Source organism: Coregonus lavaretus (assembly GCF_964263955.1).
Source record: "Coregonus lavaretus genome assembly, chromosome: 22".
Lineage (NCBI taxonomy): Eukaryota > Metazoa > Chordata > Actinopteri > Salmoniformes > Salmonidae > Coregonus > Coregonus lavaretus.
In genome coordinates, this window is record NC_140009.1 from 33,226,154 (window position 1) to 33,370,332 (window position 144,179).

The window sequence follows — 144,179 nt, forward strand, 5'->3', positions numbered from 1 at the left end:
TCTGGCAATGTTCAAGGTTAAGGCACTGTAAGCACCACCACCACCACAATGACAACGCTGTCCTTCAGCACACTACAGTTGACCCCTACAGTTCTCTGTGACCCCTGCCTAGAATTTCATTGTATCCGCCGTGATCGGATGTAGGATCTGTTATATAACCAGTTTTTGCCCAGTTGGATGTGTGAATGTTCCAAGAACATGCAGATACTGTTATGCAGCTAATATCTCCTTCCTTCTGCCTCTATAGGAGAGACATTGATCAGCTCTCCATTACAAGCCCAATTGGCCTTGCTCAGTTGATCACAGTGCAATACATCAGTTTAGATGGGGCTGCTGAGATCTCAGACTGGCAGTGAGGATGGGCCAGTAATATTAGGCCTATTCAATACATCCTCTGGGGTGTTGAGGTTCTCGTAAACGCATGCACGCTTTGCACTTCGCAGCACTCATCTGCTAGACTTATAATGCACTCATCCCTACAGTATATTAGTGTTTGTGTTTGTTAACAATGGTTTACTGTACTGTACACGACCTGTCTGTTTAGCGCTGGTTGAAGGGGATGACTTGGCAGGATTTCAGTAATGGAGTTAGATCTGCCTTATCCCTGACACTGTTTAATGCTCCTGAGAAACCCAGGGATATATATAGCACTCCTACCATGGCCATATGTTCTGCTCCTATAGGCTTTGTCAACAGACTCTCAGTATGCTATACATTACTATAGATTACTCAGTAATCTAGCTAAAGCCAACAAACAGACTGATACACCAGTTATGCATTTATCCGACCAAACACAACCAGTGTTACATCTCTCCATCGTCAAGAACCTGACACTAGAGGAATTGTCTCACAAGAGAAAGTCTTGATATCTCTGGACACTCCCTGTTATTTGGGGTAGACTATTGCCCTGAGACAAGGCTGTTATGTCTAAAAGCTAGACGCCATAGGAGTCTACAGCCATGTCTCAATGCAAGGATATAGATGACTTACTGTATGTTTGTGGTTACATAGTGCATTGTTGTTTTTTGAGTAAAGTGAGACGATTGTAACATTATGAACCTCCTTCTTGGGGTCCAGATGAGAACGATGTCTGATGAGACAGAACCAAGGATGTGTGATGAAGATCTGGAGTCAGATGAGGGGGACGTTGAGGACTACCTGGAGGAAGAGGAGGGGGACGTTGAGGACTACCTGGAGGAAGAGGAGAACAGCAGAGAACTAATGGACCGACTCAGAGAACTAGAGGTGAGTCAACCACAATCATAATGAACTGAATATAAAGCATCTCAAATTATATTATTTTTAAAATATAATTTCAGCACATATTCAGCGCTTTCATTAAAATGTTCACATGAAACATTTACAGTTATGAATAATCTATTGGCTTCTTTTAACAGACAGAGAATTCAGCTCTTGTGTTGGCAAATGAGAGTCAAAGAGAGGCATATGAGAGATGTCTGGATGAGGTGGCCAACCATGTGGTCCAAGCTCTACTCAACCAAAAGGTAAACTGACAATTCATCCTCAACAATCAATCATTATTGAAAGTCCATTTTGAATCACAACCAGTAAGACATGGGTTGTGGTTTTAATGATATGTTTTGTTTTTACATATATGCAGGATCTGCGAGAGGAGTGCATCAAGCTAAAGATGCATGTGTTTGACCTGGAGAGACAGAACAGAGTGCTCTGTGAGCTCTTCCAACAGAAACTACCCAACCAGTCAAGCTCGCACGACCAGGTATAAAGTAATATCACAATCTGCCCTGAGACATGGCTGTAGACTCCTACGGCAACATTACGTCATAAGAGTCTACAGCCATGTTACACCATAGGAGTCTACAGCCATGTTACACACTCTTAGAAAAAAAAGGTGCTATCTAGAATCTTAAAGGGTTCTCCGACTGTCTCCATAGGAGAATCCTTTGAAGAACCCTTTTTGGTTCCAGGTACAACCCTTTTGGATTCCATGTAGAACCCTTTCTACAGAGGGTTCTACATGGAACCCAAAAGGGTTCTACCTGGAACCAAAAAGGGTTTTTCTTATGAGGACAGCCGAAGAACACTTTTGGAACCCCTTTTCTTTTTAAAGAGTGCACTATAGGAGTCTACAGCCATGTCTCAGGGCATTGTCATAATATGCTGTGTATTGATGTCCTGCTGCTGTGTGTTGTAATGTAGCCTATAGTATAGAGTCCTATAACAATTTTTTGCTTAAAGTGGTGTACATGATATCCTAATTGCATTGAATTTACTGTTACAGGTGCAGCCAGGACCCCTCCCAGTGTACAATACACAGCTGCTGCACAATGTCTCTGACAAACAGGTGGAGTCACAGTCACAGAGTCAAGCACAAGCCAAGGTGTGGACAATGCACAGTCAACACTTAATCCTGAGACATGGCTGTAGACTCCTATTGGGATAAACACTGTCTGGGTTACGTTAGCAGTCATGACTTATACTGTTGGGTCCATGGTTTCTCATATGAAATGGCATTTCCTTTCTATTTCACTATAGTAAAGACCTGGACTTTCTAATCTCTGTTAAACTGATTTCCTTCACTTATGCCAACAGTGTTTTTGTTCTGTAGATTTTTCATATACAGTATGAGGCTGCTGTCTTGTTGAAGTGTTATTGAAAGAAATTATATGAATCTTGTTTATAACCTTTATTTAACCAGTTAGTTATTGAGAACACATTCACTTCTACAATAACAACCTGACAATCTTTCTCTCAACAGGGAAATGGGTTCCACCGCACACTGCCACAGGCCCCAGCAACTCCCCCCCGAGGCCCAGCCGCATCCATGGAGGCCCTGTCCCCATTCTTCAAGAAGAAAGCACACATCCTGGAGGTCCTCCGCAAGATGGAGGAGACCGACCCCCTCAAGTTCCACCCCTCGGCAGGCAGCATCTCCTTCTGTGACTACAGCCAGGTTCTGATGTCCACAGAGGCTGTCCTGGCTGCTGGAGACCTGTGTAAGAAGCACCAGACACGCTGCCGCTGCTCCTGCTCAGACTCTGACAACACGCAACACCAGCAGCACATGAATGGTGAAGGGCAGTTATGTCCTACTCACTGCAAGAAGAGCACAGACATTCCAGTCAAATGTAACCATATTTGCACTCCAAAGCCTAACTCAACCCCGAACCACATCAAAGGCACATCCACCACAGCTGCTATTAGTGAATTCCACATCAAGAGCACATCAGTGGAGAAACACCAGACAATGAATGACCACCAGCAACCAGCGGGTCCCAACTCTTACTTGTCAATCACAGGCGTAGATCAGACTAGTCCAGCCAATCAGTGCCCAGAGGCAGAGATAAAGACAGGGCAGGTCCAGGGCACAGATGAAGAGGGCTGTCTTAAAGGAAAATCTGAAGACAGCAGTTTGTTTACTTCCCAACTGCCTGTCCCTGGAGTGAAGGACAACCCTCAGATTGCATACTGTGAGCTGGAAACCAATGGGTTTCTCCTCTCCTCCAATGATAGTGATGATGTGTTGAGTGATGTAGTAATCCCAGAGAAAGACAGTGGCCCAGCAGAGGAGGGGGCTCTCTCAGGGAGAGCCAACGTGGCCTTCAGCCCCATCCCCTCCTCCTGCCTCATCGACGTCAAAGCTGCTGCTATCAACTCCTCGTCCAGGATCGTAAAGTTTATAAAGATCCCCACGATGGCAGAGAGAACCCAGGCAGTGGCCAGTGCTGTCCGTCTGAGCCCACAGCTCACCCGAACCTCCAAGATCCCCTGCCGTACCAATAACTATGAGGTGTACCACTCCCCCGTCCCCTCCCGCAGAGCCACCACCACAGAGAGGACCAGGCAGCCTCCTCCTCCACCCGCCAGGTCAGAGTCCTACCCAGCCACCACACACTCAGCCTCAGCCCCCACCTCCCCGCCACAGCCTGAGGATGCCTGCTCTCCTCCAGCCAAGGAGCTTTGCTACAGCAGCCTCTCTGCCCCCAAGGCAAGCCGTGGTGTTCCCAAGCCACTGGCCCCTGGCACTTCGCAGACACCCAGGGCCTCTTCTCAGAAGGTCCCGTACTATGAGAACGTTTCGGCACTCTCCATCTCGGCTCAGCTGGAAGAATCCAAGGTCCCAGAGAACATAAACATATCATCTTCCTCTTTTACCAACACAGATAGTGACAGGAAGCAAGTGAATTCACTACTACATAAAGAGAATGTCCGGAGTCTCCAGCTGCAGCATTTCTCCCCTGCCTCGGACTCCCCCTCCTCCTCATCTTCCTCATCCTCTTCATCCTCGTCCGATCAGGATGTGAACACAGACAGCCCAGTCTGGCACGGCCACCACAGTCTGCCCAACCCTTCTGCCCTCAGAGCAGCTCAGTCTCAGGGGAGCCCTGCTCACTACGCCAGCATGAAAGACAGAGGATCACAGGACCAGGACGCTAGAGAAACCACCATGCAGAACTCTGATCTCTCCCAGTCCCAGCATCCAGCTCTCCCAGCCAAGAGACACGATCCCTCATCCATTCCCAAGAGGCCTTCTCGGGTAGCAGGGCCAGGGAGGCAGCCAGCCGAGTCTAGTCACACATTCAAAGACAGGCTGGCTGCACTTGGCAAGCTGAGGAGCTCTGAGGATTTACAAGTCAATGTGCTGCTGCCAGTTGACAAGCCAGACCCTCATAGTGATGAGAGTATAGTCACTTTTAACATTGACAGGAGTAAGACAGCGGAGAAGCCTGTGGATGGTAATTTAGAGGAGCAGAGGCACTCGAAATATACAGACTCTTTGGATGTTAAGCCTAAAGGTATTCTTGGTAGTGTTGTTTTGAAGTTCCCTGGTGCCTGTCAGTCCTACGATCCAGCAGCTAAGTCTCTTCTCTCTGGCTCTTCAGTCGCTAAGGCAGAGCTGGAGACGCTCTCATCCAGAGTGGGTGTGACTAATACAGACAACCCCAAAGGTAAACTGGGCCTACCGTCCCCAAACACTGACACTCCCATAGTTCTACAGAACATGAAATGCCCAGCTTCTCTGAACCTGTCTTACCATGGTAAACAACCTGCACCCAGCATCCCTCAGAGCAGCAACAGCCCCAACAAAGTCATGCCTAAGTCCCCGTCTAAACCGTGCCAGGCCCTGGCTCCCTCACCCTCAGCTGTCAGTAGAGGTGGAACTGGGAAACCCACCCTGGATGCCCCAGCACTGACACCACGCTACTCATCCAAGTCAGAGGACAGGAGCAAGCTCAACGCAAACAAGAAGAGAAACACCACAGTGCGCGGAGACAGCCTTCCTCCCCCAAGGCCAACATCAGGCACACAGCAGGAGGAGGAGAGACACCTTGTCCCTATTGTCCCCAGCCCCACCCCCGGCCCTACGTCAGCCATGGAAGAGAAGGTGATGAAGGGTATTGAGGAGAACATGCTGAAACTGGCAGAGCAGGACCGGGACAGAGGACAGGTATTGATGTTTGTTTTCTCTAACTATGGTATAGTGTTGTGTTTTAATGTGTTATTATCAAGTATTTCAGAGTGTTTGCTGTCAGCAATTTGATAAATAAAAACTTTGAACAGGTCACCGAGGTGAAACAGAAAGGCTCCAATGGCATCGCAAGCTGGTTCGGCCTGAAGAAAAGCAAACTCCCAGCTCTGAACCGCAAACCAGACACGCCTCCTAAAATCAAAGACGAGAAGAAGGGTGGAGAGTGGAGGCTGAATATCCCTTCCAAGATGGCGGGGTCTAAGTCTAAAGGAGAGGGGGTGGGGGTGGAGAGCCTGAATATCTCTATGCTGATGGAGAAGGCGGAGGGTCTGAGGAGAGCTCTGGAGGAGGAGAGAGCCTACATGAACGGGGTCGAGGGGGCTGGGAGGGACCGCTCTGGGAGGGGTCACTCCTGTGAGGTGGTGATGGACCAATCACAGGGCCAGTTGTCTGTGATGTACAGGGGAGCGCGCTCAGACAATTTCATGCAGCAGTTACTGAACAGGTGAAGAAATGATAGAAGCAAGCACTGTTGGATTCTATGTATAAGCCAGTTAAGATTGATCTATTGTAAAAAGTGAATTTTGTGCAAAGGTGGAAAGATCAGTTGTTTTGTGTTGCCTTTCCTTTTATAAACCAATTCCTTAATCTGTTGTGACTATAGGGTGGATGGGAAGGACTTCAGTGGCATCAGTGTGGCCCAGAGACGCCTCTCCTTTGACTGTAAGACCTCCAGACCATTCAGCAGCCACCATACAGACAGCATCATCAGCCACAACACCAACAGAGAGGACATGCAGAAGGTAGGCTACAGCTGAATTACGATGAGTATTCATTAGGGGTTCACAGCGAAACTATTGTTATTGTCTGAATTCTTCTTCTTTTTTCCTTGACATGGTCTAATAACTCAAGCATAGATTGGTTAAAAAAGTATCTAATTTGGTACACAGAAACTAGAGCCCACTTTGTGTGTAGGTATCTTTCTTCATGCTGAACAAATTTGCTTTAAGGACCTATAAGGTCCATCATTTTGGAAATGTGGGAAAAGTTGACAAATAACAAATCTGATTTTACATGTCCATTTAAACCACTGTTAATCCACTCAACAGTTGCCTATCAACCTGAAACGTGGAATCGCTATCATGGTTGTCCCTAAGATGAACCACACTGAATTTGGTATTGATATCTCAAAAAACAAGGAAACTATTAACAACTCATTCTTGCATATGTCATGCTAATGCTCAAAATCATCTGCAATCATCTTATCCAACTGATCTTGTGTCCTTTCCGTTCATTGCTGCTCGCAGCTGTATTTTTCACTTTATTATGTGTGACTATTATGTTATTATGTGATTATTGTTGTGTGTATTATGTATGTTTTTTGGCTGTTATTTCACTTCATGAATGTGTGAATGTGCGTATTGAGAACTCTGTTTCTGTTTTTTCTTTACTCAGGGTTCAGAACATCTGATAAGTAACATCCCCTCATATGAGAATTTAGCTGACCCAGTTCACTCCCAGCCCTTTGCAGGTAGGAAAATGGTCTGCTCACAATCCTTGTTTATGGAGGCATCCAGTCTTGCTTTGATTTAGTTCATCCTTACACTTTACATAATCAAAACAGAAAATGTTTTACATTTCATAATTGCCTTTGGTATACAGGAGCTATTAACCGAAAATGACAACGTGCACATTTATCAAAATGTAACAAGTGCAATTCCTCTCCTCTCTCTCTACTTCTCCCCTCTCCTACTAGCTTCTGGAGCCTCCACTTACACACTAGACAGTGGCATTGGCACCTTCCCTCTGCCTGACTACAGTAGTGGGGCAGCAGGAAGAAGCATGTCTAAGATGAGGGGGGCTGGAGCTGAGCATGGCTCCTCTAGTTCCCCGGGGAGGGTAGGAAGGAGGGCTAGGACCCTGGACAGAGAACCCACGTCCCTGGAGCAGTGCTATCAACCTCACAGAGAGATGACCACGCCGGTACTGTACGGGTCTGTACTGGAGGGGAAAGGCATGAACAGACAGACAGCTGGGGTCATTCATGAAGGTACAGTACTGAGAAATATACATCACAGTTCATAATATCAAATGCTGTATATCACAGTATGCAATATGAAATATATCACAATACACTATATCAAATATTTAATACTCAAAATCAAACACATCATAATACCTGTATAGCAATCTGATGATTTGGTATAAGAAACTTTAATGAGTTTTATACAATAAATACTTTATGTATGGACTCTTTCATTTAGAATAATCCTGAATAAAATGTATTTTGTAACCTTTGCAGACAAAGAAGCTTATGGAGCTCACATGCTGTCCCCCCACTCAAAGACCTGGACGTTCCCCAACCTGAAGACCCCTACAGGGCCCACTGAGGTGTACCTGGCCATGGAGGAAGAGGTGGAGACTGCCCCCTATGGATCCCCATTCAGAGGGGTGGGTTGAAAATGATAATAATGTCAGACTAACTATTTTTCATTTGTAATATTTAAATTCTTTACAATAATGTATTCATGAATAATTTAGAATAGGATTATTAAAAATTAATTGTGGATTTGTGACATTTGTGAACTTTTTACAAATAACTAATGACTCTCTCTTCCCTCCCTCCTTATCCCTCCCTCCTTTCCCTCTTTCCTCCTCCCTCCCTCCCTCCCTCCCTCCCTCATTCTCTCCCCCCTCCTCCTCTCTCCACTCCTCTTCCACCTCCTCCTTATAGAAGGCCTGTGGTCCCTCTGTCTCTCGTAACATGGATCCCAGCAGTCTGCCGGTGCCGGCCCAGACAGGGTTGAGCCGACGTGGGAAGATCCGCAGTACGCCCAGTGCCCCAGACATGGGCCTTGGCCGGGAGGCGGGCCTGGAGCTGGTAAGGGAGAGGCCTGAAGAGGCCCTCTCCCCCAGCCGACCCCAGGTCCTAGAGACCCCCGAGTCGCTCAGTGACTCTCTCTACGACAGCCTCTCTTCCTGTGGTAGCCAGGGATGACCGGGGGAGGCAGAGAGACAGGTGCTTTGCAGATCTTACAGTGGCGCTGACTGACCCACCTTAATAGAACATGGGATATGGACTGTGCTAAGATATACCCTTTTCACACTATCGTGCCAATCCGAACCATATTGGACTGGCTCGAATATTTTCTTTTCACATTGTCCTTTCCAGAATGGTTTCAGCTACTATGGTGGATGCGTAACCCGGCCAGCCGGATACAGCTTGGTTCGACCCAGCTTGGTTTGGCTCAGTATTGTGAAAAGGGTACAAGTGGCGCTGAACACCCTTAGAGGAATATGGATAAGGACTGTGATAAGATGGTCCCCTTAGGACTTCCATGTATGCTTTCTCACCAGCTATGTTGCAAGGTTAACTGGAAAGACAAACCTCTCCTCAGGATAACTACAACCCAAAGGATATAGACGATTCAGAATAACACTGATTTATGACGGGAGGTAATTGGACAGAACACACTCCGCTAACCAAAATAGTTATTTATATCATTTTAGGATTATGAAATACACAGACAAGCTGACAATATCAAACATTCTCACAGTCTTTGTTGAAATTGAATATGCCTTGTCCAATCTTACTCTGACCCTCACCAAAAGATCTTACTGTATTTATTACAGACTACAGAGCACTGAACACCCTGACCATGCAAGAACTTACTACCAATACGTCCTTCTCTTTTCTTTATCAGTTCACACAATAATGTACCGATTCCTTTATCTTGAGCTCTTCAAAAATGAATGTTAATGTTTGTGATTTTTCGCTATTGAATAAATACATTACAATTGTTAAGTATACAATTGTTTGTTGATGGTGTTGTTCAGATTATTTCTCTGTAACTGCCAAGAAAGCTTGTCAGAATATGTGTTTAGTTTAGCTCACCATTCTTTGAAGGTAATAGATGCCAGCAATAATATTATGAAAAAGAGATGTGGCTACATTATTGTCCAATTAATATGTATTTGTATTATTTATTTATTTTCATGTTAAATCAACTTCACATAATTTGGGTAATTGTCAATTTTGGGGTAATCTTGTGTAAATGCAGTCACCTGGCTAAAATAGATTATTGTTTAATGCTGGATGTCATAATCTTGAACAGCCAAGATGTCAACATTCTTTTTAAAATGTTTTTATGATTGTTTCTTGTGTTCTCACTGAAGCACAAATAAATACAAGAAAATGACACCATACACCTTGCTGTTGAAATGTGTATCTGCATGTTTGCGTGCAAGTACTGCAATGAAAAAAACTGCATTTAGTTGAGCATTTTTCAATGTATTTAAATAAATGTATCAAATTAGATTATCATTATTACACTTTAAGGTATGTTTTTCACAGTATACAGATTATCAAAATATGAAAGAAAAAACATTTGGAAACAATATTGCGAGAGAATGCATCAGCATTTGATCCATCTCATCTACAGCCTTGACCAGTCATTTTTGTGGCGCTAAAACTCACCAGTCTGACAATAAAGTGCACATCTAAATCTTCATGAAAAGTCATCTGAATTACCAAAACAGTACCAAAAGATTGTTTATAAGGTTATTCTTCAAGGTAACATACATAAATGGAGAAGATCACAATAATATCTCAAGGAGAAGGGGTGCTAAAGATTATCACAGGTCATGATGTCGGTCACATCCTTTCTATAAACTAAACTAAACTAAAAAGATTGGGGGAATAGCATTGACAACTAATCAAAATATTATGACTTAAAATAAAACAATGATTAATCTCCAAAGGCTCAAACAGCCTGCTGAAAAATCTTGTACTCGCTTTTTATGGCAGAAAAAGACTTCAGACAGTTTTGCGAATGTAGGCCTTCATAGAAAAACCACTCCCCCTACAGGACAAGCATCATCACTGCAGCGGTAGCCTAAATACAACCTTTTATCATAACCTCCTTTTGCAAGCTCAAAACAAAGCAAGAAAACTAAATACCATAAGTTAACAAAGAACGACCAATAGTAAAAGCACCAACAGCATTGCAGACAGAGGCTTTGTTGCTGGTTCTGTTCCTTGTCACAGATCGTTTTTAATTGGATTTCTTCCATCTACTTATTTTCTTTCTTCTTGTCCTGAAAATATTAAATATGATCACAATTTGCATATTGTGAAATGTGCTTATATGAGGAAAAAGTAAACAGTACATTCCATGCTAGATTCATCTTCTGTCTGTGAAAAAACATAAAATAAATAACCTTCATGGCAAGAAGAATGAGTTTTCTGAAAATGGTCACAAAGTCGAGGAACAGGTCCACGCAATGCTTTCAAAAGACAGAAAAACAATTACTTCGTTGCAATTACTTTATATATTATTTTTCATTCTAATACATCAGCAAGTCAAAAGCTTTACTACTGCTTTTTTGGTGAACTGTTGAAAAGCCTCACCAGATGTAGTCCTTGTCTCCGTTCTCTGCTTTCTCAATGATGAGCTGAGTGTCGAACAGAACAAGCCACACATAATGACCAGCCCCAGGCTCATGTGAGCCTGTTAGTGAAGAGAAGAGCCATGTTACACCTGGGTCACCTTGCTGAGACCTCCTCACACAATTATACTACACACTTCCAATGTATGAGTGGAATCACTTCACATCCGAATCACGAGAGAGATGGATCTATAAATATTTAGGCTACCTTGAAGAGTATCGCTGATCCAAAGAACATGTTCACCACAGACACCAGGAACAAGATGGACAATCCAGACATCAGAGTCCCTGAAATGAACAACAAAGAACACATCAAAGAAACATCCAAGAAGTAAATCACATCGTAAAACAAAATATATATATACAGTACCAGTCAAAAGTTTGGACACACCTACTCATTCAAGGGTTTTTCTTTATTTTTATTATTTTCTACATTGTAGAATAATAGTGAAGACATCAAAACTATGAAGTAACACATATGGAATCATGTAGTAACCAAAAAAGTGTTAAGCAAATCAAAATATATTTTAGATTCTTCAAAGTAGCACCCTTTGCCTTGATGACAGCTTTGCACACTCTTGGCATTCTCTCAACCAGCTTCATGAGGAATGCTTTTCCAACAGTCTTGAAGGAGTTCCCACATATGCTGAGCACTTGTTGGCTGCTTTTCCCTCACTCTGCGATCCAACTCATCCCAAACCATCTCAATTGGGTTGAGGTCGGGTGATTGTGGAGGCCAGGTCATCTGATGCAGCACTCCATCAAGCTCCTTGGTCAAATAGCCCTTACACAGCCTGGAGGTGTGTTTTGGGTCATTGTCCTGTTGAAAAACAAATGATAGTCTCACTAAGCGCAAACCAGACGGGATGGCATATCGCTGCAGAATGTTGTGGTAGCCATGCTGGTTAAGTGTGCCTTGATTTCTAAATAAATCACGACAGTGTCACCAGCAAAGCACTCCCACACAATCACACCTCCTCCTCCATGCTTCATGCTGGGAACCACACATACGGATATCATCCGTTCACCTACTCTGCGTCTTACAAAGACGGTTGGAGCTCTCGTTGTCGATAAACTGTATATTGACAACCAAATGTTCCGCGACACAAAGACCACTCCATGGCTAATCTGAAAGTTCTAATAGAGGAGTCGAATAATGGAACACCCAATTCTAGCCATGATAGGGATTGTAATAATAAAGCACATTTATAGTATTTATAGTATTTTATAAAGGGATAAGACGGTATTACAAGAAAAGATAACAAGCAAAGTAATATATCTTCAAATACAACTAAATTAGAACACAATGTCAGGCGTCAGTGTGTAGCGGTAGGACGGAGTCAGGCGCAGGACACAGAGCTAGTAGACAACGTACTTTACTCGTAAATAACAAATGAACATAAACTCCACGCAGGGAGGACAATCCCACTCACCAGTCGATAACACCAAACATAGAACAAACACGCACACAACACAGTGGGAGCCAGAGGGTTAAATAGGGAACAAATCATAGACATAATGGGAACCAGGTGTGTACACTGAAGACAAAACATGTAGAACCCAGAAACATAGATCGGTAGCAGCTAGTACGAACGCCGAAGCCTGCCCGAGCAAGTAGGAGGAGCAGCCTCGGCTGAATCCGTGACACACAAGTACTCAATCAACATAGTGGATATAAAAACATAACAAAGGCACAGTATGTGGGAATGTGTGGATGAATTGTGATGGAAGGTGTGGTATGCGTTTTTGTGTTTGAAAAAGTGAGTTGCCTATATGCAGCCAAAACAGAAAAATAAATGCGGTCAGAGACCTGCTTGAGCAGCACCGCCCCCTCAAGATTCTGAGCCTGCCTGGCAGGGTTGGTCCTACAAAGCCAGAGCCCCCTGATGGGAGAGCATAATATACAAGGAAATTCTCAAAGCTGCAATGAGAACCTTGACGACCTTGTACCTAGCCGGTGGGGATTCCGGTGGGGTACCCCCACCCAGGTAGTGGCAGTGCTGGCAACACTGGCTGCAGTAACCCATGGGGAGGGGGTCACACTCGGACAATCAGAGAGGGGGATTATTATTGTGGCCCAGGTGGCACAAAATAGGTCTGACTGCACGGAGATGCTTGGGAAAAATGGTTACAACGGGGGCCCAGAGTGTTTGTGTCTCAGGTGAAAAGGGTGGATCTGATCTCCATCACCTAGGACTTGACATAGATTAAATAGATTAATCAAATCTCACATTGTTGTCAATTTTTGCTCGATCTTGCATGCTTTCTCAAACAGCTGTAACTGTATATGCATTCGTAAATCAGGTCCTTTCTTGAGTTGGGCTCTGGGATGTAACAACCGTTGAGCATCTGATCTTATGGTTGATTGTGGAGGAAAGGGGTTGAGTGTGTTAGAGTATGTGCGTGTGTGTTTATCCCACATCTGTTGCAAGGGGGTAAGGATGTTAGGGAGAATATAGGATGAACCACAATAATTGTTTGCTAAAATAATAATTGCTTGTCAAAAATGTAATGTAATACAATGGCAATCTGGGTTATAGGTTAAAATCCTACGCATGAACTGCTGACATTATTACGCATATTAATTGATAATGATGGAAAATAAGATATGCAAGATATTTGAATAGATATATATTTTTTAATAGCTATATATATATTGAGGTGAGAGCATTGGAAATGCTTTTGGCGGTTGACCAGCTTCTGTTTTGTGGGTAGCACTGTGTGCTGTTTTCGATGGATGGGTCCTGGCCTCTCGGGGGCCTAGGGATCCGGGGGGACGGGAGTGGTATGCCGATCACTGGGATGACTGCCCAACTTGGGATGGGGAGGGGCTTTAGCGGGGGAATTAGTGGAGAACAATTGGAGGGTTACTTAGTAGCAATGCAAATATCATGGTACAGCTATATGGACACTCAATCACTATGGTATTTTTTATTGGTAAATTTACAAACATATATAATGATAAATAGAATTGAAACTTGTATCTCATTATGGTATGTGGTGAAATAAGTATAGCCAGTTATAATTGTTTACATTTACGTCATTTAGCAGACGTTCTTATCCAGAGCGACTAACAGTTAGTGCATACATTATTCTTTTTTCATACTGGCCCCCCGTGGGAATCGAACCCACAACCCTGGCGTTGCAAACGCCATGCTCTACCAACTGAGCTACCTCCCTGCTGGCCATTCCCTCCCCTATCCTGGAAGACGCTGGGCCAATTGTGCACCACCCCATTGGTCTCCCGGTTGCGGCCGGCTACAGCAGAGCCTGGATTTGAACCAGGATCTCTAGTGGCGCAGCTACTAGAGCCTTAGACCACTGCGCCACTCGGGAGCAGAATATAGATAATAACAAAAGAAGAACAATATATACATGGCTCAAAGAGAAGGAATATAATATCTATTGTTTACAGGAAACTCATTCAACAATTCTAGATGAAGTTGTGTGGAAAAAGGAATGGGGGGGGGATATACTTCTCCCATGGGCAAAGAAACTCAAAAGGGGTGATGATATTAATTAACAGTAATTTCGATCAGAATGTGCAAATTGTCCAAACAGATACGCAAGGTAGATGGATTATTTTAAATATGTTATTGGACCATAAACAGATATGGCTCATTAACCTTTACGGACCAAATAATGATGATCCACACTTCTTTGACAATATTTATAATAAATTATCAACCCTGCAAGCAATTCAAGACTCTATTATTATGGCGGGAGATTATAATACAGTTTTAAATAGCTCAATGGACCGTAAAGGAAATCAGACTACAAACAATCACCCTCATGCTCTTAAGGAAATCGTGAATGTGATGGATACATTAGAACTAGTAGATATACATGGCGGAGACTCAATCAAGCTAGTCGTCTTGACTTCTTTCTTATATAATTCTCGTTGGCATCAAAAGTTTAAAAAGTGTTGATAGGGGACAGAATGCGGTCGGACCATCATACACTGCTCAAAAAAATAAAGGGAACACTTAAACAACACAATGTAACTCCAAGTCAATCACACTTCTGTGAAATCAAACTGTCCACTTAGGAAGCAACACTGATTGACAATAAATTGCACATGCTGTTGTGCAAATGGAATAGACAACAGTTGGAAATTATAGGCAATTAGCAAGACACCCCCAATAAAGAAGTGGTTCTGCAGGTGGTGACCACAGACCACTTCTCAGTTCCTATGCTTTCTGGCTGATGTTTTGGTCACTTTTGAATGCTGGCGGTGCTTTCACTCTAGTGGTAGCATGAGACGGAGTCTACAACCCACACAAGTGGCTCAGGTAGTGCAGCTCATCCAGGATGGCACATCAATGCGAGCTGTGGCAAGAAGGTTTGCTGTGTCTGTCAGCGTAGTGTCCAGAGCATGGAGGCGCTACCAGGAGACAGGCCAGTACATCAGGAGACGTGGAGAAGGCCGTAGGAGTGCAACAACCCAGCAGCAGGACCGCTACCTCCGCCTTTGTGCAAGGAGGAGCAGGAGGAGCACTGCCAGAGCCCTGCAAAATGACCTCCAGCAGGCCACAAATGTGCATGTGTCTGCTCAAACTGTCAGAAACAGACTCCATGAGGGTGGTATGAGGGCCCGACGTCCACAGGTGGGGGTTGTGCTTACAGCCCAACACCGTGCAGGACGTTTGGCATTTGCCAGAGAACACCAAGATTGGCAAATTCGCCATTGGCGCCCTGTGCTCTTCACAGATGAAAGCAGGTTCACACTGAGCACATGTGACAGACGTGACAGAGTCTGGAGACGCCGTGGAGAACGTTCTGCTGCCTGCAACATCCTCCAGCATGACCGGTTTGGCGGTGGGTCAGTCATGGTGTGGGGTGGCATTTCTTTAGGGGGCCGCACAGCCCTCCATGTGCTCGCCAGAGGTAGCCTGACTGCCATTAGGTACCGAGATGAGATCCTCAGACCCCTTGTGAGACCATATGCTGGTGCGGTTGGCCCTGGGTTCCTCCTAATGCAAGACAATGCTAGACCTCATGTGGCTGGAGTGTGTCAGCAGTTCCTGCAAGAGGAAGGAATTGATGCTATGCACTGGCCCGCCCGTTCCCCAGACCTGAATCCAATTGAGCACATCTGGGACATCATGTCTCACTCCATCCACCAACGCCACGTTGCACCACAGACTGTCCAGGAGTTGGCAGATGCTTTAGTCCAGGACTGGGAGGAGATCCCTCAGGAGACCATCCGCCACCTCATCAGGAGCATGCCCAGGCGTTGTAGGGAGGTCATACAGGCACGTGGAGGCCACACACACTACTGAGCCTCATTTTGACTTGTTTTAAGGACATTACATCAAAGTTGGATCAGCCTGTAGTGTGGTTTTCCACTTTAATTTTGAGGGTGACTCCAAATCCAGACCTCCATGGGTTGATACATTTGATTTCCATTGATAATTTTTGTGTGATTTTCTTGTCAGCACATTCAACTATGTAAAGAAAAAAGTATTTAATAAGATTATTTCATTCATTCAGATCTAGGATGTGTTGTTTAAGTGTTCCCTTTATTTTTTTTGAGCAGTGTATAATTCACATATACATTACTCTTACTGAATTTCCACGTGGGCGAGGATATTGGAAATTTAATCAAAGCTTATTGGATGATAACTTGTTTTTAACAAGGACAGAGGAATTTATAACTGATTTTTTCCGACATAACATAGATACAGCAAATCCCCTTATTGTATGGGACACCTTTAAATGTGTCTTTAGAGGCCATGCAATTCAGTACTCATCTCGAAAAAAGCAATTTAGGTCAAAAGAGTCCATACTAACAAAGGAAATAGAAGGTCTAACAGAACAGATAGATAGCAATAAAAACTTTAACATAGAGGCTCAGAATAAATTAGAGGAAAAACAAAAAGAAATGGATAAACTTATTCAAGAAAGATCAAGTGTAATATATTATAACAATAAAGCAAACTGGATGGAATATGGGGTAAAATGCACAAAAAAATTTTTTTAATCTTCAACATAGGAATGCTACCAAAAATAATTTACTGAAACTGGTTACAAATGACGGAGTCACCCATGATTCACCAAACTATATTTTGAAGGAGGAAACAAAGTACTTTAAGCATATGTTTTCGTTTCAGTCACCTCCATCTCCTCTAACTGAAGCTAATTGTAGAGATTTTTTTTCTATTGCTAATGTAAAATTAACAGCCATACAGAAAGAATCATGTGAAGGTGAAATTACAGAGGAGGAACTTCTGGATGCAATTAAAGACTTTAAGTCTGGGAAAACTCCAGGGTTGGATGGCATACCAGTCGAGGTATACCAAACCTTTTTTGATATACTCAGAGGACCGTTATTAGCATGTTTTAACCACTCCTATGTAAACGGTAGATTATCAGACACTCAAGAAGAAGGTCTGATTTCATTATTACTGAAACAGGAAAATATAAAGATCCAGTCCATTAAAAAAATTGGAGGCCCCTTACACTTCAGTGTTGTGAAGCAAAAAGTCTAGCAAAATGTATAGTGCATAGAATTAAAAAGGTATTGTCGGACATTATTCATTCTAATCAGACAGGTTTTTTACATGGAGATACATTGGAGATAATATAAAGCAAGTACTGGAAACAATAGAATACTATGAAAAATCTGGGAAACCAGGCCTGGTATTCATAGCAGACTTCAAAAAGGCATTTGATAAAGTACGACTGGGGTTTACAGTGGGGAAAAAAAGTATTTAGTCAGCCACCAATTGTGCAAGTTCTCCCACTTAAAAAGATGAGAGAGGCCTGTAATTTTCATCATAGGTACATGTCAACTATGACAGACAAAATGAGAAAATTTTTTCCAGAAAATCACATTGTAGGATTTTTAATGAATTTATTTGCAAATTATGGTGGAAAATAAGTATTTGGTCAATAACAAAAGTTTTTCAATACTTTGTTATATACCCTTTGTTGGCAATGACACAGGTCAAACGTTTTCTGTAAGTCTTCACAAGGTTTTCACACACTGTTGCTGGTATTTTGGCCCATTCCTCCATGCAGATCTCCTCTAGAGCAGTGATGTTTTGGGGCTGTCGCTGGGCAACACGGACTTTCAACTCCCTCCAAAGATTTTCTATGGGGTTGAGATCTGGAGACTGGCTAGGCCACTCCAGGACCTTGAAATGCTTCTTACGAAGCCACTCCTTCGTTGCCCGGGCGGTGTGTTTGGGATCATTGTCATGCTGAAAGACCCAGCCACGTTTAATCTTCAATGCCCTTGCTGATGGAAGGAGGTTTTCACTCAAAATCTCACGATACATGGCCCCATTCATTCTTTCCTTTACACGGATCAGTCGTCCTGGTCCCTTTGCAGAAAAACAGCCCCAAAGCATGATGTTTCCACCCCCATGCTTCACAGTAGGTATGGTGTTCTTTGGATGCAACTCAGCATTCTTTGTCCTCCAAACACGACGAGTTGAGTTTTTACCAAAAAGTTCTATTTTGGTTTCATCTGACCATATGACATTCTCCCAATCCTCTTCTGGATCATCCAAATGCACTCTAGCAAACTTCAGACGGGCCTGGACATGTACTGGCTTAAGCAGGGGGACACGTCTGGCACTGCAGGATTTGAGTCCCTGGCGGCGTAGTGTGTTACTGATGGTAGGCTTTGTTACTTTGGTCCCAGCTCTCTGCAGGTCATTCACTAGGTCCCCCCATGTGGTTCTGGGATTTTTGCTCACCGTTCTTGTGATCATTTTGACCCCACAGGGTGAGATCTTGTGTGGAGCCCCAGATCGAGGGAGATTATCAGTGGTCTTGTATGTCTTGCATTTCCTAATAATTGCTCCCACAGTTGATTTCTTCAAACCAAGCTGCTTACCTATTGCAGATTCAGTCTTCCCAGCCTGGTGCAGGTCTACAATTTTGTTTCTGGTGTCCTTTGACAGCTCTTTGGTCTTGGCCATAGTGGAGTTTGGAGTGTGACTGTTTGAGGTTGTGGACAGGTGTCTTTTATACTGATAACAAGTTCAAACAGGTGCCATTAATACAGGTAACGAGTGGAGGACAGAGGAGCCTCTTAAAGAAGAAGTTACAGGTCTGTGAGAGCCAGAAATCTTGCTTGTTTGTAGGTGACCAAATACTTATTTTCCACCATAATTTGCAAATAAATTCATTAAAAATCCTACAATGTGATTTTCTGGATTTTCTTTTCTCAATTTGTCTGTCATAGTTGACGTGTACCTATGATGAAAATTACAGGCCTCTCTCATCTTTTTAAGTGGGAGAACTTGCACAATTGGTGACTAACTAAATACTTTTTTCCCCACTGTATATATAAATGCCTGGAGCATTTCAATTTTGGAGAATCTCTTATAAATTGGGTTAAAATCATGTTTAGTAACCCTAGGTGTAAAATAGTAAATAATGGCTATTTCTCAGAAAGTTTTAAACTGTCAAGAGGAGTGAAACAATGTTGTCCACTATCGGCATACCTATTTATTATGGCCATCGAGATGTTAGCTATTAAAATCAGATCCAACAATAATATCAAGGGATTAGAAATCCAGGGCTTAAAAACAAAGGTGTCATTGTACACTGATGATTCATGTTTTCTTTTAAATCCACAACTTGAATCCCTCCACAACCTCATAGAAGATCTAGATACATTTTCTAACCTCTCTGGATTACAACCAAATTATGATAAATGTACTATATTATGTATTGGATCACTAAAAACTAAAACATTTACATTGCCATGTAGTTTACCAATAAAATGGTCTGATGGTGATGTGGATATACTCGGAATACATATCCTAAATGAAATAAATGATCTCACTCCAATACATTTTAATAGACAGTTAGCAAAAATAGATAAGATCTTGCTACTATGGAAAGGTAAATACCTGTCAATTTGTGGGAAAATCCCCCTGATTAACTCTTTAGTATTATCCCAGTTTACCTATTTGCTTATGGTCTTGCCTACGCCTAGTGAACAGTTTTTTAAATTATATGAGAAAAAAATATTCCATTTTATTTGGAACGGCAAGCCAGACAAAATTAAACGGGCCTATTTATATAATGAATATGAATTTGGAGGTCAGAAATTAATAAATATTAAAGCATTAGACCTATCACTAAAAGCTTCAGTCATACAAAAGTTATACTTAAATCCAAACTGGTTCTCTAGCAAATTAGTAAGATTGTCTCACCCAATATTCAAGAATGACCTTTTTCCCTTTATTCAGATTACAACCTCTCACTTTCAGTTATTTGAAAAGGAAATAATCTCCCAAATATCACTATTTCTAATACAAGCCATAGAAAGTTGGTTGCAATATCAATGTAATCCTCCAGAAACGACAGAACAAATAATGCAACAAATATTGTGGTTAACCTCAAATATACTAATTGATTAAAAAAAACATTTTTTGAAGAAGAAGAAATGTTTTTAAAAAGTATAATCTTCGTAAATGATCTCATCGGTAGAACTGGTGGAGTCATGTCGCACATGCAGCTAACAAAAACATATGGAAATGTCTGCTCTACCCAGAATTACAACCAAATAATTGCAGCATTAACGCAAAAATGGAAGAGGAAAGTGGAAGGGGGAAAAAGTAAGGAACTTGTCGGTCGGCCTTGCATTAAAGAACATCATTGGTTAAAGAAAACTGTGATAAATAAAAAAGTATACCAGTTTCATTTAAGGACCAAAAGATTGACAGCCGTCCCATATACAGTGAGGGAAAAAAGTATTTGATCCCCTGCTGATTTTGTAAGTTTGCCCACTGACAAAGAAATGATCAGTCTATAATTTTAATGGTAGGTTTATTTGAACAGTGAGAGACAGAATAACAACAACAAAAATCCAGAAAAACGAATGTCAAAAATTTTATAAATTGATTTGCATTTTAATGAGGGAAATAAGTATTTGACCCCCTCTCAATCAGAAAGATTTCTGGCTCCCAGGTGTCTTTTATACAGCCCAGAACTACACGGGAGGATCTTGTCAATGATCTCAAGGCAGCTGGGACCATAGTCACCAAGAAAACAATTGGTAAAACACTACGCCGTGAAGGACTGAAATCCTGCAGCGCCCGCAAGTTCCCCCTGCTCAAGAAAGCACATATACATGCCCGTCTGAAGTTTGCCAACGAACATCTGAATGATTCAGAGGAGAACTGGGTGAAAGTGTTGTGGTCAGATGAGACCAAAATGGAGCTCTTTGGCATCAACTCAACTCGACGTGTTTGGAGGAGGAGGAATGCTGCCTATGACCACAAAAACACCATCCCCACCGTCAAACATGGAGGTGGAAACATTATGCTTTAGGGGTGTTTTTCTGCTAAGGGGACAGGACAACTTCACCGCATCAAAGGGACGATGGACGGGCCATGTACCGTCAAATATTGGGTGAGAACCTCCTTCCCTCAGCCAGGGCATTGAAAATGGGTCGTAGATGGGTATTCCAGCATGACAATGACCCAAAACACACGGCTTAGGCAACAAAGGAGTGGCTCAAGAATAATAATATAATAATAATATGCCATTTAGCAGACGCTTTTATCCAAAGCGACTTACAGTCGTGCGTGCATACATTTTTGTGTATGGGTGGTCCCGGGGATCAAACCCACTACCTTGGCGTTACAAGCGCCGTGCTCTACCAGCTGAGCTACAGAGGACCACAGAAGCAAATGATAAAAAATAATACTTTCAATTTCATCCCCCAAAAATCTCAAAGTAACAAAGTCGTCAAATTTGTAGTGTTCATTTAATGTTCAAAGCATCCTGAATACACCTGACCTGTGTTTTTGTTTTTTTTCACCCTGGTCATAGGCCTAAAACATGTCAAAATAAATAGAATTGCAGGACACCTCTAGGGGTTGTGCCAGGGGGCAATGAAATTCACATAGCAAATCTCACTCCAAGCTTTCTTCAAAAGTTGGCAGCCCTGAATAAATAATAATAATAAAAACATTTACTGGAAAAATTGTGCAGATGCGAAGTTTGGAAACAGAATTACGGTAATCTCCCTCAGTTTTATTATGTTACCAAACTTTGTATTTTGTATCTGCACAGTTCTTCCTGTAAATGTGTTTTTGTCAAATGTTCAGTGGAAATTGTTAAAAGTAGTCTTTGTGCATAGTGGTATGGTTTGTTCGATTTGAGCGTCTCGACGTAGAGACATCGTTACGTAGCAAAAAGTATTCTTCTTCGCACTAATTTATAGCGCATACCACCACCAACTGTACGGATAATGAATTGAATAAAAAAATTAAAATTAATTGCAAAAAATAATCATAATAATCATACAAAAGACGAAAATGTCGCTAGTCCGTCGTTGTTATTAGTCCCCTGATTCCCAAGGTACATAGCTCATGGTTCCTACCACTAACGCTACACTCATTAAAAACTACCCCATTCCACTACTTTGACCATGCCACAGGCCTGGGAGGACAGGACACCACAACTCAACACACCCTGTAACACTTCTGAAGTCAAATATCGTATACCCAAATATTTCTCTGCACCACAACATCTATTTTCTGTGATTTACATTCCATTTCTGCGGTACAGTTGATAACCATAGCTATGAACGCTAAGAAGCCAACCTTACTGAACCATATATCACTTGTTGACCTATCCCCCTGTGCTGGCACAGATCCACTAATCACGGGTATCCTCTCAGGATCCCTCACCCTTGAACCATCCTCCTCTACTTTCTTCACTGCCTCAGCATACGACACCTGCACTACTCTGACACTGGCCACCTCCACCTGCCTCTCTCGCACCGGACACTTACGATCCCCAGCAACATGGGCACCCCTACAGTTGAGACACACAACTTTATCCACCGAAACTACACAATCCTCTGTCCCATGCCCTCCTGCACACTTCCCACATCTTGAAATCTTCCTCATACACGACCATAAACGTTGCATCTGAAACAGCTCTGTGGATTTGGCACAAAAGCTCTAACAGGATAACTGATATATCCTAACATGACTTTGTCGGGTAAAGACTCTGACTCAAAACTCAAAAGGACTGACAGTGACTGTTTCACCACGCTCACCACCGGATCTGCGTCACACCAAACGGCGGGCGTCACAACCTCACTCCTTTTAATGGTGCCCTGTTACTAAGAGCAAAGCAAGAAACATATATTGACCCAAGTTGCGTGACATGGGGAGCCCACTCCCTATGGTCAGAAGAAACACAAACAAATATCACAAGTCCACTACAGTTTACCTTCACTGATTCAACTGCACCCAACTCCTTCCCCACCCACCCTGAAACCACAAATTGATCTGCCAAAAGTCAAGGATCCACTTTCTCCAAAAATGTCCTTCCTACTGGACCAGATTCGTATTTATCATGCTCATCGATGTCAGGCTCGGGCTCCGAGCTCTTCACCACACCTTCCACTTCACTTAACTCGCCATCATTCACATCCATTTCACCTCCAGAACTCGATCTGGCGCACAGCTCACTCTGTTTGCACTTGATACCAATCTTCTTCGACACCCCATCTCCATTTTTATCGCCATCTTCCTCAAATTCAACTTCAACCTCTGCTTTCCTCATTCTCTTTGACCTCTTCTTCCTCTTTTTCCCCCCTCCATTCTTCCTAAGAAATCCACCTTTCTGTGTCCGTCCCAATATTCATCTTCTCCCAACATTGCTTGCGGCCCACACTCATCTCGACACCAGCCTTGAAGCTGTCTGCTCTGTTTCTCTCTCTCCCTAGGCATCCCGACCTATAGCAATAGCAAGTGTATACGCTTGTTTTCTCTCGCTGTCACCCAACAACGTTGTTTATTTCGTAGCAAAAAATCATGTACATTTCTGTATATTCTATGCCCCAAATCCAATGGGATGGACATATGTTTTTAAATTTGTAATACAACACATGTCAGAATCTCTACAAAAAACAACACATTTCACAATCTCTACAAAAAACACAAACAGACAAGGAAATATAATCAAATTTTTATTTTGCCACTTCTGCCCAGTTTGCCTCCAATATACATGTATTTCTTGCCAAAAGCTATCGTGTAGGCCTAATATTTGTTTTTATCCAGAGTGATTTACAGGAGCAATTACGGGTTAAGTGCCTTGCTCAAGGGCACATCGGCAGATTTTTCACCTAGTCGGCTCTGTGATTCAACCAGCAACCTTTCAGTTACTGGCCCAACGCTCTTTACCGCTAGGCTACCTGCCGCCCTATTGGAAGTATGACCCATTTTACACTGAACAACAATGTATAGGCCTAAATGTGTGTTCATGATTTACAATTTACATTTAGCTTTATTTTGTTTAATTATAACAATGTCAATGAGAACCACTAAATACACACAATATCAACAACCAGATATCTTTGGTTATTCATTAGGATTGGTAAACATTCATCCAAATGTCTTAAGTGATCAACGCACACAGTAAAAACGGACATAAAACATGAATTAAAAAAACAACTTGATTGTACTCATATAAAATAATGCTGGTTTTGCTAATTATTTATGGAATGGCAAACAAACATCTACCCCCTGAATTTGGTTATTGTTTGTTGATAACACAATGTCGTTGGTATCATCTATGATGATTGGAGGAGTCATAGGTTCGAAGGTTCGAGTAATGTTTGAAAGGCACACTTTGGAGGAAAAGAATCAGTGGCGTTTGATGAACTTTACACAATCCAAAAACACTAGCCACAAAATATCATTTGGCAGAGGTTTTGAATATTGTTGTTTTGATAACCTGATTTGCAGTGGGCAAATAATACACAAATTAACACAAATTGTAAAAATAAAAAAATGAAAATATTCCACAACTCCTAATGCTTGATAATACAGCATTTGACCACATTCAGCATGGCATACGTGTGCATTATCTGCATATATCTGACTGAATTGGAAATGCACAGTTGTCACTTTTAGCAGTCTTACTTATAAAAACAAATAGTGCAACTTCTGTCATTTAGTATTCCAAGAAAAACTGAAAAATAAATGCGTAGACTGGACCAAATATATTAAGAGCAACACTATACTGTACTTCTGCTGAGCAGCCTACAACCATGGGCCTACAACCATGGGATCCAGTGTGTCGACATTCAAGTGACCAGATTGAAGAAGTTGGTCCCAAATTATAAACTTAAAGAGCTTTATAAAACTTTATAACACCACTGTATGCTATTCAGGGAAAAATGATATAATGTTGCTAATATTTTAAGCTCTTCAAAATTATATACTTATAATGTATTCAGTACTTATTGGAGAGGCATTTTGCATTGTTGGCCATTTTACAGTAAATAATACAAATATTTACATACTTAAACGTCAGTTAAACGTATAGTACATGAGCATATGCTGACTGGTCATATATCCAGGAAAATGTAAAGATACATTCCGTTGGCATTCTGGATATGATTGTGACCCACCCGTATAACAAGTAGCACTGTAGTCCATCATGATTACAGAAGAGGATTGCATAGTGAGATTGGAAGAAAAAAAACACATAAAAAAACAGTTTGAGCTGCTTGGTTTTTGTGTTTGTTTAGAAAAAAGGCACAATGATACAAGTGTCCTGAGTCAGATCAGGCCATGCAGGCTTCTGGTTTGGCAAAAATGAACCACTTTATTCATATTCATTTGGAGTGATTGCAGTACTCTACGGTATTTTGGTTCAGAGTTATCAGACAGTGGTTGACAGACAGACAGAAGCTCAGAGTCTCAGAGAAAAGGCCTTAGAAAGTCATGAAGTGCTCATCTGAACCAAATACAATGCATGTGTCTCTGGGTGGTGAGCATACAAATACAATGTTATATGAATAGAATGTTATTATTCTATTTCTATGGTGGTGCGCATGTTCCTGGCCAGGTGCTGGCTAGTCTGGCAGTGAGAGCAGGGTCCTCCCGCCTCCATCATGGCACTCTTAGCTCCCCCAGTTTGATGTAGACGTCTTCAGCCTGACTCAGGTCCTCAAACACTGGCAGCAGGTGGAGCAGCTCAGCATCCTCCACATCATCAAACCAGGACACCACAGGAACCTGAGGGAGCAACAGAGAAACCATTCACTCACTTACTAATGCTTTGTTTGCAGTGTTGGGGTATTGACAAACTATATATTCTTGTTGTATATATCTGTCCTAAATCAAAAGTTCATATTCTGTTAAATAATGTTGTTGACTCATCCTATACTCATATGTGGCCAAAGCATAAATGGAATTGAAAACACGTAATTTTTTTATTTCATTTTTACATCTCAAAACAGACCATTTAAAAAATGCTTGCTATTTCCTCATAGAGGATGATGTCATCCTACTCGCCTGATTATTTTTAATGGCCAGTATACGCCCACATCGTTCTGTTGTTGGGGTAGGCCCACACCATTCCAACACATAAAAGCTGCTTTTTAACATACTTAACATACTTAATTACTTCTTTTTTTTTTTAAGGAAAACTATTTCACTCATATTGTAATTAATTATAGGTCATATTACATAGACATCTGGGAACACTGGACAGATATTTTAAGTGGAATATAAGGTTAAACTTGTTTTTTTAAAGTGAATAGAATAGGATCCGAATGCAGTAAAATCTGAACTAATATCATGTTAATTATCACTTTGAATCCTGAAAGAGGTCACAGTTAAGTTGAATGAAACCCAAACTCACAGCATTCTCAGGGTGGAAGATGTAGGAGGCAGGAGAGTTGTCCAGGATGAGGGTCTTATGGAGCTCTCTGCCCAGTAGGCTGAGGTCTTTGACATAGAAACCCTGGTGGAACACACAGGACTCCCGGAAGAGCCGCGCCCGGAACACCCCACACTGATCCAACAGGTCAGTCACTGGGTCTGCATACTAAGGGAGGGCAAGTAGGGAAAGGGGGGTCAGGGAATGCAGGAAAGGGCAAGACCAGAAGTGGGGAATGGAAAGTAGGGGGTAAATGGGAATTTGGATTTGGTGCAAGATGTCACCAAGGTTTACCCAAGCTACTAATAATGTACAGTTGCAGTCAAATATACTGGCACCCTTGCACTTTAAAATGGAGTTCAATGGGGCAGAATGTTCAGTTCTCTTTTCAAAACTGGTTGAATGGCTATCTTTACCCTGTATGCACCTTTAACTTCCCACCGGTGAGATAAATAACACAGTAAATGAGAATAACTTGCCTCCAACCAAATACATTTTTAATATTTGAGTCCGGGCAATTTTGTTTTTATTTTTTGGGGTCCTGTGCAGTTGTAAATCAAACAAATACACATGTGAACACCATTTTTTTTTTTTCAACTTATTTTAGAAAAAAATGTTAATTGTGCAAGGGTGCCAATATAGTTGACCACAACTGTAACTACACATTACATTTAAAATGTATGCTAGCTCCTAATATGCAAATTCACAAAGCTGGTTGTGGCACTACAAAGGTCATCTAACGCATGGGGGAAAGGCTACAGAGGGTTGGGAAAGAGAATCTTAAAAAAAAAACTTCCTAAACTAGTATTGAAAATGAAGAGTAATCTTCTCACGAAGAATAATAGGGAAATGTCATAACAAGACAATGTTTTCTTCTTCTTTTTCAGCTTACCTTGGCAAGACTGGCCGTAAACAGAACACACTCAAACAGCTCTCCCATTCGCTGTAGGAACTCATCCACATACGGCCTCTTCAGCACGTATACCTGAAACAAACACCTGGTATGAATGTTTGGTAACACTTTGCATTATACTGCGATTATACCTAGCTATGTAATAACACTATAATTACTACAGTAACAACACTAAAGTAACAGCATTCTTATTACATATTCCTTTACTAATTGCGTTGAAATTGCATAGTAATGGAATATCTGGAAAAAAATATTATATTATATTATTATTATAATATTCACTCTTCCTCTGTAGTCATACTTATATTTGTTCCACATTACATTAAATTGTTGTTGTCATTGTGTCCATTCCAGTTGCTGGTGGCCAGTTCCTGAAACAAGTAATCAAGAATAGGCCGTGCATGTGTTAACCAGCCTATCCTGGATTACTTGAACCAGGCAGAGGCCCATGGCGAACACTCCCAAACCAAACAACAGTCCTCACATGCTCAGTTGTGCATGTGCATTTTTTGCATGAAGTTCTGCATGCAAAGGATACAATAAAGTATTTAAATATTATCCCTGGTGCAGTGCATTGGTGAGTAAATTCTGTTCCACATTTTCTCTAAAAATTACTTATTTATGAAAGGTGAACTAACTATGCTGAAATCACTTGTTTTCTTTATAAGGCTTCCACTTCCTTTCCCATTCAACCTCACATCTGGCCAGTAGAGGTCTCATGGCGCCCATAACAAACCTCATCTGTCCTAAAACCCATCCTATTTTAAGCTCAGCAAACACTGAACTCTGAACACATCAACATACAGTACATGAACACCAAGCTACCCGACTCAACAAGCGCACACATACTGTATTTAGTTCACATATTTTACCTGGTGTGTGGTCCCCTCAATCTCCACAGGCACTATGAAATCTGCATTACTAATAGGCTAAGGAAAGAACACAGAGGGAGCCGTTGAACATTCTAATGTAATTACATAAGATAAAATCACTTAGACCTAGACTATAATAACCCCATAAATATAATATAGATATATACAGTATATAAAAATAAAACCATTATTCACTTTATGATATTTCCTCTTTTAACTACTGTTGAAACAAATACCCCTACAAAACCCTTTAACAGTGAGTTGACAACAGCGGGAGTTACAGTAAGAGTTGAATAGTGGTTGGTAGCTACCTTGAATGAGCTATGCACCAGTGTTTCATCCAGGTCTATGACCAAACATATCTTCCCCTGGTCCTGAGGTATCATCTCTGGCAGCAGGCTGGGCCCAGATGAGAGCTGTCGTGGAGGAGACAGAGTACAGACCAAGGTAACTACTGTATCTGTACAGAGCACTCATTGGGGACATCAACACATATTGCCCTTTTTTATTAGACTGGCTTTATGCTTCATAAACACAGTGCCTCACTCTACTAGCATTAAAAATCAAATAACATTTATAGATTTCCACCAACCAATGTAACTACAGTATAATAACAGTGTCGCAGTGTAACAGCTGTGGGCTGTTGACAGCAGATGGACTTGATAGGCTATAGGGTCTATACTGTATATATGCATGTTTAATCAGATTCAATTCAGAGACGCAAACAATACCCAGGCCTCACAACAGCTACAGCTTCCTCACTGCTCCAGTGCTGCCTAGAGGACACTAGGTAATATCAACAAACATGAAGCTCATTAGCCCCTGTTACATGATGCTAACGCTCATCTACACCTGACAGCCTCACTGGTGGCCAGTGGGCAACAACACCTTTTCATGCTTCTGTACAAATTGGTTATGATGCACCAGAACACAAAATACTGTACATATCTAACATATCTTATGTCTCCCACATGAACTGACATGCACATCACATTATCCACTCTTTGTAGGCCCTCTGCACCTCTGTTTTGCCTTAGTGGATTACAATTCACTCAGCTGTCTTATCATCGTAGGAGATCAATGTGAACAGACCTAAACTACTCTGTAGCTGCCAACCGTCATGGTAGTGTTCAAGATGTTCACAACAGGTGCAACAGCTATTCCATATTGCAACATGCTGTTATAACATCCACTGGCAATAATCCCACATATTTTCACGGGACTATAGGTATTGCTCAACAGAGGAAAGCTATCAATTTCCGATGTAGTTATTTTATGCTTTTCCTGCAATCACGCTGGAGTAGTTAAACATGAGATGAGGCACTAGACAGTTGTAAAATAAAAAGCCCGATAGTTGTTTGACAAAAAAACACTTTGCTAGATATACAACTGTACACACAAGAGTATCATATCCTATAATAAAGTCTAACATGGCAAATTATAATTTGTGAAACTTTGTGGCAAAAACGATTTATTCTGAATCTGCTTTAGGTGTCCAAACAAGCTTTGCAAACATAACAAAATGTAAAATGACACTTTTTTTTAGGCTACATAAAAGTCCCATACTTGGTTGAAATACAGCAAACAACAGTCCATACACTCTATTTCTGATATGGATAATTACAGCAACAATGCTGCGGAGATGCTGAGAGGAATAAATTATGTTACCTTGACAACGTCCCCATTGTCCTGTGGCTCCAGCAAGGCATCCTGGGAAGGTGGCAGTGGTTTGGGGGCAGCCTGTGCTCCTCTGAGGCAACAGAAAAGTGCTTTGAAGAGGTTACAGCTCCTAGGCTTCTTCAGAGAAGACCTGCTCACCTGGCCTGTCATAGGGGCAAAAATAAGAATGCTTTTAATGTGTGTGAAAATTAGCTGTGACACAACCAAGCTTTTGATCCAAATTGAGTGATATATGAAAATGCTATTCACCAACACATTATGCTGATTCTCACACTGCAATGAAGGTTCTCATAAGCCAGGTAGTTGGATGGGGTGAGGGAAATGTATGATGTTGTGAATTTCTCAACATTTTCCCATGAAGAAGTAAGGAGTCTTTCCCCCATTTTGAGAGACATCGTTACTGCACATATGTAGAATGAACTCCTTGCTCCCTTTACGAAAGGGAGCAAGGACAGGCACGCACACACACACACACACCCACACACACTGGGTTTAATGAGGTTGCTGTTGCTGGAAGCGCCTGTACATGTTATATAATCACAGAGAGGGCGGGAAAACCCACACTCTTCACCAGGCAGTGACTGCGTCTCAAATGGCAGCTTATTCCCTATTGAGTGCATTACTTTTGACCAGGGCCCTGTGGCACTGGTCAGAAGTTGTGCATAGGGAGTATGGTGCCACTTGGGACACAGACAGTACTTTCTGCTGTAGAAAACACAGACAGAAAACATTCCAACCGTTTCACTGACTCTCCTGGAACAAGTCCTTTGGCTGGAGCGGAGCGAGCTGAAGCCAGTCACACCTCAATGCTCCAAGCCCCCTTTGATCAGTCACTGTAAAAATGTGTCCTAGTTCACAGAGGTTCCACCACAGGGGGAAATTAGCATCTATTCTTTGGTTGGATTGGATATGCATAGCACCCCTGTTAATATATGTATGAGAGTTTAAATGCAAATTAAATACATGGATGGCTCTGATATACAGAACATTGATGCCTGCACTGACTAAAGCTATTGAAGGGATTAATAGAAAAACGGATTTAAAAAGAAAAAGTGTGATTGGTTTCAATGCAAATCTTCAGGAGCCTTGTTCACACATCTGGACATTCTCATCATATTTTGTAAAGTGCAAAAGATAGTCAGTTATTATGAGTCGCTCGCTTGATTCATAACCTCCATCCTTGATCCTAACATTTAATCTCCTTCCATCTTCCCTCATTCTCTTCCTTTAATCTTTGGGAGGCTTCTGTAGCCATTGGAATGGTGGGCAGGGGTGATGTTGTGGATGTTTGTGTGCGTCTGTATGTTGTAATTTGTATGTGTATGTTTTGTATTGTTTAAAAAAAAAAATTAAGGTGAATTCCTCTAGGAATCCTCTAGGATTTTAAATGGTGAGTTCACAGTGTGACCTTTTCCAATTCCACTCCTGTAAACAACCATGCTACTCCATCTATATAAAGACATACAGGACACTGGACCCTGGCCTGGGTGTGATCATTCAACACATATAGAATAGAATATATACAATAGACAGCCTGTCCTTGGGCCACAGGAAAAATATATGCCATGGGTCACCGGTTAAAAGCAGTTTCAACATTTTTTCTGTAAAATAAAACATTTGTCGTAATAATATTTGAAGGGCACCTACATAAGGACACATTCATAATGGAAGTGCTTTAGTATTTCTAAAATGTAATTGTCAACAACTACAAGGGTAAATTTGCAGTGTTCATGTAGTTGTTAGCATAGCTAAGCATTTGTGAAATGCTCATGTACTGCTTGTGAATGTGTTATGAAGTCCTTATAAGGATTTTTAGGTACCTTTCAAATAAAGTGTTACCGAAATTGTTTAGAGCTGACCTGTATAGGCATATTGCCAATCAGTGTACATGTAATAGTAAAAATGATTGATGTTGTGGATATCCTTCATCAACACAAACATAACATGCTAGTGCCCAAAGGGGGGAAATAACCTCTGAGCATAGGGGCCCAAAGCCATTTTAAAGGGAAGGAAAGCCTATTCCTGAATATATGAAAACAATATTCTAATAAAAGAGAAAAAAAAAACGATCTATAATAATCTATCATATTTTTCTCTGCTGAGCAAACATAGGATAGCCCTTCTGCTCCTATCACACATAATCTGGTATTGTACCATAATCAAAGAGCAGTACACAGTGGCGTAGCGCAGTTTTGCGGGCCCCCGCAAGGTCTGAGCACATTTTTATTTGCAGTTTTATAGCTAATCTCATGCTATTCTACACATTTTGCAATGAGGCTGAGAGAATTTAGCATTTTTACAACTAATTTCCTGCAATTCTACACATATTGCCAAAGGTCTATAGAGAAAATGTGCCGTTTTATAGCTAATCTCATGCTATTCTACACATTTTTCCAGTTTTACAGCAAATTTCCTATAATTCGAAACATTTTTGCCATGGTTTATGACGTGTTTATATGCTATCTGCATTTGGGGGGGTTGGGGGTTGGGGGCCCCGAGAGCCCGTGGGCCCCACCGCCTTGTGGGGGCTGAAGGGGTGTGTGGTATGCCATTGGCAGTAGAGTACCAGGCCTACCCTTTAATTTAAACCAAAGTGCAAAAGCATTAAAAAAACGAATCTTTGAAACCGCGCTTTACAATGGGCGGCGGAGGGAGGAGGGCGTGTGTTTGTGCATACCACTGTCAACACCGACCGCGGCACCTGGCATTTCTACGGTTATGCTTTGTCATCTTTCATCAGCGACCGTTTTAGGTTTAATTTCCAACAGCCAAAGAAAAAATCTCATACACTTGTCAATCTTTATATTATATAGGCCTTGGATATATGTGGTATTTTTCTAATGAGATTCGGATAGTGTACCACACTGGCGCGCATTGATCTGCCTTGATGTATTTGTCTCCAGGCTGAGCCTGCGAACAAAAACAAGACATGGCTGTGCTGTGTGTATGGCTGCAGACAGATGTGACAGTAATATGGAACGGCGCCATACAACAACTAGAAAATAAGATAAAGCATAAATCATAAACACAGGGCAGGCAAAATGCTGGGGTGGTTTGGTTTACCATTTTACGCGCGAAATGATCAGTATGTCAATTAATTAAATTATCATTATTATCTATAATCATATCCCTAAATGTCCAGTACGATGGCATTAGATAACATAACCTTGATTTGATCCATAGAAATACTGTAACATCAACAAAACGGAATCATTTGATGGTCTTCAAAGTCCAATAATGTGCGTAAATAGGTAAGAAATATTGATTTGACTAATTGTTTAATTACAATAGGCAACAAACACTGTTTTAATATTCTTTGCAGGTTTGAATTCGTGATGGCATAAAATCTATGCAATGTAATGCAGTTTTTCAAATAGCCTTTACTCTCGCATTGTCAAAAATGTGTTTGAACCAGAGGGGAAACCCTTTCCAATGCAGGTGTCCCATAATAACTGAAAATCAAGCCATGTTCAGCATCAGTTGCATATGTGGGTTTGAAACATCATGAAATATAATATAGGCATTTAATATAGCCTATTTGTATGCAAGATTAATCAAATGTGTAGTAGGCTGCATAGCCTACCGTCAAGAGCAGTGCGCTCTAGAATGTCGCGCGCAATGTCCGCGACGTTGGAACTGTCAAATGGACGTGATGGGAACCTGTTTACATCAACGTTAGGGTGCATACATTTCATTACTTAACGAACCTTCTCCATATCAAACCAACCTTCAAAACTATCATTAAACCCATGTTTAATCAGAACAAACAATAAAAACGGGAGCATATCCTATTCTTACCTGTTTTCGGTGACAATTGAATGTCTTCTTTCTGTACTTGAGTGATGATAGAACTTTCCATCTGACAAGCACAGAGCCCTCAAAATCCAATCCGTTCCCGAAACAGAGATAAGCAGCCTTCATTAGGTTATATTGACAAGTTACTAAAGGATTGCCTTGATAACTGTCATCCGTGGCTGTGTTGGATTTGTAAGAGTCTACATTTCATCAGCAACAATGTTTCTTTATTCCTCGCTTCTTCTGTTGTCCACACATGGGAGGGGCAGGGCGCTTGGATATGTTTTCGTCTTTGCGATTCCCTCTGCTGCGCCTCTCGGTTTACTTTATCACTAGTATATTTCCCGAACGGCCCCTTCCTGTGTCTGCGAAGACCTCACTTTTCGTTCCAACAACATGGAGAATACAGGCGAAAGAAGAAAAACAACCGAGGAAATGGGGCAAGGGGGCGGTTTCAAGTTCCCCTTACTATAGATAAACAACACCGTCAAATTGATATTACCGAGAGGAGGAAAATAAAACAGATTACATCGGCGGAAATATTTCTCAAAATGAGAAATGGTTATGAATAGAATTCGATTTTAAATGTGAGATTTGTTTTTTCCCCTGTGCTTTGTTTTTCTTCGGCGGGACTTCAAGGGTGCCTTGAAACCGTTGCTCGTTTCGGATTGGATCTTTGAAAAGTGGGAGTTGCAAAGGCATTCCTCGCTATTCTGCACGCTCCACACCAAAATATTCCAGCGCTGGTTTTGTCACAAATCGAGTGAATTATTATGAATATTATTGAAATCAATTGCATTAGTCAATTAGGCAAAAAAGATCAAAATATAATTATAATATTAATAATAACAACAATAATAATAATAAAATCGTTTTTATTTGATATCATTGATAATATTATCAATCTTTAATTAATTGAAATACACAGGACTTCAGTAATTGCAGTAATGACAAAGAAAAAAACATGACTTCTAATTTGTCATAAGAATCATTCAAGTTTATGCACAGTATATGATTGTTTCCTTTTTTTGCAAAATATAATATTTATGTGCATCATAACGCTGATCATCTGTTTTGTTGATTTGTTGTAATTTGCCAGCACTACATGACAACACTTCCTCATATGCAGATCATTGAAGAGGTAGCTAAGTATTTTTTTATTGTGAATTGCAGTGCTGCACGCATCACATACTTCTTGAGTTGCACTGTTGTTTCTATTTTTGATTGTTGACTAAAAAATACATTACACCAGTACCACAGAACCCATTGAAATTGATGAATGAATGTGTTTCTTGATGCATTTTTAAATGCTTTTGACGCTATGAGATGCTGAGCATCCATAGGTGTGCTGTAGCTCAGTGTGGTCCTCTGTAGATCAGTTGGTAGAGTATGGTGCTTGCAACACCAGGATTTGGGTTTGATTCCCGGGACCACCCATATGTAAAATGTATGCATGCATGACTGCTTTGGATGAAAGTGTCTGCTAATTGCCATATATTATACAATAACATCTTCGACAGCACCAGTGAGTGAATTTCAGAACATTCTCCTTTAGTGCAGTAAGTGCTGAGCGCATTGAGCTGTGAATGTCTCTGTGTGATGTGAGGTAGGTGTATACAGTGCCTGTGAATGAATGGAAATAAGATCACACAAGATGAAATGTTTATGGACATGCACACAAAGGGAAATAAATCAGGGATTTCTGCATGTCTTGTGGTTGTGGAATGTTTTGGAAGCCAACCTGTGTGTCCTAACAGGACCACTGAGCTAAGGAGGCAAAAGTGAGGACAGGAAGCAAAAGACAAAATATGTTAGTTAGGTTAGTCATAAAGAAACAACAACACCGGAGCAGAGAGAGAAAAACTCTGTGGCCCTACTGCCAGAATCATGAATGCGGATCAAAACTTGAACCACAAAACCAAGTCCAAGTTGTAAACAAGAATGGCACAGCTGTTTACATTCCTGCATTCAGACTGTTTTTAGACAGCAACACAGATGCAATGTGAATGTGTGTAAAATTAGCATCAACTGGATGACCTGGAAAATGTCATGAGGTTCGAAGTTGAACTTGATGCCCGATTACACGAATGAAACTTGAAATTGTTTCTCTATGCTTTTTTTCTGTCTGCCTTTCAGTGGCTCTCTCCTGGTCATGTTGTCTTTGCATTCCTCCAAGCTAAGAGTGAGAGCAACAGAGACAGAGAGAGACAGAGAGAGAGAGAGAAGGGGGAAAGAAAGAAAGAACGAGACTCAGAGAGAGGGACTCAGAGAGAGAGAGAGGGACTGAGAAAGAGAGAAATAGAAAGACAGAGAAAGAGAGAGTAGGGCAGCTGGTGCTGAGGCCCTGTGTTGATTGAAACCCCACCTCTTTAAGGAATACCTGGGAGAGGATAAAGTAATCCTTCTACCCCCCCCCCTTACCCCACCCCCCGAAAAATAAATTTAAAAATATTGTAAAGTGGTTATCCCACTGGCTATAAGGTGAATGCATCAATTTGTAAGTCGCTCTGCATAAGAGCGTCTGCTAAATGACGTAAATGTAAATTATGAGTTTCAAAGTGGCTCACAAGTGCATAACAAAAACTAAAATTCACAAACAAAAAGCAAAAAAACTGAAGTGGAGGATTAAGGAATGGGTCATAACAAATCACCCTGCAACATTGCTTTGAATTATGTAACACGTTTATTAGTAGTATTAACTCAAATGATGTAGATTACAAATTCAGTTGTGGTGATGCAATTGCACTGCAACTAATGTACAAGCAGCCTACATGATGGTGCAAAACAGCAAAGATTTTCGGAATAATCACTGAACGATAATTGAGAAGAAAATTGTTTGTTATAATTATGTTATAAATATATATATAAACAAGTTTCAAGCAAAGTGTTTTTAAATGTTTAATTAGACTTAATAAATGACAGAGTAATTTTCAAATATTTCATCTTGTTCTTTAGTTCCAAATCTTAGTCAACTGCAAAGAGCAAAGGTCAAAGCATCCTGGTGCAAATATATCTGCTACCTGCTCCATCTTTCACCTGCTTCACATGACATCAAACTTTGTACAAAACAACAGAAATTAGCAGATCATTATCTATTCACCATCAAACAATCTTTAAAAATTATGTTAAAAAACAATGAAATGATATAAAACAATATTGATATGAGATCACACTGTTCGGAATAAACAAAAACATTTAAAAAACAGTGGTTGTGGTGGTTTTCTATTCCCACATAAATGCAATTAACCATATTACATATCTCCAATCACTCAGTAAATATAACATACATGTCCCATGTGTGCCTCCATACTTACTTATAGAACTGTGCAACATTGTCAATAACATCTAGATAACCCAGATACTATGGAGATTGGTCACATCTTCGTTTTATGTAGGACTGGGTCTTTAGGTCCAGGATCATGTGATTTGCTGGAAGAAGCTGCCCTGGCCTCCCTTCTCTGCCCCTTAGTGGCCTCTGCTGGGCTATGTTTCCAGGAAAGGGGCCTGCTGGACAGGCTGTGAGAGCCCTACACAGGGAGATCGGCTCATTGAGAAAAACAAAAACACAGAGGGGAGGTGGGAAGACTCTCCCTCCTTACAGAAGGCTGCTGGCACCATGACAGGAACAAATTCCCGCCGCCACAATGCAAATAAACCGTCTGTCTGCTCTGGCCCTCTCTCTCAAAGTCACAGCCCTTCCAGTCTGATATATGCTTAACTCTTATATCAGTGATTGCTACAGGAACTGTAATGACACAATTGTTCATACCAGCATAAGAATTCCAAACATCAACAACATTAGCTCTGCATGGGAAGTTGATGCATTCAGAAGGGTTGCAATTGCATCTGGAAGCAATAAAGAAGACATGAGGTTAAATAAAATCATCATGGTGGATCTACAGATAAAAACAATATAGTGATACATTTTCACAATATGTTAAAGTTCATGGCATTCCATGTTTGTTGTTGTAGACTACAGTACTGGTACTTTTCAAACATTACCCTCAGTTTGAGTCCACAGTGTCTCCCTGTGGCGGAGTTGAGGAATGCTAGACACATACGTTATGAAACCATTTTTCCATGGTAGATTTCATTGACCACCACATCAAAAATGGGAGCATTTATTTACGTTTTTAACAATTTCAAGACGTAATTCATTCACCGAGTAAATAGATAATATATTGACATTTACAGTGTACAGTACCATTTCACAATCCTTTTCTAAATTCATCACAAATCAAAGTCCTAATATGACCATTAATATGGCAATTCACTTCAAATGTAATACATACAAAGTGAAATAAATAATTACATGTACCCTAATAATGTTATTTACTTAAAGTTAAATATCCTTACAGAATTTTACAGTCATTTCAAAATTGTAAACAATTTTTCTATCAAAATCTTACAATCTGTACAGTATGACTTTCAAATATCCCAAGGCTCCTCCCATAGCCTCACACCCCCCCCACACACACACACACACGTGTGCGAAGGAAGGAACCGTGCTCAGGAGTCAAACTCTGGCTGCTGCTCTATCAGAACTGTGGTGTCGTTCCTGACCCTGCCGGTGACATCCAGACAGGACACCCCTAGCGCTATCAGACATACCCACGCCTAGAGGGAGAGAGGGAGGGAGAGAGAGAGAGAGAGATGGGGAGAGTGGTGTGAGAGAGCCAGTACAACATATAATCATTCTACTGCCAGGACTGCATTCCTACACATACAACTGTCCTCACTCAAAGTTTGTTAAACGGTAAAAGGCCCAGTGTACTCAAAAACGTGATTTGCCTGTGTTTTATACATCTTTTCACACTAGGAGGTTGGAATAATACTGTGAAAATTATGATACTTCCCTTTTAGTGTAAGAGCTGTTTAAAAAGACTGCCTGAAATTTCAGCCTGTTGTGGTTGAATAGAGTTTTGGCCTGCCTGGTGACATCACCAGGCGGTAAATTAGTTAATAGACCAATAAGAAAGAGAAATCCAAACCTGCCAATAACAGCTAGTTTTCCGTTTTCCCCTCCCCACTCAGACCACTCCCAGACAGTCCTAGCAAAATTCTTGCTTGAGAAATTGCTCTCTGCTAAGAAGCTATTTTTGTTTTGTTTTGACCATTTTCATTGAAAACAATCACAGTAAGTTACTTAATTGGCACCCAGAAATTATTTGATATTGAGATAAAAACGGCTGCATTGGACCTTTAACAACTGACTCAGTGGTTGAAGATTAAAGTGGTCCTCTAAATAACACTTTTGGTTTGGTATGCTTCGCAAAGACATGGAAACCAAAGAGTAAAAATCATTTTAAAATGACCACACAAAAAGCTATATAAAGAAAACAGCATTAATTGAAAAAAAATACTTACCAGGTAACCCACAAATCCCAAATATGCTATGCAGAGAAAAGCAGCAAACACGTACAGCCACACACTGTTCAGAGTGGTCACATAGATGACAACAAAGTACATGTTGATACAACACACCAACAAGATCACAACTCCTCCCCCAATCTTCCAAAATCTGAAAGGAGAATGGCGATAGTAACAGAGGTCAGTCGCATGAAGAAAAAAAATCGTATCATATTATCGTATGTTCTGTCAAATTTAATTTAGCTCAAATGTTATAGTTTTCACCATAATCGTGGTATACTTACAATCCATTGGCAAATTCACTCATGAGGGAGGATAAACTGGTGAAAGTGAGGATGGGAATCAACGCAAATGGCAGCTGTGAGTGGGAGAGAAAGAAAGCAGCAATGAGAAGGGGTCCCACTTAAATTTGACAATCCCCTATAGATGCTTCAACTATCAACCAACTACTCTGATGAAATGCAACAGCTTGCCTGGGGTTAGGGTTAGGGTTGACCTGAGGTGTGGACATGAAGTTAGGTTAGAGTTAGGGTTAGGATTGTGGTTGAGGTTTATGGTTAAACCAGGATGTGGACATGAAGCTTGGGTTGGGGTTTGGGTTGTGGTTGAGGATAGGGTTAGGGTTGAACTAGGATGTGGACGTAAGGCTACGGTTAGTGTTGTGGTTGAGGCTAGGGTTATGGTTGAACCGGGATGTGGACATGAAACTAGGGTTAAGGTTAGGGGATTTGCATGCACTGCCGTCTGACCTGACTCACCTGGTTAAATAAAGGTGAAACAATTAAATAACCTGCATGCTCTGCAGCACGTTCAGAAAGTCGTTCATGCCTGTCAGGTGGGTGACGTCCTGGAAGATGGCCACCAGCAGGGTGGGCGTGATGGCGATGGAGCGGGTCAGCAACACCCGGGAGAAACGGGACCAGCGCAGGTTCAAAAAGCCCTGTAGGGACGGGACGGGGTTCAAGATCTGTGACTTCATTGAGCTAATGTAGGGTTTTATATGATGTCTGTGGTGTGTTTGTGATGGTAGAGCTGAGCCACTGTTGTTTTAACTTCTTACCATCACGAACACACCACAGCCTATCTGACTGACATCATTCAGTCAGAGACAGACAGCTAAAGCAATTAGCAGATCAAAAAATCAAATAGATTCAGGAGTTGACTTGTAATTTGGGCAGAGACTCAAACTTGATCTCATCTCTTAATTAAATTGACCTTGAATTAATGAGTTATTGCACAAACCTCCATGACAAACTGTCCTGAGTAGGTCCCGGTCATGGTTGAACTCTGACCTGCTGCCAGGATTCCCACGGCCCAGATATAAAGTGCTGCAGGGCCGAAGAAACAGCCCAAAACCACTCCCTGTAATGATAGGGGTAACATTCGGTGTCGTGTCAGGAAAACACCTAGCCCAACAGCAGAGTGATAAACAAGACCTGGGAGTATGGTAATGCAAGACTAGGTATACTGAACAAAAATATAAACACAACAACTCCAAATATCTTACTGAGTTACAGTTCATATAAGGAAATCAGTCAATTGAAATAAATTCACTAGGCCCTAATCTATGGATTTCACATGACTGGGCAGGGGCGCAGCCATGGGTGGGCCTGGGAGGACATAGGCCCACCCACTTGAGAGCCAGGTCCACCCACTGGGGAGCCAGGCCCAACCAATCAGAATGAGTTTTTCCCCACAAAAGGGCTTTATTACAGACAGAACTACTCTTCAGCAGCACCCCCCCTCCTCAGACAATCTTGCAGGTGAAGAAGCCGGATATGGAGGTGCTGAGCTGGCGTGGTTACAAGTGGTCTGCGGTTGTGAAACTGGTTGGACATACTGCCAAATTCTCTAAAACAATGTTGGACATTCCTGCAGTCAGCATGCCAATTGCACAATCCCTCAAAACTTGAGACATCTGTGGCATTGTGTTGAGTAATGATAATGCTGTTTAATCTGTTTCTTGATATGCCACACCTGTCAGGTGGATGGATTATCTTGGCAAAGGAGAAATGCTCACTACCAGTAAACAAATGCACAACATTTGAGAGAAATAAGCTTTTTGTGCATATGAAACATTTCTGGGATCTTTTATTTCAGCTGATAAAACATGGGACCAACACTTTACATGTTGGGTTTATATTTTTGTTCAGTATAATTTCCTATGATCATTGTTTTGCCAAATACTGTCATCCAGCACAACAGATCTGGGACCAAGCTAGAATAACAGGGAAAAACAAAATGGTGGCATTCAGCCTGAGGATGAAAGTGCAGCCTTACCCCTTTGTAGATGTCCACCTGCAGTGTCTCATTGTTCAAGGGGAACAGGTCTAGCTGAGGAATGCCAGTTGCATTACAGATGTCATGCTGAATGAAGTGCAATAAGACATGTTGTTAAGAACAAAAACAACATAGTGGCTTAGAGGCAACTCATCGTTCATGATTATTCAACTGAGTAGTTCCTTAGTTCCATACAGACTAGGTACATACGCACCACTTCAATGTTTGTGCGTCCATAGACCGCCTCAGCGAAGACAGCCACCACAAATACGTTGATGAGGAAAGAGAGGAAGAGTGCGATGGTCGACTCAATGAAGAAGTATTTGTTGGCCTCCTTGAGCTCCTTCTTACTGGAACGATCAATCTGTCGAGACTGAGAAAGTTTCATACAATAATTGACTTAGTCAAGCATTGTCCAACAGCATCAAATATAGACAGAAAGGAATTCCACAATCACTAACATTCTATGGTCATCAATGGACACACTATATATATATTTTTTTTAATGTTTATGTCATTTAGCAGACGCTCTTATCCAGAGCGACTTACAGGAGCAATTAGGGTTAAGTGCCTTGCTCAAGGGCACATCGACAGATTTTTCACCTAGTCAGCTCGGGGATTAGAACCAGCGACCTTTCGGTTACTGGCACAACGCTCTTAACCACTAAGCTACCTGCCGCCCTATAACAGTTTCTTGATTGCCAATATCTCCACTAAATCATTATTACAGTATAAAACATTGTACTACTACACAATAGTGATGGTGTAATAGTGATTAAGTGGAGAAATATCGAATATGATTATAAAATACAGCCACTGTGGTCTTCCATGGCTACCTTGACGAGGGCAGAGTGCAGGTAGATGTTGTGGGGCATTATGACAGCCCCTACGATGCCCACAGCCTGCTCCAGCTGCACAGGACCACAGCCCTCACAGTACGGCATAAACATCCCCTTCAGCAGCTCCCCTTGGTCCGGACGCACCGTCACATACTGTGAGGAAAAGAGGTCAGAGGTAACCACAACCTTCATATACATTACACCATCACATACTGGGAGAGACAACGCTAATCCACTCAGAGAGTCCAAGTATCACTGCTACAAGGCAGGCAGGGTACATGTACAGGGTACATCCACAATCTCTATTCCTCCACAAAATTATAGAAAGCACATTCAAGCCTTGTGTACCTCATATCCAAAGGTGATGGCCATGATTGTAATAAGGACCCCAAAAAAGGCCTCAAGTTTCCTCAGACCATACTTGTCCAGGAAGAGGAACACAAATGTGTCGATGATGGTGATGAGAACCCCCCCCCACAAAGGTATCCTGTAGACACAGTAAGTAACAAAGAATTTAGGGCACCAATAGAACTATACTCCCTGCTCTGTAATAGCCTATAGTCAGTCAGTACTGTCGTCTACCTGCCAGAGGAGAGGAGGTTGAATGCAATGGCACAACCTATGACCTCCTGCATGTCTGAACCTATGATGGCCAGCTCCACCATCAACCACAGGATAATGCGTGGCACCTAGGTAGAAAACAAATACATTAATTGAACAACATTCTGAAACATTTGTCTTCCAATACAAAGCAACAGTTGTAGACTAGTACAGAAAGTAATTGATGATGAGCAACTGTCAATGTATTAAAGGCTGTGGAAGAATTTGATTTAGTTCATTCTATATTGTCAGGTTTCTCAGAGAGTGTGAGCGACAAAAAGGGAGACTGACGGTAGGGTACTGGCGGTTACAGACTTCTGCCAGGTGCATCCCAGTGACCACACCCAGTCTGGCTGCCAGCCTCTGCAGCAGCAGACCAATGATGGTGGCTCCCAGAAGAACCCACAACAGCTGGATAGATGGGAGGAGAACAGAGGTGTCATCCGTCTATGATACACACATAAACGTTTCTAATAATAACGCAATATTTTTCAGAATTAGTTATTTAAAGGCCGATTTCCCTGACCCAGATTAAGTCTACTCCTCTGTCCAAAAATGATGCAGAAAAGCTAATCCATGCTTTTATCACTTCAAGATTAGACTACTGCAATGCTCTACTCTCCGGCTACCCGGATAAGGCACTAAATAAACTTCAGCTAGTGCAAAATACATCAGCCAGAATCTTGACTAGAAGCCCCCCAACATTTTATCATATTACTCCAGTGCTAGCCTCTCTACACTTCAGATTCACTGGCTTCCTGTTAAGGCTAGGGCTGATTACAAGGTTTTATTGTTAACCTTCAAAGCATTACATGGACTTGCTCCTCCTTATCTCTCCCATTTGGTCAAGACGCAGGCCTCCTTACTGTGCCTAGAATTTCTAAGCAAACAGCTGGAGGCAGGGATTTCTCCTATAGAGCTCAATTTTTATGAAATGGTCTGCTGATCTGGAGTGACGAATCACCCTTGCTGTCTCTGCCTGGCCGGCTCCCCTCTCTCCACTAGGATTGTCTGCCTCTGACCCTATTACGGGGCTGAATTACTGGCTTGCTTGGGCTCTCACATGCCGTCCCTAGGAGGGTGCACCACGTCATGCCAGGCTTTTTTTCATTATACTCGACTTGAGTGGGTTGAGTCACTGACGTGATTTCCTGTCCGGTTTTGCGCCCCCTCGGGCTCGTGAGGTGTGGGAGATCTTCGTGGGCTATACTCGGCCTTGTCTCAGGGTAGTAAGTTAGATGTCCGTTGATATCCCTTTGGTGGTGTGGTGGCTTTGGTTTGGCAAAGTGGGTGGGGATATATCCTGCCTGGTTGGCACTGTCTGGGGATAACTTTGGACGGGGCCAGTGTCCCCCGAACCCCCAGTCTCAGTCCCCAGTATCTATGCTGCAATAGTCTACAGTGAGGGAAAAAAGTATTTGATCCCCTGCTGATTTTGTACGTTTGCCCACTGAGAAAGACATGATCAGTCTATAATTTTAATGGTAGGTTTATTTGAACAGTGAGAGACATAATAACAACAAAAAAATCCATAAAAACGCATGTCAAAAATGTTATAAATTCATTTGCATTTTAATGAGGGAAATAAGTATTTGACCCCTCTGCAAAACATGACTTAGTACTTGGTGACAAAACCCTTGTTGGCAATCACAGAGTTCAGACGTTTCTTGTAGTTGGCCACCAGGTTTGCAAAAATCTCAAGAGGGATTTTGTTCCACTCCTCTTTGCAGATCTTCTCCAAGTCATTAAGGTTGACGTTTGGCAACTCAAACCTTTTCTATGGGATTAAGGTCTGGAGACTAGCTAGGCCACTCATGGACCTTAATGTGCTTCTTCTTGAGCCACTCCTTTGTTGCCTTGGCCATGTGTTTTGGGTCATTGTCATGCTGGAATGGCCATCCACGGCCCATTTTCAATGCCCTGGCTGAGGGAAGGAGGTTCTCACCCAAGATTTGATGGTACATGGCCCCGTCCATCGTCCCTTTGATGCGGTGAAGTTGTCCTGTCCCCTTAGCAGAAAAACACCCCCAAAGCATAATGTTTCCACCTCCATGTTTGACGGTGGGGATGGTGTTCTTGGAGTCATAGGCAGCATTCCTCCTCCTCCAAACACGGCGAGTTGAGGTAATGCCAAAGAGCTCCATTTTGGTCTCATCTGACCACAACACTTTCACCCAGTTCTCCTCTGAATCATTCAGATGTTCGTTGGCAAACTTCAGACGGGCCTGTATATGTGATTTCTTGAGCAGGGGAACCTTGCGGACGCTGCAGGATTTCAGTCCTTCACGGCGTAGTGTGTTACCAATTGTTTTCTTGGTGACTATGGTCCCAGCTACCTTGAGATCATTGACAAGACCCTCCCGTGTAGTTCTGGGCTGATTCCTCACCATTCTCATGATTATTGCAACTCCACGAGGTGAGATCTTGCATGGAGCCCCAGTCCTAGGGAGATTGACATTTATTTTGTGTTTCTTCCATTTGCGAATAATCACACAAACTGTTGTCACCTTCTCACCAAGCTGCTTGGCGATGGTCTTGTAGCCCATTCCAGCCTTGTGTAGGTCTACAATCTTGTTCCTGACATCCTTGGAGAGCTCTTTGGTCTTGGCCATGGTGGAGAGTTTGGAATCTGATTGATTGATTGCTTCTGTGGACAGGTGTCTTTTATACAGGTAACAAACTGAGATTAGGAGCACTCCCTTTAAGAGTGTGCTCCTAATCTCAGCTCGTTACCTGTATAAAAGACACCTGGGAGACAGAAATCTTTCTGATTGAGAGGGGGTCAAATACTTATTTCTGTCATTAAAATGCAATTCAATTTATAACATTTTTGACATGCTTTTTTCTGGATTTTTTTGTTGTTATTCTGTCTCTCACTGTTCAAATAAACCTACCATTAAAATTATAGACTGATCATTTCTTTGTCAGTGGGCAAACGTACAAAATCAGCAGGGGATCAAATACTTTTTTTCCCTCACTGTATGTGCCTGAGGGCTAGGGTCAGTCTGTCCTATCTGGTGTAATTTTCCTGTCTTATCTGGTGTCCTGTGTGATCTTAGGTATGCTCCCTAGGACCATGCCTCAGGACTACCTGGCCTGACGACTCTTGGCTGTCCCCCGTTCACCTGCGGCTTTGGAGATCTCTCTCTCTCTCTCTCTCTCCCCCCCTCTCCCTCCCTCACCCTCCCTCCCTCCGTCCCTCCCTCTCGAGGTGCTGACCTGTTGCCCCCTCTATAACCACTGTGATTATTATTTGACCCTGCTGGTCATCTATGAACGTTTCAACATCTTGAAGAATGATCTGACCTAAATGGCTATGTACTCTTATAATCTGAAGAGGACTGACCACCTCTCGGAGCCTAGTTCCTCTAGGTTTCTTCCTAGGTTCCTGCCTTTCTTGTGAGTTTTTCCTAGCCACTTTGCATCTACATCTGAATTGCTTGCTCTTTGGTGTTTTAGGCTGGGTATCTGTATAGGCACGTTGTGACAACTGCTGATGTAAAAAGGCTTTATAAAATAAATGTGACTAATGTAGTCCAGGAATATGCTTAATCTGCTCCAGGAAACTGGCCTTTTGGGTTTGAATAGAACGTTGAACCTTCATGTACCTTGAACCCTGCTTTAGCACCTGACTGCAGGTCTGACTCTATATTTCCTGGGTCTAGGTAGGCGATGCTCATCAGGAACCCTGGTCCTGTGAAGGCCCATAGCTTACGGAAACTGAACCACATCTAAACCAGGAGGGAGGAATAGGGGTTTAAACATTTATTGCTCAAACACAACATTTTCAAAATGTAAAGTATATATTCTGATGCACTTTTGAGGCCCTGTGCTCCACTAGGAGCTAAAAGTAATACATCAAAGTCAAGTCAAGTAAGCCAAGTCTATTCACTGTGAAGAGACCAGCAAATCATAGTACAATTGGGATTCTAAGACAGTCTGAGCCCTTTCTCCCTCATACCTGACTGTTATCATCTGGAATGGGGACCTTATGGTCAAAATTGGTACTAGATACATCAGTTCCCCCATTCTGGCCCTCTGGGAAGACCGAAGGGGCTCCTCGCTGTGTTTGTGTGGTCTCAACTGCTTTCCCCTGTGCCATGTCTTCTGAAATAGGAGGCACAGTGAGATACACTCATTAAAATAGCTGAACAACTCAAAGTCAAACCAGTTCAGGCTATTACATCAGGTCACAGAACGTGCACAATTTAATTTTACAACTTACAACTTTACAACTTTTGCAGCGCAGTAATGTCATCAAGGAAGTATTAAATTTGGTTCCTTCCTGCAGTATAGCTGAGCCGGCAAGTATGAACTCAGTGGCTGAAATCCAAGCATGCTGATTGCAATAAATATAATCCAGTCATATAGATTTGATTACAAGAACAAACACAGTACAATGTTGACAAGCCAATCTGAAAGTTATTTGAGCCAGCAGCAAGAAAGTACTTTTATAACACTATATAACACCACTCAACTTTGACTGGCTGTTTCTGTGGCAGTCCAAAGGACACAACTCAAAACTTTGCTTGCTGTGAGATATACATCTCAAAAACTGGACTGTAAGCAACCAAACAGTTTATTTTCTGTAACATGTGTGATGTGTGTGTCATGGCAAACCAACTTCTGTGCAACCGGACTTCTTTTGGACTGCCATTGACAACAAGTCAATGTAACAGAAATGAAGCGGACTTCTCTGCTGCTTCTACCATATAATACACTTTATACTGTATACTGTTCTAATTCTATTTATATGGCTCCCTTACCTTCTCCATGTGTTGGCTCCTGGTCTGTAGGAATACTGGGGGGTAGAGAGGAGATGTGGATGTTCTCAGGATGGGGATTTCTGTCTGAAAACAGTAACACACAGAGTTATACTTTAGGGTAGATTATGGCGTGGTAGTCTACACTCAAACCATTTTCACAAAAAGTACACTAGCCTAATGTCCACAAAACTAATCCAACCCATGCAAAGAGAACTGGGACTTCCCACATTGGCCTACTGTAAATTACAGGGTGTAGCTGAAAAATGCCACCCACAAGCAACTGGACTAAGTCAAATAAAAAGCATTAACTTTTTACTTTATCAACAATTCATCAAATTATGATGCCAATGAGTAAATATTGCCCTCAAACAGTCACAATGGAAAATATTTGTTATACTTCATGCACTGAATAAGGAAAGAGCAAAAGAAGCATGCACTGAATATAACCATAAGCACATTTTCTGTACAGTACTCTTCACATATTTTTTAATAGTCTATCTATGTAACATATCAAATAGTGCCGCTAAGGTCTGACACGTCACCCTCACAGCTGAATTAATTAATTTATTCCCCCTAGCGCTGAGCTATTCCAGCTCTACTGGCACCTTACCTGTCGTCAGAAAAGATAATATTTTAGATGAACTGAAGCGCTTCATCCTCGTCTTCTTCAAAGCCAAAAGGTAGGCTACCTGTCCATTAATTAATAAGTCCTCATGGACGACTTTAGTATGAGCATGGTATTCAGGTAAATAATATGACTTCCTGTTTTGAAATCGCCTACTTTGTGTAGAAGTTGATGCCGCGTTCACATCATGTCCGACCCTGAATGATCAGAGAAACAATTGATCTACTTCAGAGGAACGACATGGAGAAAATCTCAATGGTTTACTCCGCGTGTACTCTCTGGTCGCCTCCTTCTCAAACCTTCTCCTCCAATGGGTTTTGTGAACGAGGCGAGAGGCAAGACTACGCAAGGAGAATGCAATAGAGATTCTCCCATGGAGCGTTCACGACAAGTGATCGGAGCTCCGTACCATTGATAGCCGAAATGGCCCTAGCTATCTGGGATCATTGGGACGTCCCTACCCCGCATTAAAGTTAGGGTTAGGTAAGGTTTATGGTTATGGTTAAAGGGGCTACATCCATTTTTAGACTTCTGAATTAATGAAATGTACCCATTGATTCTTGAAGAATATAACTTATTAAGGCCTCATGTGCACCTGCCACAGCAGACACTGCCAGTACTCAATTACAGTTGCTACTGTGGGTCTCTCTGCTCTGGAACTCCTCTGGAGCAAATATATCTACAGTGTATTGCCAAAACCACTCAACAACTTCAAACATAGACTCTGAACTGTCCAATGAAGCAAACTGATTAACGAATCCCACAGTACCCAAACACACTCTCTGTTTTAAGCTGACATGTTGAATTGTTTTAAGATGGTCATGCCATGGATCATTTAGCTATTTGATTTAGAGTTTTAGGACCACTTTAGGTATCCAAAACAAATATTTAATAAATGATTTGGCCTTTACTACTATAGCCCATAGAAACGCATGAATAACATTCATAAATGGCAAAACAAAGTACAGTTTAAGTCGAAGGTTTACATACACCTTAGCCAAATACATTTAAACTCAGTTTTTCACAATTCCTGACATTTAATTATAGTACAAATTCCCTGTCTTAGGTCAGTTAGGATCACCACTTTATTTTAAGAATGTGAAATGTCAGAATAATAGTAGAGAGTGATTTATTTCAGCTTTTATTTCTTTCATCACATTCCCAGTGGGTCAGAAGTTTACATACACTCAATTAGTATTTGGTAGCATTGCCTTTATATTGTTTAACTTGGGTCAAACGTTTCGGGTAGCCTTCCACAAGCTTCCCACAATAAGTTGGGTGAATTTTGGCCCATTCCTCCTGACAGAGCTCGTGTAACTGAGTCAGGTTTGTAGGCCTCCTTGCTCGCATACGCTTTTTCAGTTCTGCCCACACATTCTCTATAGGATTGAGGTCAGGGCTTTGTGATGGCCACTCCAATACCTTGACTTTGTTGTCCTTAAGCCATTTTGCCACAACTTTGGAAGTATGCTTGAGGTCATTGTCCATTTGGAAGACCCATTTGCGACCAAGCTTTAACTTCCTGACTGATGTCTTGAGATTTGCTTCAATATATCCACATAATTTTCCTTCCTCATGATGCCATCTATTTTGTGAAGGGCACCAGTCCCTCCTGTAGCAAAGCACCCCCACAGCATGATGCTGCCACCCCCGTGCTTCACAGTTGGGATGGAGTTCTTCAGCTTGCAAGCATCCCCCTTTTTCCTCCAAACATAACGATGGTCATTATGGCCAAACAGTTCTATTTTTGTTTCATCCGACCAGAGGACATTTCTCCAAAAAGTACGAACTTTGTCCCCATGTGCAGTTGCAAACCGTAGTCTGGCTTTTTTATGGCGGTTTTGGAGCAGTGGCTTCTTCCTTGCTGAGTGGCCTTTCAGGTTATGTCGATATAGGACTTATTTTACTGTGGATATAGATACTTTTATACCTGTGTCCTCCAGCATATTCACTAGGTCCTTTGCTGTTGTTCTGGGATTGATTTGCACTTTTCGCACCAAAGTACGTTCATCTCTAGGAGACAGAACGCGTCTCCTTCCTGAGCGGTATGACGGCTGCGTGGTCCCATGGTGTTTATACTTGTGTACTATTGTTTGTACAGATGAACGTGGTACCTTCAGGCATTTGGAAATTGCTCCCAAGGATGAACCAGACTTGTGGAGGTCTACAATTTCTTTTCTGAGGTCTTGGCTGATTTCTTTTGATTTTCCCATGATGTCAAGCAAAGAGGCACTGAGTTTGAAAGTAGGCCTTGAAATACATCCACAGGTACACCTCCAATTGACTCAAATGATGTCAATTAGCCTATCAGAAGCTTCTAAAGCCATAACATCATTTTCTGGAATTTTCCAAGCTGTTTAAAGGCACAGTCATCTTAGTGTGTGTAAACTTCTGACTCACTGGAATTGTGATGCAGTGAATTATGAGTGAAATAATCTGTCTGTAAACAATTGTTGGAAAAATTACTTGTGTCATGCACAAAGTAGATGTCCTAACCGACTTGCCAAAACAATAGTTTGTTAACAAGAAATGTGTAAACTTCTGACTTCAACTGTATGTCAGGAAATAAATCATAAGGAATAAAGTTTTGAAGTGTCTGTCCTATATCTAGAAGATATAAGAAAACGCAGGAAATATATATATATATATATATACAGTGGGGAAAAAAAGTATTTAGTCAGCCACCAATTGTGCATGTTCTCCCACTTAAAAAGATGAGAGAGGCCTGTAATTTTCATCATAGGTACACGTCAACTATGACAGACAAATTGAGGAAAAAAAATCCAGAAAATCACATTGTAGGATTTTTTATGAATTTATTTGCAAATTATGGTGGAAAATAAGTATTTGGTCACCTACAAACAAGCACGATTTCTGGCTCTCACAGACCTGTAACTTCTTCTTTAAGAGGCTCCTCTGTCCTCCACTCGTTACCTGTATTAATGGCACCTGTTTGAACTTGTTATCAGTATAAAACACACCTGTCCACAACCTCAAACAGTCACACGCCAAACTCCACTATGGCCAAGACCAAAGAGCTGTCAAAGGACACCAGAAACAAAATTGTAGACCTGCACCAGGCTGGGAAGACTGAATCTGCAATAGGTAAGCAGCTTGGTTTGAATAAATCAACTGTGGGAGCAATTATTAGGAAATGGAAGACATACAAGACCACTGATAATCTCCCTCGATCTGGGGCTCCACGCAAGATCTCACCCCGTGGGGTCAAAATTATCACAAGAACAGTGAGCAAAAATCCCAGAACCACACGGGGGGACCTAGTGAATGACCTGCAGAGAGCTGGGACCAAAGTAACAAAGCCTACCATCAGTAACACACTACGCCGCCAGGGACTCAAATCCTGCAGTGCCAGACGTGTCCCCCTGCTTAAGCCAGTACATGTCCAGGCCCGTCTGAAGTTTGCTAGAGTGCATTTGGATGATGCAGAAGAGGATTAGGAGAATGTCATATGGTCAGATGAAACCAAAATAGAACTTTTTGGTAAAAACTCAACTTACCGTGTTTGGAGGACAAAGAATGCTGAGTTGCATCCAAAGAACACCATACCTACTGTGAAGCATGGGGGTGGAAACATCATGCTTTGGGGCTGTTTTTCTGCAAAGGGACCAGGACGACTGATCCGTGTAAAGGAAAGAATGAATGGGGCCATGTATCGTGAGATTTTGAGTGAAAACCTCCTTCCATCAGCAAGGGCATTGAAGATGAAACGTGGCTGGGTCTTTCAGCATGACAATGATTCCAAACACACGAAGGAGTGGCTTCGTAAGAAGCATTTCAAGGTCCTGGAGTGGCCTAGCCAGTCTCCAGATCTCAACCCCATAGAAAATCTTTGGAGGGAGTTGAAAGTCCGTGTTGCCCAGCGACAGCCCCAAAACATCACTGCTCTAGAGGAGATCTACATGGAGGAATGGGCAAAAATACCAGCAACAGTGTGTGAAAACCTTGTGAAGACTTATAGAAAATGTTTGACCTGTGTCATTGCCAACAAAGGGTATATAACAAAGTATTGAGAAACTTTTGTTATTGACCAAATACTTATTTTCCACCATAATTTGCAAATAAATTCATTAAAAATCCTACAATGTGATTTTCTTGATTTATTTTCCTCATTTTGTCTGTCATAGTTGACGTGTACTTATGATGAAAATTACAGGCCTCTCTCATCTTTTTAAGTGGGAGAACTTGCACAATTGGTGGCTGACTAAATACTTTTTTTCCCCACTGTATATACAGTGAGGGAAAAAAGTTTTTGATCCCCTGCTGATTTTATACGTTTGCCCACTGACAAAGAAATGATCAGTCTATAATTTTAATGGTAGGTTTATTTGAACAGTGAGAGACAGAATAACAACAAAAAAATCCAGAAAAACACATGTCAAAAATGTTATAAATTGATTTGCATTTTAATGAGGGAAATAAGTATTTGACCCCTCTGCAAAACATGACTTAGTACTTGGTGGCAAAACCCTTGTTGGCAATCACAGAGGTCAGACGTTTCTTGTAGTTGGCCACCAGGTTTGCACACATCTCAGGAGGGATTTTGTCCCACTCCTCTTTGCAGATTTTCTCCAAGTCATTAAGGTTTCAAGGCTGACGTTTGGCAACTCGAACCTTCAGCTCCCTCCACAGATTTTCTATGGGATTAAGGTCTGGAGACTAGCTAGGCCACTCCTGGACCTTAATGTGCTTCTTCTTGAGCCACTACTTTGTTGCCTTGGCCATGTGTTTTGGGTCATTGTCATGCTGGAATGCCCATCCACGGCCCATTTTCAATGCCCTGGCTGAGGGAAGGAGGTTCTCACCCAAGATTTGATGGTACATGGCCCCGTCCATCGTCCCTTTGATGCGGTGAAGTTGTCCTGTCCCCTTAGCAGAAAAACACCCCCAAAGCATAATGTTTCCACCTCCATGTTTGACGGTGGGGATGGTGTTCTTGGGGTCATAGGCAGCATTCCTCCTCCTCCAAACACGGCAAGTTGAGTTGATGCCAAAGAGCTCCATTTTGGTCTCATCTGACCACAACACTTTCACCCAGTTCTCCTCTGAATCATTCAGATGTTCATTGGCAAACTTCAGACGGGCCTGTATATGTGCTTTCTTGAGCAGGGGGACCTTGCGGGCGCTGCAGGATTTCAGTCCTTCACGGCATAGTGTGTTACCAATTGTTTTCTTGGCGACTATGGTCCCAGCTGCCTTGAGATCATTGACAAGATCCTCCTGTGTAGTTCTGGGCTGATTCCTCACCATTCTCATGATCATTGCAACTCCACGAGGTGAGATCTTGCATGGAGCCCCAGGCCGAGGGAGATTGACAGGTCTTTTGTGTTTCTTCTATTTGCGAATAATCGCACCAACTGTTGGTACCTTCTCACCAAGCTGCTTGGCGATGGTCTTGTAGCCCATTCCAGCCTTGTGTAGGTCTACAATCTTGTCCCTGACATCCTTGGAGAGCTCTTTGGTCTTGGCCATGGTGGATAGTTTGGAATCTGATTGATTGATTGCTTCTGTGGACAGGTGTCTTTTATACAGGTAACAAGCTGAGATTAGGAGCACTCCCTTTAAGAGTGTGCTCCTAATCTCAGCTCGTTACCTGTATAAAAGACACCTGGGAGCCAGAAATCTTTCTGATTGAGAGGGCTCAAATACTTATTTCCCTCATTAAAATGCAAATCAATTAATAACATTTTTTACATTTGTTTTTCTGGATTTATTTGTTGTTATTCTGTCTCTCACTGTTCAAATAGACCTACCATTAAAATTATAGACTGATCATTTCTTTGTCAGTGGGCAAACGTACAAAATCAGCAGGGGATCAAATACTTTTTTCCCTCACTGTATATATACACTGCTAAAAAAAAATGAAGGGAACACTAAAATAACACATCCTAGATCTGAATGAATGAAATAATCTTATTAAATACTTTTTTCTTTACATAGTTGAATGTGCTGACAACAAAATCACACAAAAATGATCAATGGAAATCAAATTTATCAACCCATGGATGGAGGTCTGGATTTGGAGTCACCCTCAAAATTAAAGTGGAAAACCACACTACAGGCTGATCCAACTTTGATGTAATGTCCTTAAAACAAGTCAAAATGAGGCTCAGTAGTGTGTGTGGCCTCCACGTGCCTGTATGACCTCCCTACAATGCCTGGGCATGCTCCTGATGAGGTGGCGGATGGTCTCCTGAGGGATCTCCTCCCAGACCTGGACTAAAGCATCCGCCAACTCCTGGACAGTCTGTGGTGCAACGTGCCGTTGGTGAATGGAGCGAGACATGATGTCCCAGATGTGCTCAATTGGATTCAGGTCTGGGGAACGGGCGGGCCAGTCCGTAGCATCAATGCCTTCCTCTTGCAGGATCTGCTGACACACTCCAGCCACATGAGGTCTAGCATTGTCTTGCATTAGGAGGAACCCAGGGCCAACCGCACCAGCATATGGTCTCACAAGGGGTCTGAGGATCTCATCTCGGTACCTAATGGCAGTCACCGCCAAACCGGTCATGCTGGAGGATGTTGCAGGCAGCAGAACGTTCTCCACGGCGTCTCCAGACTCTGTCACGTCTGTCACATGTGCTCAGTGGGAACCTGCTTTCATCTGTGAAGAGCACAGGGCGCCAGTGGTGAATTTGCCAATCTTGGTGTTCTCTGGCAAATGCCAAACGTCCTGCACGGTGTTGGGCTGTAAGCACAACCCTCACCTGTGGACGTCGGGCCCTCATACCACCCTCATGGAGTCTGTTTCTGACGGTTTGAGCAGACACATGCTCATTTGTGGCCTGCTGGAGGTCATTTTGCAGGGCTCTGGCAGTGCTCCTCCTGCTCCTCCTTGCACAAAGGCGGAGGTAGCAGTCCTGCTGCTGGGTTGTTGCCCACCTACGGCCTCCTCCACATCTCCTGATGTACTGGCCTGTCTCCTGGTAGCGCCTCCATGCTCTGGACACTACGCTGACAGACACAGCAAACCTTCTTGCCACAGCTCGCATTGATGTGCCATCCTGGATGAGCTGCACTACCTGAGCCACTTGTGTGGGTTGTAGACTCCGTCTCATGCTACCACTAGAGTGAAAGCACCGCCAGCATTCAAAAGTGACCAAAACATCAGCCAGGAAGCATAGGAACTGAGAAGTGGTCTGTGGTCACCACCTGCAAAACCAGGCCTTTATTGGGGGTGTCTTGCTAATTGCCTATAATTTCCACCTGTTGTCTATTCCATTTGCACAACAGCATGTGAAATGTATTGTCAATCAGTGTTGCTTCCTAAGTGGACAGTTTGATTTCACAGAAGTGTGATTGACTTGGAGTTACATTGTGTTGTTTAAGTGTTCCCTTTATTTTTTTGAGCAGTGTGCGGGTACCTGTCTCGCCTCTATGACGCAGAAGAGAGGCAGGGAGAGGAGACCTCCATCATCCCTCCGTTCCGTATTATTGCGCCAGTGGTGTGGGACGTGGACACCGACATACGACAGGCCCTGCGTACGGAACCCACACCTGCACAGTGCCCGGAGAACAGCTCCTACATGCCCATGGGTGTACGGGACTGCCTCCTTTCCTGGGCGCACACGGCACCTGTGTCAGGTCATCCTGGGATAGGCCGTACCATCGCCTGCCTGACTGAGAAGTACTGGTCGCCCACCTTGGCTAGGGACGTCCGGGTTTACGTTTCTTCCTGCTCCATCTGTGCCCAGTCTAAGGCACCCAGACACCTCCCTTATGGAAAGCTCCTTCCCCTGCCGGTTCCACAACGACCCTGGTCTCACCTCTCGGTGGACTTTGTCACTGACCTTCCCCCCTCCCAGGGGAACACCCGCAAAACACCAGTCTCAACGTCAACAGTGAAGAGGCGACTCCGGGATGCTGACCTTCTAGGCAGAGTTGCAAAGAAAAAGCCATATCTCAGACTGCCCATCTTTTCTTTTTATTGGCCAGTGTGAGATATGGCTTTTTCTTTGCAACTCTGCCTAGAAGGTCAGCATCCTGGAGTCACCTCTTCACTGTTGACGTTGAGACTGGTGTTTTGCGGGTACTATTTAATGAAGCTGCCAGTTGAGGACCTGTGAGGCGCCTGTTTCTCAAACTAGACACACTAATGTATTTGTCCTCTTGCTCAGTTGTGCACCGGGGCCTCCCACTCCTCTTTCTATTCTGGTTAGAGACAGTTTGCGCTGTTCTGTGAAGGGAGTAGTACACAGCGTTGTACGAGATCTTCAGTTTCTTGGCTATTTCTCGCATAGAAAAGCCTTCATTTCTCAGAACAAGAATAGACTGACGAGTTTCAGAAGAAAGTTAATTGCGTAGTGCCAGTAACCGAAAGGTCGCTGGTTCTAATCGCCGAGCCGACTAGGTGAAAAATCTGTCTGTGCCCTTGAGCAAGGCACTTAACCCTAATTGCTCCTGTAAGTCGCTCTGGATAAGAGCGTCTCCTAAATGACTAAAATGTAAATGTAGTCTCAAGAAGGCCAGTTTTATTGCTTCTTTAATCAGCACAACCGTTTTCAGCTGTGCTAACATAATTGCAAAAGGGTTTTCTAATGATCAATTAGCCTTTTAAAATGATAAACTTGGATTAGCAAACACAACGTGCCATTGGAACACAGGACTGATGGTTGCTGATAATGGGCTTCTGTACGCCTATTTAGATATTCCATAAAAAATCAACCTCCAGCTACAATAGCCATTTACAACATTTACAATGTCTACACTGTATTTCTGATCAATTTGATGTTATTTTAATGGACAAAAAAATTGCTTTTCTTCCGAAAACAAGGGCATTTCTAAGTGACCCCAAACTTTTGAACAGTAGTGTATATACATGTTTGTTTTGTGCTTCGTCCCCGTCATTTGTTATGATGTACCTGGTGTTGGGTGGAGAAATAAAACCCCTAATACGTATTCCTGCGCCTGTCTTCCTATCATTATACAACGTGACAGTAAGAATATTGTTACATGTAAAACATTTACTGTAAATCTGTAAAGCATAGTGCATATCCTGCAGACTTACCAGTTTTCTTGGCTAAATGTTCTCATGATCGAATTCAGATTGGGGTGAACTAATCTGGCAGCCTCTACCATGGTATGGCCTCTGTTTAACAGTTCCCTGCAGTCTGCCTCCCTCTCTCTGATGTCCACCTCTTTGACGGGGCCCATACACACCTCTTTGACCTCTCTGATGGGCCCCTTGTCCACGAGCTCTTTGATTTCTTCCTCTCCCTTGCTGTCTATCCTGCTCCATGTTGAAAGAAATTGCAAGTGTTTTTATATGGTGACCAATTGTGGTTACCACTATGTGAAATCAATTAGTCATAACGAGTATTCATTATGTATGGTTATCATGTATCATCCATGTAATTTAGATATTTAAACTTTACAAACATACATTTTATTTCTGTAGTTCTCAAAATCCATACATACTAGACAAACCAGTTTAAAATCTCTAGGTTTACCAAACGGTTGAGTGATTAACCTCTACGGGATCGGTGTCCCTTATACAGGACGGTTGTTGCTCAATATGCGATATGTGGCTACTTTCCGGGACATAGACATGTCTTATATGGGCAGAAAGCTTAAATTCTTGTTAATCTAACTGCAGTGTCCAATTTACAGTAGCTATTACAGCTAGAAAATACCATGCTATTGTTTGAGGATAGTGCACAACAACAACAACTTTTTTTTTACATTTACATTTACGTCATTTAGCAGACGCTCTTATCCAGAGCGACTTATCACGGCAACTGGTTTGGTACATTCACCTCTGAAGGTACACTCAGTAATCTTGCTCTGATTTGTCATCCTGAGGGTCACAGAGATCAAATGTAGTGTAGTTTTGTTTGAAAAATCAATTTTTACATTCAAATGTAGGAACTGGGTTCTACAGTTTGACCTCTGACTCCACACCCACCCCGCCCGGCCATCTAGATCTGCGAAGGTTAGTGTCTTTTCTGTAGGGAAGCTAATGATCCATCATTTATGACATTCATGGGAGTGTGCAAACTTCAATTTTGTATTACCATAGCATTTTTGTATGTTCTCTATAATTATGTACTTGAAAACCAATTCGGCACATTTGGGAAAACTCCTGGCAGACTTGATACAAAATATTGTGTAGTGATGTAACTCTTCACTGGATAAGTCTGAACCTTGGTATACACGCTGCTGCCATCTGGTGGACACCATTTAAATTACATCAATAATTATATATCCCTGTCTGGCCTTTCTCTTGCATTTCAAAGATGATGCAAAAAAATTAAATAAAACGCATGTTTTTTTCTTTTTTTTTCTTTTACCAGATCTAATGTGTTATATTCTCCTACATTAATTTCACATTTCCACAAACTTCAAAGTGTTTCATTTCAAATGATATCAAGAAGATGCATATTCTTGCTTCAGGTCCTGAGCTACAGGCAGTTAGATTTGGGTATGTCATTTTAGGCGAAAATTGAAATAAAGGGTCCGATCCTTAAGAGATTTTTAACCATTAAGGGCAGTTGGATTAAGTGATGGTCAAATGTATTTAAAGAAATGAGAAGAGAATCATATAAAAAGTATTGTGAGCGTTGCATTGTGAAAGGCAATTACTTTATATGAAAGGTATTTCTAGATGAAACACTGATTTTGTTTGGTGAAAAAGTTTGATTTTGTGTGTTGTACTTAGTTAATTCAAAATGTGCTTTAAAGTTTTGAAAAAAACGGCCTTTTTGATGATCTGTTTTGAGTTTAGTACTAAGGGTTGTGAAATTTTACCACATACTTGTGAAAATAGTACCAAAGCGATAATAAAAAACGGTAATTTGATTACTGTGAAATAGCATTGCATCTGGTCCAACACCATTTTTTCCAAAAGTTTACTAAGGGTTGGTAACAGGCTGATTGGTCAGCTGTTTGAGCCAGTAAAGGGTGCTTTGCTATTCTATGGCCTATTAGCATTAGCCAACCCTTATGCTGAGGGAGACTAGCTAGTTAGCTACCACTAACCCTGCACAAACCTGTGGCTAACTCTGTTGCCGCTGCTGCACTTTGACTTTCTGGCTGTTCTGCCCTCTCCACCTCATTCACTGCTATCTCAATCTGCTCAACCTGCTTGTTTGTTTTGCCACTCTTTTGGAAGAAGTTCAGAATATCCACATTTGCTCTGTGCTTTGCTGCAGACTGACTGAGTGACAGGTGTTTTGCAGAGTGATGACATTGACATCTATGTTGTAGGGGTGGGGGAGGGGTCAAGGGACGTGAGCGGTCCACTGCGTTGTGAAATCTCGACCAATCACAGCAGGCATCGCGTCGCTTCTTGCAGTACATAGTCCCTGTGCCCAAGAAAGCGAAGGTAACCTGCCTAAATGACTATTGCCCCGTAGCACTCACGTCGGTAGCCATGAAGTCCACTGAAAGGCTGGTCATGGTTCACATCAACACCATCATCCCTTTCCCACCTGGACAAAAGGAATACCTATGTGAGAATGCTGTTCATTGACTACAGCTTAGTGTTCAACACCATAGTGCCCACAAAGCTCATCACTAAGCTAAGGACCCTGGGACTAAACACCTCCCTCTGCAACTGGATCCTGGACTTCCTGACGGGATGCCCCCAGGTGGTAAGGGTAGGCAACAACACATCTTCCACGCTGATCCTCAACACGGGGGGCCCTCAGGGGTGCGTGCTTAGTCCCCTCCTGTACTCCCTGTTCACCCACGACTTTGTGGCCAAGCACGACTCCAACACCATCATTAAGTTTGCTGACGACACAACAGTGGTAGGTTTAACTGCCATAAATGTTATTCATGTCATTATTAATGTTATTCATGTCATTATTAATAGGTTTTACATAATATCATTATTATTTGTACAACTTGTATTTTGAATATTGATTTTGCTTGTATTTATGTGATAGGAACTATCTGTACATTCTATGTTGTGTTGGGACGCTTTTAGTGGTGACAAGTTCCAGACATCGCGGTAAAGTAGCGGCGGTAAAGTTTAGTACTCTGAAAGATAAGTTAAATTAACGACGTGTTTATTTACAAGTATTCTTGTTTCTAAGTGGACCCATTTCCCTCTCAGTTGTGTGCAGCCAGCGAGGTATGTTCATTATGTTAATTATTTGTCGCGCATATTTACGTGCAAGGTTTCTGTAACGTGAACGCCAACTTGTTTTTTGTGCATGTGTTGAAATGTATTTAAACAGTTCGACGGTGGATTGATGACGGTGGAGAATTTAGTAGAAGAATAAATCCATCAGTAACCAGAACAGCGGCGTCGTGTATTTCCTGGAGGGAGTGATAGTCGAACTCGAGTCTGCGTGATCGTTTCCTGACCTGCTCTGCAAGACGGCTCGTCAAGACGGACTCACAGATAAGCCACTGTTCAGTGTTAAAGGACTCACACAAGTTCATCCGTTTTTTTTTTCATGAAGACGTCCGTAAGTCAGACACTTAAGTTGTGTTCTGAAAAGGTGACGCAAGGATTGGAAAATATAAAGGACTTCAAAGGGCTGTGTGTAGCCAAGTAACATAACAGTGTGTAACAAGATATTAAGAGACATTAATGTAAGTGATTTAGCGATATTGATAATTCTTTATTTCATTGAATATAAGTCATTGATTTACTTAAGAAGAGGATTTATGTTTGTGCATTTAAGAAAGCTGTTATTTTGAGTGATTCTGCAACATTTCAAAATCTTTATAATGCCTGCCTTTATTCTGAAGGGTTAATTTCAAAGACAATAACTTAACTTGGCATATTCTATTCTCTTGAGTATTTCTTTTTGTAAAATGTTTGTTGTAAACTCTACTGTTTATTTAAGACAACTGTCTTGTGTACAGGTTACTTTCAAATAAGTTAATATGTCACATAGAAGTAAAGAGAGTCAGTGTAAAGGATCACTCGTAGAGCCAGTAGAAGAGACAGAGCAGACAGATGAGTCTAGCGTTGTACAAGAAGCAGTACAGTCTGAAGAGCCTCGACGAAGTGGAAGAGCCCGTACATTAACGGAAAAGGGAAAAGAATTTCAGAAAGAAAAAACAAAAGAACTACTAATTCGCTTTGACAGCATTTATGAACGCTGGAAAGCTTTAACTAAGGTGGCTAAGAAATCAGTTACAAAACAAGATCCAAGTAACATCCTACACGAACACAGCAGCACTATTCAAAGAGAGTTATCTGAACTGAATAATGTTTATGAAGAATATCGCAGGATTGACAGCCCAGCTCACGAGATGCGCCGCAAGCTGGATAAATGTATATCAGTCACCAAGATTGTTGTACACAACGCGCAATCTCAAATTCAAGGAACAAAGGAGGAACTGATTTGGCCGGATGCAAGCTCCGTATTCGCATCTACGATTTCCAGTGTGTCATCTCCAGACTTTAAGTCTTCTAAGGCCACTTCCATTTGCTCTAATATATCCTCAGTTAAACGACAAGAAGCCGCTGCTGAGTATGCAGCCACAAGGGCTGTGTTGAAGATTATGGCTGAGCAAGAGTGCCACCAAGAGAAACTCCAAAGACTTGAAGTTGAGGACAAGAAGATAGTTGCAGAGCAAGAAGTAGCTGCAGTAACTCGTCGTCTTCAAGACGAAAGAGAAGAGACTGAACGTAAGATAGAAAAGGAGAGACAAGAAGCTTTGCTCTTAAAGAAACAGCAAGAAGAGAATGCTGCAAGGAAAAGATCTGTAGAAGACTTAAAAAGAGAGCTTGGACGTTTAGAGGAGATAAAAAGACTGAACGCGGCCAGAGCAAGGCTTCAAGTCTATGACGAAAATGAGTTGTATCCAGACCAAAGGCTTACTCCACATAAGTCTGAGCTGCCTACATTTGAGCAACCAATTGATCAGGTGAATCCTGTGTATCAGCACCCACAACCACTAAGGGATGTGGCTCCAAGAAGTGTGCTTCAAAACGACACAAGAGAGCTTGTGAAAGTCCTGGCTGAGGCTATATCAGCAAATAGGCTTCCCATTCCAGAGCCTACAATTTTTAGTGGGGATCCACTCAAGTTTAACCATTGGAAGTCTTCCTTTCAGACACTGATTGAGAGAAAAAATATTCCAGCTGCAGAGAAAATCTTCTTCCTTCAGAAATATGTGGGAGGAGCAGCTAAAGAAGCAGTAGAAGGTTATTTTCTGATCGATTCAGAAGATTCATATCATGCAGCATGGGACCTGCTCAAGGAACGTTATGGTGAGCCGTTTGTGATTGCCAAGGCCTTCCGAGACAAATTACATGCTTGGCCAAAACTAGCTCATAAGGAGAGTGCAGACTTAAGAAAATTTGTAGACTTTCTACGTAGTTGTGAATTCGCTATTGCTCACAATGAGAGTCTAAAGGTTCTTAATGATGATATTGAGAATCAAAAACTAGCTGCCAAACTAACCGACTGGTTAAGTAGCAGATGGAACCGAAGGGCCACACAATACCAACTGGAACACAGAAGGTTCCCAAGCTTTAACTATTTTGTGACATTCCTGTCGATGGAAGCTAGTATTGCGTGCAACCCTATAACATCCTACAACGCATTACGACAAAGTGAACCTGATAAAGCAAAGATCAAGAACCAAACTGTAGGTGCCAAGATCTTCACAACTAACATCAGTGAGAGAAACATAGTCACGTGTGTTATGTAAGAAATTAGGACACAGTTTACACAAGTGCTTCAAATTCATTGAAAGGACAGTCACCGAACGAGTCAAGTTCATTCAGAATGAAAGACTGTGTTTCGGATGTTTAAGTCCTGGCCATCAATCCAAGAGCTGCAGTAGCCGGATGGTCTGTGACACCTGCTCAAAACGTCATCCCACATGCCTACACGAAGATCGCTCAAAACAAGAACCAAAAGGGGAAACATCTAAAGACATAGGTTATGGCAAGGAAAGAAAGCTACTGTCAACACAAGAGGTTATCAAGGAAACCACATCCAACAGAGTTGTGCAAGATGGCAATACTACACAGACTTCAGCGATAGTACCTGTCTATGTGTCAACGCAAAGTGATTCAAGTAAGGAAGTTCTTGTCTATGCTCTGCTAGATTCACAAAGTGATTCTTCCTTCATTCTTGAGGAAGTAGCAAACATTCTAGATACGAACACGGAACAAGTGAAGCTGAAACTATCTACAATGTCGTCAAAAAGGACAATTGTACCCTGTAAAAGACTCAAATACCTACAAATAAGAGGTATATTCTCCTCTAAGAAGATCACAGTGCCAACAACGTACACTCGTGAATTTATCCCTGCCAATCGGACACACATTCCAACTTCAGAGACCGCTAAAGCATGGCCTCATTTGGAGCATCTTGCAGAACACATTGCACCGCCAAAGGAATGTGAAATTGGTCTGCTAATCGGATACAATTGCCCACAAGCGCTAATGCCCAGAGAAGTCGTATGTGGAGAAGAAAACGAACCCTTTGCTCAGAGAACTGATCTAGGTTGGAGCATAGTGAGTTATGGTGACCCACAAGAGCACTACAGTGATGCAATTGGAGTAAGTCACCGCATCATTGTAAGGAAAGTGACACCTGAACCGAAACCAACAATCAAGCTCAAAGGTGAAGTTCACTATGTTTGCAAGACTCAGATCAAGGAAATGATCAGTCCAAATGATGTAATTAAGGTACTAGAATCTGATTTCAGTGAAAGAGTTGAAGAAGATGCAACCGTCTCTCAGGAAGATCTCCACTTCTTGACTAAGCTGAGAGATGAAATCAAACACAAACAAGATGGTAATTATGAAATGCCCTTACCTTTCAAACAAGACAGACCAAATCTACCCAATAATAAGTCATGTTCTGTTCAGCGTCTAAGAGGCTTGGAACGAAGGCTCAAGAGAGACCAGAAATACTGCTCAGACTACATGAACTTCATGAAAGATATCATTGCTCGTGGTGATGCTGAGAAGGTTCCCGAAAAGGAACTCAACAATCATCCAGCCTGGTATATTCCCCACCACGGGGTATACCACCCTCAAAAGCCTGGGAAGATACGCGTCGTCTTCGATTGCTCAGCAAGATTCCAAGACACGTCATTGAATGACCACCTTCTTACTGGGCCAGAGCTCACAAATACCTTGGTGGGAGTTCTCTGCAGGTTTCGCAAGGGCCCAATTGCTATTATGTGTGATGTGGAGCGAATGTTCCATCAGTTCCATGTAAGACCGGAAGACCAAGACTACCTGAGGTTCTTATGGTGGGAGAATGGTGACCTGATGTCTCCGCCATCAACTTTCCGGATGAAAGTCCATCTGTTTGGGGCAGCCTCCTCACCCGGCTGTGCCAATTTTGGTCTCAAACATCTAGCCGCTAAAGGTCAGGATCAATTTAACCAAAACGCTGTTAAATTCATCCAAAGGAATTTTTATGTTGACGATGGACTGGTGAGTGTAACATCTGATGCTGAGGCAATTCAACTCATCAAGGAAGCAAGAGGTCTTTGCAGCACAGGCAAGCTAAGACTACATAAGTTCGTCTCCAACAGCAAGCATGTATTGAAATCAATGGAGATTAGCAAGAGTAGCACAGGTGTACCCTAGCACTGATGGAAGAGTCAGAAAGGTAAAACTGTTAATTAGTGACTCAACCTTAGATACAGTGGGGGAAAAAAGTATTTAGTCAGCCACCAATTGTGAAAGTTCTCCCACTTAAAAAGATGAGAGAGGCCTGTAATTTTCATCATAGGTACACGTCAACTATGACAGACAAAATGAGAAAAAAAAATCCAGAAAATCACATTGTAGGATTTTTAATGAATTTATTTGCAAATTATGGTGGAAAATAAGTATTTGGTCAATAACAAAAGTTTCTCAATACTTTGTTATATACCCTTTGTTGGCAATGACACAGGTCAAACGATTTCTGTAAGTCTTCACAAGGTTTTCACACACTGTTGCTGGTATTTTGGCCCATTCCTCCATGCAGATCTCCTCTAGAGCAGTGATGTTTTGGGGCTGTCACTGGGCAACACAGACTTTCAACTCCCTCCAAAGATTTTCTATGGGGTTGAGATCTGGAGACTGGCTAGGCCACTCCAGGACCTTGAAATGCTTCTTACGAAGCCACTCCTTCGTTGCCCGGGCGGTGTGTTTGGGATCATTGTCATGCTGAAAGACCCAGCCACGTTTCATCTTCCCTTGCTGATGGAAGGAGGTTTTCACTCAAAATCTCATGATACATGGCCCCATTCATTCTTTCCTTTACACGGATCAGTCGTCCTGGTCCCTTTGCAGAAAAACAGCCCCAAAGCATGATGTTTCCACCCCCATGCTTCACAGTAGGTATGCTGTTCTTTGGATGCAACTCAGCATTCTTTGTCCTCCAAACACGACGAGTTGAGTTTTTACCAAAATGTTCTATTTTGGTTTCATCTGACCAATTGACATTCTCCCAATCCTCTTCTGTGCACTCTAGCAAACTTCAGACGGGCCTGGACATGTACTGGCTTAAGCAGTGGGACACGTCTGGCACTGCAGGATTTGAGTCCCTGGCGGCGTAGTGTGTTACTGATGGTAGGCTTTGTTACTTTGGTCCCAGCTCTCTGCAGGTCATTCACTAGGTCCCCCCGTGTGGTTCTGGGATTTTTGCTCACCGTTCTTATGATCATTTTGACCCCACGGGGTGAGATCTTGCGTGGAGCCCGAGATCGAGGGAGATTATCAGTGGTCTTGTATGTCTTCCATTTCCTAATAATTGCTCCCACAGTTGATTTTTTCAAACCAAGCTGCTTACCTATTGCAGATTCAGTCTTCCCAGCCTGGTGCAGGTCTACAATTTTGTTTCTGGTGTCCTTTGACAGCTCTTTGGTCTTGGCCATAGTGGAGCTTGGAGTGTGACTGTTTGAGGTTGTGGACAGGTGTCTTTTATACTGCTAACAAGTTCAAACAGGTGCCATTAATACAGGTAACGAGTGGAGGACAGGGGAGCCTCTTAAAGAAGAAGTTACAGGTCTGTGAGAGCCAGAAATCTTGCTTGTTTGTAGGTGACCAAATACTTATTTTCCACCATAATTTGCAAATAAATTCATAAAAAATCCTACAATGTGATTTTCTGGATTTTTTTTCTCTCAATTTGTCTGTCATAGTTGACGTGTACCTATGATGAAAATTCAAGTTCTCTCTCATCTTTTTAAGTGGGAGAACTTGCACAATTGGTGGCTGACTAAATACTTTTTTCCCCCACTGTAACCAGGGAAAACGCACTACAAAGCCAGTCTATCTTGACAGGCCTGTATACAAGACAGTTTTACTGCTTGAAGCAGAATGAATGTTATGGTTATTTTGTGAGGTGAAATCCCAAAGGATGTGATTTGGTGGGAGTTTAACTGCCATAAATGTTATTCATGTCATTATTAATGTTATTCATGTCATTATTAATAGGTTTTACATAATATCATTATTATTTGTACAACTTGTATTTTGAATATTGATTTTGCTTGTATTTATGTGATAGGAACTATGTTGTGTTGGGACGCTTTTAGTGGTGACAAGTTCCAGACATCGCGGTAAAGTAGCGGCGGTAAAGTTTAGTACTCTGAAAGATAAGTTAAATTAACGACGTGTTTATTTACAAGTATTCTTGTTTCTAAGTGGACCCATTTCCCTCTCAGTTGTGTGCAGCCAGCGAGGTATGTTCATTATGTTAATTATTTGTCGCGCATATTTACGTGCAAGGTTTCTGTAACGTGAACGCCAACTTGTTTTTTGTGCATGTGTTGAAATGTATTTAAACAGTTCGATGGTGGATTGATGACGGTGGAGAATTTAGTAGAAGAATAAATCCATCAGTAACCAGAACAGCGGCGTCGTGTATTTCCTGGAGGGAGTGATAGTAGGCCTGATCACTGACAACGATGAGACAGCCTATAGGGAGGAGGTCAGAGACCTGGCAGTGTGGTGCCAGGACAACAACCTCTCCCTCAACGTGAGCAAGACAAAGGAGCTGATCATGGACTACAGGAAAAGGAGGGCCGAACACGCCCCCATTCACATCGACGGGGCTGTAGTGGAGCGGGTCGAGAGTTTCAAGTTCCTTGGTGTCCACATCACCAACAAACTATCAACACACCAAGACAGTCGTGAAGAGGGCACAACGACACCTTTTCCCCCTCAGGAGACTGAAAAGATTTGGCATGGGTCCCCAGATCCTCAAAAAGTTATACAACTGCACCATCGAGAGCATCCTGACCGGTTGCATCACCACCTGGTATGGCAACTGCTCAGCATCCGACCGTAAGGCGCTATAGAGGGTAGTGCGCACGGCCCAGTACATCACTGGGGCCAAGCTTCCTGCCATCCAGGACCTATATCCTAGGCGGTGTCAGAGGAAGGCCCAAAAAATTGTCAAAGACTCAAGTCACCCAAGTCAGAGACTGTTCTCTCTGCTACTGCACGGCAAGCGGTATCGGAGTGCCAAGTCTAGGTCCAAAAGGCTCCTTAACAGCTTCCACCCTCAAGCCATAAGACTGCTGAAGAATTAATCAAATGGCCACCCGGACTACTTCCATTGACCCCCCCCCCCCCATTGTTTTTACACTGCTGCTACTCGCTGTTTATTATCTATGCATAGTCACTTTACCCCTACCTACATGTACAAATTATCTTGACTAACCTGTACCCCCGCACATTGACTCGGTACCGGTACCCCCTGTATATAGCCTCGGTATTGTTATTTTATTGTGTTACTTTTTATTTTATTTTTTACTTTATTTTATTTAGTAAATATTTTCTTAACTCTATTTCTTGAACTGCATTGTTGGTTAAGGGCTTGTAAGTAAGCATTTCACAGTAAGGGCTACACCTGTTGTATTCGGCGCATGTGACAAATAAAATTTGATTTGATTTGCTACTGCCTAGCGCAGTATATTATATTGTTTATTTTTGTCAGTAAAACAAACAACCCAGGCCTAATGACGCCACTGCATGTGGCAAAGATCTGGGTCCAGAAAGTTTCTTAGTCATAATTATGAGTTGGAGGGTGTTCATGTGAATTTTTCCCAGTAGGAAGGTGGTATTTACGAGTTCCCGACATGACTTGAATGAGGCATAAAGTAGTGATGGGCATTCCAGGGCCATACTTGCAAACATTATTCTGCGTTTCTAACCAAGTGGGAAGATGGTATTTACCACAGAATCCACTTGAATGCCCTTCCAACTCGTAATTACTAGTGGGAAACTCGTCTATCATCCCTGAGCTCTGACTTCTCCCACATGCTGACTTCTGACATCACCTACTAAGGAAATTACCTCGATAAAAAGCATTTTCTAACTTATGGAATTGTTTTAAGATGGTCATTCCATGGATCATTTAGCTATTTGATTTTGAATGTTAGGACCACATTAGGTATCCCCAAAAAAATATGTAAAAATGATTTGATAACATGTTGAATATGGCCTATACTACTATAGCCCATAGAAACGCATTGAATAACACATTAATAAATGGCCAAATAGATGGTAAAAAATAAATCATAAGGAATAAGGTTTTGTAGTGTCTGTCCTATATCTAGGAGATATAAGAAAACTCAGGAAATATATATATATATATTTTTTTTACATATACTGTATTTAACCCCATATTTTCTGGGGCACAAAACTACAGTACCTCCATATTTCCATTCATTTGTATTCATTTCGGACTAGTCCGTGACACTTGTGGGGGTCGTAGAGCAAAACGGAGAACACCATCGTGTTTGTGAGAGTCTTATCTTTCCATAGCAGTTTGTAGGCCAAACCGTTCGGACGCTGCAGACGTTTTCGTGAGAAGACCGATTTTCGGGATGTCATATGGTCTGACAAACACGCAGATGCGGATGGCCGACATAGGCGGATGCGGTGTGCTTTTACGGAAAAAAAATATAAAGGAGATCTATACAACATTTAAGTTTATCGTAAAAAAACAACAACTGTGCACATTACCTTTGGGTTCGAGACCCCTTAGCGTCAAACATTGTTGTTAAGGAAAACACTGTTTTTTTTAAAATGTGTATTTCACCTTTATTTAACCAGGTAAGCCAGTTGAGAACAAGTTCTCATTTACAACTGCGACCTGGCCAAGATAAAGGAAAGCAGTGCGATAAAAACAACAACACAGAGTTACATATGGGGTAAAACAAAACATAAAGTCAAAAATACTACAGAAAATATATATACAGTGTGTGCAAATGTAGCAAGTTATGGAGGTAAGGCAATAAATAGGCTATAGTGCAAAATAATTACAATTAGTATTAACACTGGAATGATAGAGACAATGTTCACTGCTGGGACTCGCTGCTCGATTGAAATAAAGCATTAGTGGTATTGGTATTTTATTAGGATCCCCATTAGCTGTTGCAAAAGCAGCAGCTACTCTTCCTGGGGTCCACACAAAACATGAAACATGACATAATACAGAACATTAATAGACAAGAACAGCTCAAGGACAGAACTACATTTTTTTTTTAAACAGCACACGAAGCCTACATATAAATACATAAACACAAACTATCTAGGTCAAATGGATGATCATAATAATGCAGATAAAACGTACATGTAAGTGTAGCCTACACATTTATGTAATATAGCCTATAGTAGCGACGATTATTTATGTAGCAGTGCCAGTAGCCTATGTGTCGGTTTGCAAGAGGGAGTCCAACAAATAGCTACTCATTAAATGTATTCGCAATCTTCATTTACAAAATTGTCTGCACTTCTCTTCTCAACACACTAACGTAATTCTACATTTCAAAGGGGGGGAGACTAACGTGACATTCGAACCCTTGCCACAATCTGTGACAATTACGTGGAGTTAGGCACTCTATACTGAGAGCTATTTTACCAGTCAGTCAAATACATCTTGTTGCTTTTAATTATCAGAGCGTGCCGTTGGACTTCTGTTAAGGCCTCTCTCAAATCAACTTATTCAACGATTTTAATTGGCTGATATGGAATTTGAACCGGATATAATCTCGGCCAGTTGTACAGGTTGGCTCCGGGCAAAGTCAAGGGGCCAGGGTTCCGGTCTAGAAGCACGGTTTTGACTGCGCCTACAGTTTTGCTTCCATACTGCAGTTTAACTGACGCCTGGCCCTGATCTTTGTTGCTGCTTGCGCTGCTCCCTGTGCCCCCGCTCATCTAAATGAACCGTTAATTTGGCTCCCAAAAGAAAAAATATTAATAATCAAAAATAGCACATTTCTAATGTACAGCCTAAAAGGTTGCTACAGCTTAAAAAGTTGCTGCCATTATGTCAGATAGTGAAACGTGAGTTCAAATACATTTTACCTGACGAAATTAGATCGCCTGCAAATTTATATATTTTTAACACACTGCAAACATGTAGTGTACAGAATGAGGCTCTCTCCTCACTACCAATTGTTCCTGCAGTGAGGAATTACCATCTTCAGATAACGTTTTTATACCTTATCTACAGATCATCGTTGTCTGGAGCTCAAAAAGCAGTAGTAGCAGCTCAGAGTTTCTAAACCATCTTTGGTAGCAGTATGCAAATCAGGGAGCCAAATTCCCGACGTTCACCAAAAAGATCCGTTCGTTCGCGAACGACCCATCTTTACAGTTCAGTCCATTCAATTCAAAGTAGGTTTGCAGTTGCAACATACAGCGCCTCGTGTTTGAGCCATTGAAGGTGAGGGGGCAACGTTTGATATAACTGTGCAATATTTATATCACGTGACCGGGTTACCTGGCTGACTTTGTCCGAGTCCTAGGACTGGAGCCGTCGAGGTAGTCAACAATGTATGGCATTGGGGCGCCATCTACAGCATCATCATTCATTGCACCTGTTTTGTAATACATTATCCAGAGACAATGTGATTAGTTCTCTAGGTGGCGACAATTACCCACAACACAACCTGGTGTCCTTCCATACCGTAGCAGAGTGCAGAGATCAGATTTTATTACATTTTAATAACAGGCCTTTGACACAGACAAGACAAACTTCCAAAGTCTATAAATGTCCACCTTATGTGATTGTGTTGATCAAAAATGAAAGTAAAACAATTTAATTGTAAAGCAGATCTCTCTTGAAGGCCTAGTAGTCACAATGAAATAATCAGCCAACCATTTTTACTGCACAAATATGTAAAAAGAAAAACAAAGACACAGGAGTGAGACAGTGAATAATAAGAGATCGTCAGATCTCCATCTTTAATCCAATGGTTTACTTGTTATCAAATCTGAATCATCAACACACAGCAGCAAGTCGGTCATCTCTGTTTTAGCTGAAATAACACACTGCCATTAGTCAGATAAAAAAAATAAAAATAAACTGTTTGGTGCAATAAAACCAGATGAATAAAAAGTGTTTATTCTGACAAGCACCATTCTGAATAGAGCAAATTTGTATAAGTGCTTAAATGTTGTGTGATAATTATGCAGCATAAAAAATGATATACCCATGCAAAATTCACCGTGAAATGTACAGATGTCTTTATTGCAGAGAAGATAGGACTAGGAGTCATTTGAATCTTAATAAATTAATGATTTTCATTTTGTAGACTATCCCTTGATCCCTGGGTTGTTTACAGTAATAAGGGCAGTTTTCATATGATAGCTTTGATGTATGTTGTAATATGATGTATTCTTTGTTCTCCTGTCTGTAGCCCAATCATCATTAGCTACAACAATATTTCAGAACTGCGGAACTATTATTATTATTATTATTTAGAGTTGATTGAAAATGCTTGCCGTGGCATAAGGAGTTTCAGGTATCTCCTTAAATCATACTCCCATATAAAAATCGAAATGAGTAAAAAAGAAACCATACCAAAAAAAACACAGGTGAAAAAAAGACACAACATGCATTTCTTTGTGCATCCTGAATTCGGACCGAAAAATATCCATTGTCCCCTTGGATTGCGTTGTTATAAAGCCTGTTGGACAGTTTGCATGTTTTACATAGATTATAATAACCATTCTTCAATTATTACAAATCATGTGCATCTCTTTTTTAACAAACTCCTGGAAAGATCCTCATAGTTCAGTACGTGCGGTCTGTTGCTGTTTCAGGACATTTCCAAACATCCAACACATTGTCTCGAACCCGGGTCTCCCAGCCCATAGACAAACTCATAACCGCTGCTCCAGTAGGATTAACCCACTTGGGAGGGATCGTAATGAGCCTACCAAGGCAAGGGTTGTTACAATATCATAGTAGCTTGGCTGCAGGGCCAGACATTGTCTTGTCTGTACGTGTCCTTCCTTGGGCTGGGTACTGAAATCGAGTTCCTCAATGGAGTTGACAGAATCTTGAAAGAACCGACCAGACCGAAAAAAAGCCCAATACCCTGCTTTAGTCCTTCCTTCCACCCCTTCCACGCTCAGTTTCATACCGTTGTCACCCTCATCACCACCTCCCGGTTGGCCGAGGAGCCGATGCGTGGGTTGTGTGGCCGTAGCTGGCTCAGAATATGCAGGATGGTGTAGCCACAGTGGTGGTCCAGAATAGTCCTGAACCTCCGGCTCGGTCTCCTGCTGCTGCCACTACCCAAGCCATGGGGGTTACTCCGTGAGCCCCGACCCCCACCCTTACTGCTACTCAACGGGTCCCCCAAGTCATTGGCTTTTATATAGTTCAATACTTTCCATTGTTGATTGACGGCCTGCCATCGCTTGAATATTCGGTATACTGATGAGCCCTCGTGGATTATAAGGCCTAGGAAGAGAGAGATGATTTTACAGAGATAGGAAGAGGCAAGATATTAAATGATCTTTAAGGCATGAAATACTTGGAGTATTTATCATACTCAAAATCTATCATACAAAGCAACTTACTATAGTGCTAACAGATTACCTACCTACATTTGGCATAACCACACAGTGCAGATACGTAAGCAGCACCATCTGTTTTGAGTCTGGCAATGCACAATTTTTACCAGGTAGAATCTACAAAGCTTCACAGTGTGTGTGTGTGTGTGCGCGCCTACACGTGTGTGTGCATGCTAATGTATGTGTGTGTGTGTGTGTATCTTCTGTGATTTATCCTCACCTATGCACACGATGTCCATGAAGCCGTACATCCCATAGCAGATCTGGAAGAGCAGGTCCTGGCGCTGCCACTTGGCCGAGGGGCTGAGGGACGACCAGATGAGCCAGGAGATGCTGGCGATGAGGAACAGGGAGCCCAGGATGATGGCAGCTATCTGAACCTTCTCGATCACCGTCAGGGAGATGGCCTGCCACTGAACAGAACAGACACGAGGGCCAAGAAAGGGACATTAAGAAAGAGACAGTAAAATGGTACCCTATTCACTATTTAGTGCACTACTTTTGGCCTCATGGGCTCTGACCCAAAGAATAGGATGCCATTTCTGGTGCAGATTTAGTGACGCAACAGGAAAATGTGTCAGCACAATATGGTGCAGTCCAGTTTTCACACTTTCATCATTGCGAGTGCCCAAGATTTGTTCTAGCAAAGTGAGTAACTGTAACGCCTAGACTGGTGCACCAGAGCAGAGCACTGCATAATACTCTGATAGCGGTATTGTGCATGGTTTCAAATTGATGCATCAGCAGAAAACTGCCTGTGAGATAAGATCTGTGTGCTGTGGATAATAGAAGAACCTTCACTGATTTGGAAGATGAGAGTAGACCTAGTACACAATGCACATATGACTGGAGTGAATGAGACAGAACCCTACTCCCTAGACACTTGTGTAAATCAGAAAAGATTGGATAGGTATAAGTAATATGAGGAAAATCACCAAAGTGGGCAAGGTGGAGCTAGTAGTGTATTGTATTGCATGAAGTACCTAAGGGCTAGGGTCTGATTCTGGCCAGAGCATAAGTCCTAGGGGATGAGGGGTTGGACGGAGTGACGAGACATACCTGCAGTGGGTTCTTGGTGCTGATGGCCAGGACATGGTACTTGAAGTAGCAGAGCTCACAGCTCCAGGAGCCTCTCTCGCTGATCCAGCGGATGAGGCAGGGCTGGTGGGTGCAGCGCACAGAGCCCTTACAGCGACACGGGCTCAGCAGCTCTCCCTGCAGGAGAGAGAAGAGTCCAACCGTACAATTAGAATGACTAGAATAAACGTTCTCGTTCAAGTTAATGTTCTGTGGCATTACACACTATGGGTTATTTCTGAATTGGAAATATTTTGGAATAAGAAACAATATTGGATTATAGATAGCCCTCAATGTCTCTCCAAAGCTACTGGTTTGGTGTATGTCTGTCTGGCACACTCAGTAAAAAGACAATGGGTGGGCCCACACAGGTTGTGGGGTACCTTAACACAACATCACAATCCTCCCACTTATTGTAGATTTTGAAACTGTCGGAAAGCAACTATGAATGACCTATTCATTATTAATTAGTGTCTTCCTTCTCTTCCACAATTTCCACCTTAGTAAATGGAAAATCAAAAGTGGTGAAAACGTCAGTACTGTAGCTAAATGTCGAGGCTACTATATTACTCAATGCTAAAATGATGCATGTCTAGGAATCATTAGTAGATCAATGCATGTGCCCAGCTTGATGCTGGCCTATTGGCCAGAACGAGCCAATTAGGGCCCGGCAACATCGGCAGGGATGCACAGAGATTTGAAGGGCAGGCAGGTGAACAGGAGGTGAGCCATTCAACCCCTACCGTTCACACAAAACACGTCCCAAATGGCAACCTATTCCCTTTAGGTTGCACTACTTTTGACTAGGGCCCATGGGGCTTGTGTCAAAAGTAGTGCACTATATAGGGGATGGGTTGCCATTTGGGTGTAGAGACAGACTCTCAGTGAACTCAATCAATACAGGCCCTACTGCAGCACCTACAGCAAACATTGCCCTTCTCAACTGGATGGGTGGGATGGGAAGAACGTTCAGCAGATTGACTCTTGAGGAATAGAGAGAATGTTGAGCATTGTAGAATTCTGTTTACAGTTATGTATGTGTCTAATTATACACATCTAAAAGGGCTGAAGTTAAAAAGTAGCCTAGTAATTCCTCTGAATGGAGTTTCCTATTCATTGCTTGCAGTACCTACAGCAAACATCCCATCTAGTTAGATGTGATGGAACTCAGGCTGCATTCAGAGACTTCTCCCACTTGCACACTCCCGTCATGGATTTAAAACCATTAGATTGGTGTAAGCTTTGGCTGGAGGGAGTTGTGCTTAAATTATTTTTAAGCACAAATGGAGAAAATATGTTCTCATTTTGGTTCAGTTGGTAGAGAGTGACTCATTTAACCCATGTGTATTTCTCCCTAAATAACTAGTTGCATGTTTTTTGACAGGGGTATTACAATTACACTATTTTTAACATTTATTTTCACCAGGTTTTCTTGTTAAACCTTGGTATTACGAGATACTTTCATTGACTAATAACATACCGATTTGAGTGGGGGAGAGGAGCCACATGTCACATCAATGACTGAGCTGACTTTATAAAGATTACACAGAGAAGGTCAGCAGTATATGAGGAAATGAATAAAAACATAAACAAACATTTGTTGTACAGCAAAATGTCAAGCCAGTTAAAAGTAATCCAATGTGTCCACCCACACATCCATCCAGGCACACATCCAGTCTGACGCAAATGCTGCCTGGCACTGCCCAGAGCCTCATATTTGGCTAACATTCCAAATATGAGGCTCTGGCACAGCCTATTCTGAAGCTAGACCATGTCTAGTGGAAAGGTTGATGATGGAGCACACATATATAGAATCACTAGAAAGGGCAAATGTATGTCGCTTTGGATAAAGGCGTCTGCTAAATGGCATATAATATTATTATTATTATTATTATTATTATTATTATTATTAAATCTCCTCAGACCCCAGACCACCCATCATGGCACCCATCATGGGTGCACATGCCATTGCCATGCCATGGAGTCCTCCTCTCCTGACGGTTCTGACAGGCTGTTTAATTATGAATCATATTTCATGCGTCCCACAGAGCAAGGTTATTATATTTGTAGAAGTAATTGCCCAACTGACAGGGACATGACTGTCCCCTGTTGTGACCCACTTGAATAATGAAATAACTATTAAATTACAAAGTGGCTGGGTCTAAGATAATAGCTCATCTTCTAAGTAATCATTAAGTTGAAGTGGTGCAGGGAAGCAGTGCTGAAAGAGAAGTTAATATCATGTCAATCTAAAGAAGATTGATGCTGCTTTTAAATTACTATTAAAATATATTCTGAATGTGTGTGTTTACCTTTGCCTCATAGTCTATTCACTGAAGGCCCGGTAAACTAGCCTGAGATCCAAACCATGTGGAACAACTGGTCAGAGCCAGGTAACTGATCAACATTTCTGTTCCTTTTCATAGTTTTTCATTTCTGCATAGCTCCCATTGAGTTTACAGATGCTATGAAGTAGCACCTACTGTATACTGTAATAACACTATGACAAACATAAAATCTTACAAAGTGATTAAGTGGTGATTTCCATCTGTGCTCCAGTGGCACTTACACCATATCTCATTATCTCAAGGCCATGGTTAACAAGCTTAGCCAGGCTGTACAGGTTCTGCACATCTGTTGTGTCAAGTTTTGGCTGAGGACCAAAGATCTGTTCATTGTTCTGCATGCCTATACATTCCTTGGCTCATAGGCCCACAAACAAGCCTGGGCCAATTATTATTCACGTTCACACGTGGACCATGACATCAGTCAAGCTATAATCCACATTGTTGTAGGCTATAGAGTACTCAAAGAAAATTTATAATTGTCAGTATTTTCTCAACCAAATCAATTTGTAAACACAACAAATCGAAACTGGTCAAAATGTAGCCATATAGGTTTTCTATAGTCCTACATGCGCACTAACACTCAGAACCATGGACAGCGTAGGGCTATTGCCTAATGGTCCAATTGAGCGGTGTTGTGTTGTGGCGCGAAAAGCTGGACAACGTGAAGGCGTATGTATCTATATGGGACAGTACCTGCTCTGGGCCTTGGAAGCAGATACGACAGCGCAGGCTGCTTGCAGTGCTTGTGAGCGACACGGCATCCAGGCCCACTTGCAGTTTGGGGTCCTTCTCCTCAAAGCCCAGGCTCCGAGGCCGAGGATCCGTCCCGTAATATTCCTCCTCGTCATCCCGGGAGGAGCAGTCCACAAAGGGAGGCCAGCCGCAGCCGCCCATCCCAAGACCCCGCATGCTGGACGGCCTCTCTGCGTCGGATCTATCGGGCTGTCTCGAAACGTCTCGCATAAAAACCAGTACTTTCAGTTCGTTGAAAAACATGCGGATCCTATATTTGAACATGTTTGGCTACATGAATTATTCAGAAGGGAATGAAACCTATTTGAAAATAAGGTGGTCTCTAGAAAAGAGAAGATATGCCTTTGATTTAGGAGAAGGGTTATTATTATTATTAATATTATTATTATTATTATTATTATTATTATTATTATTATTATAATACGCCTGTTATCTTTAGCCAATTATTGTGCTGCATATGCTATGACTTAGGGGATTTTACCTAAACATTTTCTGAATAGCATCACTGATGAGCTTAAAAAACTTGTACTGTAAATGTGCTGTCAAATGGTAAGAAATAAAGGACCATGTCTTGGTTGTTGTCTCTCTGATGGCATGTGTTTCTAAGACAATGCAGATGAGAGATTTTCCGCTTGAGCGGCTCGATACACTCTCTCAATATTCATTACCAAACAACTCTGCGAGTGCTGTCAAGCTAGATTCTTCCTCCACCCCTACCACCACAAATACGTGATAGGCCTATATCGTCCATTGCCTGCACTATCGATCTAAATTATACACATTACATTTACATTTTAGTCATTTAGCACATTGCATTTGGGGTTTGCAGCAAAAATGTATGTTTGCTACACAAAGCAGAAGACATGCCAGAGTGGACTAGTGGAAGAGTGAGCAATGGAGAGACATAAAATAGAAAGAGGTGTAAAAAAAAAAAAACATTCCATTTCCATTCCCACAGTCATATCTGGGACTGTTGTCAAGAAGCATAATCCAAAAGGGTGCAGACAGACGATATAATGGAAGTTAGATGTAGACGTGTGATTATATCGTCTTTTTAATTATCCTTAGTAGCATCCCAACCGTCAGATCATGATTCTTCTTTTCTATTCTATTCCTCCTCTGATATGTTTTGGATTGATCCATCAAGAATGGTCCACCCCATTCCACCCGACGTCCACACAGAGTGGATCCAATTTACAATCCAGTGAACTTGCATGTTAAATATATCTGTAAATACATCCACTCAAAACAGCGATACATCCCATCTTCATTCGATATCAGCATTTCTCTTCTGTCTTCTAGCTTTGCGTAGAAAATATGGTGCACCTAAATTTGCGAATAACAGACCAGAATTCAAAACAACAGTTGCTGCAATCTTCTAATTACAGACGGATGGAGAAGTCTACACATCCGAGAGGGCAATTACAGCGGTAGCCTAATGCCATTGATATTGTAGCCTAACCTCTCAGATGTTGATGATGATAGCCTACTGCCTGCTCGTGCTGCCTGATTCCTCCTCGAAATGGTCGACTTTGATAGTGAACCAACGCAGCACCTACTTCCGGAATGAATACTAGCCTACTGGAATGAAAAACTGCATGACAATGGTATAATTTTCTCCTTTTCTTTTCTACAGTCATTAGTCTGTCTCCGCTGTATGATATGGATGCACCCTCTCTGGAGCCCTGTAGTTAGGGATGAGGAGGGCAGATTCCGTTCGGCTGTTGTATTGACAGACGACGCTGTCGCTGTCCAAGGTGAGATCTCGCCTATTGACGTGTACTGTCACAGTGCCACATGCACTACACGCCCGGTAGACATGATGACGACTGAGCATCTCTTTCTTTCTTTCTTTCTTTCTTTCTTTCTTTCTTTCTTTCTTTCTTTCTTTCTTTCTTTCTTTCTTTCTTTCTTTCTTTCTTTCTTTCTTTCTTTCTTTCTTTCTTTCTTTGACCTGTTTCTACACTCCACATTATCAACAACATTTGATCTATGGGGTCTCTGTCTATTTCGATCAGGACACTATCAGTGCTTGACTTGGACTGAAATAGGTGCCGGTACTCATTTTGGGTGCCGGTACTGTTTATATTTAGGTGCAGGAACTCCACAATACTTTTGAGCTAATATTCTATAAGAGGAACAGGAGCTCAAGGAGTAGAACATGTAAGGTTCCGGTACTCAGCTCCGGTGAGCTCCTGCCCAAGTCAAGCATGGATTAATACACCAGCAATCACTAGTTTACTATAAGGTCCATGAAATTCCTAGTGTCATGGTGACGGAGAAACCACTGAGAAAGTCCATGCTCCTTCCTTGTTGAGAGGGAATTATCTCGGGGCCATTTCGCAGAGTGCACCCGACAAGGTAATTAGGTTATATCACACGCTGGGGTTGTAAGGTCAGTTTAATCACACATAAATAGACACACACACACACACTGAATTATTGGCTGTTCCTTGACCACTAGCCAGCCCCCACACTCAGCATTCTGAACCCATAGCAATGCCCTGCTACCCTGCACAGAACCCAGTCTACTCTTAGATTGATCGGAATTGATTTTTCACACATACTCTGTACCTGTGGAATTTTCGACATGGAACTTGGTTTGAGATGCAGTGCCATGGGTAGGCTATTATGTGAAGTCCCCATAAACGGTCATATTTGCTATCTGTATTCCTACACGAAAACCCCTTATGGTAATCTGAGGAGTAGTTTCAGTGACTCATGAACATCCTGCCCCACCCCCACTCTCACCACCTGCCCCGACATGATCATTCTTACTAATGAGTGTATGGGATGTGATTCATACTGTAATAGAATAATGTGATCACAAGATATCCTTACTCTCTCCCATGCTGCTAGGCATAGCAGGGCAGGGCTGTCTTTATGAGCCCTAACATACACCCACCACCATTCTTACTGTAATGGAGGAATTATGATAACAACAGTATATCATCTCCCATACTGCCAGTTTCAGACGTAGCAGGGCAGGGCTTTTTTCTCTTTATGAGCACTAACAACATGCATCCACCCACCCACCAGTCGGTCTGTTACATTATTGATAGGCTCACTGACCTGTTTCTCTCCTCTTACTGAACGGATGACAATGATTTCCCCTCCTGTTGGCCCTGGCTGCACCGTTACAGTGAGAGGAATGTACATCTATATCCAGACACATCATTGTCTTGTCTCATGGTTGCATCCATAGAAATAGTCAGAATTGCATTCTTGTCATTCTATTTCTATGGTTTTATTGACAACATTTTCCCTTTCTCCTGTTATGTGAAGAGCTCAGTATAATAGAGAAATATCAGTTACTTTTTCCAAACAACATTCTATGTGGGTATTGATGACCTGTGGTTGCAATGTAACGTTCAATTATGAAAAAAAGATTACCCCTAAGGTCTAAGGGCCCGGAGCTGGGTTTCTACTAAGCTAACATATGCAATTGTTTTAAGAAGGTCATACAAAGGATCATTTAGCGATTTGATTTAGAGTTTTAGGATCCCTGTAAGTATCACGTTTTAAATGTTGTATTATTTGATTAAACATTGAATTTCGTCGTACTGCTATTAGCCCATAGAAACGCGTTGAATAACATATCCATACATGGGAAAACAGATAGTCAAAAAATTAATCAGAATATGAGAGATATAAGATAGATCAGGATTTTTTAAATTTCATTTAATTACTAATATTTAACCCCTTATTTTTGGAACTAAAGGACAGTGGCTTGCAAAAGTATTCAACCTCCTTGGTATTTTTCCTATTTTGTTGCCTTACAACCTGGAATTAAAATAGATTTTTGGGGGGTTTGTATCATTTGATTTACACAACATGCCTACCACTTTGAAGATGCAAAATATGTTTTGTTGTGAAACAAACAAGAAATTAGACCAAAAAAATGAACTTGAGCGTGTATAACTATTCACCCCCCAAAGTCAATACTTTGTAGATCCACCTTTTGCAGCAATTACAGCTGCAAGTCTCTTGGGGTATGTCTCTATAAGCTTGGCATGTCTAGCCACTGGGATCTTTGCCCATTCTTCAAGGCAAAACTGCTCCAGCTCCTTCAAGTTGGATGGGTTCCGCTGGTGTACAGCAATCTTTAAGTCATACCACAGATTCTCAATTGGATTGAGGTCTGGGCTTTGCCTAAGCCATTCCAAGACATGTAAATGTTTCCCCTTAAACCACTCAAGTGTTTCTTTAGCAGTATGGTTAGGGTCATTGTCCTGCTGGCAGGTGAACCTCGTCCCAGTCTCAAATCTCTGGAAGACTGAAACAGGTTTCCCTCAAGAACTTCCCTGTATTTAGCGCCATCCATCATTCCTTCAATTCTGACCAGTTTCCCAGTCCCTGCCGATGAAAAACATGGATGGTGTTCTCGGGGTGATGAGAGGTGTTGGGTTTGCGCCAGACATAGCGTTTTCCTTGATGGCCAAAAAGCTCAATTTTAGTCTAATCTGACCAGATATGTTTGGGGAGTCTCCCACTGTGAGAGTGTGATTTGAAGGAGTCAGGCGCAGGAGGGTAAATCACTAAATACAGAGTTTATTCCGTAGAAAACAGTTACACTGGGTAGCGTCAACAAAATACAGGCACACAGGGAACAATAGCCCCAGAAATACAAGGTACAGGTAGCTCAACCGAGCTACACTCAACTCACAAATAACAATCACCCACAAGGACAAGGGGCCAGAGGGAACACTTATACACTGACTAATGAGGGGATATGAACCAGGTGTGTGTAATTGACAAGACAAGACAAATGGAATGATGATATATGGAGCGGCAGTGGCTAGTAAGCCGGTGACGACGAACGCCGGAACCTGCCCGAACAAGGAGGGGAGGCAGCCTCGACGGAAGTCGTGACACCCACATGCCTTTTGAAGAACACCAAACGTGTTTGCTTATTGTTTTCTTTAAGCAATGGCTTTTTTCTGGCCACTCTTCTGTAAAGCCCTGCTCTGTGGAGTGTACGGCTTAAAGTGGTCCTATGGACAGATACTCCAATCTCCACTGTGGAGCTTTTTTGCTCCTTCAGGGTTATCTTTGGTCTCTTTGTTGCCTCTCTGATTAATGCTTCCTTGCCTGGTCCGTGAGTTTTGGTGGGCGGCCCTCTCTTGGCAGGTTTGTTGTGGTACCATATTCTTTCAATTTTTTAATAATAGATTGAATGGTGCTCTGTGGGATGTTCAACGTTTCGGATATTTTTTTATAACCCAACCCTGATCTGTACTTCTCCACAACTTTGTCCCTGACCTGTTTGGAGAGCTCCTTGGTCTTCATGGTGCCGCTTGCTTGGTGGTGCCCCTTGCTTAGTGGTGTTGCAGACTCTGGGGCCTTTCAGAACAGGTGTATACAGTTGAAGTCGGAAGTTTACATACACTTAGGTTGGAGTCATTAAAACTCGTTTTTCAACCACTCCACACATTTCTTGTTAACAAACTATGGTTTTGGCAAGTCGGTTAGGACATCTACTTTGTGCATGACACAAGTAATTTTTCCAACAATTGTTTACAAACAGATAATTTCACTGTATCACAATTCCAGTGGGTCAGAAGTTTACATACACTAAGTTCACTGTGCCTTTAAACAGCTTGGAAAATTCCAGAAAATGATGTCATGGCTTTAGAGACAAACGTACTTTGGTGCGAAAAGTGCAAATCAATCCCAGAACAACAGCAAAGGACCTTGTGAAGATGCTGGAGGAAACAGGTACAAAAGTATCTATATCCACATTAAAACAAGTCCTATATCGACATAACTTTAAAGGCCGCTCAGCAAGGAAGAAGCCACTGCTCCAAAACCGCCATTAAAAAAGACAGACTACGTTTTGCAACTGCACATGGGGACAAAGATCGTACTTTTTGGAGAAATGTCCTCTGGTCTGATGAAACAAAAATAGGACTGTTTGGCCATAATGACCATCGTTATGTTTGGAGGAAAAAGGGGGATGCTTGCAAGCCGAAGAACACCATCCCAACCGTGAAGCACTGGGGTGGCAGCATCATGCTGTGGGGGTGCTTTGCTGCAGGAGGGACTGGTGCACTTCACAAAATAGATGGCATCATGAGGAAGGAAAATTATGTGGATATATTGAAGCAACATCTCAAGACATCAGTCAGGAAGTTAAAGCTTGGTCGCAAATGGGTCTTCCAAATGGACAATGACCTCAAGCATACTTCCAAAGTTGTGGCAAAATGGCTTAAGGACAACAAAGTCAAGGTATTGGAGTGGTCATCACAAAGCCCTGACCTCAATCCTATAGAAAATGTGTGGCAGAACTGAAAAAGCATTTGCGAGCAAGGAGGCCTACAAACCTGACTCAGCTACACCAGCTCTGTCAGGAGGAATGGGCAAAAATTCACCCAACTTATTGTGGGAAGCTTGTGGAAGGTTACCCGAAACATTTGACCCAAGTTAAACAATTTAAAGGCAATGCTACCAAATACTAATTGAGTGTATGTAAATGTCTGACCCACTGGGAATGTGATGAAAGAAATAAAAGCTGAAATAAATCATTCTCTCTACTATTATTCTGACATTTCACATTCTTAAAATAAAGTGGTGATCCTAACTGACCTAAAACAGGGACATTTTACTAGGATTAAATGTCAGGAATTGTGAAAAACAGAGTTTAAATGTATTTGGCTAAGGTGTATGTAAACTTTCGACTTCAACTGTACAGTCGTGGTCAAAGGTTTTGAGAATGACACACATATTAGTCTTCAAAAAGTTTGCTGCTTCAGTGTTATGATATATTTTTGTCAGATGTTACTATGGTATACTGAAGTATACAGTGGGGAAAAAATATATTTAGTCAGCCACCAATTGTGCAAGTTCTCCCACTTAAAAAGATGAGAGAGGCCTGTAATTTTCATCATAGGTACACGTCAACTATGACAGACAAAATGAGAAAAAAAATCCAGAAAATCACATTGTAGGATTTTTTATGAATTTATTTGCAAATTATGGTGGAAAATAAGTATTTGGTCAATAACAAAAGTTACTCAATACTTTGTTATATACCCTTTGTTGGCAATGACACAGGTCAAACGTTTTCTGTAAGTCTTCACAAGGTTTTCACACACTGTTGGTATTTTGACCCATTCCTCCATGCAGATCTCCTCTAGAACAGTGATGTTTTGGGGCTGTCGCTGGGCAACACGGATTTTCAACTCCCTCCAAAGATTTTCTATGGGGTTGAGATCTGGAGACTGGCTAGGCCACTCCAGGACCTTGAAATGCTTCTTACGAAGCCACTCCTTCATTGCCCGGGCGGTGTGTTTGGGATCATTGTCATGCTGAAAGACCCAGCCACGTTTCATCTTCAATGCCCTTGCTGATGGAAGGAGGTTTTCACTCAAAATCTCACGATACATGGCCCCATTCATTCTTTCCTTTACACGGATCAGTCGTCCTGGTCCCTTTGCAGAAAAACAGCCCCAAAGCATGATGTTTCCACCCCCATGCTTCACAGTAGGTATGGTGTTCTTTGGATGCAACTCAGCATTCTTTGTCCTCCAAACACGACGAGTTGAGTTTTTACCAAAAAGTTACATTTTGGTTTCATCTGACCATATGACATTCTCCCAATCCTCTTCTGGATCATCCAAATGCACTCTAGCAATCTTCAGACGGGCCTGGCTTAAGCAGGGGGACACGTCTTGCACTGCAGGATTTGAGTCCCTGGCGGCGTAGTGTGTTACTGATGGTAGGCTTTGTTACTTTGGTCCCAGCTCTCTGCAGGTCATTCACTAGGTCCCCCCGTGTGGTTCTGGGATTTTTGCTCACCGTTCTTGTGATCATTTTGACCCCGCGGGGTGAGATCTTGCGTGGAGCCCCAGATCGAGGGAGATTATCAGTGGTCTTGTATGTCTTCCATTTCCTAATAATTGCTCCCACAGTTGATTTCTTCAAACCAAGCTGCTTACCTATTGCAGATTCAGTCTTCCCAGCCTGGTGCAGGTCTACAATTTTGTTTCTGGTGTCCTTTGACAGCTCTTTGGTCTTGGCCATAGTGGAGTTTGGAGTGTGACTGTTTGAGGTTGTGGACAGGTGTCTTTTATACTGATAACAAGTTCAAACAGGTGCCATTAATACAGGTAACGAGTGGAGGACAGAGGAGCCTCTTAAAGAAGAAGTTACAGGTCTGTGAGAGCCAGAAATCTTGCTTGTTTGTAGGTGACCAAATACTTATTTTCCACCATAATTTGCAAATAAATTCATTAAAAATCCTACAATGTGATTTTCTGGAAAAAAAATCTCAATTTGTCTGTCATAGTTGACGTGTACCTATGATGAAAATTACAGGCCTCTCTCATCTTTTTAAGTGGGAGAACTTGCACAATTGGTGGCTGACTAAATACTTTTTTCCCCCACTGTAATTACAACCATTCCATAAGTGTCAAAGGCTTTTATTGACAATTACATTACGTTTATGCAAAGAGTCAATATTTGCAGTGTTTACCCTTCTTTTTCAAGACCTCTGCAATCCGCCCTGGCATGCTGTCAATTAACTTCTGGACCACATCCTGACTGATGGCAGCCCATTCTTGCATAATCAATGCTTGGAGTTTGTCAGAATTTGTGGGTTTTTGTTTGTCCACCCGCCTCTTGAGGATCGACCACAAGTTCTCAATGGGATTAAGGTGTGGGGAGTTTCCTGGCCATGGACCCAAAATGTCGATGTTTTGTTCCCTGAGCCACTTAGTTATCACTTTTGCCTTATGGCAAGGTGCTCCATCATGCTGGAAAAGGCATTGGTCATCACCAAACTGTTCTTGGATGGTTGGGAGAAGTTGCTCTCGGAGGATGTGTTGGTACCATTCTTTATTCATGGCTGTGTTCTTAGGCAAAATTGTGAGTGAGCCCACTCCCTTGGCTGAGAAGCAACCCCACACATGAATGGTCTCAGGATGCTTTACTGTTGGCATGACACAGGACTGATGGTAGCGCAAACCTTGTCTTCTTCGGACAAGGTGTTTTCCGGATGCCCCAAACAATCGGAAAGGGGATTCATCAGAGAAAATGACTTTACCCCAGTCCTCAGCAGTCCAATCCCTGTGCCTTTTGCAGAATATCCGTCTGTCCCTGATGTTTTTCCTGGAGAGAAGTGGCTTCTTTGCTGCCCTTCTTGACACCAGGCCATCCTCCAAATGTCTCCGCCTCACTGTGCGTGCAGATGCACTCACACCTGCCTGCTGCCATTCCTGAGCAAGCTCTGCACTGGTGGTGCCCTGATCCCGCAGCTGAATCAACTTTAGGAGACGGTCCTGGTGCTTGCTGGACTTTCTTGGGCGCCGTGACGCCTTCTTCACAACAATTGAACCTCTCTCCTTGAAGTTCTTGATGATCCGATAAATGGTTGATTTAGGTGCAATCTTACTAGCAGCAATATCCTTGCCTGTGAAGCCCTTTTTGTGCAAAGCAATGATGACGGCACATATTTCCTTGCAGGTAACCATGGTTAACAGAGGAAGAACAATGATTTCAAGCACCACCCTCCTTTTAAAGCTTCCAGTCTGTTATTCTAACTCAATCAGCATGACAGAGTGATCTCCAGCCTTGTCCTCGTCAACACTCTCACCTGTGTTAACGAAATAATCACTGACATAATGGCAGCTGGTCCTTTTGTGGCAGGGCTGAAATGCAGTGGAAATATTTTTGGGGGATTAAGTTCATTTTCATGGCAAATAGGGACTATGCAATTAAGTGCAATTCATCTGATCACTCTTCATGACATTCTGGAGTATATGCAAATTGCCATCATCAAAACTGAGGCAGCAGACTTTGTGAAAATTAGTTTTTGTTTCATTCTCAAAACTTTTGACCATGGCTGTATATACTGAGATCATGTAACAGAACATGTGACACTTAGATTGCACACAGGTGGACTTTATTTAACTAATTATGTGACTTCTGAAGGTAATTGGTTGCACCAGATCTTATTTAGGGGCTTCATAGCAAAGGGGCTGAATACATATGCACGCACCACTTTTCCATTTTAGATTTTTTTATAATTTTTTGAAACTAGTTATTTTTTTCATTTCACTTCACCAATTTGGACTATTTTCTGTATGCCCATTACATGAAATCCAAATAAAAATCCATTTAAATTACAGGTTGTGTCATGAGTTGCTGTAGGTAGGTGTGGTGTGGAATCAGGCGCAGGACGCAGAAGTTAAGTCCAAACAAAGACTTTAGTAGATCACACAAAATAATCCAAGAACAGCCCGGAGGCGAGAAAAGCGCGCACAGGCGTAAGCAAACGGGCGCACTAAACATGTGCGTAAATCTCTCCTAAAAACAACAAGGAGGCAAGCTACAAAATAGCGCACCAAAATAGGTAGCGCAGCAACACGACAAGGAAACAATTACACACAACACCTAACTAACAACAAGGAACTAAATAGGGTGCTTAATGAGACATAACACAAAACAGGTGTGACAAACAGACAAAACCAATCAAACAAGAAACATAGAACGGTGGCAGCTAGTACTCCGGAGACGACGACCGCCGAAACCTGCCCGAACAAGGAGGAGGGGCCGCCTCGGCCGAAACCGTGACAGTACCCCCCCCTTGACGCGCGGCTCCAGCCGTGCGCCGCCCCCGGCCTCGGGGACGACCAGGAGGACGCGGAGCAGGGCGCGTAGGATGACCACGATGGAATTCGGTCAGCAGGGACGGATCCAGAATGTCCCTCCTCGGCACCCAGCACCGCTCCTCCGGACCGTACCCCTCCCACTCCACGAGATATTGGAGACCCCCCATCCGGCGTCTCGAATCCAGGATGGTCCGAACAGTGTACGCCGGAGCCCCCTCGATGTCCAACGGGGGCGGAGGAGTCTCCTCAATCTCAAAGTCCTGGAGTGGACCAGCTACCACCGGCCTGAGGAGAGACACATGGAACGAGGGGTTAATATTCTTGTAATCAATGGGCAGTTGTAACCTGTAACACACCTCGTTCAATCTCCTCAGGACTTTAAAAGGCCCCACAAACCGCCGACCCAGCTTCCGGCAGGGCAGGCGGAGGGGCAGGTTTCTGGTTGAGAGCCAGACTCGATCTCCAGGTGCGTACACTGGCCCCTCACTGCGGTGTAGGTCGGCGCTCGTCTTCTGTCGACGGATGGCTCGCTGCAGATGGACGTGTGCAGCGTTCCACGTCTCCTCCGAGCGCCGCACCCACTCATCCACAGCAGGGGCCTCGATCTGGCTCTCATGCCAAGGTGCCAGAACCGGCTGGTACCCTAACACACACTGGAAAGGGGTTAGTCTAGTGGAGGAGTGGCGGAGAGAGTTCTGTGCCATCTCGGCCCAGGGCACATATCTCGCCCACTCCTCCGGCCGGCCCTGACAATATGACCTCAGAAACCTACCCACATCCTGGTTGACTCGTTCGACCTGCCCATTACTCTCCGGGTGGTAACCCGAGGTAAGGCTCACCGAGACCCCCAACCGTTCCATAAAGGCTCTCCAGACTCTGGAGGTAAACTGGGGGCCTCGATCGGACACTATATCCTCGGGTACCCCGTAATGCCGGAAGACGTGAGTAAATAGAGCCTCAGCGGTCTGTAGGGCAGTAGGAAGACCCGGCATGGGAAGGAGACGACAGGCCTTCGAGAACCGATCCACAACGACCAGGATGGTGGTATTCCCTTGTGAGGAGGGAAGGTCGGTAACAAAATCCACCGAGAGGTGAGACCAGGGTCGTTGTGGAACGGGCAGGGGTTGTAATTTACCCCTGGGCAAGTGTCTGGGCGCCTTACACTGGGCACACACTGAGCAGGAGGAGACATAAACCCTCACATCCCTGGCTAACGTTGGCCACCAGTACTTAGTGCTAAGGCAGTGAACTGTCCGGCCGATACCTGGATGTCCAGAGGAGGGGGACGTATGAGCCCAATAAATGAGGCGATCGCGTACCTCGAGCGGAACGTACGTCCGACCCACAGGACACTGGGGAGGACTTGGGTCGGTGCGTAACGCCCGCTCGATCTCGGCATCGACCTCCCATACCACCGGTGCAACCAGACAAGACTTCGGTAGTATGGGAGTGGGCTCAACGGACCTCTCCTCCGTGTCATATCGCCGAGACAGGGCATCTGCCTTACCGTTCTGGGACCCAGGGATGTAAGTGATCTTGAACACAAACCGGGCGAGAAACATAGTCCATCGAGCCTGGCGAGGATTCAGTCTCCTAGCTGCCCGAATGTATTCCAGGTTACGGTGGTCGGTCAGAATGAGGAAAAGGTGTTGAGCCCCCTCAAGCCAATGCCTCCACACCTTTAGGGCCTGTACTACGGCTAACAGCTCCCTGTCCCCTACGTCATAATTCCGCTCCGCCGGACTGAGCTTCTTAGAATAAAAAGCACAGGGGCGGAGCTTAGGTGGTGTGCCGGACCGTTGTGAAAGAACTGCCCCGATACCGGCCTCAGACGCGTCCACCTCTACTTGGAAGGGTAAAGCGGGATCCGGGTGCGCCAGCACCGGAGCCGAGGTAAACAGGTCCTTCAGTCTCCCAAAGGCCCTGTCCGCCTCAGCCGACCACTGCAAGCGCACCGGACCCCCCTTCAGAAGAGACGTTATGGGAGCTGCCACCTGTCCAAAACCCCGGATAAACCTCCGGTAGTAATTCGCAAAACCCAAGAACCGCTGCACCTCTTTAACTGTAGTTGGGGTTTGCCAATTACGCACGGCAGACACTCGGTCCACCTCCATTCTCACCCCTGACGCAGACAACTGGTAACCCAAAAAGGAAACTGACTCCTGAAAGAACAGACATTTCTCGGCTTTGACATACAGGTCATGCTCCAACAGTCTCCTCAATACCCTGCGCACCAGGGCTACATGCTCGGCCCGAGTAGAACTGTACACGAGAATATCATCTATGTACACCACTACTCCCTGCGCCTGCATGTCCCGGAAAATCTCATCTACAAACGATTGGAAGACTGATGGAGCATTCATTAACCCATATGGCATGACGAGATACTCGTAATGGCCGGAGGTAGTACTAAATGCTGTCTTCCACTCATCGCCCTCCCTAATGCGCACCAAGTTATATGCGCTCCTGAGGTCCAATTTTGTGAAGAACCGTGCCCCGTGTAATGACTCCGTCATGGTCGCAATCAGCGGGAGTGGATAACTATATTTCACAGTCACCTGATTGAGACCGCGGTAATCAATACACGGACGCAAACCTCCATCCTTTTTCTTCACAAAAAAGAAGCTCGAGGACGCGGGAGAAGTGGAAGGCCGTATGTATCCCTGTCTCAGAGACTCGGCAATGTAAGTCTCCATTGCCCTTTTCTCCTCCTGTGACAAAGGATACACATGGCTCCGCGGGAGCGCAGCTCCTATCTGGAGGTCTATCGCACAATCCCCCTGTCTATGAGGCGGCAACCGTGCCGCTCTGGTCTTACTAAACACGAGTGCCAAATCCTCATACTCAGGCGGAATGTGCAGTGCTGGCATCTGGTTCGGGCTCTCCACCGAGGTCGCCCCTACGGAAACACCCAGACATAGCCCCTCACACTGAGCAGACCACCCTTTAAGAGCCTTCTCTCGCCACGAAATCGTAGGATCATGGGTAATCAACCAGGGAAGCCCCAGTACCACCGGATACGCAGGAGAGTCGATCAGATAGAGTTGAATCGTCTCCTCATGACCCCCCTGCGTCATCATCCTAAGTGGCGCCGTGACCTCCCTAATCAACCCAGATCCTAACGGACGACTATCTAAGGCATGTACAGGGAAGGGCTTATCGACTGGAAGGAGGGGAATCCCTAACTTAACACAGAATTTACGATCTACAAAATTCCCAGCTGTGCCTGAATCGACTAGCGCCTTATGCTGGGAACAAGGTGCAACCTGTGGGAAACAAACAGGTAATGTAATGTGTACGACAGAAAGCTCTGGGTAAGTAGGGCGCCTACTCACCTGGGAGGACTCCCCAATGTGTGACCTGCCATCTCCTTCACCAGGGAACCCTCCCCAGCACCTAGCCGCGGTGTGCCCTCCGCGGTCACAGTTGGTGCAGGAGACTGCCCCCCTCGGGCTCCTACCTCTCCTCCCTCTAGCGCCAGTACCTCCAAGCTCCATCGGGCTCGGCTCGGAGGCGCTGGAGGGTGGAATGGGAGGCCCCCACCTGGGACGTCCGCGGGTCGCGAGCATGGTGTCCAGTCGAATGGCCATGTCCACCAACTGGTCAAATGTTAGTGTAGTATCCCTGCACGCTAACTCTCTGCGGACGTCCTCCCGAAGGCTACATCTAAAGTGGTCTATGAGGGCCCTCTCATTCCACCCTGCATCTGCCGCCAGAGTCCGGAACTCCAGCGCAAACTCTTGAGCGCTCCTCATCCCCTGTCGGAGGTAGAATAGACGCTCCCCCGCCGCCTTCCCCTCTGGTGGATGGTCGAAGACAGCACGGAAGCGGCGGGAGAACTCTGCATAGGTGACTGTGGCGGCGTCTATTCCCCTCCATTCGGCGTTGGCCCACTCCAACGCCTTGCCGGTGAGACAGGAGATGAGGGCGGAAACACTCTCTTATCCCGAGGGCGCCGGGTGTATGGTGGCAAGGTAGAGCTCCACTTGTAATAGGAACCCCTGACACCCGGCAGCGGTGCCGTCGTACGCCCTCGGGAGCGAGAGCCGAATCCCACTGGGTTCCGGTAGTTGGACGGGCGGGCTGTCCGATGGTGATGGTGCGATAGGTGGGGGTGTGGGTACCCCGCTTGTCTCCCATCGATGGAGGGTGTTCATGACGCGGTCCAAGGCGTGCCCGATCTGGTTGATTCGATCCTCTTGACCACGAAGACGCTCCTCCATGATGTCGGTGGGTGCTCCTGCTGATTCCATATGTGGTGTGTAATTCTGTCATGAGTTGCTGTAGGTAGGTGTGGTGTGGAATCAGGCGCAGGACGCAGAAGTTAAGTCCAAACAAAGACTTTAGTAGATCACACAAAATAATCCAAGAACAGCCCGGAGGCGAGAAAAGCGCGCACAGGCGTAAGCAAACGGGCGCACTAAACATGTGCGTAAATCTCTCCTAAAAACAACAAGGAGGCAAGCTACAAAATAGCGCACCAAAATAGGTAGCGCAGCAACACGACAAGGAAACAATTACACACAACACCTAACTAACAACAAGGAACTAAATAGGGTGCTTAATGAGACATAACACAAAACAGGTGTGACAAACAGACAAAACCAATCAAACAAGAAACATAGAACGGTGGCAGCTAGTACTCCGGAGACGACGACCGCCGAAACCTGCCCGAACAAGGAGGAGGGGCCGCCTCGGCCGAAACCGTGACAGGTTGTAATGCAACAAAATAGGAAAAATGCCAAGGGGGATGAATACTTTTGCAAGGCACTGTACTTCCATATACAGTATACTTCCATACATTTTTAAAACTCTGATGAGTTTTGTGAGGCTTGTGGGCGTCCTAGAGCAAAACAACCGACATGTACGTGTTCGTGAGAGTCTCACCTTTCGATGTTGGGGTCATAATAGTGTGTAGCCCAAACTGTTCGGACGGTACAGACAGAAGTTGGCAGATCGGCGGTACCGACTTCAGACGAGTGGGGGTTGTAGAGTCATGAGAATCTCCTCTTTCCATAGAGGAGTCATATTAGTTTCTAGGCCAAATTGTTTGGAAGCTACAGACATTTTCTTGAGAAGACCAATTTTCGTGATGTCTCCTGGTCTGACAAACACCTCTGTTCCACCTTCCACCACAGATGCAGAAGGCCGATATCGGCAGATGTGGTGGATTGAGACTCAGCCCATGTAAAAAAAAAATATATTTCAGATACCTCTAGTTTAAACAGATGGATTTTTATGGGATTTTTTAAATGATGCTAATTAGATAGACTAGGGGTTTTTAAACAGCCATGTAATCAGATCTCTAATATAATATATAATCCATAATTTTAAGATATTGTAGGATGCATATTGTATTCCTTACTTATATCTTTGAAAAGGCATTGTACATTACATGACACACACACAACCACATAAAATATCTGTATGGGCCAGATGGTCGTCCCTGTTGGTGTGAATCTCCACAGCTCCTCCACTCCTCCAAGTTAATAAACCTGGCATATGGACATGCATCACAGGGTAGGGAACAGGCTGATCCCAAAAGGTACCTTATTCCTTATTTAGTGCACTACTTTTGACCAAAGCCCTATAAGCCCTGGTCAAAAGTAGTGCACTAAATAGGGAATTGGGTGCCATTTGGGACATGGACTGGCAGTGGGCCCTCAGGAGAGCACACTGACAGGATGGGGATGATTGGGACCAGCAAGGTGTCCGAACCACACACACACACAAAAACACACACCCAGTTTGTGGACCAGCGAGGTGTCTAAACCACACTGCTGTCTGCGCACCGGAAACTCTGAGGACCCAAAGTCCTTACTAGGCACATTTTACTTACATAAATGTTCCTACTACGCCCCAGGGGATAGGCCCCGCCCGGCCTGTATGCAGGTACACCACCCGGCCAAGTCGTATACGTAGCCTATTAAAACACCCTCATGTAATTTGGTTACACTTAAAACAGCCCATCTAGGGGCGGGTGTTGAACATTTGCATGAGCTATGGTGCAACGAATCGGAAGATTGTTTATTCAATATGTCAATATCAGTCCCCTATCGAGATAACCATAAAATCAATGTAGAACATACTATGGTGGTAGCAATCATGGAGGGATAGACTAGGGCATTAGGGATACTCAGGTTATGTTCCCATTGTTAATAAACTTGTTAGTGCTTACTCAAAAGGATTTGCCATTTATTTGAATTGGTAAAGTAATGCATGTAACAAAATGGTCTCTTGTGTATTATTACCCAGAGTCTGCTGTCATGGGACCCAACAAGGGGATCAATAGACTTACATTATAGGCATGAAAAGGACTTAATACTCATAGATTCAGGTTTTCCGGACACAGATTAAGCCTAGACCTGGATTAAAAAGCACTTTCAGTGGAGATTCTCCATTAAGCATGCTTTTTAGTCCAGGACTAAGCTTGATCTGTGTCAGGGAAACCGTCGCATAAAGTACACGTGTCTGAGAGAATTTCCTCAATATTTTTTCCAGTCCTGATTCCTTAAAATCTGACTGAAAAATGTATAGTATGTGGCATTTATATTCAATAGATACAGTAGGACTAAATGCCTCTATCATACTGTTAATGCGAGTTAGTCAGCTGATCTTCCAGGAATATATTGCTTTAGTCCACCTTTTCTAGTTCCTCTTTACTCCTTTTTTTAAGCAAGTGAATATGGATGTTATGCAGCTGAATTGGTATAAGCGCTGTGCTGCCACCATGTGGGACATAGAGAGAGCTGCACATTGTAAAACAAGCAAATCCTTTGCTGGCCATGGATAAAATGTGTACTACAAAATAACTACTCAAATGTGAATTGAGATAATTTCCTTCCCAGAAGTGAGTCTCAAAATAGTAAACGTAAAATATTTCTCTTATCTTGTGATTTTTATTTGGAAATGCAAGTCTAAAAAATGCAAGATAGGGTACAATTGGGATAATAAGTGCACAAGGTTTTAAGTAGGGTACATGGTCTAAGGTACAGAGTTAATATAATGCGTACAGATAATATATATATATGCATTAGACCTTGTAGTGGCGCTACTCAAGCACCATATCCACCAGCAAAACCATATTCATTCACCATAAGTGGTTCAACTAATACAAGCACTGACATTTCAATTCATGTTAGTCCTAAAGGTTGATCCAGATCAATAGAGGCCAGATGAGATGACACTCCTCCACACCTCTGTGTAAGACATAGAACAAGGAGTAATGTTTTATCAGTGTTTTAACAAACATTTTACTAATACTAGAAAATGAACTGAACAAATTAAAAACTGCCTGCTGTGCATTATCAGCATAAAAAAAAGACAAAATATTTTAAAATTACTTTAACACTGTTGAACAAAAACATGTTAGCAAATGAAAACAAAACAAATAACATCATTCAGCAAAACAACAAATGCACAAACAAACTGAGGATTAAGGAAAATAAAACTAGTACAGCAGGTTTGCACTATAGCTTCGACCAAATTAGGCATAACTTCTGATTTTCAGATAAAATTTAAAAGGATCGATAATAGATCATTTCTCTTCCAGTTAAAGTTGCCATTTAACATTGTATTACTCATTACAATTATTTTGGATGAATACAAGACTTAGAAATAACCAAATTACCTTACTACTTTCTTATCTTTACATAAACCAATTTAAATTATTTTCAGAGATGTGAACTATTGCTCTTGTTTACACTTTCAACTTCCAATAACGAGAACCAATAGTGAATTTGGAATAAACGTAATGCACCTTTAAGTAGCAGGAGAGGTCGTAGTGTACTTGACTACCATGTCCCTCATAGGTCACTAAAATGTTACACTTACTGACATTTGTGAAACAAAGGATAAATGCATAAGGTGTGGATCATCTTAAGCATCAAACCCGTCTTTCATGATATTGAAAACTTTCAAAATATGATATATATGTACAAAGATCATGGCTGCAGTCCATTGGCAATCTAGCTACTTACTTATGTGAATGTTTTAATTAGTTGGCTCAGTTACACAAGTTCAGTTCATAAATATTCCTAATCATATCAGATTAACTACTTGACAATCTAAAATCTAACTTCTAAAATACAATACCAGCATCTACGCCATCATCAATTCATCTGAAAAACATACATTTCAAAACTACATCACACAACAAGTCCAATACACACCCATTCCTTTCTGACATTTTCACTCCGACATCAAACGACAGCACAGCATTTCACCTCAAATTAAGTTAAGAGAGAAAATTAGAAACTTCCTGAATAATGCATTTGACAGCAGTGGGTACATACCATCCTGTAGTCCCACACATCACAGCTAGCACTAATCTAGAGGGCCATACTCAGCCTAATTAACACTACATAGAGGTTGGAGGAAAAGCTGGAGTGCAAGGTGAATTTAATTTGCTTATTAAACGTTATACACACTAGGGTTGTCAATAGGCATGGGAGAAAACAAGGTACTGTAGGTATGTCTGTGCAGCAGGGCACGTGTAGAAGGATGTCTATGATTACATGGTTGGAATATAGTCAGCCATCAAAGATCCGGTACTCAAATCAAGGCTGGACAATAACCCAATGGAGGTAGCCATTTATCCTATCATACATAAGAACCGGATCCTTGCCAAAATCATCGAGAAGTTTGACCTCTTGCAAAATCTAAACTAGGCAATATGAAGAAGAGGGCTTGCACAAACGGAGGTTAATGTGGTAGGTAGTTGATGTATTTTAGTCCAGTGTGAATTTAAGGAAGGTGTGTATATCTGAGGGGTGTGTCAGCTTCTGTGTGCGCTCTCTTGTCCATGGATGTCTCCCAAATGTCACCCTATTCCCTATATAGTGCACTGCGTTTGACCAGAGCCCTATGGGCCCCGGTCAAAACTACACTCTTAAAAATTAGGGGTTCAACAAGGGTTCTTCTAAGATCCTCAAAGTTCTTTGAAGAACCTTAGGGTTCTTGGCACTGAAAATGGCCCCCAAAAGGTTCTTCCAAGAACCCCATAGGAGGTGGGGTTCATCGAGGAACCTCCTTAGTTGGTGGGGGTTCTTGCAGGAACATAACTGCCAAACTGACACACAACTGCTCACTTTTGTGTCTGTAGGTATACAGATGAGGAGGCATACAAAGGTATGTCAATTGGTATTGGTATGTTATGCTGATCACATTTACCATCCTCCTCCCTTACCTCGTCAATTAATATCCCATAGTCCTCTACATTATGGACAAGGTATGTGTATGAAAACCATTATCAAAACAGTTTTTTCATTCATATTCACCACAAAAACCAAGATATGTATTATGTCGTGTGCATGTTTTGTTAATCATCTGTATAATTACTATTTTTGGGATTCACAGACTTCACCCTCCCTACACCTCTGATGAATATAACAGGAAACCTGTTCGATCACCATGCACTGCAAAATCATTCTAGCTATGGATACGGAGAACATCAACACATCAACATCAACAGGCCAGAGGATATATCCATTGGACTTGGGGCTCTGCTGGGAGTCTACCTCATATTTAGATGTTTTATTCTGCTTTGCCACTAAAATCATAATAAACACTGAGAACTCAAATATTGTTGTTATTGTTATGCATGTTATTATTATTAATAATAATAGGGGAGGGGGGGGGGGGGGGGGGGTAGTTACACAATTCACCCCAAAAGGTTCTTTGAGGATCCATTAAAAGGGGTTCTTTGAAGAACCCTTTTATCTTTGACGAACTTATAGGGGTTTCCCCCAGTTTCAATTTGAAGAACCCCTAAAGGATTCTCCAGGAACCTTTTCTTTTTAGAGTGTAGTGCACAATAGAGGGAATAGGGTGTCATTTGGAACGCATCCCATTTGTATGATTGTGGTCCAGTTTAAACTCCTGAGTGTTTCTAGATGTCCAGGTACCAGTGTATCTTCTCATTGTGAATCTACAGTATTGCATTAATTACATGGGGTTAGACCGACTATAGGAAAGCACTGGGATTGGCTCTGGGGTCTTTCTGGTTCCTGTAGCGCACTGCCAGCCACACCCCAAGAATCTGGAAGAGAATGATGACATAATTCAGACAAGGATGTGGTATACAAAATGGCTTTTCACACTACTGAGCCAAAACAAGCTGTACTGAGCTGGCCTGGTTCGCATCCACCATAGTGCCTGGAATTGTGGACAATGCGAAAATATCCAAGTTGGCGCAGTTTGGTTCGGGTTCAGGTGGTCACGATAGTATGAAAAGAGCAAAAAGTGCCTAAAGAAAAGCTTGCAGCTCAGACACCCACCTCAGTGAAGCTGAAGAAGAGTCCGACCCCTCCCAGGATCTTCAGAGCCTCTGTAGAGTGCTGTAGCATCATGTCACCACAGGTGTAGCAGTTGTTCCTGGCTTTACACGGCTACAATGGAAGACAGACACGCTCTCAGTCTCAGCTGTGTGTAGATCAACTGGCAAATACTCTGATAAACCACAGTGAGCGAGGTACACACTACACTGGCAAAAGCAAGTGGAAACATTCAGAGCTTCTCTGACCATTACATCACATATTTATCAGTGACAGGGCATTACCTATGGATAAAACCAAGTAATTTCTGAAATACATTTTCCTGTGGTGATTCATCACGAACAAGGGGGAAATGTAAAATACAGCTACATTTTTACATTTTACATTTTAGTCATTTAGCAGACGCTCTTATCCAGAGCGACTTACAGTAGTGAGTGCATACATTTTCATACTTTTTTCAGCTACCATTTCCCCGCCATATTTAGTATGAGCAGAAGGACACATGTATTACAAGTACAACTATTTCCAGGTCATATTTTGCAGGAACATGCATTACAAGTAAAGCCAATCCTTACAGCAGTGCAGCTGAACCAGTCCTGGGTAAACTGCCTCTGGCTGAGGGTGGTGTTGAGCAGGCCACAGCAGTCCAGCTGGCCCTCCAGCTCTCCCTTGGTGTTGTTGCTCATCAGACTCCAGGTGGAGTTCAGCAGCTTCTCCTGCAAAGTGAGAGGACATATAATAATAATGCCATTTAGCAGATGCTTTTATCCAAAGCGACTTGGTCATGAGTGCATACATTTTTAGGTGGCCCCAGTGGGAATCGAATCCACTATCATTTGCATTGCAAGCGCCATGCTCTACCAACTGAGCCACAGGTCCATGAGGACATGAGTGCGTAGGAATACAAGAGAACATGGGCTCAGTTTACACAGGCAGGACAATTCTGATATTTTTTCCACTAATTGGTCTTTTGACCAATCACATCAGATCTTTTCACATCAGCTCTTTTTTTCCTGATTGGTCAAAGACAAATTAGTGAGAAAAAAAAAACAAATTGGGCTGCCTGTCTAAACGCAGCCATAAAGATTGATTCTACATAGAAAGAGGGAGTGGAAGGGAACAGCTGACAAGGCATAGCTGAAATGGATAGAGAAAGAGAATCTATCCATTCCTTTCAGATCTACACAAGTTCCTAGGGGGTAGGGTCTATGGCAGGGGTATTCAACTCTTACCCTATGAGGTCTGGAGCCTGCTGGTTTTTTGTTCTACCTGATAATTAACTTCACCCACCTGGTGTCCCAGGTCTCCAGAGTTGAGATTGAGGGGTATATGGGTACTCACCTGCTGCCCTTGGTTCATGGCCAAGCAGGAGCATGAAACTCCAAATTGGACGAGGAATACCAGGAAAAGTATGATCATGTACTACAAGGGCCCGGGTTAAGGAAACAACAAACTGGTCATTTATCTTCTAGGCCTATATCGAGAGAGTTCCTACATTCTGCATTGGAGTTTCTACATTGAAGTTTCTACATTTTACATTGGAGCTTCTACATTTTACATTGGAGTTTCTAGTGATCATACTTCATGTAAAATTAAGAGTGTTGATATATGCACATGATAGCATACTACATGGGTATTAATTACTATTTCTTGCCAATTGAAAATATGGGTTTTTCATGCTAGCAGTCGTACCACGTCACAGTCAATACAGTAGCAACATAACTTGGTGAACCACAACAATATAATAGATCTCAAGCACTCACAGCTCAAATTTCTTTCTGCATTTTGTCTTATTTTACTGTTAAATGAACCTTGCATTATTATACATGGACATTTATCTCAGGTGGGCTTAAAGGGTACAGTAGCACAAAAAGCACCCCCTGGAAATGGAAATAAATATTGTTCAATATGATCAATACTAACTTCGCATAATATTGTAGTCTATAGTGTATATTTATACCCCAAACAATTGGTTTCCAAATATTTTATGACTAAACTTTGCTATTCTGTCTTATTTTTATTTTTTTTACTATAAATCATTGTTGTTCCAATTAAGCCCAGTACGCATTGAAACACATGGGGATTGTGTGTTGACATCCCTAATATTCAATGAACCCGAGCATAAATATGTATTTTCTTCAGATTTATGCAGATTAAAATACTCGAAAACTACAATTATGCATCTATCCATGGTGCCTTTACCAACATTAAGAACAATTAAAAGCCTCTGTCCTCTCTCCAAGACATTTGGAGTAGACAGGTAGTCATTGATGCAGAGAGAGAAGACTTATAAGTAGTAGACACAAATGAGGGACAAGGAGATGACCATAGAACGACTACTAATGCATTTAGGGCCGGGGCATTGTCATATTGTTGTCCCTCATTCATCCAGGTGATTCTATTTTTTGGTTCACCACATGTACCTTTGTAATGCAACAGTAGAGAGGGATATTTGAAACCGTCTTCAGGAAGACAAGTTGAACTAATTAACAAGAATAGGAGGACAGCAAATGTGAACCAGCATTCAGATAATTCATTAACAGTTGTGTGTTAGAGGAAGTTCAGGAGTAAAAACAAACAAAATAGAATTATTGTCAAATTCACTGTGTCCATAAAATGTCCATAAAATGTATATAGTATGTATAAGCTGGAAGTAGAGGCCTAAGCATTGTTGTTCACTAGTTTACTCCAATTAGGGAAGGGGTGGTGGAGTTGGAAAGTATTAAAGGGAAATATATTTTTTTAAAGGATATGTTTATATATGTATGTGTATATATATATATATATATATATATATATATATATATATATATATATATATATATATATATATATATATATATATATATATATATATATATATACAGTTGAAGTCGGAAGTTTACATACACCTTAGCCAAATACATTTAAACTCAGTTTTTCACAATTCCTGATATTTAATCCTAGTAAAACTTCCCTGTCTTAGGTCAGTTAGGATCACCACTTTATTTTAAGAATGTGAAATGTCTGAATAATAGTAGAGAGAATGATTTATTTTAGCTTTTATTTCTTTCATCACATTCCCAATGGGTCAGAAGTTTACATACACTCAATTAGTATTTGGTAGCATTACCTTTAAATTGTTTAACTTGGTCAAACGTTTCGGGTAGCCTTCCACAAGCTTCCCACAATAAGTTGGGTGAATGTTGGCCCATTCCTCCTGACAGAGCTGGTGTAACTGAGTCAGGTTTATAGGCCTCCTTGCTCGCACACGCTTTTTCAGTTCTGCCCACAAATTTTCTATAGGACTGAGGTCAGGGCTTTGTGATGGCCACTCCAATACTTTGACTTTGTTGTCCTTAAGCCATTTTGCCACAACTTGTATGCTTGGAATCATTGTCCATTTGGAAGACCCATTTGCGACCAAGCTTTAACTTCCTGACTGACGTCTTGAGAGGTTGCTTCAATATATCCACATAATTTTCCTTCCTCATGATGCCATCTATTTTGTGAAGTGCACCAGTCCCTCCTGCAGCAAAGCACCCCCACAGCATGATGCTGCCACCCCAGTGCTTCACGGTTGGGATGGTGTTTTTTGGCTTGCAAGTGCCCCCTTTTTCCTCCAAACATAACGATGGTCATTATGGCCAAACAGTTCTATTTTTGTTTCATCCGACCAGAGGACATTTCTCCAAAAAGTTCGATCTTTGTCCCCATGTGCAGTTGCAAAACATAGTCTGGCTTTTTTATGGCTGTTTTGGAGCAGTGTCTTCTTCCTCGTTTTACTGTGGATATAGATACGTTTGTACCCGTTTCCTCCAGCATCTTCACAAGGTCCTTTGCTGTTGTTCTGGGATTGATTTGCACTTTTCGCACCAAAGTACGTTCATCCCTAGGAGACAGAACGTGTCTCCTTCCTGAGCGGTACGACGGCTGCGTGGTCCCATGGTGTTTATACTTGCGTACTATTGTTTGTACAGATGAACGTGGTACCTTCAGGCGTTTGGAAATTGCTCCCAAGGATGAACCAGACTTGTGGAGGTCTACAATTTTTTTTCTGAGGTCTTGGCTGATTTCTTTTGATTTTCCCATGATGTCAAGCAAAGAGGCACTGAGTTTGAAGGTAGGCCTTGAAATACATCCACAGGTACACCTCCAATTGACTCAAATTATGTAAATTAGCCTTTCAGAAGCTTCTAAAGCCATGACATAATTTTCTGGAATTTTCCAAGCTGTTTAAAGACACCGTCAACTTAGTGTATGTAAACTTCTGACCCACTGAAATTGTGATACAGTGAATTATAAGTGAAATAATCTATCTGTAAACAATTGTTGGAAATATTACTTGTGTCATGCACAAAGTAGATGTCCTAACCGACTTGCCAAAACTATAGTTTGTTAACAAGAAATTTGTGGAGTGGTTGAAAAATGAGTTTTAATGACTCCAACCTAAGTGTATGTAAACTTCCGACTTCAACTGTACACTACCGTTCAAAAGTTTGGGTTCACTTACAAATGTCCTTGTTTTCCATGAAAACATACATGAAATTAGTTTGAATAGGAAATATAGCAACATTAATAGGAAATCCTATTGACAAGGATAAAAATAATGATTTTTAATTGAAATAATAATTGTGTCCTTCAAACTTTGCTTTCGTCAAAGAATCCTCCATTTGCAGCAATTATAGCCTTGCAGACCTTTGGCATTCTAGTTGTCAATTTGTTGAGGTAATCTGAAGATTCACCCCATGCTTCCTGAAGCACCTCCCACAAGTTGGATTGGCTTGATGGGCACTTCTTACGTACCATAAGGTCAAGCTGCTCCCACAACAGCTCAATAGGGTTGAGATCCGGTGACTGTGCTGGCCACTCCATTATAGACAGAATACCAGCTGACTGGTTCTTCACTAAATAGTTATTGCATAGTTTGGAGCTGTGCTTTGGGTCATTTTCTTGTTGTAGGAGGAAATTGGCTCCAATCAAGCGCCGTCCACAGGGTATGGCATGGCGTTGCAAAATGGAGTGATAGCCTTCCTTCTTCAAGATCCCCTTTACCACCACCAAAGCCCCCCCCAGATCATCACATTGCCTCCACCATGCTCAACAGATGGCATCAAGCACTCCTCCAGCATCTTTTCATTTGGTCTGCGTCTCACAAATGTTCTTCTTTGTGATCCGAACACCTCAAACTTCGATTCGTCAGTCCATAACACTTTTTTCCAATCTTCCTCTGTCCAGTGTCTGTGTTCTTTTGCCCATCTTAATCTTTTCTTTTTATTGGCCAGTCTGATATAATGCTTTTTCTTTGCAACTCTGCCTAGAAGATCAGCATCCCGGAGTCGCCTCTTCACTGTTGACGTTGAGACTGGTGTTTTGCGGGTACTATTTAATGAAGCTGCCAGTTGAGGACCTGAGGCGTCCGTTTCTCAAACTAGACACTAATGTATTTGTCCTCTTGCTCAGTTGTGCACCGGGGCCTCCTACTCCTCTTTCTATTCTGGTTAGAGCCAGTTTGCGCTGTTCTGTGAAGGGAGTAGTACACAGCATTGTACGAGATCTTCAGTTTCTTGGCCTTCATTTCTCAGAACAAGAGTAGACTGACAAGTTTCAGAAGAAAGTTTTTTGTTTCTGGCCATTTTGAGCCTGTAATCGAACCCACAATTGCTGATGCTCCAGATACTCAACTAGTCTCAAGGCGGACAGTTTTATTGCTTCTTTAATCAGCACAACAGTTTTCAGCTGTGCTAACATAATTGCAAAAGGGTTTTCTAATGATCAATTAGCCTTTTAAAATGATAAACTTGGATTAGCAAACACAACGTGCCATTGAAACACAGGATTGATGGTTGCTGATAATGGGCCTCTGTACGCCTATGTAGATATTCCATTAAGAATCAGCCGTTTCCAGCTACAATAGCCATTTACAACATTAACAATGTCTACACTGTATTTCTGATTAATATGATGTTATTTTAATGGACAGAAAAATTGCTTTTCTTTCGAAAACAAGGACATTTCTAAGTGACCCCAAACTTTTGAACGGTAGTATATATTTGCGAGAAAAAAACATATGGGCGATTGGAAGTGATGCAGACAATTACATTGATGGAAGTTACAATCTATCTGCAATATTAAAGCTGATCTACCCCCCCAAAAAATAAAAACAAGTTGTGTGTGTTATGGTCTTTGTGCATGGCGTCTAATCCACGGTGCGGGTGTAGGTTTTTGTCCTAACTAAGCAATAACACACCTGATTCAACTAATCATGTCTTGATTGAAGTCTATGAATAGTTGAATCAGGTGTGTACTAGTTGGCAAAAACAAAAGCTTAAATCCACACTGATCTCTGTGGATATGATTGGACACCCAGCTGTTATGAGTGCTACTGTCATGATGAATAGTGATGATCAGTTTATTTTAATGACTTTAGGGGAGATTAATATAATCTAAGATCCCATAAGAATTGTCAGTTTGTATGTTTTCAACATTTGGATATGAATTAAAATGGGTTATTTAAGAGGTGGGCTTATTTGGAACACCCACGGGTTTAAAGGGTACACTCGTTACCCATTAAGCCCAGTCTGGACTTTTAACATATTTTATCAAATATTTGTCTCTTACAATAAAAAAATGTCATAAAACTTCACGAGAGGTTAATCTTTCATTTTATCGCCACTTTTCTTACAAAAACGTAGATTTTGGTTGGCTTAATAGATACACTACTCCAAACTGTTGCCCAATACAATGAAGTCAGGGAAACTGTCATTGAAGCCCAATGACTGACTCAAACTGAGCCATGTTAGGAGACTTCCTCCTACAGGAAAAATAAAGGATACAAAGAAGAGCATGACTTGGTGGTGGTGGATGGCTCCGATGAGTCCCACGATGGCTATGAGAAGCAGGAAGAAGCCCACAGCTATGACCCCCCCGATGATGTGGATGCTAGACACGATGCCAAACTCCTTCCCCCATGCTGCCACACCTATCAGCAGCACACCTACTAGCTGAGGAGGAGGGAGGTGAGGAGAGAAGCAGTCAAATACAGTAAACTGTTAACCTGGTCCCAGATGTGGTTGTGTTGTCTTGTCAACTCCTTTGGTCATGGTACATATTTGCAATGCTTATAGGAGTTGGCAAGACAGCACAAACAGATCTGGAACCAGGCTAGGAAGGAGTCATAGCAAGAGGTAACCAAACACACAATCAAGTAAGGAACCACTGTCTCTGATACAACACGGTTGAGGCAGTTTACATTCTACTTTGGAGTTTCTACTAACTAGGCCAATGTGCTGATTGAGGAATGCATCCAAACAAAAACACCACACACACACACAGATCTATTATCTAAGGGCTGAGCTGGCAGAGGAGAACTATGCACTATAGCAGGGTTTCCCAAACCCCCCACCCACAAGGACCGAGTTTGGGAAACCGTGCATTATAGACTTAACTGCAGACCTTGTGGAACAGCTGTAACACGTGTCAGTGATGATTCAGAGGTCGAGGGAGATAACACTCACTGTGAGCTAGTGTTATTGCTAATTAGTAGGAATGTTAGCTTGCTAGTTATATAGCTAAATCAAATCCCTGCTGAGTCAGCTAGCTAACTAATGTACAGTATTGTTTGGAGTAGCTAGCTAACTAGCTATTCGCTTGCAGATGTCGTTATTTTATTCCCAACCCAAGCAATGATACGTTCTAATGTAGCAGTTAGCTAACTTTAGTAGGATACCGTTATCTGGTTAGCTAGCTAACGTTAAATCTTTGACACAATACATTGAAACGTTAGCAAAAGCAACAATCTACGTCAGAAATTACCCATATGTCCAGTTAGATGACATCGTAAGCTAGTTAAACGAAATTCAAAATGTGTTAGCTAGCTAGTTACACAATCTTCCATTTGTCAGCTAGCTAACTGTTAGCTGGCTTGCTAGCTACCCAGTTTAGCTGTGTAGCAAGCTAGCTAGCTAAGATGCTAGCTAATATGTTCCACTTCAATACTCACAATGTAAACCACATTTAAGGAACAAAGCGCATTTTTAGAGCAGGTAAATCCACCACAGACCATATTCGTATTTTTTATCGAAATCCTAAAACAAAGACCTTGCTTTAATTGCAAAGCTTTAACAGGGTAACTGGCTAAACTGATTTGTTGTTGGTCTGGCAGGCAACAGCACACAAGTGAAAAGAGGGCGTTGTCATGACGTATGTGCAAGCCATGACATCATCAAGCCTACAGTATATGGAAGAGAAAATGTGCACAATTTCCCAAAGCCTTAACAATGATTATGCAACAGAAAGGGGTGAGAAAGAGAGAGGTAGAGAGAGACACAGGAGGCACTCAATGGTAGATGATTGTTATGTAAACATTAACTTACCCATGCATCACTGTGATTGGCTTTATGTCATGTACAGCAACACCAGCTACCAGCAACACCAGCAACTGGAGACAAGTAGAGGCTCTGATGCTGTCAGTGTTGCTATAGGCCTGTTGTTATACCCTTATTGTGAACATGGAGAGATCTATAAACACCAACACTTAATGCACCTATTGCACCTGAAATTGTATTATAATGTAAAAGAAAATAGTGTGACTTTTGAATCAGCAATAAGAACCTTTGCAGTTGTTAGTGTTGCCTAGAGCACATAAGACTATGCTTTAACATGGTTTGAAATAAGGAAGTGAGTTCAAAGCCGTCAGAGGAAACTGTAACACGTTGCAATGAGAGCTCTGGTGTTTTGCGGTCTAGACTATTGAGTGTACCTTTCTTTTGGAGTATATTTTTGCATTTTAACGGTTCATTTGTGGAACGAAAAAGAGAGGAGTTCAAATGGGCTGAAGCAACTGTATTCTTTACCCAGTTTATTTTAATCTACATACTTCAAGATGAATAGCAGCAACAAATTGGCTCAGTCAATTGCCATAAGAGCAGAGGTAAAACGGCATGAATCTGTCCAGAACACAATCAACAAACTGTTCAAGCAGTTTGAGAGGGTTGGTGATCAGCAGCTCCGCTCTGGCCTGAAGGTTTACCTCCACAGTATTCAAGGTAAGATCTCCTATCATCACAGCAGGTGCAACCTGTGTTTGACAAGAAATTAGAATGTGCAGTTTTGAATATGTGAGATCAATTCCACGGGGTTACTGAATTAAAGTATAGCATTCAAACATGTGACTTAGATCATATTATAGGTTGGATAAATTAGTTTATGTAATATTGTTGGTAACTGAAAATATATTTATTTCTACTGATTAGTCTTTCTCAACTGTTATGCCTTGTGTAGACCCCTTTCAAGTAAAGTGTAATGTACTATTGTTTGTGATGGAGGTGGAGGTTTAATTTAAGGTCAAGACTGACCAGTTACCCAGAAATATGTTTCAAAACAACTGACTGCAGATCATGATAAGATTTACATTTTAGTCATTTAGCAGACACTCTTATCCAGAGCAATTAGGGTTAAGTGCCTTGCTCAAGGGCACATCGACAGATTTTTCACCTAGTTGGCTCGGGGATTAGAACCAGCGACCGTTCGGTTACTGGCACAACGCTTTTAACCACTAAGCTACCTGCCGCCCAGACAAGAAAATATCAACCTCTTGGCTTCCTGTGGTGGGGGTGAGTGCTTCCACACTCCTCTCTCTCAGTTCAACATTTCCATTTTACTTTCTTTCTGAAAAGATTTGTGTAGCTACTATTTAGTCAGAACACAGGGTAAAACAACAAGTCTCTGTGGCCATTGCCATGGCAGTGGGGTTGTTCAACCAAAACGCTGTCTGGCACTCTTCTTCTGTAGGCCTCAAAGCCACTTCCTCTCAGACCACGACAGTATCCTAGAACCTTAGTTTGCATGCGAATTCTGTCGCTTTTCGTCACTTCCTCCATCCTCCCTCCCACTCTTGTTTAGTTTCTGACTTGATTTCACAGAGCATCATTGTTTTATTGTCATTCACTTGCTATTCTCTGTTTTACTAATGAATGAGATAGCCTAAACCATAACCAAAATTGAGTAGAGATGTTGAAAATAATTGTTAAACCTTTTCTCTATGGATCATCAATCTATTATTTAGTAAAATATGGTAATTTAGTCACTCTCCTGTTTGGCTGTGAGAGAAAGGTCACCAGAATCCCTAATTAGTTGAGAGTCACTGGTGCTCTACTACTCCGTGAAGTCACATTTTTACTTATTTTAATGATCTCTTCAGACCTCTGCATGGCCAGAAAGATATCTCCCTAATATACATTTAAACATTTATTTTGCATCATTTATATGTTTTGGTCAGCAAACGTTCCATGGCAGCCACGCTCAAGGACTCTGACAGTCCATTCTGTGGTACCCATCTCATGGGCTCTGTCCCTAATGTCACTCTATTCCCTACATAGTGCCATACTTCTGACCAGGGCCCATAGTGTGTATTTCACTGGTGTCAGAGGTGGCATTTCTGTTAGGAATTGAAATTGAAGTGAGTCGGATGAAGAGGCCACCGTGCCAGAAATAGGCTGACAAAAAAAACAGAGTGGGGAGAAGGAGTGATGCTCCAGGGTGCAGAATTAAGCCATTTGAATTAGGATCTGTCACATACAGCAGCTCCGTTCTCTGCAGCATGCCAACACAGTGGGAGGGTGGATGATTTCTGTAGAGAAAACAGATTAAAGGCCCAGTGCTGTCAAAAATGGGATTTTCCTGTGTTTTATATATATTTCCACACTATGAGGTTGGAATAATACTGTGAAATTGTGAGAATTATGATAATGCCCTCTTAGTGTAAGAGCTGTTTAAAAAGACTGCCTGAAATTTCAACCTGTTTTGGTGGGATGGAGTTTTGGTCTGCCTGGTGACATCACTAGACAGTAAATTGGTTAATAGCCCAATAAGAAAGAGACTTCCAAACCTCTCTGCCAATAACAGCTAGTTTTCCCCTCCCCACTCAGACCACTCCTAGACAGTCCTAGCAAAATTCTTGCTTGAAAAATTGCTCTCGCTAAGAAGCAATTTTGGTTTATTTTTTACCATTTTGATTGAAAACAATTACAATAAGGTACTTAGTTGTTACCCAGAAATAATTTGATATTGAGATAAAAACGGCTGCATTGGGCCTTTTAAAGAGGACCAGGGATGGCTCACAGCAAAGATGGAATACCCAGCTAGCACATAACGTTCGGAGAACCATATGTTTCTTAGAGCTTGGTGAGAACGTGGTTGTCCTATGGTTATTTTGCATACAACCTTCCCACAACGTTCTGGGAATGGTGCAGGATAGTTGCTTGGCTTTGGAACATTCTCAGCACATTTAAGGAACTTGACAAAAAAAAGTTATTTTCTTGGTATTTCATTACTTTAACAGAACATTTCCTAAAAGTTCAAACATGGTTACATTTAATACATTTAAAACAACATGGTATGCTAGTTCCATCCTGGTGGTGCAGTGGACTAATTCCATTAATAGAGAACAGAAGATTCTAGGTTTGAATCTCACTGATGCCATGTCACAACATAAAATACATGTGTTTGCATGATTAATGCCTAAGTAAATGAATTACCATGTGTCATATCTGTGCTTGGAGTTTTAAAAAAGTTTACCCAAAATAAACTAGCAGTGTTATTAAAAGTCTTATTGAAACATTCAGTGAAAGTTCTAAGGAAGTTATTCAAAAACCTCCAACTAACCTATATTTTCCATTCTCAGAGCGTTAATAAAACCTCCCAGGAAAACTTTAAAGGAACCAGAGTAAAACTTTCTCAGAACCTCCCTGAAACCTAACAATAAACATTCCCAGAAAAGGCAACATTTTCACTTCTGTTCTCAGAACGTTTAAAAAACGTCCAGTTTCACTGGTCAGGAAATGTATGGCTTCGTTCCCACATCCAATGTGAAACCAATTACATACGTTCCCACAACTTCCAAGGAACCAGATGTGCTAGCTGGGTAATATGAAAAATCACCCAGCCTCAACACTGCCCTCTGTCAGTGTCCATCTGACTCTCTCTCTGACTCTCTCTGTGTGTGTGTGTGTGTGTGTGTGTGTGTGTGTGTGTGTGTGTGTGTGTGTCAGAGAGAGAGAGAGAGAGCGAGCCCATGTGTCTGATAATCCTTGCCTTGGGCAACCGGATTCTTCATCTCAAATCTGTGGGTGTCTATATCAGATTCATTTGATTCATCAAGAGACAGCACAGAAAGATACGCAAACCTCTTACATGTGAGCACAGAAATTGAACACTAAAAATGGGATTTTATATGTTCTGCAGGATTTCACGCATAAATTACCTGTTCTCTAAAAATAACATTTTGCGTTAGCCCTAAGGTGGATTTACCAGTCACATTCATTCAGTGCACTTCCTCTGTGTTTGAGACTGCATCATGTTGTTCCTAGGCTGTATTTCCCTCCTTTAGCTAAATACTGTCAGGGCCTTTTGTATTCAGTGTGAGTGTGGTCATGGCCCCCTCAGTGACTGTGAGAGGGTTAGAAGGAGGGGAAGTAGGTGTGAGCAGGTGGGTAGTCAGATGTTATGTATTAGGATGTCAGCAGGGAGAGACTGAGATGTCAATCTAGTGTATGTGAATATTCCATATGTGAACAACCCTCACAAAACTGTACGTGGTTTTACAAAGAAAACCAATAAAATGTACTGTATGTTTTTTAAAATCTGAAATTTAGATAGAGATGTATTACGGCATTAATGAGTCTGATATAGAACATTTTCAGTTTTCTTGTTTTATTTATTTGAATGTAACGTGTAATAATCTTATTGATGTCCAATATGTTCTCATCCTCACTTCTGCTAATGAACACATCCTTTATATGGTAGACAGGCTACAGATCAATACATTCACACATGGATCATCACGCACACACACACACACACACACACACACACACACACACACACACACACACACACACACACACACACACACACACACACACACACACACACACACACACAATTAAGATACAGAGATAGAGATCCTCTGCTGAGAGAGTAGGAAAGGAGCTAGGACAATACCACTGGAGCCAGGAAGATCCTAAAACCTTAGTAACAAGCCAGCACAGCATCTTGAGTAAAGACTGAGGGGGGATGCTGATAATAACTATAACACTGAGTGGCTGTGACGGATCTGTGCAATAAGAACATACAAGAGAAAGGAGAAGGAGATAAATAAAGCAGTCACTATTTTCCTTCCTCTCCCTCGTTCTATTCCACTGTCACTCTTGATTACCCTCTCCACACCTCTTTCATTATTCTTTCTCTCCCTCTATCTCTCTGCCCCTGATCTCCCCTCCTCTGGTATCTCCTGCCTTCTTTCCCCAGGTCCAGCTTCTCTGAGTTTTACCACTAGCCTTTTCATCTACGCCTCATCACCTCCCCCATTTATGACAGGGAGAGAGAGAGAGAGAGAGCGAGAGGGGAGGGGGAGTGACAAGCAATAAAGAGCAGGGACAGCGCACACAGTCTGCCTGCTAAGAGGGAAAGAGACAGAGAGGGGGAGAGGAACAGAGATAGGATACAAACAGGGTTTTCCTTATCTGTTTGGTTTGGCGCTCACACAAGGAGGGGGATCAAGAGGAGGGATTGAGGAGAAGGGATTGAGAAGATTCCTCTCTGGATCCATACTATCCGGGTACCAGCTGTGCGACTGTTGAAAAAAAAACTAATGTCGAACCTGATTTGTCTGTATAGCAGAGAGATTCAGAGCCAGAGACGTTCAGTGTTCAGCACGGAGGCTTGGCTCAGCCTCACAGACCGGTGGTTCTATTGACATGCACAGTGCCTGACACGCTTGGAAGACACAGGGACCGAGGGTGAGAGGCGTGATGGTGGCCGGGCGCTGTGACTCGGTCATGCATCTCCAGATCTCTGCCTCCGATTGGATCCTATTGTATTTTTCTTCCTGATCGACATCATACCGGATCACTGTCCTGTCTACCTCTTTCGCTCTGACCACAACCTTTCTCTGATTGAGTAGAGGCTCCTGTCAGAACACATGGCTGAAGAGGATAAACCATGGTCTGGACTGCACGGCTGTGAGGATATTTTCTGATACCATACCAAATGTTTTTTTTCAACATGGGAATATTAAAATGCTTCAAATTTCCCTGACACTTGATCGACAGTTGCATTGAGATAGACTATATTGTGACTTGGAGCGGATTTTGTTTTTTCTGATTTGCGTTTTGCATAAAATATGGGACATGAAGTTGAACACCATTTGAGATGGGGGAGCAGCAACACAACACAAATAAGGTCAAGTGAATAATTGAATCCACATATTTATACATCTACTGTTTTTACCATAGCATGTTTTTGGTTAACATAACTGGGACGCTACTGGATGGATTTCAGTGTATTCTGATATTTGTGGGCAAAATTTTGTATTTTTCTACATTCCATGAAAATGGATGGAAGATTAAGTGAAACACTGACATTGGATGACTGGAATCCTAAATCTAAAAGCAGAGAAGAGTGAAAAAATACATCTGAAAGTGGGTAGCAGTTCTGTTCTAATCCCCCTGAGGGGATACTTCAGCTCTCTCTCTCTCTCTCTCTCTCTCTCTCTCTCTCTCTCTCTCTCTCTCTCTCTCTCTCCTCTCTCTCTCTCTCTCTCTCTCTCTCTCTCTCTCTCTCTCTCTCTCTCTCTCTCTCTCTCTCTCTCTCTCTCTCTCTCTCTCTCTGTGTTTGTCCCACCTGCTGTCATTTTCCTTTGAGGATCAGATTTCAAAGCTTGTCAGTCATCAATCCATGTCAGTGTCAGCTCTTTCTGAATTCTCTGTGTCTACCAAAGCCTGATCACATGAGCCGAGTCGACACGCTGCACCAGCGCACCACCTACCTCATCTCCCTCACCCTGGTCAAGGTAGAGGCTGTGGAAGAGCATGGAGGGGAGCAGGCCGGTCAATCACCCAGGGGAGGGAGGCTGGGATGGGGCTGGGGTGGAGAAGGGACAGCCCTTCTCCACACAGGACAACCAGGCAGATGTTGCTGTCCCGGAGGGTGGAAAAGGTAGTGAACTCAAGGAGGAGAGGAAATCACCCAGTAGCCCCTCAAGAGACAAGGCACCTTTTGAGGGCGATGTTCCTCCTAAAGAAAGTGACAAGTTATCAGACGGCGACAATGTTATTACCTCCTCCACTGTTGACAATATGAAGACTGAAACGTTAACGGGTGGAGAGGATGCAGCAAGGGAGAAAGAGGACAACCAGACGACAACAGTCACCTCAAAAGTGATAACATGCAGCACAACTACACCGCAGACCTCAACATCAGTAGAGGTAGCAGTCGACCCCAACCGCACCCCAACCAGGAGCAGTATCCCTGTACGCACGGGGGGTCAGTGTCCAGGGTCCTTGCTGAAAGCACACAGCCCATTGGCCAGCCCTGTGACCAGCCGCCGAGAGGCCAAGCAAAGCCCCTCGTCATCCCAGAGCCTGGATAGCAGAGACAGGAGAATCCCAACCCGGTCCCCTGGTCCCTGTCGGGCCTCCTGGGCTGAGAGTGGTGAGGGTCGGGCCAGATCTCAGGGTCAGGGAGTTAGGGATGAAGCTGGAGATGGAGCAGGGAATCAAGAAAGAGTGACTGATGAAGCTGGGGACAGAGCTGTTACACAGGAGGGAAGAGGAGGAGCGGTTGCAAAGCGAGACAATCCCAGGATGGAGAGACTGAAGAACAGTTCCGCTTCTCTACCTGCTCCTGTCACCCTGGTCCCCAAGCCCCCACGCAGGGGCAACAGCTGTACCTTGGATGACACTGACCCTAACAGCCAGGCAGAGGACCTCTGTGTGGGCAGAGAGAGCAGCCAGATACAGCCTGGTCCCCACAACCAGCAGGGACAAAAGGGCTCTGCTCGAGATCGTAAGATGCTCAAGTTCATCAGTGGGATCTTCACCAAAAGCAGCAGCCCAGTCTCAGCCACCACTTCCTCTAGTACAGCAACACTTCCCCCTGTCTGCAATATTCAGAGAGAGTCCAGTGAGGAGGACGGTAGGACACCGCAAGCACACACGCAAGCACACACACACAAACAATGCACTCTCTTATATTGAAACTATCAAACAATAAGGGTCCCACAATGACACCGCCCCTGTGTCCCAGCCCAATAGCCATCTCTCCTCTCCTCCTCCCACACTCACAACATTCTCTAAAATGAAGCAGAGTCCCTTCAGACTCTCTCTCTCTCTCTCTCTCTCACACACACACACACACACTGCTCTAAGGGTTGAAATACTTTACATAAAGATCAAGAGCAAATGTCTGTCTGCTGCTTTTCAGTCATGTAACAAGAAAGTCAAGGAGGAATCAAACGAGTATCCATTTTATTCTAGTCTGGAATTTGATCCATATGCAGAGGAATTCATCTGTAATGGAGGGAAGGGAATAAGCTATTCCGAGAGCCTCACATACATTTGATATAGAGCTCATAATAAAAGGGATGTCACGTGTTTGTGAGGTTTGACTTAGAGCCATGTGTGACTGTAAAACCATGATAGAAAGTATTTTGATCTCTGAGCTGACAATAGTGGACAGTTTTAATCTAATTCCCTTCTGTATGGAGCAGGGGTGATTTCACGCAGCCTGAAGGGGTAATCTCTCCACAGCGTAGCTACACTGTGTGTTCTCCCCAAATGGCACCCTATTCCCTATTTAGTGCACTACTTTTGATCAGGGCCCATTGGGTTCTGGTTAAAAGTAGTGCACTAAATAGGAAATAGGGTGCCATTTAGGACACCGCCATTGTTTAACTCTCATAATGATCCTAATGATTAAAGCCAGAGCTACAGTATATATTATGGATATACAGCCCTGGTTAAAGCCCAGGCTGTGGCAGCAGGCTGACAGCATGGCACCATGACTATCTGTTATTTTGATGTATTGCTTTGGCTGCTGCCTTAGCAAAACTGGAGCGTTTGGAGGGAAATTTGACAATATGAATATCCTCTGTGAAAGAGCAATTACAGCCAATATCCTTAATCCATATCTTTGATGTTCCGCCCACTCAATGACTGACTATTCCTCCACAAACATCTCTGGCACCCCTCTCTCTCTCTCTCTCTCTCTCTCTCTCTCTCTCTCTCTCTCTCTCTCTCTCTCTCTCTCTCTCTCTCTCTCTCTCTCTCTCTCTCTCTCTCTCTCTCTCTCTCTCTCTCTCTCTCCTCTCTCTCTCTCTTCTCTCTCTCTCTCTCTCTCTCTCTCTCTCTCTCTCTCTTCCCTGTACTTCATATTTTCAACCATCTGACATTCTATGGTCTATAATTAATAAATATGCCCTATTTGTGTGAGAAGTTGATAAAACATAAGAACGCCTTGTAGTTTCATCTGCCTCTGACAAAAAAGACATGTCACTTAAATCATTACACATTTATGTCAAGGTCAATAACATGCAAGCATTAATGTCTGTGGACTGTATTAACAAGCGGTTTCACTGGTATGTGCCTGCAGCTTGTGTTAAATATTAGTTTGAACTTATTTTATGTATGTTTGCTCAATATAAGTATGTGCCTAAAGTGTCTGTATATTATTCATGCTGTTACACATGCATGTGTTCTGTGTCTAGTCACGTACGTGTTCTCTGGGCAAGAGCAGAATCAGGCTAGTAGGGTCTGGAGGAAAGGTTGCCATAGCAACATGGGGAGGGCTATGAGAAATGTATGTTATGGGTGTGTTGTACAATGGAGGGAGAGAGAGACAGATGAAATGGAGGGGAAGAGTGAGACTTTTGATGTTCCTAAAAAATAATGGAAGGGTAGTGCACTGGAAGGGTTCTTTGAATGTCAGTAACATGTGACAGTTGTTTTCATACAGTACTAAGAGGGACTCTCGATATTCCGCTTTATACAGAGTGTGTTGCAGGCAGCTGTATAAGGATCATGCTGTCTAATTGCTTTGGCAACATCTCTCATGTGGCCTGGCACATAAAGAGCCCTTTGACTGGAGATGAATTCAGATAGATCAAGTTTGTCTCTTATCCACTCCTGAGTGGCGCAGTGGTCTAAGGCACTGCATCGCAGTGCTAACTGTGCCACTAGAGATCCTGGTTCGAATCCAGGCTCTGTCGCAGCCGGCCGCGACCGGGAGACTCATGGGCGGCGCACAATTGGCCCAGCGTTATCCAGGGTAGGGGAGGCAATGGCCGGCAGGGATGTAGCTCAGTTGATAGAGCATGGCGTTTGCAACACCAGGGTTGTGGGTTTGATTCCCACGGGGGGCCAGTATAAAAAAAAAAAATTTTATTCACTAACTGTAAGTCGCTCTGGATAAGAGCGTCTGCTAAATGACTAAAATGTAAATCTAGAGAGCTGCCCGCAGTGGTAGTGTGTGTAAAAGCCCATTTTCTCCTCCCTCTCTTTTTCTTGCCCCATCTTCTCTGCACTCATTGTGTATCTGAATGGGGATACATCTGTGAGGGGCTCGTCTGATGGTCTGTAGCCATGATTCAGATCAGAACCAGGCGGTTGTGAGGTATAATGGTCTGTCCCTGGAACCTACCACAGCAACACAGTGGCACTCAGCACCCTGCGCTCTCTCTCATCACAGAGCCACAGCTGTGGACAGTGGACAGAGACAACTGGGGGTCTTGGAGTGTGTGCGTCACATCGTATTGGGGGCATGTCACCTCTCTAGCCCAGCAGGGACAGTGGCAGTGTGGCACAGCTGTGTGTGAGCTGACCGTGACTGTGTGTGTGTGTGTAGTGTTCTACTGGTAGAGGGCGAAGAACGCAGCAGTGTCACTGAACCTTCTCTCTGTCTTTGCAAAAGGAGTGCAAGGGGAGTTCCCTGCATCAGACACCTTTAGACACTTTGATCCTTTGCGAAACCAGATGCCTTGACTGGCAGCTTCAGCATATAAAGGGCATTCTAGGAGAACAACACATACTATTACGAGCCTCTGAGGGGCAGAGTGGATAAACAGTGAATTGAAAAACTAGTTAAATCCAGTAGTTTATATTATAGTGAAAGGTTGCTTTCATCAGAATCAGAATAACCTTTATTCGCCAATTACACTGAACAAAAATATAAACGCAACTTGCAACAATTTAAAAGATGTTATATAATTAAATCAGTCAATTGAAATAAATTCATTAGGCCCTAATCTATGGATTTCACATGACTGGGAATACAGTTATGCATCTGTTGGTCAGATATACCTTAAAAAAAGGTAGAGGCGTGGATCAGAAAACCAGTCAGTATCTGGTGTGACCTCATGTAGCGCGACACATCTCCTTCGCATAGAGTTGATCAGGCTGTTGATTGTGGCCTGTGGAATGTTGTCCCACTCCTCTTCAATGGCTGTGCGAAGTTGCTGGATATTGGTGGGAACTGGAACACGCTGTCGTACACATTGGTCCAGAGCATCGCAAACATGCTCAATGGGTGACATGTCTGGTGAGAATGCAGGCAGTGGAAGAACTGGGACATTTTCAGTATCCAGGAATTGTGTACAGATCCTTGCGACATGGGGCCATGCATTATCATGTGGATGAATGGCATAAAAATGGGCCTCAGGATCTCGTTACGGTATCTCTGTGCATTCAAATTGCCATCGATAAAATGCAATTGTGTTGGTTGTCCGTAGCTTATGCCTGCCCATATCATAACCCCACCGCCACCATGGGGCACTCTGTTCACATCGTTGACATCAGCAAACCGCTCGCTCACACGTCGGCCATCTGCCCGGTACAGTTGAAACCAGGATTCATCCGTGAAGAGCACACTTCTCCAGTGTGCCAGTGGCCATCGGAGGTGAGAATTTGCCCACTGAAGTCAGTTACGATGCCAAACTGCAGTCAGGTCAAGACGCTGGTGAGGCGTTTTGTGACTGTTTTTCTTCGGTTGTGCAAACCCCCAGTTTCATCAGCTGTCTGGGTGGCTGGTCTCAGAAGATCCCGCAAGTGAAGAAGCCGGATATGGCGGTCCTGGGCTGGCGTGGTTACACGTGGTCTGTGGTTGTGAGGCCGGTTGGATGTACTGCCAAATTCTCTAAAATGAAGTTGGAGGTGGCTTATGGTAGAGAAATGAACATTAAATCCTCTGGCAACAGCTCTAGTAGACATTCCTGCAGTCAGCATGCCAATTGCACACTCCCTCAAAGCTTGAGACATCTGTGGCATTGTGTTGTGTTACAAAACTGCACATTTTAGAGTGGCCTTTTATTGTCCCTGGCACAAGGTGCGCCTGTGTAATGATCATGCTGTTTAATCATCTTCTTGATATGCCACACCTGTCAGGTGGATGGATTATCTTGGTAAAGGAGAAATGCTCCCTAACAGGGATGTAGACACATTTGTGCACAACATTTGAGAGAAATAAGCTTTTTGTACGTATGGAAAATATCTAGGATATTTTATTTCAAATCATGAAACATGGTTCCAACACTTTACATGTTGCATTTATATTTTTGTTCAGTATACATTTGCATGTACAGGAATTTGACTTGGTGAAATGGTGCTGCCACAATAAACAGAATATACAGACAGACAAACAGGATATACAGACAGACAAACAGGATATACAGACAACATACAGTATATAGAAGCAGAATTTACACAAATCCACATGTCTGGCTGCCACACAGTTAGAATTCACATAGCAGTAATTTATCGCTATCCCTTTCCAAGGCCGTTATGATATTCCCATAGCATTATCCAAATGATTATCTCTCTCTCGCTCTCTATCTCTCCCTCTCTCCCTTTGTCCCCAAGCAGCGGCTTCTGCAAATAGTCAAGAGTGGACACTGAGTCGATCCATCCCAGAGCTCCGTGTGGTAAGACAACTCCATCCTCATGAAAGGTCATTTGAAAGGCTAATTGAAAGTGAAGTTAGATAGAGCTTCATCTACCCACTTCCTTCAGGGAAACTGCCACATCAGTGAAGATAGGTTATGTGTGTGTTTCATAACTTATTTAATCTGTGCAGGGGGTGCTGGGAAGTCTTCGGAGTGGCAGGTCAGCATTGGTCAATAGATACATAACAGGCAGCTATCTTCCACTAGAGAAGATTGAAGGTAAGCATGAAAAACTCCAATCTTGTCCTCTTCGTTCCTATACCGAAAAACTCTGCAGTCCTACCATTTTATCTTTCATGAATCTCTGACACACAGTAATTCACCTCTGCTCTACTGTTCCATTGTCAGGGGGGAGGTATAAGAAGGAGGTATTGGTAGATGGACAGAACCATCTACTACTCATCAGGGAGGAGGCTGCGCTTCCTGATGCACAGGTATGTTTTTGTGTGTACCTGTACCCTCTGAACCATACAGCCTTGTTGTTATCGATGTGCAAGAATGTGTCGCTATAGCAACAGACACACAGAAAGATTGATTAATAGAATTCACTGAATTACATTTGATTATTTGGTAAAAATCCATTCTATTTTTGTGGGTTATTTATCCAATACTTAACCAATACTGCTATCGCTGACTCGTTCTGCATTCTTCTCCCTCTCTCTTCCTATCCCATCAAATCTCTGTCTCCAGTTCAGCAGCTGGGTGGATGCAGTGGTCCTCGTGTTCAGTCTGGAGAATGAGGCCAGCTTCCAGGAGGTGTACAAACTGTACAGCCAGCTCAACACACACCGCAGCACTGCCGACATCCCACTGGTTGTTGTTGGGACACAAGGTAAGGGACATGAGGCAGGAATGGACGACTTTAGGGGATGGATTAACGCTATTAATTATAATGGGCATGTAACAGATAGAGATCCATTATAGACGAATTGCAGATCACACTGGAAACAGTGAGTGCTTGTTTGTTTATTTGGATTCCAATGATCTGTTACTCTTGCAATGTAAAGGGTTCGTGACTTCATCTGTCTTTGCTATGTAGACAAAATCAGCAGCACCAACCTGCGTGTGATTGAGGACATACGTGCTCGGCAGCTATGTGTTGATGTGAGGCATTGTGTGTTCTATGAGACTTGCGCCACCTATGGGCTCAACGTGGACCGGGTGTTTCAGGAGGGTGAGTCAACTGACATTGAGTACATTGGTGTTAGCAGTGGGATCCAAAGGGACAGGCACATTGTTGTTGTGCCAACACAATACAGAATTTCAGTCCTACTTTAAACACAAATATTCAGTCTTCATAAAGCACTACAACATAGATGCTTCACAAATTATTTAAAGGCAAAATCATCCCACATAAAGGGTGATATAAAAATGATCTTTACCCACCTAACAATCCAGTTCACATGCTGGACAATACAATGTAAAGTCATTAGCAATTAGTGCCTTCTCACTAATCTTGCTCTCTCCTCTCAGCTGCCCAGAAGATAGTCACACAGAAGAAGCAGTCTGCCCTGCTGGCCTCCTGCAAGTCTCTCCCCAACTCCCCCAGTCACACTGGGGGCGCCACACCTGGGTCAACATCCTTCCCTGGACAGGTAACATGCTACACACTGTTCACATCTGTATTTTTCCCAGGCTTACCTCGTCTGTGTTGTTGACAGAAAATCAATACTGTAGCCAGTGGGACCCACAGGTGGATAACAGTTGTAGGATTGTAGCTCCTCCTATATGAGCCTAGACTTAACCTTGAGCTGTGGCTAGATACTGTACATGGTTTTTAGTTCATCTGGGGGATAAAAGGAGGCCATACATGGATTCAAAGAATGGTTCAAAACGTTTGGGAACCACTGTTGTAGGATTTATCCTAGTAGATACCAAGTGTATTCAGAAGGAAGAACATTGTGTCAATTGTCCGTTTGCCTCGTCTTCTCTGTTTCATCTCATTTGTCCACTTCCCCCCATCCTCTCTTTGTATTCCTCTTGTCCATCCCCCGGTCCCTCTGTCTGTCCTCACCTCTCAGGCTAGTAATGGAGGACTGAGTAGTAGCTACCCCTCCTCCCTACCCTCCACTCCCGTGATCAGCCATAGAGAGCTACGGGGCGGGGCGGGGACGGGGGTGGGGGCGGGGGGAGAGGGGGGCGGCAGTGCCACCTCCTCAGGGTCCCTGAGAAACGTCCCTCAACGACGGACCTCCCTGTTCAAGGTCAGTTACTGTTCTCAGAATCTCTGGTGATCAAATGATAAGACTCTTTCATCAGCGGAACAATGTCCCAAAGAGCCATACAATTCAAACAAATTGATTTCGAAAGAGAGCTGAAAATACATGAACAATTGTAGATATAGTAGTAGTTACACTGCTAGATTTTTCTTCCTCATCATCATGTTGTCACTCATCTCACTACATGGGTCTGTCCTGTAAACGTGTGTCAGTCTGTCTTTATACCTGTCACACTCATCTCTAACTCTATTGTCTTGATACAACTTCTCTCAGAACCGTCGAGGCAGTGGCAGTGAAAAGAATGTTGACCCTAAAGGTGACTTGGGCAGTGGCCGGGCTATCACTATCAAACAGGTCAGTGTGACGCACACTGGATACTATGTAGAATGAATAGGCTAGTTCCGTTGTATCTTCAGTAATAGAAGGGAACATTAAACCCATTGTTTGTAACAGAGTATCCTATGGAAGCGGAGTGGGAGCTCACTGAACAAAGAGTGGAAGAAGAAATATGTCACTCTGTCCAGCAACGGCACACTGGCTTATCACTCCAGCATCAATGTAAGTCACACCACAATCAACCAGATCAACATCAGTAATATCTCATTTTAGTTATTTGTTATCTTGAGAATAAAGAAGAAACCCGCACACTGCTCTTGCTAGCTTTATTAAGCTGCTCGGGGCCGCATAACAGCTTAATAAAGAGTAGTGATATTAGCAAGAGCAGCGTGTGGGTTTCTTCTTGTTTCTCATCTTATTCAACTGTTACCATGCACCTGCAACAAAGATAGCTCAGATGTGCGAGTGCTTTTTGAATTTTGAATCACAGTTATTTGTTATCTTAAAATCTACTTTGGATAAGAGAATCCACTGTGTTGTGAACTGTAATACACAGTAAAATTGCAATATTAATATTAGTCTAGTGATATTCAGCACATCATCCTAGTAATGGGAATGATTTTGGCGGTTTCACGACTACTTGCAGAATGCTCACGCTAAAGAGATCGACCTATTGCGTGTCACAGTGAAGGTTCCAGGGAAACGCCCACCCAGGGCTGTCCCCCCTTGTGGCCCCTCCCCCTCCCCTGGCCTCAACGACGTAGTCAAAGACACTGGGGCCACGGAGAGCACCAGTGCCCCATTGTTGCCACCCAGCCTTGTGCCTGTAGAAGAACAGGCTGGGGCATTGCCTCCTCCAGGAGATAGAGGGGTAAAATGCTGTCCATCGTCACTGTCCAGCAAGTCACACAGTGCTGGTATGTCAGAAAACCATTTTTGTGTTACATTTCCATTAATAATAATGGGTTTCTAATATAAAGTATGCCAATAGAGCTGTGAACACATAACAAACAGTGTTTTATTTGACCCCAATGTCAGAAGCTATTGAAGGAGTAACCAGTCCCCCTTTTGGAAAAGACGGTCAATCCTCTCCAATGATTGACAGAAAGAAGAAAACAAGGAAGAAGAGTATGAACCAGAAAGGCGACACAGCCATTGGACTGGCTGAAGGTGAGCTCTGGGCCTATTACTGTACATCTCTTACAGATTATTCTGCACTATTTATATCAATCTCGTTTGCTCTTATTTTCCTTCTTCTCCTCCTCTCCTGCTTCTCTGGGCTAATCTGTTGCCCTGCAGCCAAGCGCAAAATGTGGAAATTAAAAAGCTTTGGTAGCTTAAGAAATATTAACAAGACAGGTAAATAGGAACATAAGGAGCTGGATCACTGAATCTACCTGTGTTGGTTGTCTGTTTGTCTGTCACTGTTTACCTGTGTTGCACATTTGGATCGAAACTGTGATTTATAAAGCTCATTGTTTGTTTTCCTTATTACTACCAATCTTTCATGTTCACCCTTTTGTCACCCTATTGCATGCCTTTTGCCTGCTCTGCGAACATATCATGGTGGCACAGTGAGTCTGTTTGTATGTTGTAATTGTCATATATGTCAAATAAGTGTTTAACAGCGTTCAAACGTACTAAAATATATGTTGTATTTTTCCCCCCTGCATATTACCAACCTATCTTTGTAGATGAGGAGAATGTTGACTTCATCATTGTGTCCAGCACGGGGCAGACGTGGCACTTTGAGGCCCAGAGTCTAGAGGAAAGAGATGCCTGGGTGACGGCCATAGAGAGCCAGATCCTCGCCAGCCTGCAGTCCTGTGAGAGCCTTAGGAACAAGGCAAGGACCACAATGCACTGGCATTAACATTACAATGCCCTTAGTTACATGTGTGTGTAATTATTTCTGTTTGTAGGCCAGGCCTATAGTGTAATAATGTCTGATAGTATAGAAATGTTCCTTCTGAATTTCTGTTCTGTAATTGGGGAGGGAAGATTCTGCCGTTTGTCTGTGTATTGACAGGAACCGCTATCACTGTCCAAGGTGCTGATCTCTCTAGTGACATTGGCAGCCACATGCACTTCATGCCCGGGTAATGGGTGTGTGTTGTTTTATAGGCACGGAGGAGCAGCCAGAGTGAGGCAGTAGCAATACAGGCCATCCGCAATGCCAAGGGCAACAGCTTCTGTGTGGACTGCGAAGCACCAAGTGGGTTTCTAGGCTCTCTCTGTCTCTCTATGTCCCTTGTTATGGGTCATGGCTAGAAGGGATCCAACATTTGTAATATTCACATCAGATTTGATAGGGTTAAGGATAGCTAAAATGAAAAAAAAAAAAAAACTTTTGATGTGAATTTGACAAAAGCTGGATCCCTTCTAGCCATGACCCTTGTTATGGGCATCTATTATTTGATTACGTTAGATGCAGACTGCGCTTGTATCTCACTTCCTATGCTCGGGTTTGTCTATCCTTCATCCAGACCCCACATGGGCCAGTCTCAACCTGGGTGCGTTGATCTGCATTGAGTGTTCAGGGATCCACCGTAACCTGGGGACACACCTGTCAAGGGTCCGCTCTCTGGACCTGGATGACTGGCCTTTGGAGCTCACCCAGGTCCTGACCGCCATCGGCAACCACCTGGCCAATAGCATCTGGGAGAGCCACACCCAGGGCAGACACAAACCCACACCCAACGCCACACGGTGAGGGCACTGGTTGAATGTAATAGATATGGAACATCTTCAGCTTTATTCGATTTTTACCTGTTTCGTGAGAGCTCAAAAGAAAAGCCCTTCTTTTTGTCCAATGAAGACCATTATTAGACTAGAATAAGATTGAAATGATTGCATCCAAGAATGTGTTGCAGTACATCAAATGGAAGGTACCGTATATTGTCACAGAGATCTGTCTTCTGATCCATGAAGAGTTGCCATGGTAACTCATGGTCACTCATCTATGTTCGGGTCTCTCTCACAGGGAGGAGAGAGAATCATGGATCCGTGCCAAATACGAGCAACGGGTGTTTGTGGCACCCCTGCCTCCTCCAAGCTCCACAGGCCCAGGGGACACTGCTATGTCTGTGTGTCTGCTGTCGGCGGTGACAGAAAGGGACTTGCCCAGGCTCCTACTGCTCCTGGCCCACAGCAACAAGGACCAGATCAACACTGCCCTGTCCACCGGAGGAGCACCCTCACAGACACAGCCTCACACCGCCTTGCACGCTGCCTGTCAGCTGGGGGATGTGGTCATGACACAGCTGCTAGTCTGGGTAAGGCCCTGGTCTGGACAAATGAGTTCATATCTTTCCCAAGCACTGGAAGCACTTTGTTAGTATTTTGCCCAAGTCAAGTGATGTCAAATGAACATAATGCATTCATTAATTTACCACATTCTCAATGATTATACTTTTTGGTCATTTTATACAGAATGTAAATGGTGAATTGTTCAATCTCTCTCTCCTTGCAGTATGGAAGTGATGTGAAGGCCAGGGATCCCCAGGGCCAGACAGCCCTGACCATGGCCAGAAAGACTGGGAGCAAAGAGTGTGCTGACATCCTGCTGCAACATGGCTGTCCTAACGAGGTCTCCCCCGTCTCCCCCGTCTCCCCCACTGGACCCACGCTTGGTCTATCCCGTAGATCTAGCACTGCCAGCCTCAGCAGCCTGGGTCGTACCAATTCCAGGAGAAGGGTTTCGTAGCTTTAAGAGGTCATGGTAGAAAACATACAAGGGCTGGTGAAAAAAAGCAAATAACTATGGATGTAGTGTTTAGTGATGAGCGATTAGTGCTTTTTGAGATCGTTTCGGTTTAATTATTTTAAAAAATCACGTTTTTTCGATTTCGGTTTCGATTCTTATAATTTTTTACATGAAATGCACTATGCATTATGTGGGTTGAATGCTGAAACAACACAGATTAAAACAATATAATAATATATACTGCCCATTACTGCTTATCACTTATTAACCATCATTTATTCACATTACTTTACTTCAATAAAATATTTCAGTTGTTGTGTATATTAGATTTGTTTTATTTGATGACTTTATTATTTCATTCCAAGTCATCATCTCTTCCCTATAGAGCTTCTGCCTATGCTGTCTGACAAATTTACTATTTTGTAGTTCATCAAAGTAAATAAGGCATACTTTTATGACTGCTGAATACCAACTATCAATCACTTAGATAATGTAATTTCAGGTAGATACCTCATGAAGCAATAGCTGTTCTCACCTCACGATCTAGTATTCTTCTCTCTTCCCTAGCAGGCGTAAAAGAAACAGACCAGACAAGTAGATGTGCAATGGATTATGGTAATTGTAGTTCATATCACATTTTATGTGCTAAACTATGTAGAATATTGGCCTGTTGGAAACTACAACTCCCTACTACATCGCACAGTTCAGGCTGGATCTGATTTAGCTCCAGAGAAACAGTATGAGCTCACACAAAAAAAATACAACCAAATGGAATTCAAATAATTGAACCAATGTGGTCAATTAGTCGTTTAAAAAACAAAAAATAACCGACATTTTGGTTAATCAGTCAGCACTAGTAGTGTTGAAAGTGAGGAAGGCAACAAGGATATAAATAAAGTACTCCACATACAAAAATAAAGCACAGAAAGAGAACATATCAAACAACTAAAAAGCAATATTTATTCAATTTATTGAAGGCAAATGTATTGCTGAAATTGTGAATGATTGTCTGTTTACAATAATTGAAACAAATTAGAAAATAGGTGGGTTAACTCTGTAATAAACTATTTATATCTATTTAGATGATACATTTAGCCTTTGTTTTAAAATATTGACAAATAATACTGATGTATAATCCATACAATGTCTTTGTAATATATATTGTACTTTTATGTAAGCCTGTACGAACAGATAGGACTTGTTCGTAACCATGCATGGTAAAATTTACAATTCAAAAAATGGACTGCATTTATTTCTATATGAGTACTTTTATCTGACTTTATAATTTCTACCATTTTCTGTTTGCTATTTGTTACTATGTATCTATTTGTCATCCCTGTTTCTCTCTGTTTCTATTTGAAACTTTTATGAGCTGTGTAAGTAAACTGAATAAAATGTTTGTGTGGCCCTCTGGTTCCTGTGTACCACTGTACCACTACCCTTGCATTCAATACTATGGGCGGCAACAATATCATACTTCTTCTGACCAGACAGCATCAGATAGATGGGCTACACATACAGAGACAGAGGGGCGCTGTTTCGCTCGCTCTGATGCTTTCTCCAGTGAGGTACATTCAGCCTTTTGCGAATTGAAGGACAATTATGAAACACATAGAGACAAAATATACATTATTTTATATGATTTTTTCTTGGTACATTTTTGGGGGAAGCCTAGCTTCCATTGGCATCCATGAATATTGAATTGTGGTCCTCTGTAGCTCAATTGGTAGAGCATGGCGCTTGTAACGCCAGGGTAGTGGGTTCGATCCCCGGGGCCACCCATACGTAAAAATGTATGCGCACATGACTGTAAGTCGCTTTGGATAAAAGCGTCTGCTAAATGGCATATTATTATAATACACGCCACTGCTGCTGAAAACCCTCCCACTTGCTGGCCAATAGATTTTTGTCACATTTTTTGCAGCCTGGTCTCATAGACTAGACGTAACATAGTAAAAGTAAATCTGAGATACTGAAATTAGTATGATATGTTACGTTTGGTATGGTTACATAAGAGAGATGGTTACTTAAGGCAAAAACTAAAGTACTTTTTAACCCTAACCCTAACCCATGTTAGCTAACCCTTCCCCTAACCTTAACCTTTTTATCTAACCCTAACCTTAACCCTTTTAGCTAACCCTTCCCCTAACCCTAACCTTAACCCTTAACTGCTAGCCTAGCTAACGTTATCCACCTAGCTAGAATTTGTAACATATCATACTTTTTGCACATTCGTAGCATATAGTACGTTTGCAAATTCATACATATTATACATTTTGCAAATTCGTAACATATAATACGAATTGTAATTCGTAACATAGCATATGAAATGGGTGATGGACTTCCACAAATTAATACATATCATACTAAATGAAGTGTCTCAGATTTATGTACAGAATACTAGGAAATGCTCATAGACCAGGTAAATTTTGGGGTTACGAAAATATGTAAGAATGATTAAAAAAACAGGTTTGGAGAGCCTTTACTCATTAAATATGTTGATGAATTAAAAATACAGTGGTTTGATTCATCCTGAAAGTTGTTATATTAAAGTTCAAACAATAGGGGTTGAACAATAATCCTGTAAATCTAGAATGTATTTTTGCCCCCACTGAAGACTTCTACAGTATATAGGTCTAATACAGGACTAGTGCACTACTTTTGTGAAAACATTTTAACTAAATGTATTTGAGTGTTTAACAGCATTTGTAATTTGAGTCTGATAATTATCTGTACAAAACAGTTAATCTGATAACACTTGTGGAATATAAAGCACTTGCTTGTTATATGTTTTCCAGTTTCTTGAAATACTTTGCAAATAAAACTTATTTCTATGTGAAAACTGAAACGGTGTATTTATTCCTTTTCCATTTTAGTATACGCTCATCCAGAGCAATTTTGTCACGGACGTTGAAGGACGGGTCAGACCAAGGCGCAGCGTGAAATGCATCCATGTTTATTGAACTGAATAAACATACAAAACAACAAAAGGCAACGAAACGTGACATCGGCAGGCTAACACTAAACAAGCCACACTAACCGAACACAAACAAGATCCCACAACACAGGCAGGAAAACTGGCTGTCTAAGTATGATCCCCAATCAGAGACAACGAGCGACAGCTGCCTCTGATTGGGAATCACACCCGGCCAGACACAGAAATAGAAACCCCACATAGAAAACCCCCCACATATATTCACACCCTGACCAAACTAACTAGAGTCTATAGGTCAGGGCGTGACAAATTTACAGTAGTGAGTACATACATTTTCATACTTTTTTGTACTGGTCCCCCATGGGAATCGAACCCACCACCCTAGCATTTCAAGCGCCATACTCTGCCAACTGAGCCACATCACCACATCATCACAAACCACTTGATGTGTTGATGTACTCAATTACTGTATTGCGCATTGTTTTTCTTCATGGTGATGGAAAGTCTACAGGTACAAACCTAGATATAGTAATGTACATTTAAATTAAGTAGTTTGTAGGATGGTAAATTAATACTGCACAAAAAGTGGTTGTTTTTTACATTTTATTTAATCAAGAAAAATATTTCATTTGATGTGAATGTTTTGTGTCTTTGCCCATAACTTTGCACCTTTTGATGTAAATGTTTGAGGACAGGGTTTTGTTCTTTCTGGATTCCATTAGAATGACAATTGCAGAGAAAGAGACAGGGCAACAACTCTTACAATTCCAACCAGGGGTGCAACTTTCACTGGGGACCGGGGGGACATGTCCCCCCCCACATTCTGAAATTGCATTACCCCTACCTACATGTACAAACTACCTCGACTAACCAGTACCCCCGCACATTGACTCAGTACCGGTACCCCCTGCATATAGCCTTGTTATTGTTATTTTATTGTTTTACTTTTTATTTACATTTTTACCTTATTTTATTTAGTAAATATTTTCTTAACTCTATTTCTTGAACTGCATTGTTGGTTAAGGGCTTGTAAATAAGCATTTCAAGGTAAGGTCTACAACTTGGGGATGGCTGCCGTTTTATGGACTCTTAACCAACCGTGCTATTTTGTGTGTTTTTTCACATTGTTTGCAACTTATTTTTTACATAATGTTGCTGCTACCGTCTCTTATGACCGTCATTCGCAGTAGAAAGAAAAGGAGATATCGCGGAAGGAGATCGGGGTGCCTGGTAAGGAGCCGGCGATGAGTGGCTAATCTGCCTTTGCCATTGATACTATTGGCCAACTTACAATCGATTGATAATAAAGTGGACAAACTACAAGCACGTACAGTGCCTTGCAAAAGTATTCATCCCCCTTGCCGTTTTTCCTATTTTATTGCATTACAACCTGTAATTTAAATTGATTTTTATTTGGATTTCATGTCATGGACATACACAAAATAGTCCAAATTGGTGAAGTGAAATGAAAAAAATAACTTGTTTAAAGAAATTCTAAAAAATTAATAACGGAAAAGGGGTGCGTGCATATGTATTCACCCCCTTTGCTATGAAGCCCCTAAATAAGATCTGGTGCAACCAATTACCTTCAGAAGTCACATAATTAGTTACATAAAGTCCACCTGTGTGCAATCTAAGTGTCACATGATCTGTCACATGATCTCAGTATATATACACCTGTTCTGAAAAGCCCCAGAGTCTGCAACACCCCTAAGCAAGGGGCACCACCAAGCAAGCAGCACCATGAAGACCACGGAGCTCTCCAAACAGGTCAGGGACAAAGTTGTGGAGAAGTACAGATCAGGGTTGGGTTATAAAAAAATATCTGAAACTTTGAACATCCCACGGAGCACCATTAAATCCATTATTAAAAAATAGAAAGAATATGGCACCATAACAAACCTGCCGCCCACCAAAACCCACGGACCAGGCAAGGAGGGCATTAATCAGAGAGGCAACAAAGAGACCAAAGATAACCCTAAAGGACCTGCAAAGCTCCACAGCGGAGATTGGAGTATTTGTCCATAGGACCACTTTAAGCTGTACACTCCACAGAGCTGGGCTTTACGGAAGAGTGTCCAGAGAAAAGCCATTGCTTAAAGAAAAAAATAAGAAAACACGTTTGGTGTTCGCCAAAAGGCATGTGGGAGACTCCCCAAACATATGGAAGAAGGTACTCTGGTCAGATGAGACTAAAATTGAGCTTTTTGGCCATGAAGGAAAATGCTATGTCTGGCGCAAACCCAACACCCCTCAACACCCCGAGAACACCATGTTTTTAATCGGCAGGGACTGGGAAACTGGTCAGAATTGAAGGAATGATGGATGGTGCTAAATACAGGGAAATTCTTGAGGGAAACCTGTTTCAGTCTTCCAGAGATTTGAGAATGGGACGGAGGTTCACCTTCCAGCAGGACAATGACCCTAAGCATACTGCTAAAGCAACACTCAAGTGGTTTAAGGGGAAACACTTAAATGTCTTGGAATGGCCTAGTCAAAGCCCAGACCTCAATCCAATTGAGAATCTGTGGTATGACTTAAAGATTGCTGTACACCAGCAGAACCCATCCAGCTTGAAGGAGCTGGAGCAGTTTTGCCTTGAAGAATGGGCAAAAATCCCAGTGGCTAGATGTGCCAAGCTTATAGAGACATACTCCAAGAGACTTGTAGCTGTAATTGCTGCAAAAGGTGGCGCTACAAAGTATTTACTTTGGGGGGGGGGGGGGTGAATAGTTATGCACGCTCAAGTTTGTTTCACAATAAAACATATTTTGCATCTTCAAAGTGGTAGGCATGTTGTGTAAATCAAATGATTCAAACCCCCCAAAAAAGTGTAATACCATGTTGTAAGGCAACAAAATAGGAAAAATGCCAAGGGGGGTGAATACTTTCGCAAGCCACTGTATATCCTACCAACGGGACATTAAAAACTGTTATGTTTCACTGAGTCGTGGCTAAATGAAGACATGAATAACATACAGCTGGCGGGTTATACACTGTATTGGCAGGATAGAACAGCAGCCTCTGGTAAGACAAGAGGTGGCGGTCTATGTATATTTGTAAACAACAGCTGGTGCATGATATCTAAGGAAGTCACGAGGTTTTGCTCGCCTAAGGTAGAGTATCTCATGATAAGCTGTAGACCACCCTATCTACCAAGAGAGTTTTCATCTATATTCTTCGTAGCTGTCTATTTACCACCACAAACCGATTCTGGCACTAAGACCACACTCAATGAACTGTATACGACCATAGGCAAACAGGAAAACGCTCATCCAGAGGCGGCGCTCCTAGTGGTTTGGGGACTTTAATGCAGGGAAACTTAAATCAGTTTTACCTAATTTCTACCAGCATGTTAAATGTGCAACCAGAGGGGAAAAAAACTCTAGACCACCTTTACTCCACACACAGAGACACGTACAAAGCTTTCCCTTGCCCTCCACTTGGCAAATCTGACCATAATTCTATCATCCTGATTCCTGCTTACAAGCAAATACTAAAGCAGGAAGCACCAGTGACTCGGTCAATAAAAAAGTGGTCAGATGAAGCAGATGCTAAGCTACAGGACTGTTTTGCTAGCACAGACTGGAATATGTTCCAGGATTCTTCCGATGGCATTGTGGAGTACACCACATCAGTCACTGGCTTCATCAATAAGTGCATCGATGACGCCGTCCCCACAGTGACTGTACATACATACCCCAACCAGAAGCCGTGGATTACAGGCAACATCCGCACTGAGCTAAAGGGTAGAGCTGCCGCTTTCAAGGAGCGGGACTCTAACCCGGAAGCTTATAAGAAATCCCGCTATGCCCTCCGACGAACCATCAAACAGGCAAAGCGTCAATACAGGACTAAGATCTAATCGTACTACACTGGCTCCGACGCTCGTCGGATGTGGCAGGGCTTGCAAACTATTACAGACTACAAAGGGAAGCAAAGCCGCGAGCTGCCCAGTGACACGAGCCTACCAGACGAGCTAAATTACTTCTATGCTCCCTTCGAGGCAAGTAACACTGAACCATGCATGAGAGCATCAGCTGTTCCAGACAACTATGTGATCACGCTCTCTGTAGCCGATGTGAGTAAGACCTTTAAACAGGTCAACATTCACAAGGCCACAGGGCCAGACGGATTACCAGGACGTGTACTCCGAGCATGCGCTGACCAACTGGCAAGTGTCTTCATTTTCATCCTCTCCCTGTCTGAGTCTGTAATACCAACATGTTTCAAGCAGACCAACATAGTCCCTGTGCCCAAGAACACTAAGGTAACCTGCCTAAATGACTACCGACCCGTAGCACTCACATCTGTAGCCATGAAGTGCTTTGAAAGGCTGGTCTTGGCTCACATCAACACCATTTTCCCAGAAACCCTAGACCCACTCCAATTTGCATACTGCGCCAACAGATCCACAGATGATGCAATCTCTATTGCGCTCCACACTGCCCTTTCACACCTGGACAAAAGGAACACCTATGTAAGAATGCTATTCATTGACTACAGCTCAGCATTCAACACCATAGTGCCCTCAAAGCTCATCACTAAGCTAAGGACCCTGGGACTAAACACCTCACTCTGCAACTGGATCCTGGACTTCCTGACGGGCCACCACCAGGTGGTAAGGGTAGGTAACAACACATCCGCCACGCTGATCCTTAACACGGGGGCCCCTCAGGGGTGCGTGCTCAGTCCCCCCCTGTACTCCCTGTTCACTCATGACTGCATGGTCAGGCACAACTCCAACACCATCATTAAGTTTGCCGATGACACAACAGTGATAGGCCTGATCACCGACAACGACGAGACAGCCTATAGGGATCAAGACAAATGAGATGATTGTGGACTACAGGAAAAAGAAGAGGACCGAGCATGCCCCCATTCTCATCGACGGGGCTGTAGTGGAGCAGGTTGAGAGCTTCAAGTTCCTTAGTGTCCACATCACCAACAAACTAACATGGTCCAAGGACACCAAGACAGTCGCTAAAGCTAACTCTCTCTCCTCTGCTCTTGTCCTTCTAGACCTGTCTGCTGCCTTTGATACTGTGAACCATCAGATCCTCCTCTCCACCCTCTCCGAGCTGGGCATCTCCGGCGCGGCTCACTCTTGGATTGCGTCCTACCTGACCGGTCGCTCCTACCAAGTGGCGTGGCGAGAAGCTGTCTCCGCACCACGTGCTCTCACCACTGGTGTCCCCCAGGGCTCAGTTCTAGGCCCTCTCCTATTCTCGCTATACACCAAGTCACTTGGCTCTGTCATATCCTCACATGGCCTCTCCTATCATTGCTACGCAGACGACACACAACTAATCTTCTCCTTTCCCCCTTCTGATAACCAAGTGGCGAATCGCATCTCTGCATGTCTGGCAGACATATCAGTATGGATGACGGATCACCACCTCAAGCTGAACCTTGGCAAGACGGAGCTGCTCTTCCTCCCGGGGAAGGACTGCCCGTTCCATGATCTCGCCATCACGGTTGACAACTCCGTTGTGTCCTCCTCCCAGAGTGCGAAGAGCCTTGGCGTGACCCTGGACAACACCCTGTCGTTCTCCGCTAACATCAAGGTGGTGACCCGATCCTGTAGGTTCATGCTCTACAACATTCGGAGAGTACGACCCTGCCTTACACAGGAAGCGGCACAGGTCCTAATCCAGGCACTTGTCATCTCCCGCCTGGATTACTGCAACTCGCTGTTGGCTGGGCTCCCTGCCTGTGCCATTAAACCCCTACAACTCATCCAGAATGCCGCAGCCCGTCTGGTGTTCAACCTTCCCAAGTTCTCTCACGTCACCCCGCTCCTCTGCACACTACACTGGCTTCCAGTTGAAGCTCACATCTGCTACAAGACCATGGTGCTTGCCTACGGAGCTGTGAGGGGAACGTCACCTCCGTACCTTCAGGCTCTGATCAGTCCCTACACCCAAACGAGGGCATTGCGTTCATCCACCTCTGGCCTGCTGGCTCCCCTACCTCTGCTGAAGCACAGTTCCCGCTCAGCCCAGTCAAAACTGTTCGCTGCTCTGGCACCCCAATGGTGGAACAAGCTCCCTCACGACGCCAGGACAGCGGAGTCACTCACCACCTTCCGGAGACATTTGAAACCCCACCTCTTTAAGGAACACCTGGGATAGGATAAGTAATCCTTCTACCCCCCCCCTTACCCCACCCCACCCCCCCAAGTCGTTATCCCACTGGCTATAAGGTGAATGCACCAATTTGTAAGTCGCTCTGGATAAGAGCATCTGCTAAATGACGTAAATGTAAATGTAAATGTGAAGAGGGCACGACAAAACCTATTCCCCCTAAGGAGACTGAAAAGATTTGGTATGGGTCCTCAGATCCTCAAAAGTTTCTACAGCTGCACCATTGAGAGCATCCTGACTGGTTGCATCACTGCATGGTATGGCAACTGCTCGGCCTCCGACCGCAAGGCACTACAGAGGGTAGTGCGTACGGCCCAGTACATCACTGGGGCCAAGCTTCCTGCCATCCAGGACCTCTATACCAGGCGGTGTCAGAGGAAGGCCCTAAAAATTGTCAAAGACTCCAGCCACCCTAGTCATAGACTGCTCTCTCTGCTACCGCACGGCAAGCGGTACCGGAGCGCCAAGTCTAGGTCCAAGAGGCTTCTAAACAGCTTCTACCCCCAAGCCATAAGACTCCTGAACATCTAATCAAATGGCTACCCAGACCCTCAATGGCAATGTACATGCTAAAAAACGGGTTATAGCCATGATGAGTTATATCTGTATGGCAACAGGCACAACTCCGATATAAAGTATTTTTTTTTGTGCTACTTATACAGTGCATTCTTAACAAGCTAACCATTACGAAACATATATTCGATCAAATAAGCCTCAAGTAGCATATTAGCAATTACATTTTTTGTTGACCAAATTCATTGACCTCCATACAAAAATGACTCACTTTGTGAGTTTTTTTTCGTGGACAGATTTTGGGCGGAGTAAAACGGTCGTCACCAGTTTCCACAGCCACAAAGTCATAAACCCCTCCTATTTCTACAATTTATCTTCTTAAAATGTGATTTTAAACCTAACCCAAACCTTAACCTTAACCATAATCTCAACCACACTGCTAACCTTATGCCTAACCCTAATCTTGAATTAAGACCAAAAAGCTCATATTTGTTTTCATTAATTTTGGGGATATAATTTTGACTTTGTGGCTGTGCTATCTAGTGGAAACCGAGTAAAACCTCTCGCTTCGCCTCTTTTTATAATTTTTTTCCGCTTTGCCTCTTTCTCGTTGGAGGCCTTTTTTTGTTTACGTTATTGCTGTGCGACTACTGGCATTAACGTAAGCTAGGGAAAACGTTAGCTAAATGGTCGAAAATACTGCCTTCTATTGGTAAATAATATATTATCAACATAACTTCATTTACCATAAGAACAGCGTTATCCACCTTTGCAGAAAGGTGGTGATAGGTTTGCATTTGGTAGAAAACTGTGACGTGCAGCTAGCTACGTTAGCGGGCTATAGCTAACGTTAGCAAACTAGCATTCAGTGAAACTTGAAAGGTTAAACGTTTCCTTCGTTTTTAGCAATTGGTGTTTCTGATGTATTCGATCAGTAACAACTGCCTGTTAGTTAAATAAGTATTAAATAGTTGGTTTACGAGCACGTGCGTGACAAAGCTGCACAATCACTCAATGGCTCTTGTTATTATTGGACGTTGCACAAAGAAACAGTGTTTATTACTAGTCCTGTTATTGTTGCAGACTGAGTTAGACAATGACGTGGTGGAAAAAGTACCCAATTGTCATACTTGAGTAAAAGTAAATATGCCTTAATAGAAAATGACTCAAGTAGAAGTGAAAGTCATTGCTTGTCCATATATGTATATATTCTTAAAGCATTTCGCTACACCCGCTATAACATCTGCTAAACACGTGTATGTGACAAATAAGATTTGATTTGATTTGATTTGATGTCACCCAGTAAAATACTACTTGAGTAAAAGTCAAAGTATTTGGCTTTAAATATACTTAAGTATCAATTATTATTTTTTTATGAATAATTTAAAATTCCTTATATTAAGCAAGCCAGATGGCACAATTTTTTTGTTTTAAAAATTAAATGAAGCATTTGTGTTTAGTGAGTCCACCAGATCAGAGGCAGTAGGGATGACCAGGGTTGTTCTCTTGATAAGTGTGTGAATTAGACCATTTACTGTTCTGCTAACCATTCAAATGTAACAAGTACTTTTGGGTGTCAGGGAAAATGTATGGAGTAAAATGTACATTATTTTCTTTTGGAATGTAGTGAAGTAAAAGTAGTCAAAAAATATAAATAATAAAGTACTGATACCAAAAAAGTACTTAACTAGTACATTAAAGTATTTTTACTTAAGTATTTTTCACCACTGACAATGACGCTGATGGTTTCCCCTTGTATCTTCTCATAGTTGGGCTCTGAGCTGTGAGTGACACTGCCAGGGAGGGATGAGGATCCGGCTGCAGGGCTCAGGCCATGCCGCCGGCCTCCTCACCGAGCTCAATCACTGCCGTCTCTCCCGCCTCTTCTGTGATGTCATCCTCCAGGTGAGGAGCCGCTCCTTCACAGTGCACCGTGCAGTGCTTGCCTGCGCCGGGACACACTTCCGCAGCCTGTTCTCAGGTAGGGGAAACCAGATCGGAACTTCTGGAGCCGGAGCCACGACAACATACTCTCTGGACTTTGTGTCCCCGGCCAACTTTGAGAAGGTGCTGACGTTCATCTACACCGGAGAGATCTTCACAGACCTGATAGATGTAGGGGTGCTGTATGAGCTGGCAGAGAGGCTGGGGGTGAGAGATCTGGTGCGAGCCTGTCACACTACCTTCCCTGACCTGCAGCAGCTGGGCTCAGGCTCTGCAGACTGTGTGGCGAATGGAGACCTGGACCCTGACATGGTTGCTGCTGCAGCTGGGGCATCAATGTGCTCGTCGTCTGCAGCATCTTGTTCCTCTCTGTCGTCATCTGCTGGTCCCTCGGCTGCTCCTACCCCTGCGGCAGCACCATCACCTCTCCCTCTCCCCCAGGGCAGCAGGGTGGCCAGGCTGGGCCGGGGTGGTGGACACACAGCCACTCTGTCCCTGCCCCTCAAAACAGAGGATGAGCAGTCTCACCTGGGCTATGGACAGATGGGCGATGGACAGATGGCCGAAGACAAACGGCTACAGCTGGCTGGAGATCAGCAGAGTTCAGTAGGTAGTCTCTCCACTATAGCTGTTGGGGCCACCCCAGGACCTCCCCTTCCCCTGCGGCTGAAGACTGAGGAGGGGGTGGAGGTGATGATGGGAGATGGGGTTGGTAATGGTGAGGTGGAACAGATGGTAGCTAGTGGGAGTAGAGCTGGTTCTCTACCTCCATGTGTGTCTGACGCCTGCTCCTTCCCTTACCCGTCAGCCCAGCTTGGAGGGGGGGTCTGTGGGGTGGAGGCTCCCTGCGCCCCCTCCTCCTCTGGAGACACGCTGGACAGTCTGCAGTTGGGGGTGGTAGAGGGCGGGGTGGGTGGGGTCAGCTGTGGCCACACAGGGGTGACAGGGGTCATCTTCGAAGGGGAGGAGGATGAAGATAATGATGACGACAACGAGGAAGAGAGAGAGCAGCTGCAGGGAGATGAAGAAGGGACTGACGGAGGAGGGGAGCAGTGGAGACCCCTGGCTGAAGACGTCATTGAGCTGAGCGATGACGAGAACTACATGGAGGAGGAGGATGATGAGGAGGACGATGAAGATGAGGACTTGGTGTGTGTGGAGAATGGAGCAGTGGTTAGCAGAGAGGGAGTGAACCCTGGCCAGATGTCAGGTATGGTGGCGTGTAAAGCCTGTGGGATGGCACTGTTAACAGACTCTGCTGCCCTGAGGGCCCACGCGGAGACTCACCTCACTGAGACAGGGACCTGCAGGGTGTGTGGGGCATCTTTCCCCGGGGACCACGGGGCCGGCATCACCCACGCCCTGTCCCATGTGGTGTTCTCCTGTGACATGTGTCATCTCCAGTTCTGCAGCCAGGCCAAGCTGGTACGCCACAGACGCCAGGCGGCTGCTAGGTACACCCTCCCCAGTCAGCTCCACAATGCCACCCAGGGGCACAACGGGGAGCTGCAGTGTGCCGTCTGTAACAAAGCCCTCACCAAGGATTTCCAGGTCAGTGTGGTTTGATTTGCTTCACTTTTCCTGGGTGATTGGGCACGTGTTTTGGCTAATGGCAATGGTGAAATATAGAGACTGACATAGCTCAAACAAATTCACTGAACTCAAGAGTACACCTATTGCATTGTAGTGGCTAAGACACCTGTCTGTTATCCCTCCTTGTGTTGATGACATATTGTATTGTCTCTCTCCTTCAACCAGGTCATCAGGGATCACCTGCTGAGTCACGTGTCTATCCAGTCACTGAGCTGTGGTGTGTGCCAGCTGCCCCAGCCCTCCTTGTGTGCCCTGCTGTGGCACGCCCTCACCCACCTCTCCCTGCCAGTCTACTCCTGCCCGCTCTGCGCCTGCGGCTTCCTAGATCGCCCTCTGCTGGACAGACACATGGCCCTGCATGCCGAGGAGGCAGCAACGGACAGAGAGGCCATGAGGGCTCATAAAGCAGCCAGGGCAGAGGGAGAGGAGGAGCTGCGTTGCTTCTTATGCCCACAGACCTTCCGCTCTGGCACAGCCTTCCAGTACCACCTGAGCTTTCACACCAACGAGACCCAGCCCCAGGGCCAGGGCAGCCAGGGGTGGACAGGGAAACGTAAGGCTGAGCAGATGGAGTACTCCTGCTCCTCCTCCTCCCCCCTGGAGGCTGGCAGCCTGGGGAAGCTGGGCAACATGGGCTTCGGCCTGGGGATGGGCTCCTTCAGCCTCTCAGACACGCTGCTTCAGGGGGCTGTGGCGTCTGGCTTCTCCGCAGGCCTCCTGTCCAATGGGAACTCCTCTAGCATGGGTGGGTCGGCCATGGGTGCCACCATCCCCCGGGGGAAATGGTACCGCTGTCGGTTCTGCGGCAAACACTTTGCCCACTCTGGCGAGTTCACCTACCACCTGCGCATCCACACTGGGGAGAAGCCGTACCAGTGCAAGGTGTGCCTGAGGTTCTTCCGAGGCCGCTCGACCATGATCTGCCACCTGAAGACCCACGCCGGGGCACTCATGTACCGCTGCACCGTCTGCGGCCTGTATTTCTCCACGCTCAAGCTGGTTTCCTCCCACATGGAGATCCACAAGGACCACCTGCCTCCAGACTTCAACATAGAGCAGACTTTCATGTACAATGACCACTCCAAAGAACCCCTCCCCGCCCTGGACACCTGATCAGCTACTCCTCTGGTGTCGCTCTGCCTTCGTCTCGCTTTCACTTCCTTTTATTCCCCACGTCTTTTTTTTGTCTGTGTGCTTGTCTGTCATGCTCCTTCTCTTCTCTCTCGCTTTCTCTCTCTCTGGTTGTGGACCATATCTATAGACTTGTGGAATGTATTTAACTTGTTTTATGTCTGTATTTGAGACCAGTTTTGTAGCATAGTGTAACAGAAAAGGACATCATCTTCTTTCTTGGAAGTAGCTTAGCCACTTGGTGGCAGTGTATGCATTGTTGTCTATTGAAAGAAGGACTTGTTACTGTTTACTGTCTGCAAGCTTTTTTCAAGGCAAGTCCATTTTGGCTTTTCCTAAAAAGTATATTATTACTCTGCTTTACAAAAAGTGTTGTTTTTCTGTCAGTTAAGCTCCATGTTCATGTATCCATTTATATATGAAACACATGATGGACCATCTGCGTGTCTGTCTGAGTGAAACACCATATTTACCACTGTGCACCAAGCGTTAAAGGCCCAGTGCAGTCAAAAACGTGATTTTCCTGTGTTTTATATATATTTCCACATTATGAGGTTGGAATAATATTGTGAAAATGATGTTTGTGAAAATAACTGTTTGAAAAGACCGCCTGAAATTCCAGCCTGTTTTGGTGGGATGGAGTTTTGGCCTACCTGGTGACATCACCAGACGGTAAATTACTTAATAGACCAATAAGAAAAAGTTCCAAACCTCTCTACCAATTACTGCTAGTTTTCATTTTTCCCCTCAGACAGTCCTAGCAAAATTATTGCTTGAGAAATTGCTCTTTGCTAAGAAGCTATTTTAGTTTATTTTTGACCATTTTAATTGACAATAATCACAGTAAGTTACTTAATTGTTACCCAGAAATGATTTGATATTGAGATAAAAACGGCTGCATTGGACCTTTAAGTGTACCTGACCAGTCATACTGTACTTTGTAACCGAAGAATGAGGATGAATGAGGCCTTACTATATCAGTTCCCTAGGAAACCATTTAGGTGTGTTTTCCTCCAAGCATTTTACTTCTGTAGTGATAGACTATAATGCAAACATGATACTGTAGTTCATGTAGACTGTATGTATTAGTGATCAGATGATATGAACGAACGAACGGTGGTTTCCAAACACACAATGCCATTAAGTCACACAAGTGGTTTAAAATTCACATGAAATCACGTGTGCCGTGTCTCAGCATTTTAAAAGCACTACATTATGAGTATTGTGCTCTGTAGACTTGTGGTCCTTCAAGTGCATACTTTGGATATGATGATATTTTAACTCAACTCATGTTTGTGTTCTATTTGGTGTCTTACCTCTTTATGAAACTATTTATTCTATTAATGCTGTTTTTTAATTGTAAATTGTATGTACTTTTTTAGTGAGAACTATGAACGTTTTCCATTATATATACTGAACAAAAATATAAACGCAACATGTACAGTGTTGGTCCCATGAAATAAAAGTTCACAGAAATGTTCCATACTTATTTCTCTCAGATTTTGTGCACAAATTAGTTTACATCCCTGTTAGTGAGCATTTCTCTTTTGCCAAGATCATCCATCCACCTGACAGGTGTGACATATCAAGAAGCTGATTAAACAGCATGATCATTACACAGCTGCACCTTGTGCTGGGGACAATAAAAGGCTGCTCTAAAATGTGCAGTTTTGTCACACAACACAATGCCACAGATGTCTCAAGTTTTGAGGGAGCGTGCAATTGGCATGCTGACTGCAGGAATGTCCACCAGAGCTGTTGCCAGATAATTGAATGCTCAATTCTCTACCATAAGCCACCTCCAATGTCATTTTAGAGAATATGGCAATACGGACCTCCACATCCGGCTTCTTCACCTGGGGGATCGTCTGAGACCAGCCACCCAGACAGCTGATGAAACTGTGGGTTTGCACAACCGAAGAATTTCTGCACAAACTGTCAGAAACCGTCTCAGGGAAGCTCATCTGCGTGCTCGTCGTCCTCACCAGGGTTTTGACCTGACTGCAGTTCGGCGTCGTAACCGACTTCAGTGGGCAAATGCTCACCTTCGATGGCCATTCTGCTCACAGTGTGAACAGAGTGCCCCATGGTGGCGGTGGGGTTATGGTATGGGAAGGCATAAGCTATGGACACCGTGACGAGATGCTGAGGCCCATTGTTGTGCCATTCATCTGCCGCCATCACCTCATGTTTCAGCATGATAATGTACTGCCCCATGTCGCAAGGATCTGTACACAATTCCTGGAAGCTGAAAATGTCCAAGTTCTTCCATGGCCTGCATATTCACCAGACATGTCACCCATTTGAGCATGTTTGGGATGCTCTGGATCGATGTGTACAACAGAGTGTTCCAGTTCCCGCCAACATCCAGCAACTTCATACAGCCATTGAAGAGGAGTGGGACAACATTCCACAGGCCACAATCAACATTCTGATCAACTCTATGTGAAGGAGATGTGTTGAGCTGCATGAGGCAAATGGTGGTCACACCAGACTGGTTTTCTGATCCACGCCCCTACTTTTATTTTTTAAAGGTAGTTGTGGCCAACGTATGCATATCTGTATTCCCAGTCATGTGAAATCCATAGATTAGGGCCTAATTAATTCATTTCAATTGAAATTAATTCATTTCAGTAAAATCTTTAAAATTGTTTTATATTGCAGTTATATTTGTGTTCAGTGTAGTTTCTAGTTCTGTAAAGAATAAAGTAAACATCAGATTTTTTTTTTGAGAATCTCATTATATTGTAACTTTTAGACCTAGGCTTGATTTTTCTTCATTGCATTTAATATAAACTCAGCAAAAAAAAAAACATCCTCTCACTGTCAAATCAAAACTTAACATGTGTAAATATTTGTATGAACATAACAAGATTCAACAACTGAGACATAAACTGAACAAGTTCCACAGACATGTGACTAACAGAAATTGAATAATGTGTCCCAGAACAAAGGGTGGGGGGGGAGGTCAAAATCAAAAGTAACAGTCAGTATATGGTGTGGCCACCAGCTGCATTAAGTACTGCAGTGCATCTCCTCCTCATGGACTGCACCAGATTAGCCAGTTCTTGCTGTGAGATGTTACCCCAGTCTTCCGCCAAGGCACCTGCAAGTTCCCGGACATTTCTGGGGGGAATGGCCCTAGCCCTCACCCTCCAATCCAACAGGTCCCAGACGTGCTCAATGGGATTGAGATCCGGGCTCTTCGCTGGCCATGGCAGAACACTGACATTGATGTCTTGCAGGAAATCACGCACAGAATGAGCAGTATGGCTGGTGGCATTGTCATGCTGGAGGGTCATGTCAGGATGAGCCTGCAGGAAGGGTACCACATGAGGGAGGAGGATGTCTTCCCTGTAACGCACAGCGTTGAGATTGCCTGCAATGACAACAAGCTCAGTCCGATGATGCTGTGACACACCGCCCCAGACCATGATGGACCCTCCACCTCCAAATGGATCCCGCTCCAGAATACAGGCCTCAGTGTAACGCTCATTCCTTCGACGATAAACGCGAATCCGACCATCACCCCTGGTGAGACAAAACCGCGACTCGTCAGTGAAGAGCACTTTTTGCCAGTCCTGTCTGGTCCAGCGACGGTGGGTTTGTGCCCATAGGCGACGTTGTTGCCGGTGATGTCTGGCGAGGACCTGCCTTACAACAGGCCTACAAGCCCTCAGTCCAGCCTCTCTCAGCCTATTGCGGACAGTCTGAGCACTGATGGAGGGATTGTGCGTTCCTGGTGTAACTGTTATTGCCATCCTGTACCTGTCCCGCAGGTGTGATGTTCGGATGTACCGATCCTGTGCAGGTGTTGTTACACGTGGTCTGCCACTGCGAGGACGATCAGCTGTCCGTCCTGTCTCCCTGTAGTGCTGTCTTAGGTGTCTCACAGTACGGACATTGCAATTTATTGCCCTGGCCACATCTGCAGTTCTCATGCCTCCTTGCAGCATGCCTAAGGCACGTTCACGCAGATGAGCAGGGACCCTAGGCAACTTTCTTTTGGTGTTTTTCAGAGTCAGTAGAAAGGCCTCTTTAGTGTCCTAAGATTTCATAACTGTGACCTTAATTGCCTACCTTCTGTAAGCTGTTTTGTCTTAACGGCCGTTCCACAGGTGCATGTTCATTAATTGTTTATGGTTCATTGAACAAGCATGGGAAACTGTGTTTAAGCCCATTACGATGAAGATCTGTGAAGTTATTTTGATTTTTACATATGATCTTTGAAAGACAGGGTCCTGAAAAAGGGACGTTTCTTTTTTTGCTGAGTTTATTATGACGTCCACTGCCACAGAATACTACATTCATCATCACATTTTAATGATGCATATGCAGTTATAAACAATTGAAAGCGTTTATCTAGTTCCTGCTTTAGGGATAGATGACCTTTGCATCTAGAACCCTGTTCTGCTCTAGGTATGCTGCTTCCTCCCATTGTGCCGTATGCAGAGTGAAACCTATGCCTTTTCTCCCTCCACTTATCACCATGTCAACATCATTAAACCAACAGACTTCCCAGTGAAAGCAAATAGGCCAGTATTCAACTAAATAATGAGGACAGTGATTGTATATTTATTACCACATACAATAAAAAGTTATTACATTTGGGGCAGTTTCCCAGACACAGATTAAGCCCAGTCCTGGACTAAAAAGCAAGCTCAATGGAGAATCTCCTTTGGGATACCGGGATACCAGCCCATATTGAAATACTATGAGATATTCATAGTGTTGTCCCTATTGAGAAGTCATCAAAAGGAAAAGTTGATTACTTTTATA

At 43.0% G+C, this 144,179-nt stretch overlaps 7 protein-coding genes across 7 annotated transcripts; 3 read left to right on the top strand and 4 right to left on the bottom strand.

Annotated features, from left to right (window-relative positions):
- Positions 1-1,077: 1,077 nt before the first annotated feature.
- LOC311150306 (nck-associated protein 5-like) lies at positions 1,078-8,450 on the top strand (the record flags this gene model as incomplete). The annotated part of the gene is made up of 11 exons (XM_084187709.1): positions 1,078-1,245; positions 1,398-1,505; positions 1,622-1,741; positions 2,264-2,362; positions 2,741-5,431; positions 5,545-5,957; positions 6,117-6,255; positions 6,908-6,983; positions 7,209-7,502; positions 7,755-7,903; positions 8,187-8,450. 11 exons carry the CDS (start codon positions 1,078-1,080, stop codon positions 8,448-8,450), a joined length of 4,521 nt encoding a protein of 1,506 aa, XP_084043835.1.
- Positions 8,451-23,842: 15,392 nt separating this feature from the next.
- LOC311150308 (carboxy-terminal domain RNA polymerase II polypeptide A small phosphatase 2-like) lies at positions 23,843-34,482 on the bottom strand. Its single transcript, XM_084187712.1, has 7 exons — positions 33,821-34,482; positions 30,011-30,165; positions 28,654-28,758; positions 28,343-28,399; positions 27,450-27,542; positions 26,540-26,725; positions 23,843-25,911 (listed from the first exon to the last, which is right to left on the bottom strand). Exons 1-7 carry the CDS (start codon positions 33,879-33,881, stop codon positions 25,786-25,788), a joined length of 783 nt encoding a protein of 260 aa, XP_084043838.1. The 5' UTR covers positions 33,882-34,482; the 3' UTR covers positions 23,843-25,785.
- A 3,440-nt stretch (positions 34,483-37,922) lies between these two features.
- Positions 37,923-48,576, bottom strand: LOC311149714 (natural resistance-associated macrophage protein 2-like). Its single transcript, XM_084186923.1, has 15 exons — positions 48,283-48,576; positions 47,673-47,756; positions 46,868-47,013; positions 46,515-46,637; positions 43,198-43,317; positions 42,889-42,995; positions 42,655-42,793; positions 42,304-42,459; positions 41,682-41,840; positions 41,468-41,554; positions 40,430-40,549; positions 39,978-40,127; positions 39,472-39,545; positions 39,185-39,338; positions 37,923-38,434 (listed from the first exon to the last, which is right to left on the bottom strand). The coding sequence occupies exons 1-15, from the start codon at positions 48,326-48,328 to the stop codon at positions 38,327-38,329; spliced, it is 1,773 nt and encodes a 590-aa protein (XP_084043049.1). The 5' UTR covers positions 48,329-48,576; the 3' UTR covers positions 37,923-38,326.
- Positions 48,577-71,407: 22,831 nt separating this feature from the next.
- Positions 71,408-77,505, bottom strand: LOC311149665 (E3 ubiquitin-protein ligase MARCHF9-like; the record flags this gene model as incomplete). The annotated part of the gene is made up of 4 exons (XM_084186865.1): positions 71,408-72,950; positions 73,284-73,476; positions 74,123-74,278; positions 77,182-77,505. The coding sequence occupies 4 exons, from the start codon at positions 77,503-77,505 to the stop codon at positions 72,622-72,624; spliced, it is 1,002 nt and encodes a 333-aa protein (XP_084042991.1). The 3' UTR covers positions 71,408-72,621.
- A 19,832-nt stretch (positions 77,506-97,337) lies between these two features.
- On the bottom strand, positions 97,338-106,274 carry tspan31 (tetraspanin 31). Its single transcript, XM_084187199.1, has 6 exons — positions 106,107-106,274; positions 104,941-105,108; positions 99,467-99,547; positions 98,701-98,841; positions 98,129-98,239; positions 97,338-97,890 (listed from the first exon to the last, which is right to left on the bottom strand). Exons 1-6 carry the CDS (start codon positions 106,167-106,169, stop codon positions 97,816-97,818), a joined length of 639 nt encoding a protein of 212 aa, XP_084043325.1. The 5' UTR covers positions 106,170-106,274; the 3' UTR covers positions 97,338-97,815.
- Positions 106,275-112,315: 6,041 nt separating this feature from the next.
- Positions 112,316-126,545, top strand: LOC311149589 (arf-GAP with GTPase, ANK repeat and PH domain-containing protein 1-like; the record flags this gene model as incomplete). Its single annotated transcript, XM_084186763.1, is given in 21 exon segments — positions 112,316-112,345; positions 112,884-112,986; positions 112,989-113,015; positions 113,018-114,079; positions 118,798-118,856; positions 119,009-119,096; positions 119,226-119,311; positions 119,568-119,709; positions 119,917-120,051; positions 120,351-120,472; positions 120,899-121,081; positions 121,370-121,450; positions 121,550-121,654; positions 122,058-122,349; positions 122,471-122,602; positions 122,732-122,791; positions 123,127-123,278; positions 123,557-123,647; positions 123,919-124,141; positions 124,416-124,707; positions 124,905-126,545. Coding segments are annotated over 21 exon segments (3,699 nt in total). The 3' UTR covers positions 125,139-126,545.
- An 8,830-nt stretch (positions 126,546-135,375) lies between these two features.
- LOC311149801 (zinc finger and BTB domain-containing protein 39-like) lies at positions 135,376-140,884 on the top strand. The gene is made up of 3 exons (XM_084187028.1): positions 135,376-135,444; positions 136,502-138,227; positions 138,435-140,884. Exons 2-3 carry the CDS (start codon positions 136,539-136,541, stop codon positions 139,380-139,382), a joined length of 2,637 nt encoding a protein of 878 aa, XP_084043154.1. The 5' UTR covers positions 135,376-135,444; positions 136,502-136,538; the 3' UTR covers positions 139,383-140,884.
- Positions 140,885-144,179: the final 3,295 nt, after the last annotated feature.

Bases quoted from the DNA above. Each gene is read 5' to 3' on its own strand.
- LOC311149801 (XM_084187028.1), top strand. From the start codon at position 136,539: ATGAGGATCCGGCTGCAGGGCTCAGGCCATGCCGCCGGCCTCCTCACC. The intron at 138,228-138,434 runs GTCAGTGTGGTT...TCCTTCAACCAG, and splicing joins CCCTCACCAAGGATTTCCAG to GTCATCAGGGATCACCTGCT.
- LOC311149714 (XM_084186923.1), bottom strand. From the start codon at position 48,328: ATGAAGCGCTTCAGTTCATCTAAAATATTATCTTTTCTGACGACAG. The intron at 41,841-42,303 runs GTAGCCATGGAA...AAACTTTCTCAG, and splicing joins TGCACTCTGCCCTCGTCAAG to TCTCGACAGATTGATCGTTC. The intron at 39,546-39,977 runs GTTATTTAATTG...TCCCACTCACAG, and splicing joins ACGTGCTGCAGAGCATGCAG to CTGCCATTTGCGTTGATTCC.
- LOC311150308 (XM_084187712.1), bottom strand. From the start codon at position 33,881: ATGGAAAGTTCTATCATCACTCAAGTACAGAAAGAAGACATTCAATTG. The intron at 28,759-30,010 runs GTAACATAATTT...CCTCCACGACAG, and splicing joins ACAATGGGGACGTTGTCAAG to CTCTCATCTGGGCCCAGCCT. The intron at 28,400-28,653 runs GTAGCTACCAAC...TTCTTTCCTTAG, and splicing joins TGGTGCATAGCTCATTCAAG to CCTATTAGTAATGCAGATTT.
- tspan31 (XM_084187199.1), bottom strand. From the start codon at position 106,169: ATGGTCTGTGGTGGATTTACCTGCTCTAAAAATGCGCTTTGTTCCTTA. The intron at 98,842-99,466 runs GTGAGTACCCAT...CTCACTTTGCAG, and splicing joins CCATGAACCAAGGGCAGCAG to GAGAAGCTGCTGAACTCCAC. The intron at 98,240-98,700 runs GTAAGGATTGGC...CTTCCATTGTAG, and splicing joins ACTGGTTCAGCTGCACTGCT to CCGTGTAAAGCCAGGAACAA.